General features: G+C 44.0%; 2 protein-coding genes across 37 annotated transcripts; both read left to right on the forward strand.

Moving 5' to 3' along the window:
• Nucleotides 1-1,290: 1,290 nt before the first annotated feature.
• Nucleotides 1,291-92,419, forward strand: JAKMIP3 (Janus kinase and microtubule interacting protein 3). 35 transcript variants are annotated; one of them, XM_052799435.1, is made up of 29 exons: nucleotides 1,291-1,476; nucleotides 1,696-1,801; nucleotides 25,959-26,104; nucleotides 33,699-33,840; nucleotides 36,363-36,604; nucleotides 39,924-40,421; nucleotides 51,286-51,501; nucleotides 53,132-53,251; nucleotides 53,704-53,850; nucleotides 54,733-54,864; nucleotides 55,379-55,414; nucleotides 56,799-56,858; nucleotides 58,340-58,468; nucleotides 59,967-60,095; nucleotides 60,943-61,026; nucleotides 61,816-61,878; nucleotides 62,278-62,376; nucleotides 63,384-63,482; nucleotides 63,572-63,631; nucleotides 66,328-66,393; nucleotides 66,846-66,914; nucleotides 67,019-67,096; nucleotides 70,320-70,523; nucleotides 70,873-70,938; nucleotides 71,928-71,969; nucleotides 72,761-74,013; nucleotides 86,810-87,385; nucleotides 90,078-90,233; nucleotides 90,495-92,419. In XM_052799435.1, exons 5-26 carry the CDS (start codon nucleotides 36,470-36,472, stop codon nucleotides 72,905-72,907), a joined length of 2,679 nt encoding a protein of 892 aa, XP_052655395.1. In that variant the 5' UTR covers nucleotides 1,291-1,476; nucleotides 1,696-1,801; nucleotides 25,959-26,104; nucleotides 33,699-33,840; nucleotides 36,363-36,469; the 3' UTR covers nucleotides 72,908-74,013; nucleotides 86,810-87,385; nucleotides 90,078-90,233; nucleotides 90,495-92,419. The 35 variants fall into 35 exon arrangements, with proteins under 35 accessions (XP_052655395.1, XP_052655403.1, XP_052655394.1 ...); XM_052799443.1 differs by having other exon boundaries at nucleotides 90,573-92,419; XM_052799434.1 differs by having other exon boundaries at nucleotides 90,078-92,419.
• Nucleotides 92,420-92,847: 428 nt separating this feature from the next.
• DPYSL4 (dihydropyrimidinase like 4) lies at nucleotides 92,848-112,710 on the forward strand. Of its 2 annotated transcripts, none has more exons than XM_052799741.1 (14): nucleotides 92,848-93,203; nucleotides 95,938-96,026; nucleotides 96,642-96,826; nucleotides 97,703-97,867; nucleotides 99,301-99,362; nucleotides 99,453-99,533; nucleotides 102,335-102,403; nucleotides 102,512-102,632; nucleotides 103,349-103,505; nucleotides 105,593-105,734; nucleotides 106,822-106,992; nucleotides 108,236-108,415; nucleotides 110,479-110,650; nucleotides 111,578-112,710. In XM_052799741.1, the coding sequence occupies exons 1-14, from the start codon at nucleotides 92,952-92,954 to the stop codon at nucleotides 111,667-111,669; spliced, it is 1,938 nt and encodes a 645-aa protein (XP_052655701.1). In that variant the 5' UTR covers nucleotides 92,848-92,951; the 3' UTR covers nucleotides 111,670-112,710. The 2 variants fall into 2 exon arrangements, with proteins under 2 accessions (XP_052655701.1, XP_052655702.1); XM_052799742.1 differs by lacking the exon at nucleotides 92,848-93,203 and adding an exon at nucleotides 93,889-93,994.
• Nucleotides 112,711-114,700: the final 1,990 nt, after the last annotated feature.

Raw genomic sequence — 114,700 nt, forward strand, 5'->3', positions numbered from 1 at the left:
GGAAAATTTTGAGCTTATGACTTTGATAGCAAAAACCCAAAGAGATTCTGTTCTTGCAGCTTCCTATCACTAGAAATTTTGTGATATTTTTGTCGTTCTAGGGGTTTCTATGAAGTAAATAGAAATTTTGTTCTAATGATTTTCTTAAAGTGCCACTACATGTCCTTTTGTCAAAGGGTAATTAAACTGCAGAGCAGGGAGAGAGGGCATGAGAAATACAGCAGTGGTTAACCACAAAAATAGGAACAGGCTTCTAGGAATCTGGTTAGAAGTCGCACATGTTTCTTGGCTTTGCACTCAGGTGCTGCACAGAGTCAGGGGCTTTGGACTCAGGGAGAACCAGTTTTTTAAATGGAACATTCCAGATATTTAGGTATTGTTTAAGGCGAAAAAAACCCCACACCTTCCTTTCTAAAAACTGAGAACATGCTTCAGGGTAGGTTTCTGCTTTCCAGTCCTGTGCTCAGATCACTCTGTCATGCCTGTCAGCAGTTCACTGACATTCACTGGGAATGGTTCCCAGTCTTCACTGTCAGGAAGATACGAAAAACAAATAAATAGGCCCCATATCCTCTTTATTTCTAAATAATTTTGCAGTGTGGGGCTGTTATAAGTATCTTGTAACCAAATACATTCATTTTATCTGTATTTGTTATTCGGTTCTGCTGTAAAGGGGAATTTTCAGTGTAGTGAGTATGAATATTGAAAATTAATAGCTTTTCAGTTATGAAAAGTAGTGAGAGACAGCAAGCTAGGGGTTAAAGACATGCTTTTCATATCTGCAGTGCTTTAATTCCCAAATCATACCTTACAGGAGTTTGTAAAGACACCTGCCTTTTTTCCACCATATTACCATTTCCACATACTTTCAGAGCATGGGGTTATTCAGTAATGACCTCCCTATAAGAGATAAGCTCCAATGCCTGGCCCTGCACTTACACATGTAAGGTTTTCCATATAACTTGGTTCCATCTCCTTTGCTAGGAGCGAGTGCAAAGGCTGCTAGCTATTTTTAAATCCAAATATCCTTCAAATCTTCTCTGCCCTATTCAGTAATTTAGCCCCTGCTTCAGGTGGAGTTCTGTTCAGATTCAGTCTGTGCTGGATGCAAATCTTTGGCTTAATAATTAAGCTGAAAATGCAAGTCCTTCTAGCAGCATCCAGGTACAAGGGGACCTCAGTCTGCGTTGGAGGTGAGCTGGTTTTATACCAGCATGCTTGACTTAGATTTCTGAAAGGGAGGGCTTTCAGTTTTCAGGGAGCTCGTGTGATGACGTGCCTGCACTCAGCTGCAAGCTGCAGTGACACTGCAATGGCTGAGGGGCGGCTGCTGGATCTTCGCAATGAGCTCATTCTCCCCGGAGGGAGCAGGATTTACAGTGCATCACCCAGCAACTGCAGCCTTCTTGTGAAATTCATCTTTAGCTTCTCCTCAGTTAGGCTGGTCTGATTCTTCACTTTGGGGGTGTGTACATGGTGAGCAGATTTTACTGTATGGTTGATTTTTTTTTTTTTTCTTTTTCTTCTCTGTCCTCTAAATGCTTCCCTGGACTGATTGATGAATCATTTCTTATCTGATTCCACTATTCAGAGGATAGAGATGGAAAATATAATCTTGTGCAGCAGGGATGGATTTTTTTTTTTTTAGCCTTTTGCAGTGTGAATCGTAAAAATCCTTTTAAATCTGTCTGCTAGGAACAGCCTACAGGTTTTAAAATGAAGTGCACTGCATACAAGGAATGGTACTATCCTCAGGTAAAGCAGACAAGCAGTGTGCATCATGACGGAGCATGCCTGTGAGGTTAGTTCCTATACATGTTTATGCATATATAAATATGTACATAATGTGTGCTATATATATATATCTATATCTATGTTACACATGAATCATCTGCTACCTAAAAGCTTTGTATAATCCATTTTCAAATGTCCTGTTTTGCATTCTGTTTGGGATTTTTTTTCCCCCTTAATACCTAGTTTCTCTTTGGTGTGGTTAATAAACATAGCTCCAATTTGCAACCGCTTTGCTTTAGGATGCGAGCAAGCCCATCGAAGATAATGTCTCTGCCTTTCATTGGTTAAGCGGGCTGCACCTTCCTGCTCCATTTATTCGTCAGGATCTTCATAGAGTCTCCGTCATATGTGATTGAGTTGAAATGTCAGGGCCTGTAATTGTTGATAAATCTCCACTGCAGCTGTAAATGTTGGTGTTTCAGAGTAATATAAGTTATGATGAATTACTGTAACAAAGTAATCTGGTTACTGTGCTCACTGAGTAACTGATTTGGACATTTCCTATTTTCTGAACTCCAGTACATATACTGTGTATCTTGAGAACTGCTTCCTATTCTGTGCTGTTTAACCTGTTAGATTAAAAAAAGAAAGTTCATTTTTTTCTAGCTGCTTGCTCCCTTGGTGGTTTTAAATGTCATTTCTCTCATCAAGATTTCTTTTCCTTTCAGTTGATGTGGCTGCGCCTCTACTGACACTGTTTAAAATGCAGACAGAAATTAGAAAACAAATACATTGGAGTCAGATTGACTTTTGTCTGTTATTTCTCACATCATGGTACTTCCAGAGAAATGTGTGTAGTATAAAATAATAATTTACTGTCAGGAGACATTCACTGCTGTCAGTCTAGGCTCACAGCTCTCAGCTGACATAGAGCATTCCTAACCTACCACCTATTCGACGCTTCTGCTCTTCTCTGTATGTTTAAGTACATGGTAGGTGCTTAAAGTATGCTCAGAAATGGAAAGTTTGGTGTAGGGGCTGTCTTAACACTTTACTTTTGCAGTGGACTTTCTGTCTGTTTTGTATTGGCTCTTGTCAGCTTTCTGACTAGTAACTGCTTGTTCTTCACCTGGAAATATGAGGCTGGTAGAAGGTTTAGCTTTTGTAGTGGTGAATTAAAAGGCAAATGACACCGGTATGAGGATACAAGAACGCCTTGACTAGAGGAAGTTGCGTTTGTCACTAGGCCCTGATGGAAGAAATAGCACCCCATTTTAAGATGACTTTTAAGAATGTACTTAAGGCCCATTGGTTGTCTTGAAAAATACTAGTCTTGAATATATTTATGGAACCGTGTGCCTATAAATCTTTCCCTTATTATACGCTCTGAAAGTGACAGTTGTCAACACCTCCTACTTGGTAAAGTTTCAGAAAGTTTCCAAGTGCACTGTCAATTTATATGAAGAATAAAACCTTGCTTTGCTTTTTTTTTTTTTTCCAAAATTCATCTCTAAAATATTACCTTTTATTGTGGATGGCTCAAATTCAAAATAGTGTCAGCAAATGAATGTTAACAAGTGAAGGCCTGTAAGTAATGATCTTTTTTAACACTTTCCTTTAAAACATCTAAGTTTATCACCTTCTGCAGTGTAGCTCTTCATGTATAATCACAGCAGAGTTTCAGTTTAAATGGAAAAATAAAAAAAAAAAAGAAGGTTCTAAAAATTTTACACAAACCAATTGACTGGGATGTAGGATTTGAACACAAAACTATTCCATCCAACTACTCTGGTTGTGAGACACTAACAGGACTGAGTAATTTTGAGACAGGTAACAGCATTTGTACCAATATATGTTATGGTAAAACCAGCCAAATATTAGCCAATACTTCAGAGTTCCAAATTAAATCATTCATGTAATCCTATCTTTATTTGACCACAACTGACTAGTAGCATTTATCTGCATGTGAAGGAAAAGGGGAGCTTACTTGTCCCTAGAACATCAAGTGTTGGCTATTACTGGTGGCAAAATACTAAGCAATTTCTACCAGGCATCTAACCTAGAAAGGTAATTCCTTGATTTTCCTTTGGCACTTTACAGCCAAGTGCTCTGTAGTCAAATAGACCTAAAACCCCAAAAGACCTCAGGAATTTAATATAGTTCTGTAGAAATTGTTCTAATGGAGAATGACATCCTTGTAGGTTTTTAAAAAACTCTTCAGTTCTATGCAAATCCACAAATTGTTATTTCCAGGAACACGTGACTAGGGATTTGCTATTCACTGATGATACAGAATCAAGATGTAGGTTCAATAAATTTCATCGATGTAGCTTCCTATATCCTCCAGCATGACCCTCCCTTTCGTACTCCATAAAAGCAGAGGCAGTGTCTGAGGAGAAATAGTTCGGAAAGGCTTGAGAAAATGTCTGGAGGACAAAATTTGTTTCCTCAAACACACACGCAAGCGGCAGGGTGTGGAGTGTTGTCTTTCTTTAAGCCCAATAAATAACCTGTTGTGCTGCTTTTTCAAGCTATTTCACCGGTGCCATGGTCGTTTGACCTTGACAAGGTTGTGTACAAACAGGGACCTTATTTTTCATGGAGCTCAGGTGAAAAGAAGAGTCAGTTTAAGATGCAGAATGTGTATTTTCTATCCTTTTAACTAATGTTTCTGGGTTCTGTGGTTGGTTTCAGGCTCAGTTGCCATTTCATAACACAGCTGGGAGGCCTGGCTGCTTGGTGAAGCTGGTTGCGGGTCTGGGTTTCGAAGGAGGACAATGCCGCCTGAGCTTTCACAGACTAACTGGGATGAGATGTCCCAGGACTAATTGAAACCTGCATCTGGTCTGGAAAGCTGCTGCCTAAATGATGTTGGATATTGCACGAGACTGATTTTGTCGTAGTTCATAGCCAGAATTTATTCCACTGGAAGTAGCTTGGTATTGATTGCAGAGCAAACTGTTAGCTGTGGAAGATTGCTGTGGTGTCAGATGCTGTTCAGAGTGCCCATCAGTCTGTGGCAATACTGATTCGTCTATATCAACCCTTTGAAAATCAGTATAGATGTAATTGATTCAACTTGGGTTTTTAATACCAAAAAGACTTCTCATCTTTTTGCTGACTGCTCTGTTTTGTCTTGCATGACCCTTAGTTGCATAATAGATGCGTCCCCTGGCACATCCTGTAGGTAAAGGACAGCATTAATGAACTCCAGATGGTACATACTATATTTTATTGGGATGTAAATCTGAAACAAACTGTATTAATCGTGTTTAATTTAAAAAGAAATTGCACACAAAAGGCCTGATTCCGATGCCACCGAGCCAATGTCAGAAATCTTACTGACTCCAGGGACTCAGGATATGCCCGGAGGGACAACTTTGTGAAATATCTAAAGTGTCTGAAGATTTACTGATTTGCACTAACTTCTAGTGGGACTCTTACACTAATATTCCCATGGCCCTCCTGTAAAGCTTTTGCTACATTTTGGATTTTAACTAATTCTATACTGAAATAATGATTTGAATCATTTGATATTAGACTACTTTTCTAGCTGCCTCCATAACAAATGAATTCGAGCCATGGTTTATAATAAGAATGTGTTTAGTTTGGATGAGGTAAGTGCTTTTAAAGCAAATCTCTTGAAGATACCCATTTGCACTTTGGTTTGCATGATGGTATGGTCTCAGCATCCACAATCTGGATTCCTTTTGGATAAAACTAAATCAGAAGGCGTTTTCCAACCAGTAACTGTGCTCACACCACAGGTAACACTAGATTTTGAAGTTCCATCAAAATGTTCCATAATGTTGGCCTTTTATAGATACAGGGTTCATTCTTGTATGTGGTATTTTCTTACTCTATCTGAAAAGAAATATTGGCAAAGAAAATTAATGAGAAACTTGAAGGCATAGTAGAAATCTAATATAACCATCCAAAGCACAGATTTTTCTTTACCTCAAAGGCTAAGTTTCAGATTTTCACATAAATAGGAAAAAAACATTCCCTAAATGTAGTTGATGTGGTCATGTTTGTATGTTGAAGTAGACAGTAAGTTATACCCACAGCCTTTGTCACTTTGGAGAATTGCAGAGGTTTGTGTACCGCAATGGGATATCTGAATTCTGCCCTGGTTCAAAGACAGGAGCTAGCAAGTACTGAGTATTTGGTGCATAGCAGTAAATATCCATAGTGATTTATGAGATGCTTGTTGGCATTTTTATCTTTACATGTTGCTTGTGTTGTTAGCAAAATAAAATGATTAATCACAATGCATTATTTCATTATTGTCTGATATCATAATTACTTCTTGCATGCTAGGTAACGCTGGATTGTCCTGACAGTATCCCTTGGGAAATGTTGGATGGGAAGGCCAATTATATGTATGGTTCAGAACGCGGAGTACGTGGCTGCGAACACGTAGGTGCCGGGAGCGCAGGCGACTGCACTTATTGCTCAGCTCTTCCACCCACTTTCCACAAAGCCTTTCCCTGTCTGGAAAATGGGGGTAATACACTGAGCACGTTGAAGCTTGCTGACAGTAAATGTTATGTGAGAGTGAGTCAGGTCTTGCTGCTGTGACTTGTGTGATGATCACTGGAAGTTTGAAGATCTCTAGTTTGCATTCAAAGCAAAGTCAGAGGAAGCTACAGACAAAGGAAATATTTGCATGAAGTTAGTAAAGTAAAAATGCAAAGGGTCTTAAAGGAAAATTTATTAGCTTGATCTGTAGTAATAATAAGTAAATGGAAAATACACTGACTTAATGGTCAATATTAATCCATTTTATCTCAGATAATGCTTGCCATTGTTAAAAGGCTTTTCTCTCCAATCAAAGCACTTTCAGGATTTTTAGTGTTTCGAATGGCTACTTAAAAATTTACTTTACTGGTGGATCACAACTTTTTACTGCATAAGCTATCTATTTTACCAGTTGTCCTTGAAGGAAGCACTATGGATTTTGTTTTTGTAAACAAACATCTGCTATTTCCACAAAGATGTTGGCTCACAATGGCCATAACTCAGAGCGCTGCTGGGAGACTTCCCTGCGCTCCAGTGGGTGCCTGCAGGTTCTGGACCTGGAGGGCTAAGGCAGTCTTGTCACGCCAGGGTGAATGATATATTATTTATGTTGCTTGCGGAAGGATTAATTATACGGTTTGACACTTTCACCTTTTACTTGTGTCTTCTTTTTTCTCAGTATTTTATGCAAGGCATTATCAGGTGCTGTTTGGGTTTGCCCACAGAGGTTGTGAAGGTGGCAGGGAGAGGCTAGCTGCACTTACTACCCTGTCAGACACTGGGCTATTCTGCTTCTGTCTTTTTCACCTCCCAGCTTATTTTTTTCCTGCTCCATAATATAGACTGTAAATTCATTTGGTATTCATTGTTGAACAGCTCAAATAACCATGGGTTAGGCATTGAGAAAGACAGTTCACTTTAAAAAGCGTAGTAAAGGCTGATTTTTGTCACCTGAGATCACAGATGGCAACATTCAGCAGCAGTTAGAGAAAAATCAAAACAAGTGTTTGAAACAAAGGGAGGTATTTCGGTTTAGTTTTCTGTACTTTTCCCAAGCTTTCCTGAACACGTGGCTGGTTCCTGGATTTGCACATGTGGAAATTCCAATTCCCCATATTGTTGATACCAGTTTATGTGATTTATAGGACAAAAACCATCACTGCCAAAGCTTTGGACTTTGCTGGTTTGCAAGCTTGTAGTGGAAGGGAAATGTCATTATGTTTTACTTCCCTTAGGATACATACAAGCTTTGCAGGAGTTAAAAAACTAGTTGTTTTCTCACAGGTGTCCCTCATTACACTGTCAATTAGCCCAGCAGGCTGAGAAGTGCTGACCTGGTTTTAGGCAGAGCCTGGCAGGGGTGTCTGAGGGAGTTCTGCCAGGTAACTCTTTCTAAGCAGAAGTAATTTTGTTGCTTTCTTAGTTTGGGGTTTGGTGGTTTGTTTGGGTTTGGTTTTTTTTTTCCTCTTCCCCTCTTAATAAAAAATCTGTGTGTCACTTAAAGCTGGCTTATGGTTTTGGCCTAGTAAAGTTTTATAATCACAAATTAAGCAAAAACATGGTGAAGAAGCAAGCAACCCAGAAAATGGGATAGATCACAGATTTGAAGAGGAATGGAAAGGAGAGGAATGCTTGATATGCTCCTGGTGTTGTCCTGCATGAAGTAAGTGGTGGGTAAGGATGTCTGCACTGGCCGAGGCAGGCAAAGCAGACAGCACAGAGGATGGGGAGAGTAACTGAGTTTGAGTGTCAGACTCATCATCAAGAGCAGGAGCAGAAAAACGCAACTATGCTCTTTTTCCCTCAAAGTTTGTTAAGGTGAATTTTTGGTTGGGTTTTTTTAGTATTATTATTATTTTCTTTGTTCAAAGGGAAAATCTGAAATAGAGAAGTGTGAGAAATAACTTTCTTCAGAAGTGCCTGGTAACCAGCAGGATTGCAGTAGATGGCCAAAATCAATTTGGTATTGACAGAGATGGCACATCCAAACCCGCAGGAGAGCAGGAAGATGAATAAAACCCTCAGAACACCTGTAGGCAGCCGGAGTGAGCTCTGCTGCTGTGTAATGTGAGGCTTGGTAAAGGACTTGTAAAAATTTGGAGAAAAGCTCTTGGCGTTAAAACTTTTTTTTCCCCTGCTTTACTTGCAAAATACATACCCTTATGAGAAATACAGTGTGAGGATTTTTTTTTTTTTTCCTTCCAAAACCTAAGCTGAGGTTGGGGAATCCCCATTGCCTTTCTATTAATGGTCTATGCTGTGAATGCCGCTTTACTGTGTGAAAGCCCCAGGAGCGCGTTGGGGGTGGCAGAATGAGATAATGCCATACCAGGTGCACCGGTCAATGCGGGTGCAGGTAGTTTGTGCTGGGCTGATGTCTTCTTCGGGTACAGCCTATTCCATTGACAGCCTAGGAAAGCTGAGAGTCTGTAATCTCAATGCAAAGTCTGGATTTTGCTAGGGAGAAGGAAACTATAGGTGTTAAACTTTTTTCTGTTTTCACTTCATTATGACCATTTATATCTGGCACTAGAGAGAAGCGTGTATGGCAAGGAAATAAAGTAGGCCTTGGGGGCAGGGGCTGGCCTTACAGCATGGTTTGTATTTGCTCTCTAGTATCTCTAGCAACCTCTCATGAGGAACATCAGGAGTGGAGAGCAAATGATCTTCATGGCCCGAGATGCATTCCCTTTCCTAGATAAGTTGGGCATTTTCTGTGTGTACAGAGTTCATGTGGAAGAAAAAGGTGTAAGAAATTTCTTCCATCAGCTAAAGCTAGAGGCTGGAGAGACAAGATACTCAACAGGAGCAGACTTAAACCAGCACTGCATGCTTTTGGAAAATCTGAAACGGCTCCCAACAAGCAAGGCGCTTATTCATAGGCATTGGTCTATTTATTGGTGTTGGCAAGGGGCTGGGCATCAGTAACAGGCCCAGTTTAGTTGTCCATCTCAACATAGTAACTGCTTTCCCTCTCCCTGATGCTGTCAGAAATGATTGGATGTATTTTACTGTAAGAGCATAACAGTTAGGTGAGGGGGAAAAAGTTGCTTATTAACTCAGTGTTATGAATAAACATGTGAAACTAAAGAAAAATAGGTGCTTTGCTAAAAACTTTGTTACTGTCGTTTAAAAATAAGTCACTCAACAACTGCATTTGACGCTGAAGAATATTAACAGGCATGAATATTTTTCTTCTGCTTATATTTCTATGTCAATCAACAAACAGTGGTATCAAGTAGTGTTAGTCAGCTCAGGAGTAGATGTACCTACTGAGAAGGAATGTCTACGTAGAAATAGATGTACACGTAAATCTCCAAATCATGAGTGAAAGATGGGAGGCAAAAGATGCAAGAATTTGTTTAAACAACAGATGCACCTTTAGAACAGAGTTTGAGGGTGTTACCGTATACCAGCACTAAATTAAACCAGGTAATTCAGTTACTAATAAAAACTGTCCTGGAAACTGTGAAATACATTGCTCCTACCTCCAGCCAACCCTCAGGCTTAACACCTATCTTTTAATTTCCCTTAGCATCCATTATCTCTTTATCACTTCTTTAAATACTTCTGTTTCTAGGAATGTATGTAGTAACTCTGGGTGTGATTTAAGAGCATTGGAAGTATCTTCTGTCTGTTTATCATAATTTTAACCCCTGTGCTGCAGTCCCCGTGTCTGTACTCTCAGCTCCTGGCACATTGTGTGACGTATGGATGGAACAGTTCTAGAGGTGGGGCAGGCGTTTTCCATAGCACTTTCTGGAATAACCCAGCCTATGTAAGCATATGCCGAAATGGCCGTCTCTTGTGTACTCCCAAGCAGGTAACTCCAGCCGCCCCCGGTGCTGGGCTTTGCCTTTTTTCAGCAGTGGTACGAACTTGCTGACCAACTTTGCACTGAAGCTGCTGAGCAGCTGTTCAGCAACGGGCTTTCACCTCTTGTTTATGGCCTCTTGCTGTTAGTGACTTGCAGCACAAAGCATGCTGCTGTGCTGCTGAGCATGCACCTGCATTGCAGGTTTAACACTGTTACTGGCAGGATGAGCCATTGACTGATCTGATTCTGACAGTTTTACTGTCTCAAGCTTGCCTTGGTGCTGCGGCCATCCAACGCTGCTCTTCTAGCTGCGTGGGCTGAGCACGTAACTAATTAATTAAAGAGTTAATTTTTAACAAAGCAACTGGATATTTAAAATTGTGGATCAGAACCCACTTCTAGGCACAGAAAGAAATGTAGAAGTAGCCTCGAGGCATAGCCTCAAGGCATGGTGTACCTGGGAAGATTTTGCCCTTTGAGCTTCTTGTAAAAATAATCTTTAATGCTTGGATAGTATGCTAAGGTGTTTAGTACTGGATATGACCTGTATGTTTCAGATTGCTGTGATTAAGTAATGCCATACCAATAAACAATTATTTTAATATATATTTTTATATATACGCATACATGCACACATAGGTACATAGTATACAAGAGTATAAACTCTTTAGGAAAAAGGAAGTCAAACTGTACAAAAGTGAAACTAATTTTTTCTCACAAAGATTTTTTTTCCCGCTATGATCAACACTAAGGACCTGAAATGTTTTATCTCATTAAGAGCAATAATTACTATTTTGCTCAAAGGACCTAGACATACACATCAGTTACATTCACTGATGTAAATGGAGACGTTTCCTCACATGGAAAACAGGCAACAGACCCCTTCCCAAGGTGAGAACTTCAGGAGCAATAGCTGATGGCGTGCAGAACCTTGGATGCTATTTTAAAAAAAGGCAACTTTTGTTTATCAGTGACATTTCATAAAACTTAGCTTTGGTTTGCTAGCTCAGGGTTATGATTATGAACATCATTTCATGCATGCTTATTTCATATGAATGTGACTCAACTACTGAAAGTAATATAAGTGCAAGCTTAGGTCCCTCAAGTTTCCCTGGAGTTTTGGATTCCAAGCACTAGCTTGACTCACCTTGAGTCAAAATTTTGAGATATTATTTACAGCCAAAATCAGTTTTACTACGCCTAAATTTAGGCCATCAGTCATGCAGGTGGGATTAGTAGTAGTTACTTGTTACAAAAAAAGTATTTATTTCATTACTGTTGTGTTTTCATATGGAAGTTCAAACCAGTTGCTGGATTTTGATTGTGTCCTGCTTACTGTGTGTCTATAAAGCCTGTATTAAACATTGGAAATATGAAGGAAGTGAAAACCTGAATGGCACAGATTTGCCCCTGGACATTAGAATATTGCTTCGTTTCTTCTACAACTCATAAGAGTTTTAGCTCATGGTTTTCCAAAAATGGCTTTGTGCAGTAAATTGTAAGCGCTTTGTGTTAGACAGCTTTTCAGAAATATGTGACTATCTTAATTGCTGTCTCATTCATGAGAAGAGGACTAGAAAGGAGCTTATAGAGCCAAAGCTGTATGTAAAGTATCACATTTGGGAGGCTTACAGCACCTCTTCATAAAGTTTATTTTGGATTCTGAAATATTTGTAATATTCTCTCTGGGATATAGGTTTGGGGTTTTTTTTAAACATTGTACCACATCTACTTTGAAGATGAAGCATGAAAATTTATTTTTAGCATTTGCTGCTAAGTCATCAGAGATGATAAAGGACAAAGAAGAACAAAATTTACAGGTCTCTTCTCTTTGCCAATAGCGGGAAAAAAACCCACCCTGCTTCCTGGTTGAGTAAGCAGCTTTTTTCTCCAAACTCCTTTTCCAACCCCCTCAGCTGGAGCTGACTAGGTGAGAGCAGGAAGAGATCCATTCCTCATCCTGCCTGGGGTTTAGGCCACTGTTGGGTTTTTTGTGTTCCTTTTTTAAAGAAATGAAATGCAAATTGCACATATATTGTTCTGTGCTTTGTGGATTTGCTCCTAACCTTGAGCTCCTCAGATACAAGCTACTGCCACGGAGGAGGAGGATGGCATCATTCCTGTGAGGGTGTGCCTATGCCTCTGCTGCTCTGTGTCAGCTGCAGCTCTGGGGTCCAGCTGGCCTTGCAGACTTTCTGGGATCAGGTCGGATTTTTGTCTAGATTCCTTGGAGATTTTGTTTTTCCATAGAGGGATAGCCTATACTAACAGACGACAGTGAAAACTGTTGGCTTAGTTCATGCGCTAGCCCAACTGAAACATCTCAGAAATGTTTTTCCTTCTTGGGAAACTTCTTTCTCCCTTTAAGCTCCTCCCAGATAGAATGCAAACTTATCACTTGACACAAATGCATTCTTTTTGGAAGAAAAATGTTTTACAATAGGGCTTTTAAACTCTTGTGTTTAATTAAAAGTAAGCAATTCTAAAAATTCAAATGTAATTCTAAAACATTTTAGTTTCATTTTTTACATCATCATGGCAATTTTTTTATCTTAATATTTTGACTGAAATGATTGAGAAATAAATCCATCATAGAAATTCTTCAATCAGCAAAGTTCATCACAGTAGCTGTGTGCTTCAGATATTGCCTTTTGCCTATGGCCCTTTGAAATCTTACTGTAAATATAATTTACTGATCTGCAGCAAAGTTACTGCCCATCTATTTAAAAAAAAAAAAAAGAGAGACTATGAAAAGAGAAAGCACAGGGCAGGGATGTGATTGTAGTCTGGTACAAGACAGGCAGAAGAGGGTCTGAAATAAAGCAAAGCACACCAAGGGCACAGCAGCGCGGGCAGCCAGGGCTCCATAGCAACTGCAGCTGCTCCCATCAGGAGGGATTCAAGTGTTCTGCTGGGTTTGGGGTTTTTTTAAAGCTGCTGCGTGGGTAAGTTGTTCCTGAGTATATATTTGTTTTCAAAATCTTTTTGGCTACAAGCCTGTTTGCCAGTAAAGAAAGTCATCTTTTCTTTAAATCCAGTTAGTGAGAGTGGTGGTAATTGCTGCAGATGGACTGAGCAAGTCTTGCTCAGCCCTTGCAGATCACATCAGCTGGCCTGTGTCTTCCAAATAATTCTGCTGGGGAGGAACAGGGCATGTACAGCAGCTTCTCATCTGGTGGGGAAGGATGGGGTCTGTTTGCATCTTAGGCTCTGAAGTATGAGGTGGGGAGGGAAGGAGTAGAAATTCCCAACTGGCAGTAAGGCAAAAATACTTGTATTTTCAGAGACCCATGAGAAAACTTGTTTTCTTTTCCTTTGATATGGCTGTGTGCTAAAAAGCTGTCAGAGTGTGGGTCAAACCAAAATAATATTTTTTTTGCCTTAACCTATGCTATAAAGAGAAGCAGGAAGGGAAGAAGGGTGAGACAAGGTAAACGTTGATCACAAAAAAATGTCTATTTAGCTCAAAACAGGATATTTTATTTCCATTTTAAGGATATTATAACAAAAACAAAGCAGTGGAAATCAAGAGCCAGACTGCTTAAAAAAAAAAAAAATCAGTGAGGAAGAAATAGATATGCTACAGCCTTTCCTCCTGTCTTTCTCCCCTCCCTTTCAGAGATATTACCGTAGTTACCGTATAGTTAGGGTGAACCTGGTGGGATTCTTTCCTCGTGGGAGGATTCAGACTGGTGCCTCCCAATGCTTTGAAGAAAGGCCGGTGTATTGACTGTCTGTGAGCAGAAACTTTTGCAGTGGGAGGACAGCCGAGCAGGCAGAACAGGCTGCCCAGAGAGCTCCTGCTGTCTCCTTGGGGGTTTTGAGCCTTACTATTTTAAATTGCGATTCTATAGTGCTTCAGGCTAATATTGATTTTTTTATTTTTATTTTTTATTCAAGTATTCACCTTATGGTCTCCTGCATTCCATGAAAATGTTATTCTTCTGTTTTCTTACTCATTCACTCATTTAATCCATTGTGTGGACAGGGACAGGGTTCCCTCTGGTAGTGGTGGAGGCAGGGCTGGGGCTGTGGGCACCCCTGGCCCCACAGGCACTTCCCAATCTCCCTGCACAGAGCATCGTCCGTGAAACCTGGCCTTGCTGCACCCAGAGCTGAATGGGGCTGGACCTGCAGCCTTTGCTTCCTCTCTTGTGCTTGCTTTTGTGAGTTATTAGCAAATAGAGTTTATAGTGGCAGTGACAATATCTTTCTTATCTTTGATTTAAAGTGAGATAGTAAAAAAAAAAACACTGGAAAATAACCCTGGGGAAGAAAAAAAGTCAGTCAGTTCTCTATTATCTGGTGTAATGGGGAACTGGGACATCTTTGATAAGGAAAATAATCTTGTAGGATCGATACAGTGGTGCTGGGAGCACCCCAGATCCTGCCTGGGAGCTGCCATGGGTTCATGGGGATCAAGGGAGCCCTATGCATCCTGTACAGCAGCATCCTCTTTGGCAGGAATGATGGAGGGAGAAGAAAACAAATCTGAGATGGATGGTTATTGGGTTTGTGTCTCAGACCTGATGAATGGCTGGCACTGGAGCTGGCCTGGAGCTGTGGATGTTCAGCATTTCTGGAGACAGTTCATTGTACCTGAATACGTGTTGCCTAATGACTAGCTAGGCTGCTTAGGTTAGTGTAAGAGATTGGGTTTTACATTGGAACAGGCTTGGGATTTTAAAATGTTGATTAGCTGTTTTGTTCCTGAGCTGTTGGAGTTCAGTTTCTTAACAATGAGAGCCGCAGGTTGCACAGGCAGGGCAGTACTCCCTGTACCTGCAGCCCCACCAAGGTACTGCCACCTTACATAGATAGGCTCAGCCTAACAGAGAGCAATCTCAGTCTGCGCAACTTGCCTGAAATCCTACACAGAGATTTCCATGCACAGTTTCTCCCTGGTTTCGGCAGTGCAGAGCAGAGGGAGGCAGCGGGGTTTGGCTCATGAACAGGGACTGTAGTTGGGGCGAAGAGCTGTTTCCTCGTGCACCCCGTTGCCCTGCTGTGTGCCAGTGCTTATGCTGAGCGCAGCCACAGGGTACGAGGTGACCGCTGACCCTCCAGCTGATCTGTGTCTGTGGAAGGGCCAGAGAGATGCTTTCAGTGGGCAGAGACAACAGGGCAGGAACGGAGGCAGCTGCCTCGCTCCTGGGGCGCTTCCCACCCCCACCAGCCTGCATGGGGGCTTCTCGGGCAGGAGGCTGAGCTTCAGCTGCATCACAGATGCTCGCAGATCTTGAATGCCTGACTAGGAGCAGCGTAACTCCGAGGCTAATAATAAGACGCCACCTTTTCTTTTAAATACAGTGTAGACAGAGGTTGGGAATTTTTTCTTTCTTACTCAGCCTGATTCCCATGCAGGCTTGCATTTCGGTTTTCCTCAAAGAAACTGTTTCCTGTTGTCATAACGTGACCAGATGGGGAGGGTTGAGTGGAAATATCTCAGGAAAGACCAGCAGAGAAGTGGATCCAGGAAGCAGATCCTCCCCGTAATGTTGGCATGGTTTGGTAAGTTCCATCTGAAAAATAAAAAGCGGCTCCTTTGCTGAGTCACAGCCCCCTCAGAGCTGGAGCTGTGACAAGCTGGGAGATGCCGTGCTGCTGGAGTTGAAGGAAAGGTGAGGAAAGGCTGTCCAGAATCTTTCTCGAGTGCATTTCTTTTCTGAAATGATTTTTAAATCTCATTAAAGTATATTGTAAGTTTAATTCAGTCTGTAGAAGTGTACAGTTACATTCCTGTCTTGCAGGGCTTGGGGTTGCATGGCTCTTCTAAAGGCAAATGCTGGGCAAATCGCAGTGGTAGCCACTTCCCTCTCTGAAGGCAGTGCAGTCCTGCATCAGGAAATGGGCTGTGGCTGTCACTGCTCTTGCAGGGACTTGTTCTGGATGCAGCACTGCATCTTCCTATATCCCCTGGCATGGGCATTAGCACTGCAGGTCAGGGAAGCCTGTACCTGCCCAGGTGGGGAACAGGAGGGGCAGCAGCATGTGGAGTGGGTCTGCTGGGAAGGAGGTGGCTAGCATGTCCGGAAAGATTTCTTCTTGATGGAACGGGAAATTCCGTTTGTTCTGCTCTCGCGGACTGAATGGTAAGGTGGTAGGTAGCCAGGTGCATTGCTTCCTCCATTGCTTATATATACCTCACAGTAAAGCGGCTAACAATTTTCTATTTGAGTGGCCTCCTTTAGTGTACCAAGTCTATTCTGCTTTCCTCGCGTTTATAAATCTCTGTAGCTAAGGTCTGGTACTTTTCCAGGCTTTGCACTCTTGTTTATTTTCTGGAGTTGTAACAGCTTTATTTATACTTGCTTCTATACCGTGTTTCAGTGGTTCAGATGCACAATCAAAGATTATTTGCTTTCTGAAGGTTTTCCATCTTTGTAAGTATACAGAACCGGGTGTCAAATCCAGAGAACTAATTTATGTGGGGAGGAGGAAGTTACAATTTTTGAAGGAAAGCCAGCTAGGTTTCCTCGCAACAGAGAAGCTGCAGGTAGTACAGGGACACAGGAGCATTCACTCATCACCATTAAAATGTAACATCTGACATTTGAAAGTAATTCTGGTTTCATTGAAATGCTGCTAAGATATGTATTATTTAGACAGAAAAAATACTCTTTGGCTATTACTTCAAATATATACGTGGACATTTAATTTGTGGTCACTTGTAAATTGAGGATTTGTATTTTAAGAATAAGAACGTTTCAAAAGGAAGTATTAAACTTAAGATGCTATGACTGATTATATGTTTTCCATGTACTTTTTAATAGGTTTTTTTTAAAATAAACAAAAAGCTCAGCAATATCATTAGGGGCTGTGATTTTGCTGCTGCATGGGTAATCAGCCCAGCTCAAACTTCCTATCAGCCGCACAGGATGCTGTAGCGTGAGCTGACAGCCCTTGAGGGCAGGAGCAGAAGTTGCCAGCCTGTGTGTGCATCAGCGCAGGAGGTGGCAGAGATGTGCTGAGCTCCTGCATTTTGCAGGCGGAAGAACAGCAAGGCAGCTGGGCTGTAACCCGTCCAGGTCGAGAGCGAGTGTTTGGAAAAGCAAACTTTGCTGTAGCTGCTGCACCATGGAAACCTGCACCTCTACTCTTTCTTCCATATAGTCTGCGGTTTTGTCTCACCAGCTCCACTTGTATTCCCCAGCCAGATCTCTGCCTGGCTTCCAAAATCAGTCTCGGTGGGATGCAGTGCATCTCCTGCACCTGCCCATCAGCATCGCTCGGCTCCTCCGCCTGGCCCGTGCTTACTTCCCTCTGCGAAACTGGTGCTGCCCCGCTGCTGCTGACAGCTCTCCTCCAGGCCCCCTTTCCTCATCCCTGAGCCCCTGGGCTCCTTTTCATCTCCTCCTTGCCCAGGCAGGTCGACTCCCAGGCTGTCTCACTAGGACATCTGTCCTGTCCCACTGGCTTTTACGCAAAACAAGACGAAAGAAAGAAACTGTGTGATGTCAATACAGAAATTAAAAAAGAAAAAGTAAACCAGAAGGGCAAATATTCTCATTAAATGGAAGGGCCAAGACACCTCGCTGTTTCAGTCCTAATGCCTGGCCTCGCCCTGCGTGATGCAGTTTGTGCAAGGGAAGTCCAAATCTAAACGGGGAATATGGTGCTGCTGCATGGGGCAGAGGTCATACACTGCTTTGTACTGGGAACCATGACCTTCTCTGAAAGTTCACCGAAGACAGATTTTTTTTTATTTTGCTGCTAAAATGAATTTCCTAGCCTTTTTTTTTTTCTTTTTTTTTAACCAACTGATCAATTTTAGCAAAAGCAAAGGCAGAGCGATGCATAGGGAGTGTCCTGAAGCTGCCCACCACTGGAACAGCTGAGAACGGTGTCTTGGAAAGGGCGAGTGGAGCTCAGGTTGGATGGATCTGCACGGCCTGACAGCGTTTGTGTCATGGGGGTGTGCTCTCCTTCTCACTCTGTGGGGCCATTACATTCTTAATACGATGTTATTTATTTTACTGTGCCCACTGAGGAGGCGGATTTTGTCACTGACTTCCGTAGGAACAGGATCATAACTTTAATTATACTGCAGTAGCAAACAGTTGTCAAGGAAAAAAAATATTGTCTTGGACATAGTGTACATATTCTTCATGGCCATGTAAATATTTTAATTCTTTCCTAATTATAGCCTGATTTAGGGCAATGTTGAGGTAAACTTCTGAGCCTGATTCTGTGTACACGGTGCTCCTTTCTGTCAGCCCGTCAAAACAAAAAGGGCTTAAAATACATGTAAATTCTGTTCATATTCACATTCTCCCCTCTGTCCTGGAGCTCCATGGCCCAAAAGTGAAACATGCATCCAGCCTATACTTGGGTCCAACATTTGAGATTTTAGTACAAACATTTTTAAAGGCTATGCTGAGTGTTGACACTTGTTTGAATCTGGACTGTGAACTCTGAGGTGATGTCGGTGCTAGTTTGAGGCCAGAAAAGCAACGAATCCAACCCAAATGGAGCTGGGATGCTCCTGTGCTGCTGGACAACACAAAGAAGATGTAACATGATGTTTTTTCTGTTGGGTGATTTAACTGAATGCAAGTTTAAAAACAGATGTAGAGACATGTTAGCTCTATAACATGCATTTGATGTGAGCTGGGATTAAGGTAGGCATTACCAGAAATGAGGACAATCTCACCATACTCCTCATTGTGCTGTGGTTAGACTGTGAGGCTCCACAGTCCTATTTATAGACTGTAATAAAGCAGAATATTACCCTGCACAGGCTCCACAGACTGAGAGTCAGATTGGGTCAGAGGGGCAATTGTCCATCCACACACATCAGAGCTGAACGGGGGGTCGTCGTGCTTCATCCGTGGTGGGTGAGAAGTAGAATTAAGAGCAAAATGCTAATCCTAACTGAAACAATGGGGGAGGCTGCAGGTGAAGCACCTTGATGAGTTTTGCGTTCAGTTATTTTCTGGAGAGCTCTTGATTATGTAGGGGGAATGCTTTAAAGAAGTGAAGCAAAGTGGAAGTTTAATTATATGTCCAGAACTCTGTAGAAATGATAGCTAACTGAGAAATTAAGCTGGATTTTACTAATTATGTGGCTGAAAATAAAGTGAAACTGCAGTCATTTTTACTATAGGCCCCTTAAAAAAACCCACCACCACCAAACCCTGTGCACTACAAAGACAAGCTGTATAATTTTAATGATATATCTTTCAGCATCTTTCCACAGTCACAGTATGTAAAAGCCAGAACAGATTGGGGAAGCAAGGATTTTGTAACTCTTTACCTTCCAGAGCTGATGTAGGTACTATACCTGCAAATTAAAATGGTTGTCTCTTCCACATTCTGCTTTACTGTTCCCAGGAGGTTGCTTCAGAGAGTTTGTGTTGTAGGATGTTTTCTGATCAGTGTAGCAGAGGCTTCATTGCTAACTGGATGCCAGCCTAGGGAATGCTCTGGTTCCTCGTTTGTGAAGGATTTATGCGATGGATATTCAAAGCAAGGGTTTCAGAGCAATACGGTTCTGCTCTTGACAATACTTGGGAGGCATTTGCAGCAAAACCTGTTGCGCTGCTGCTTTAGTTACTGAAACTAAACCCAAGGAGACTACTAGTAGAGTTGCCATTGTACCTTTTATAAATGCTGTTACAGGTCAAATTGGGGCTGGATGCTGCCAGTTCTACCACTGTCGCCCTGCACCTTCTGACTCAGAGCAGCAGCATTTTTCTCCCCTGTTGAATTTGGCTTGTGGTGGTTTGACCCCAGGAGCAGCAGAATGACATAGAGCTGCTGCCAGGGTTTGTGGTGTATGATGATAAAAAATGGAAGATTCATATTTCCACTGGGAAAATCATGTAACTACCCCTTAGGGTGGCTTCTTGTTCTTGCATTAGTGTGTGAAAAAGTAAATGAAACGTCCTTTTCGCCTACACAATATCAATCATTTTATAACTGCCTGTTTAATGTCTCTTAAAAAAAATTCACAGATCCTGATTCTTTTATTACCTCATTGTACCGATTATGTTTCTTTTAGATGAATATAAGTGTAATAATGAGTACCTACCACTTACCTTTCTGTAACATTATAATGCTTTTCATCTTATTTCCTATCTCCTGCTATTACAATCTAATATCTTATTTACCTAGCTGCGTACACAACAGATGTCCTCAGTGATGACTTGAATCTTTCCTTCTAAATCTCTGCATGCAGGATATGTCAAAATTGTATTTTTAAATGTAGATTATCATATACTTTCCCATATTGAATTTCATGTTGCTTAGTTACCTAATTTTCCAGTTTGAGGTTATTGTTTTATTTTTTTCTTCCTTTTTTCTTGCTTTATATTCCTCTCTCATCTTGATTGGCCTAAATAATCCTCTATTATCAGCAGATTTTGATATCCTACTCTTTACTCTTTTTTGCAGGTTGCCAGCAGAATACCAAACATTGCCAGCCCTAGCTCTGGTCCTTGGAGCTCACAGCTGTGAATCTTGCATTTTAGTAGTAATTCCTCCTTTGTTTCTATCCCCCATCCATGACTAGAGTTTCTTACACATCACGTTACTAAATCTTCTTAAGCAGTCAATTACATAAGTGTCCAACCCTTACGTATACACTGTGAAACTGAGATTCAGATTTACATTCTCACATCCCTTACATATTTACATGCAAGGTTTCATTGAGGTCTGGTCTACTAGCCCAAATCCAGCTCACATTTCAGGCTATGAAACCCTTTTGCATCAGCATGTTTGCTTGGGCATGGACTCGTCTTATGGCTTTAATGTTCTATATGTATTTGCACAGTTCTTACGTATTTTTTGTCAAAACTTTAACAAACTCAGGTTACCCTGGAGTGGAGAAGCCACAGCTATTGCTGTACATTATGTTGCACATCTCCAGCCTCCTGGAGCTTTGCAGATGTGTAGTTCCACTCCCTGTCACTGCTGGAGAACTTGCCCAGCTGTGATACCGCCAGTTGGTAGTGACACAGACCCCAGCAGGCAGCATTTATTGTGCCCTTGGGCATCCTGACTGGGTTTTTGCAGGCAAAATCTGGTGCCTCCACTCCTGGTGACGGCTGCTCCCCACTGTTAAGAGCAATGATTAGCTAGAAAGTCAGAAGCCAGATGGATGCATCTTCTTAGCTAAAGATCAGTGTAGTGCAACCCATGAGAGAAACAACTTTCTCTGAAGGAGTACGTGCAGAAGGCTAAAAGATTGGAAAATACTGAATTCAAATCCCAGATTACCCAGATGCCACACTAAACAAATAGCTAGGGAAGAGCTCCTCTGTAGCTGTTTCTTATCTGTAAATGGAGATGTTTGCGAGAATGTTTTCCCAGTCCTTTTATATAGCACTTCTCACAATGAAAAGCAAGGCTAGCACTTTTCCAAATCATCAAAACAAGTCTGAGAGGGAGATATCTGCATGGGAGGAAGTTCTCCCGAGACAAGACATCAGCAGGCACTGCTGCCAGAAGATGCCACTTGGGAATGAGTGACTTGGCCACAGAAGTGAACTCCAGCAAATAAATTTTAGTGACACAATAGAGAGCATGAGCAGAAGCAGCTGCTGAGGTTCCCCTTTTTCCTTTTTTTTTTCCTTTTCTCCCCCCCCGCACCCCCCAATAGAGAAATGAGAGACTTTTCCATACACTTACGTATCCTGAGATTGCCCCAGGTTTGTCCCTTAGTAGAACCAGCAAACTGATCCAAACTTCAGCTCTGCAGGTGCCAGCTGATACTGGTGCCAGTGTGCTGCCCAGGAGTGTCTTGTCCTTTATAATCTCACAGCTGGTGAGCAGTAAAAATCGGGAGAGCTTTCAAAGTTGCTGTTCAGTTTTGGTCAGTCACATGAAACTCTTATGACAGCAGTTATGCAGTTGCTGTTGTAGTAGGGGGTTTTGTGTTTTTTTAAAAATAATTTTTATATTGGTCCCTGGATGTCTTTTGTAGGCAGCTAGAGGCCACATGAGCCACATGGTGCTATTGGAGATTTAATCCTTTGTGTGCATTTGTCATTCTTGGTCCTGGTAGCAGGAGGCTCTATAACGTGGTATAACTTCTACTAACTTTCTCATCACATACACACACACGGCTTGGATGGTCTACATTCCAAGTTGTTAATTTCAATTATTTTTACATTAAAATAATATATCCGATTATATTTATATTCAATGTAATGCTTGTTACATTTAGTGTAGCATTAGAGGGATCAATTTATGTCATGCTTGTTACTAACTGAAATTATATCTTGAGTATGATAGTGTATACAAACTGTGGTTTTCTGTGAAAGTCAGCCTGTCTTCTGGTTGTTAGTCTTGTTTAAAAAAAAATATAGAAAATAAGATTTTCCCAGAGGAATGATTCCTTTGACTTCAAATGTTAAAGTTAGGTTGAAACAACCCTTACCCTTTTATTCCCCTTAAAAGTCTAAAATATTTCAGAAATGGACTTGCCACTTTGAAAGGAAGTCTTAAACCCCCTTACTGATCTGTTCTGTGAAACTACAGAGAAATGGATATCTGCATGCTGGTCAAATTGACTAGAAAGGTTGATGCAGCATCTCAAATCAAATCAGCTTTAAAAAATCAGATTATAGCTTAAAAATTCTCAGCCATGTACATCTGGTTAATGCACAGGCACCTACTAACAGAGATCACCTTGACAAGGTCAGCAGCAGTGAGACACCACCGCATCTGCATATCCACAGCATGGCAGTGACTCGGTTATCAGCCTCACAGGCAAAAGGGTTTGTTTCGTGTCACACCCAGCGTTTCTTGCTCTTCAGTGTGTGTTTTCCTACATGCCTTCAGCATTTTCCTTCCTACTTGTTGCTTTGCCTCTCCTTTGAGAAACATGAGCTTTGTGACTGCAAGGTTTCTTAGTATTTCTCTTTCATTATCTGGGAGGGCATTTTGCCCTTAGGATTTTATTCAATCATCTTCCATGAGCTTGGTTGGTTTGGTTTGTATTTAAAATATTTTTTTAAAAGTGGGTGTTTTCTTTATAGTTGGAAATTAACCAGATAAAACTGGAGTACTTCTCCCTTTCTATGTAAATACTGAGTACTTCAGTACTTGTTATGGATTATAGGATCTGTTGGTTCTTGCTTTAGAGTTTGCTTCATAGCACAAGTGTCAATAGGGTCCTTCTCTGTGCACCTCAGTGCCTGGGTCAGGCTGTGATTTACAGGAGTGTGTCTGAGTTCTGCTCTCCAAGCTGACAGTTTATTTGCCAAAAAATGGTTAATTAGAATGGGCCTTGTACTTACCAACAGCAAATACAAAAAAACATTATCAAAGGGAGGTTAACATTCATATTTGGTACAGCCATGGCTAAATACGAATTTGCTTTCACATGTAAAATTCTTTCAAGGTGGCAATATTTTTCATGATCATCTGGAAAAAAACTCATCTTATTCAATGTTATAAGGATTGAGTGTTATGCTTAAAACATTCTATAGTGCTTTTCTTCAAAGCACTCAACCAACTCTGCTGTCCTCAGTCTCCTTGACTACTTTTCTGTTTTTTCCTAACATTTCAGCTGCACTTGCCCTGGAGATGAGTGGGCAAGGAGAGGCTCCTCTGACTTGTGTCCATGTGCTGCTCAGGGGTGTCATCCTCCTGCCCCTAGAAACTGGCAGAGATTCCTGGGAAAAGAGCAGCAATCTCGGGATGGCTGGCTCTGGTGAATTATCATATTTCCAGCTCTGAGGATAAATAATAACTTGTTTATTTTCTAACATTTATCCTGACACAGCTGTCTCTCGTTCCTTTCCCTCTTTGTGGCACAAGTTGGGCACAGGTACAAAGGAGGACCACCAAGCATTCCCAGGAGCTGGCAGTGTGCTGTCAGTGGGACAGGCTGCCTGGCCTCCGGGTAAGACCACCTCTCGCCTTGCCTGGCCAAGGCTCTGCTGCTGCCCTTCCCTGCCCAGAGGAGAGCTGCTGGGGATGGTCCCGCTCCTGCGCCGGGGTCAGCACAGCAGCGCATCGCCTCCCCCACTCCTATGCCTCACTGGCACCTCGTCCTCTCCAGCGTTTTACACCATCGAGGGTTTGGTCCATCTCGGAAGAGAGAATCTTTTGCTTTTAAATTGAAGGTCTGGAGAAGTGGCTTTTAGGTACTTATTTTTGACTTCTGAGTATACTAATGACTGGATCATTACAGTGGATGGAAAGTTTCCTGCTTACTTAAGTGGAACTTGGCTCAAGTGGCTCATTCGTAACCCAGTGGAACAGATGGAAAGAGCCTGGTTTCAATGGGCCATGGGTGAGGCTGCAAGGGGATACGGCAGTTGCCAACTGCATCATTCTTCTCTAGCATTCTTATTCCTTGAAGAGATGCATTCTTTCTAAAGGTGCATTGGAGCTCTTGTATGAAGTTGGCTAGCAGTATTTTTTCCTCTTTTTCAAATCCTTTTCTGCTTGCTAAAAATTTCTATATTTTCTCTTAACATGTATTTTATTTGGTGCATTACTTAAAATATGCAGAATCAATGAGCTGGGTATTTTGACTTCTTGTTTCTTTATAATGTTTATTAGCTGTGAAAAGACACTGCTTATATACTGATTATTGGGTGAATCGTGAAATCTGTAAAAACTTACAAAGTAATTAGATATGCAGCAGTTCATATTAAACAGTGATCTGGTGTCCCTAGGTACGAGTGGTAAATTCGGTGCTTTTCTGATGTTAAAAAAAAAAAGATTTCTGTTATTTTGTAGCCAAGTGTATAAGCTAAATACAGCAGTTCTGATCTCCTGAGCAAGATTTACAAATAAGTGAGGGTTTGGTTTGTTTCTTTTTTTTAGTGTTTCCATTAGTAATTTTTAACAGAGAATTTGGCCAGAACATATGGATGAGACACAGAAGTGCTGTGGAGGGAAGCCTTGTCTGGTTGGGCTGCTGACCTGTAGCTGGTATGCTCAGGAGGTGTTTCTAGCTGTCATCAAACCTCTGCCTGACTTCAGGAGAGACACCTGGCCTGCCCCATGCCTGAGATTATTTTCAGTGGGACCCAAGCTATTCATATAACTTTACATTCAGTAAATTTGCCTGCTGTAGCTGCCGTAGGGCAGTGGGAAGCCCCAGTTCTACAGAACAGTGATGACTTGCTGTTGCTGAAGTTAGTGCTACTCCAACTTAGAACTGCTGTTCTGACTTGTGAAAACCTTGGCTTTTTAACTGAGACTGACAGCAGTAACACTCTTGTTTTGTCTTTTGTATCTGTGTATAACTTAGACCTCTTATGTGTGTGTCACTGCAGCTCTTTCCTTTAAGAAGACAAAAATCTTAATGCTGTTGTCTTGTCTCCCAATTTGTTATGAGAGATTGTACCAGTACATGGATGAACACCAATAATTAAAAAGCACTGCTCTCACTGAATCCTGCAGAGCTCTGATATATTGAATTGTTGGCTTTCTTCAGGAAGGAATATAAGACTGAGTTAATAACACCCAGAGCACAAAACAATTTCCAGAACTGTTTTTTAATTTTCCTTCCACATGCTATGATGTTATGTGATAGAAATCCATGCAGCTAAAATAATTCCAGCTAATTGTGTGACAATACATATAAATGACCATTACATTCATTACGGTTTTCCCACCCTAGTTCCAGTTGTCATACCAAGTATTCGTTTAGTGCTGCCCACTTCAAATGTCAGAAGCCCCATTGTGTGATATTGAGCACTAAATCTTCAGTGATGGTAATGTGATATTTGAACAACTCTTTTCTGAACTTGTTTGTCATCTCTAAATTGGATATCTCTCTCAGCTTTATCTTCTCTAGCAATGTTCTTGCTAGAAACTTGACCAGTGTGAAAAGCAGCAGCGCATCATCTCTTTTGTTACTGTAATGCAACACATCTCCCTTTCTCCAGAATTTACCTAAAGCTCTCTTGGTCTTTCCCAGGGACCATCTTCCCATCTGAGATCATGCTGGAGGGCTCACACTTGATTCCATGAGATTTTGGACCTCCAGCCCCCACCAGGACTGCCCTCGTCGAGCAGATGTTTGTGGGAGAGGAATGGTGTTAGTCCGCAGCACTGTCACCTTCGGTGGGTACTGCAGCCCATCCCCCTAAAACATCCTTGCAATAAATCTCCAACAAGTCTGTTAGTTTGATCATATTTTTGCTTTCTTTCTAAATCAGTTTATGGGCCAAGGGACATGCTCTCTATTAAATAAATGGGCAGAGATGGGCTGAAATTAGGGAGGGGAGTCTCAGCAATTGTAAGAAAAGGTTATTTAAACTAGGATATTTAGTAATGAAAATTCAGATTTGAAATAATCTGATCCTCAGTTTTTTCGGGCTGAAGGAGCAACTTTTCATTAGAGCTTGATGGGCACCTAACAACTTGCAACTGTTTTCATTTGGAGATTAATCAACTTTCCATTCAAATTCTTGTCTGTTGCTGTTAAATGTAAGTTTTTATCGTCATTCAGAACTGGGCACGCATCTACTGAGAAATAAAACAAACTGTCAAATAGAAATATCTTTTTTTTGGATAATCATGGTCAGCCTAAAGAAAGATTCCTCCTCCCATTAGTGTCCTTCCACACTGCCCAGTTCTTCAAAGCTGAGTTTGATGAGGATGAGTCATTCTGGAAATTAGTCTTAATTCTGAAATCTAAAATGCAATGTTTTTGTTGCCACAGTAGAGTCTGTTATTTTCTTGCTAATTTATAAATTGAATAAATCCAAGAATTGAAAATCTTTTGTAACAGTGTTGCAGTTAAATACTGCCTTTTCCACTCAAATCCAGCTGTGTTGCGTGTTCATGCAGAAGAGGGTTGGAGAGGTAGTGTTAAGTAGTTATTTAGGGATGTTAATAACATGCTTAAAATGTTTCCATAAAGTGCTTTTGGATCATACTATGCCATCTGTGTTACAGTTGATTGTAGTTAATTATACAGGCATGAATTTCTTGGGAAAATGGATAGCATTACTCAAACAGTTTGTTTGTGATCAAGATAATGGAATGACACAACATTAAACTGATGGAATTAAGTCTGAAATGCATTCCTTGCTAATAATCCTCCACAAATCAGTGGAATTATTCTGAGTTGCTCCAGTTTAACTGAGAATTTGGATAGGTGTACTCTTGTAACATTATTGCAATAACTGCAATGGATTTTTGTACCTTAAGTGTTATGAAGTATCTGAGAAAAAAGAAAAATTGGTCTCCTATGTAATAGCCACTGTTTCTAATTAATTATTTCACTTTCTGCAATTTAGCTGTAAGAGATGTAAAAGTTAAACAGGTGGCGTGCTTTAAAATACACATGTTGAGGTTTAGCAGCAATTATGTCTTCCAGTACTGAAATTCTATTAATCTCTTCTGTTTTACTATAAACCATTAACTCTTCACATAATTGACACCCAGCTATGTTTTGCATTTAAAAAAAAAAAACACAAAAAAACCAACAAACTGTGTAAAACTTGTGATGAAAAATCAGTGGATGGGATTTAGATATGTATCTAAATGTATGTGTGTGATGCAAACAGGTAACTACACGCACACGTGGTAAGTCTGCGTATAGGAATATATGTAAACTACATACGTATAGCTTATAAGGTGCAGGATCTTGCATGGGTTTTGTAAACATGGTCCACCCATCAATGAGTTAAAGCTAACTATGGTTGAAGGATTAATCTTTGAGGAAAAATTCAGGTCAGTCAGGATTTGACATGTGTCTGTTAAAGCTGTTGGAATTGATCTAATCCTAAGCAAAACTTTGGCTAGACTTCCATCTGCAGAGACTCGTTACTGTATGTTGGGGTTTGGGGGGAGGGAGTATTTATTATTTTTAATTTAAATCAGATATTATTTCATCAAAGATAAGTTTCAGAACTTATTTCACACTGGGAAACATTGGTTGGTTGGTTGTTGTTTTGCCTTATGGAAGCTGAGATTTGCTCTAAACCAGCCAACTGTTGGTAAAGAAATACATTAACTCTGCAATATGGGTAGCCCACGAGGGATTTGCTAGCATATGGTAGTGCATGGTAGTTCTATTTAGAGTGGAAATCTTCAAGACGGTATTTTCCAGTGAGCATGGCACTGGATTAAAAGCAGGGCCCTGAATGCAAGTCTCTTGCATCCTGAATGAGTATCCTGTGTACCTGGGCTTTGCTTATGCTGGTGTCTTCTGCTAGTTTTGATGAGAAGTTTTGTTCTGAACCTGAAACTTTCTCAGCAAAAGCGTGGTCAAGGCAGATATGCTCCTTTGGAAGTTTGGGTTGAATTACCCACATTTGGTTATATTAAAAAAAAAAAAAAAAAGTGTTTCGTCAGACTAGTCTCAATTTAATCATTACGTAAACAGCACAGAGAGAAAAATCCTCATGGGATGTATACAGGAAATATGCAACATAACCATATGTACATGCCAATAAATGTCTTGGCAATTATTTCTTGATCTCGGTACTTTCAAGACTTGCTACCTGCTTACTGTATTTTTCTATGTAATTTCCAACAGATTTTCTTCTCACATTGCAACTGAGTGAGTAACATACTATTTGTGACAAATGTTTGTACAGAAAAAAAAACAAAACACAAAACCAGCATGTGATGTGATTACATTGGCAGAGCACTTTGGCTTAGCATGAAATACCTTTTCAGAGGAAAACTCATTTTCTTGCATGTAAATCTATAGACTGTTGAAATCCTAAATGAAAAATTTACATTAGTCAGAAGAGCTTCCCCGTATGAGGAAGTGGGAACTCGGGCATAGACAATATTACATTTTCTTGCTATTACAATATTTTGAGTTGTATCAGAGACTCAAAAAGGTTTGTCTAAACTAATTAATTGTAACAATTTTTCAAAAATAGAAAACAACAGTGTTCACAAGGCTGTATCATGCACTTGAAATTTTCAGTATTTGTAAGAATAGTGTTTTGCTTAAGCTATGGTTTGCTTAAAATATTGGTACTCTGGTAGGGATTTATTCATTTATTTTTAAGTGCAGTGAAACATTGATTTCAGAAACTACTATCTAGAAAACACATTTTCCAATTAGCCTTGATGTCTGAATTGCAAGTCAGGAGGCAAAAAGAATGATGAGCCCTGCTAAAGACAGCTTATGATGCATTATTAATGCTATTTTCAATATCAAACATGCCAGGAATCATATGCATAATATATTCTCCCAGAATCAAAAATATGAAGACCTTTCTGTTCTATTAAGATGATGTGTCTTATAGATGCCACCCTCTACATAACTCACTGAAAAAAAAAAGTAAAAATACAATAGCAATGTAACTGGTTTTACAGGAAATGGCTTCTCTGCCCACTGCTGCCCAGCACTACAGTGGTGGTGTCCCACTGAGTTGCTCTGTTAGCTGTAAGGGCTGGACTTTTTGAGGGTCTATGCTCAGTTTTGGCACCTCGGCGTTAGCTTCCTGGGCTTACCACATGTTAGCTAGCTGGCAAAGCAGACCACTGAGCAACCTGGGAATGGTAGGTTTGCATTCCCTCGCCAACATGATAAACCATCTCTGTGCAGCGTTCTGTATCAGCACAGTGATGTTGGCTTGGAAACGTTTTTGTGGCAAGTTTTTCTTCCAGTATTTGGGAGAAATATTCTTTTAAGACTGGCATTTGTCCACCAGTCCCCAGATGGCTTTTCTGCGCGCAGGCATGCACCAGCAGACACCGCTGTCTCTGTATTACAAGACCGGCACTTTTATTAATACAAATAACTACTTTCATAGTTCCCAACAATGGGGCTTGTCCCATTGCATACGCAGAAGCTCATGGTCGTCACTAGAAAGCTGCCTTACTCTGTCCAGTCTGATTTCCCATTATTATCCCTGGGAATAACAACCCAGCATACACCAAATGGACCAATGACTCCAAACTGTGTAAATCCCTTTCTGGTCTGCAGGACAATGAATACAGGAGGGGGCCTCTGTGTGTGTATCACCAGTTCTTGAAAATAAAACCATTGCTTTCAGGTTTGCCCCTTCAGTCTGTGCAGCAACCTGGCCGTTTGAGAAATTTTGCTTAGGAGCCCTGGCCCAAAACGATTCTGCAGTTATTTCCCCATGCAGTCTGCTGCAGCCCATGTCTGTGTGATGTATACCTGCAGCCGGTGGTGTGTCTGTGGGTGGGAGAAGGGAGCTGGGATTTCCTTCTCTCTGGTTTGTGCCCACTCTTGGCAGTATTTTCATTCTCAGTGATGCCCAGCTCCGAGAGAGATGTGCCACTTAAGGATGAGGAAGCTGCAGCCCTCTGGGTCATGCAGGAATGCCGGGGGAGAAAGGGCTCCTGCACCCCCGTGTCCCCTTGCACCCATCCTGCTGCTTCCTGCGCTGGTGTCTTACCCTCAGACCAGAAACTAGTGCTGCCTGGTAGGAGCTGGGCGGGAGGACAGGAGGCAAAGTGTTTGGTGCAGAGGGCTGAGACCTCCCGAGGAAAGGCAGAGCAGCAGAGAAATTCTCTCACCAGAAATGGTCTGCTCCTGGGGAGTAAATCACAAGTCGCGTGTTAGACCGCAAGTGAGTGAGTACCTGTCTGCTACCTGCTTTTCTTTTGTTTATCCTTCCTGCAGCTTGCTTCAGCGTGGCAAAAACAGTGATAAGTGAATGGTGTATGTAATGAGTTTATTGAAGCTTTTATTCTCTGACATGAAGTTGCTGTTGTAAATACCAGTAATGATTGCTTTTTGCTGGTTTTGCCATCAAAATCGATGTCCTTGCAGGTGAACAGCAAGTCTGATTGTATTTCTTGGTTTACCAGAGATAAATCAACCTGCTCAATAATAATACATACTGCTCACACTGCATTTTAATCTTTTTATACTTAGAAGTTCAAGAGCCTGTGGGCTTCATTAGTTTAAGTTTTCATAATGTCTTTGAAACCAATGGAGTTTCATGAATGTAGATTATCTAAAGATCTTTGTATTGTTACTGATCATTCATTAATTTGCATAGAATAAAGTAAAATTACAGTTAAACCATTGAAGTGAGCATTTGGTAGCACTGAAGCTCCTCAGTCCTAGGCTGACTTTCCTTTCCTGCCCTGGGAAGGACAGGGTCGGGTCTGTAAGCACAGAAGCGTTCGGTCCTGCTCTTGCTGGGAGGGGAAGCGGGAGCCTCCTGGGCCTCCACAGGGACGCCAGCGAGGGCACCTCCTTTACTGTCATTCTCGAGCATGTGCCTTTTCCACTTCAGGAGAGACATGCGGGGCATCTCTGCTAGCCGGGGCAGCTGCCAGCAGCGCCTGAGCTTTGGTGTATCCAGGAACAAACCCAGCTGTAGCATCGCGGATGGGCACTGACACTTTTTGACCAGCGTTTCCATCCCCACTGGTTTCTAGATGCATGTGGGAAGGCTACCACAACCACCGCCTCGGCAGGCTCCTTCCCACTCTGTATGAACAAATGTACAATGAACGTAGCCCTTTTTTTATCATGAGGAAGGGGAAACGTACTCCTTTCTTGCAGGTCTTCCTCTGAGAAACCTTCCCTGCCTACCCCACAGGTTTTTGTGCTGAGAAGCACGGTGTGCACAACAGTTTTCCATTGTTCTGCAGGTCTCACTGCTATTAGTTCATTTGTGCAGACAGACCATTACCAAGGCTGATCAAATTCCTATTATCTGGATCTCTTAATCCTTGGATGTTACTCTTGACTGCATTCAAGTTTTATCATTATGTCCCTTTTCATCCTTAAAGATTTAATTGGAAGAGTCCTTAGCTAATTTCTGCGTAGTTCTTTTTGAAGCACACTTGTTACTTTAAGTACTGGCAAGGGAGCTGATTTTTCTCTGGGAAAATCTCATTAAGGCTTCAGCATTCCAGTCTGGAAGATGTTTCCAACGTCAGCCCCTTTCCCACACTGTGCCGATGGGGGCCTGTGGGATCTGAAAGTCAGTGCCCTCCCCTTTCCTTTGTCACCTCAAACTTACCATGGGGTGTGTAGATGTGATCCACAGCTGAGCTTGCAGAGGAGAAAGTCTCCTGGCACTGGTGTCTGGGGAGGATGGGTGCCAGATACAAACAGTGACTTTGGCTAGTGAAGCCTTAGCAAAGCTTGGCTTAGGGTGGGCGACTGCAGCCTCTGGTAGGCATTCAGTTTACCACACTTGGGTTGCTTTTATGGGGTAACAGGGAACAGCTTGCTGATATTTCAGATCTTTAAAGGTTTTGTGGACTCGCGTAGAGCAAACGTTGCAATACAAGCCTGTCTTTCTTGAAATAAGCTAACCAATTTTAAATTTTATTTTTTTAGTAGAGAAAACTCAGATTTAGGCAGATGCTTGGCATGAAATGTGTCAACTCACAATTAAACCTTGGTAACATTTTAAACAAAAGTTTAAACACTGAAAGTATGAGGACACATAGTGCTACAGATCGACCTCGGACAGAATTCCCACCAAGTGAATTGTGCTTAGCAACCATTAGGTCCCTAGCTCTGCAGGGAAGGTGCCAGGATGGTGTGCTCCTCTGCGTGATGCTCCTGAGGGGCTCTCTGAGACAATACCAACACATGGTAGCAAAATGGTTGATGATCTGCTACTTGGATTCGCAAGGATGCCTGGGGAGTGTGTGTGCAGGGTATCTGACTACTCTGCGCTATCACCATGCACTGTCTCCCAGAAAATCAGCTGCTGGGCTTGCACCTCTCCTAGCTTACCTCTAATAACATTTTTGCTTTTTGGTTTACTTGTATCAGTTCCTTAGTTTTATTTTCTGTAAGCAAACAAACAAAAATTCTTGTAGCCCTTGTCTGTCAAAAATAATCCTTCTGATTGCAATTATTCCCACAAATCCCTGTATAATTTAAATTATTATTTGTCTGGCATTCACATGTAAGCAGTTAAAAGCTTGTATTATGCTGCTTCTCATTTCCTCAGGTTGTGAAATAACCTGGCTCCACCTACTGTATGCATCATTATAACATATCGTTTCAGAAAATAATTGTAATGTGCACAAATGCTTCATTCATTGCAGTAGGTAGAATTCAGTGCCTGTGGCTACAGACTGCCCCATTTTTTTATTTCTAAAGAAAGATGGGTTTTTAAGACCTCCATGGTAGATCACTGATGTATTGCATCTTCTTACACAAAGAAGCAAGAATCTTAAATTCAAAGAACATCTGCTCCTGTTTATAGTTTTTTCAGGCAATATCTGTAAAGTTTTATTTATTTCTATTTTTTTGACAAACCAAACACATTTGTAGCTTCAAGGCTACAAAGTCAAGCATCAGACTGAGAAACAACAGAATTAAGATTGTACTACCTCGGTTTGGTCAACTAATAATCAGGAATTTTATTTCTTTCCCCAAGTCTCAGCCTCCCCACTCTTACCCTGATCCAGTGTAGATTTGTAGTGATTGCTTGTCCTACTTGATTTCCCCAGCTCTCAGCAGCTTTGCTTGGTTATTCCCAAACTCCAGCCACTTCTCCCAGATGCTCTCAGCCCTCTCCTAGCTTCATATCCCATTTACATATCCCCCTAGGCAGCTGCCTCCCTCTGCTCTTTTCTCCCTAATGGATGCAGGGTTTTGCTCTTAGAATTCAAATCAGGCTGTTCTATTATTATTATTATTATTATTATTATTATTATTATTACACTTGTATTTTACTATTATTATTATATTGTCATTTTACTATCATCATGTATTGTTATTTTATTATTACAGCTGCCCTGAACTGTTAAGCCTCTTTGCTTGTGCTTGGACAGGGAGTAGTGCTGCTCTGTTGTGGTTTTGTCTATGAGTCATGATGAATAAACCAATGCATTGAAGGTCATCGTCCAAAAAAATTGTTATCCACGTTAATAAGGTTGGTATGAACAAGGTTGGAAATATTTTCCCAAATTTGAGCTTTTTTTGTGTATTTTTATAGCATAACTTAAACAGATCTTTAAAACAAGGATTTACTTCAAACTAGAAATGTAGTGACAGTTAAAAATGAATCCCAGTAAGTTTTTGAACTGAGAAATACATGTAATCTCTTCAGGATATAGTTTTATCTAAGCAAGTCAAAGTTTTCCAGTGAGACATTTTTTCATTAGATTTTACATTCTTCTGTAAATTTACATGATGTTGTAAAATTCCCAATCTGTTCTGCTGTTTGCTTTGAAACAACAAAACCATGTTGTCCTCGTCCCTCGTCAGAAGTTGGCCCAAGTCTTGTGTGAGAACTTTGGTGAAAGACAGAGCCTTTATACCACTGGATTTCATACCTCCTCTGTTACTGGAGTTTTTAGAATGATCCAGTTCTCTGAATATTACTTGAATCCTTCTCTTTGCTGATGGTGTTTCCCCACTTTGCATTACCATGAGCATGTATCTTTTGTGTGAGCTTGTTAGCTGCTGCTCTAGGCATTTCATTCATGATTTCACTCCCATTATTTTTTTTCATAGACAATTTTAAAATAAACTTTGATAGTGAGTCAGCTTTGTCTAGAGAAGCAAAGGCAACTGTTTCTTTGTGTGTGTTGCTGTTTATCATTTAAATAGGAATGAACTGGGTTTTCACAGCCATAGTCTGTATCCACAGGTTGAAAAATTGCATGGGATAATTCTCAAGGAGCTTGTGCAGCATCGTGGGGATTCTCCTTCCATAGTGCTTTGACAAGTAATGTTGTTATAAGAGAAGATCCTTCAGAAAGTATACAAAGTGTGAAAGAAACATCAGGGAAACATCCATATTTAGGGAATAGAGCAGACAGTACCTACGTTCCACTGCTCCAGAGCTAAACAAAGCCTTCAGGACACAGTGTTTTGCCCAGAATTTCTTAGTGTCCTCAGGTTTCTATTAGATTAAACCTGTTCATGCTATTGATGAGCACTGAGTTAAATACCGATCTGAGAAAGAATTGACAGCAACCTGAATGCCCTCCTGTGGACTTGTTCAGCACAGAGTGATCAAGTGTATAATATTAATGGACTGTCTGTCTGCATCAACAGTTTTAAGAAATTAATCAAATGAAGTAAGGACAAACTGTGATACTGTCAGTCAAGTTCACCTCTGTGCAGACAACTCCCAGATCACAGGGATTTGATTTAATTTGATTTGATGAATAGGTGAATTATTTATTTTTACATAGAACTCTGACATTTTTCTGAACCATAGGATGGATGCAGCACAAAAATGACATTAGCAGATAAAAAAATACCATCTTTCTCCCTACCTTTATCTGTCTTTGTCTCAGATTGCAAATTCTTTGGAGTGAGTTTGTGTCTTGCTCTTAGGCTCCCTATGCCTGACAGTTATACTAAGCTAGAGTATGTTTTTTGCAAGGATATGAGTTTTCAATAACTCCTATACTCTTTCCTTAATAGTATTGATTGTAAAGGACCTTTGACTGTCATTGATAATATGACATTCTAAATTCGGCACAGTCTCTACAGACTTTAATAATGCTTACCCATTCCAGAATGCTGCTGTTTATTCTTGGGCAAAGTCTCTGTTAGAGAATCTTGAAATAAAAATCAACAAATGCATGTAGATTTTAGCACTGCACTTAATATTACATGTTTTGCTGACAAATCTGAAGTTATCACTATAAATTGTGTATGTTGTATAGTTTATGAATGTGTTGGGATTAATGGATAGACATAGAGTGCAAACTATATGAATTCTGTGAAGTTGGGTCCACTTTTGCCCGGTTCTCCACTGTTTAATAGAATGAATTTGCTTGACTCAGTTTTGTTTGCTTAGATTTGACTCAAAACCTCTTAGTGTGAATAAAACTCCTACATTGTTACCAGACTTAGATAAACCTATATAGATCTTAATTGCTGTTTTGATGGTACACCGCACACTCCTGTATAGAAAGCTTTTGTTGTTGGGTAATCTCTGCCTGCTTCTGCAGCTTCTTACTTTTTTTTTTTTTTTTTTAAATTTTATTTTATTATTTGCGTCGTGAATATCTGAAAAGTATTTGTAGGAAACCAGACTTTTTTTAAAGAACATAAAAGTATTCTGCCTGTACTGAAAATAGTTTTCCCAGCTGTTGGTGTCTCCAAGCCATGACAGCGCCAGGGGATGGTGCTGGGACGTCCCTCCCAAACACCACATCCTCTGCACTGTGTGAATTCCAGTGCAAATGAAGTGACAGAAAACATTTATAGTTTGTGATTTAAATCTTTTGCTGTATACAGGTGTAATACAAAATATTATTGCACCTGAGCTCTGTCCAGCCCTTACTTAATCCAGGGAAGAGCCACTTTAGCTGGCTGACATGTACCTTGTGCTTCCTAGAAATGTCTTGTGTCTCACCGTGCTCTTGGTGGGTATCTCATCACCTACCCACCTCCAGCACTCTGACAGTGGTTATGTGATTTCCCTCCTTCCAGGCAAGTAAGAAAATGTAGTGGGACGGAGGCAAGGACGAGAAGCCCCGAGCGAGCGCTGGGACAAGGGCCTCCGGGCTGGACTCCCCTCTCTGCCGCGCGGCCTCATCATGTCCAAGAAGGGCACCAGCAGCCGAGCTAGGGGGGAGAAGCTGGATGCCTTGGCTGCCTTGCAGGCTGCCAATGAAGAGCTCAGGGCCAAGCTCACTGACATCCAAATAGAGCTCCAGCAAGAAAAGAGTAAGGTGTGCATCTTTTCCTTTCTTTCCCCCATTGATTAAAATAAAGATAGTCTGTTGTTTCTGACCGCTAACCACTCTTTGCCCCACTTGTAGCTGACTTGTACACGACTTTGACAGTAAATCAGAGTGCGTGCACCTGGAGCTAGCCTTCTGTGGGAAACAAGAGGCAACCCCTTTATTGCAGATTTTTAAACTGTTCTACTTGTATTTATAACATGTGTATGATACAAAAGAACTCTGGAAGCGAGGGTGCTTTGGTGGTGTGGCTCTCGGTGGGAAAGCTGGGCAGTGAGGATGGCCAGTCCCTGGGCAAGCAGGACTCAGCCGTGGGCAGCACGCTTGCTCCTGCCATCCAGGAAGAAATGAAGTTGAAAAATCACATAGCTAAATGCCAGCAAAAGATCTGGAAAAACAAACACCTGCTCAAAACAGATGGCATAATCATAGTGGTGGGCTGAAAGCTGTCCATGTCCTTTCTTTCTTCTGCCACAACTTTTTCTAGTAAATATTTACCTATTTATGAGGATGGCTACATTGAGGATTTTGAATGCAATTTTGTGTTATTCAGAAATTCTCTTTGCTGATTCTTCTCTTTCACATTTACACTAATTTCATTTGGGTTTTATGCTCAAAATCCTTCAGACTGGCTGCTTACAATTTCCAGATGTACGGTAATAGGCCTTAGCTCTGCCTCCTGCTCTGATTGCCAAAGTTTAAGGAGCCACAGTTTCACCCTGAGCCTTTGAAGGAGTGGCAGCTGATGCAGCTTGAGCCTCAGCTTTAAGAGCTTTCAGCCATAGCCTTCAGACCACTTCTGAGTGAGGGCATGAAAAATTTATTTGCTTTTCCCTAATCCCCCAAACTAGTTTCTACTGATAAACTTTGGGGGTTTCTTTGGTTCCAGAATGTTAAGAGACATGCATTACCATGCAGGGGCAGAATGATATTCTGCATTTTTTTGTTAATTTGCATCATTATTAGGCATTGTAGACTATGAATACAATTTTTAAGGAAGCTTCTAAGGGGGTGGTGGTGTGTGTGTGTATGTATATATATGTATAAATAGAACATCTATTAATCCTTTTGTTGTGAACCAGCATTTGCAGTTTTAAGACTGAGGACCCTGTTTTCCTTCTCCCTGTCCTCCCCAGCCACTTCTCATCATGGCTTCTTTTGAGTTTATGGTATGGTTTTAAATTGAAATGTCATTTGACCCTTCTGTGGTCAGATACAGTTAGTTATTTGTACTGAATAATTCATTGCTTAAAAAGCATCTGATAAAATGCAATTGTTTGGGGCTTCACAGTAGCTTGCACAGAGCTTTTTATGTCTTGCATATGCATGTGTGCACAGTGCAGTTTGGATCTGTGTGCCTGAGCATGCCAAAATAATGGCTTAGCATCTGATTTCTCATGTATTCTTTTAGGGATGTGGTGTGAGAGCTTCTGCAGATATCTAGCTGAAGAATAAAGTCAAGACCCAGACTTACTCCACAAGATACTGCTTAATTCCTAAATGTGTATTATCTTAAAAATTAGTCTGTTTGTAGAACCTATTACACACACGCTAGCCTAGTTTCTGAGCCTACACTTCCTGTAGCATTTGGATATCGATGGTTAGTTCACCAAGAAATTTTGTGCTTCTTGCATAAATTTATGATACTTATTTATATTGTGTTAACTCATGCTTTTTAGGGCACCGAACTGAGCAAATTAAAGAGTCCATAAGATTGCAAGGGATTATTATTTAATTATAAAAATAGAATATGATGCTAAAATCAGCATTGGTGCCTAGACTTTCATCCTCAATATCAATAATTTGCAAAATGATGGTGATACATTTGTTTCTCTTTTTCTAAATATGCAGATATTTCCGCTTATGCTGGATTCCAGTGAAAGAAAGGTCTTTTCTACAAATTTGTTAGGGTTCTTTTTCTTGTTTTCACAAATTACTTTTTCCTTAGAAGAATTCTCAAAGTCTTGTGTAATATCACAGTTTTTTCCTGACACTTGCACAGTTTGTTTCTGCAGTGCAATCATTTGTGAGGCAGGCTTAGGCATATTCTTAGCCAGGAAACCTTATTGTGTCAACTGAGGAAGAAAAATGTATCTTTAGTGAACAGAATTGACTGGAACATTTTTCCCAATAAACACTTCAGTAATTAAATACAATGTAGCGAATACCCACTTCTTAATTTTAGCATTTAAATATGTGTACAGGCTGGTCTGATAAACACTGTAGGGCAGGAAAGACAGAGCAAACTGACGTGCACTCCCTGCCTCTGAATAAACCTGCCCAAAGGAGAGGGTCAGCTATGCAAACGCTGCAAATGCTACTGCAAATACATGCTGGGAATATCTTCTAGTGCAATACCTGCCATTATGCAGGAACCACTTCAATAAAGAGCTGAGGTGGGTCATATTTTCCCCTAAGACACATGATTCTCATTTGTAGCCCAAAAAATCGCTGATGATTGCCTGCCAACTCTGCCGGCTCTTCTGGTGTGTGTGTGCACATGTAACCTCCCAAGCAGGGCTGCCTAGTCACTAGTGCAATGGACAGTCATAGACGGGAAACTGGGCATCAGTGCCTAACTCAGTGCAGTGGTGCACAGGCATAGCCACCCAGAGGACAGGTTGTATCTTAAGGGTTTTAGACATTGCCACTGTCAATTTTGATTATGTGGAGCTACAGTGGCTATATCAACAACAAGGTGAATGCTCGTTAGTGCTTCTGGAGAGGATGGGTCTGTCAGGGCTAAGGCAGAGTTGTTCCCGGAGTATTTGTGGTAGATTTAGAATCGCTTTTACAACCCCGACTACTCCTGACTGTGTTGCTAGATTGGCTGTGTCACTAAAGATCCCCACAGGTACCGGCCAAACCTCAAGTCCAATGACAGCTGTGACAGTACATTGAAAGTATTTCCCATAAATTGTAAAAAAACCTTTTCCCTATGAAAATGTTTTACAGGGGTTTGTAATGTGTATTTTCTTCACACAGAATTTTTCAAGAGAGGAAATTTCTCTTTTGTAAGTCTACAGCGTGAAGGCTGTGCGGCAGAGCTCAGTGACCCTAGTTTTACCCAGAACCTCTTTAAGAAAGCGGTGTTTAATATGTAATAAAGTATTTGATCACAAAGAATGACAAAATGCCAAATATGTAGTTCTGCGTGAGGTAGTACTACCTGACTGGGCTTTCACTCTAAGATACAGACATACAACGTTAAGGTCTAATATTGTAAAGTGATCTGTACCATTTTTAAATAATATCATAATTTGTATTAGTCTGTTGATCAAAAATACGTTTTTGGCTTTCCTTGTAGGTCAGCAAGTTGGAAAGAGAGAAAAATCAGGAAGTTAAGCAGATCAAAGAGCACGAACAGCATAAAAGTACAGTGGTGGTAACAGAGCTCAAAGTCAAACTTCATGAAGAGAAAATGAAGGAGCTCCAAGCTGTTCGAGAAGCACTTTTGAGACAGCACGAAGCTGAACTACTCAGAGTAATAAAAATTAAAGATAATGAAATCCAGAGGCTACAGACCCTTCTCAATGCTGTACGCGATGGGGCCCCTGACAAGGTGAAAACAGTGCTGCTCACAGAGGCGAAAGAGGAGGCCAAGAAGGGGTTTGAAGTTGAGAAAATAAAAATGCAGCAAGAAATTTCAGAGCTGAAGGGGGCTAAGAAACAAGTGGAAGAGGCTTTAACTATGGTCATCCAGGCTGACAAAATTAAAGCAGCGGAGATAAGGAGTGTGTATCACCTGCATCAAGAGGAAATCAGCAGAATTAAGAGGGAGTGTGAGAGAGAAATTCGTAGACTGGTATGTGTTGCTATCTGCATCTATGTTTTTACTAACACTTACGTTATTGATAGTAAGTAAATTAAAGTTCAGTGCTGGACTCAGATGAATGGGTAAGGATGGGCATTCAAACTTCTGGAGCTTGCTTCAAATCTGTTTTACATTTACTAGTAGAGATGTCAAAATGTTTTTTAAAAACTATTAGGATGTGTTGTAAGGAACTTTTTTATCCGTGTCAGTGCCTATTGATATTGTTCACATTTCAGATATCAGGAAGAGGCCTTGGGTTACTAGCTGGTTAGGGGAAAGCTACAAAACAGTTATGTTTCTTGGCACATGCCTCTATTTCCCCACCATTTGTTCCTTGCTGATCCACCTTGGTCCCTCCTTTTTCCTGCCTTTGCTAGTTCCTGTAAACATCCCATAATAAGCTTTACACAAGCCCAAAATGCTCTTTTTTCTGCATCCCATAGTGAGTCCTATACCTTGTAGGCAATGACCCCCTTCACTCTGCAAGGTGTTTAGGAAGGAGCTCCTCTCCGTGACCCACCTCAGTGGCTTTCCCCCAGGACAGGCGCTGGTGCTCCTCCTTGGGTGGCCCCGTGAGCAGCGACCCAGCACACTCCCCACCTCAGCAGGTCACTGGGGTTCCTCACCCATCATTGCTCATCTGATCCTCACTGGGTCTTTGTGTGTGCTGATCAGCCTTCAGTTACCTAATCGAACCATTTGAGTCTCAGGTGCAACAGTTTGAGTCTCAAAGGCAATAGCTACATGCTTATGGCTTTGGAGTATTCCTCCAGTGTGTCTGGAAACTTGTTGGAGAGGTTAAAATGGATCATGTTGCTTGGAAAAGGGGAGAACTCCCTGCCAGAGGGAGCTGCCTCCAAGACAGAAGTCTTTGCGTGAGAGCCTGGCAGGCCACCAACACTTTCTGGGTTTTAGATGATTTCTTCTCCACTGCCATCTCAGACACTTGCCTTACAATTCACACAGTCTTGTGAGTGCACAGCTGATTTGCAGGACTGTATCCCTTAGCTGCTGCCGCCTTTCCCAAGGACATGGGAACAAATGTAACACCCATACTCTTGTGATGCATATTTTGGGTCTTGGCTCAGTATTTATTTGAAGTGACCATCTTTTTGTGATTGCCATGCTTTCTTGTAGCATTCAGTGTCTCAGTATAAACTCATCCATGTCTCTTCTAAGTCATTATCCCTTGACTATTATCCAAATACTCAAAAAAATTAAAAAATGCACAATCAGCTTGTAGACTGGCCCCAAGTCAAAGCATGGCACCGTAGCCATGCTTCAGTGGATGCTCTGCAGAACCTACCCACCACAGAGCTGGTACAGCATCATCTGTGTCCTAACGAACCAAAGTGACTGACAGCAACTGAGACACCGTGCACTGCTCCATTATTCAGTGGAGTGCTACGTACCCTTTATTTAACCACCCATTCTCTCAGACTTCAGGGTGGGGTTTTTTTCCCCTCATAGATTATTTTATTTTATGAAGAGGGTATTAAAATAATTTATAACCAACTGATCTATTGATACTGTTCAAATATCCTGCAGTGTAAGTACTTTCTTCTCTAAACATACATTACTAGATGCATTGATTTAATACATCAGAATGAAAGGATGGCTAATGTACATCCTAAATAAACTTGCTGCATTACATGAAAAGTCCACATTAATGGCCTCTAATGTAGAAGCTATAAAATAAATATGTTCTTAATTATAAGGAATAGAGTGGTTTGACGTTATGTTTTCTAAATTGCCTTTGAAAATCAAACTTTTTTTTAACTCCTGCTTGAAAGAATCAGATTATCTAACTGTACTAATTAAATTACATGATGCCATCATTTTACCAAGCCCTGAGTGCTTCCTGAATGACTTTAAGTACTCTCAGCTCCATTGACTTGACTGTAATTGATTTCAGTGGGAGCTGTTGGCTCCTGGCACCTTGTAGGGGAGGGCCCTGCCATTTCAGGGGCGAAACGCTGGTGCCAAGTTGTATGATAAAAGCTCTCCTCTCTATGAAAAGGAGGCAGTTCTCAAAACACTTAAACTATTACTGAAAACCAGTGCTTTTTTCCCTTTTTAAGATGGGGGTCATCAATAAAGTACAGTCATTGAGCCTCACTGGGGTTGCAATGAGATAAACACAGAATATCCTGACATGAGCGGGTCCATCAATCCAGCAGAGCAATGGGCTTGCACCTTCATGTAACGGCTGTGGCAGACATCCAGCCCTGAATTGTTAATGGATTCACATCAGGATTTTAAAAGCTCCATGATTCATGTACAATGCATTATTTAGTCATTTTAATCAAGGGGGAAAGTAACCTTTGAGCAAATTATGATTTCACGCCTAGAAAAATACTACTTTTTTTGTTTAGTCAGAACAGAGAAAGACAAGTTGTACTCATTCATGTTTAGCTTTGCAATGATGTGAAGCCCATTAACATTAAGTAATTTTTTGAGGTTATTTATCTCTGATAGGTACAGTTTTTCATTTCCAAGTCAAGTATATCTATCCAGGCTTAGCTTATGGAAAATACTTCCATACATAGTCAGACAAAAATTGTTTTAAAAAGGTGAGTTAGTACTAATCCATTATTCTCCTTTCAAATTTAAACTACTTTTTTTTTCTTTATTGGACAGACAGGAGCATACTTGTTGATGTCTCACTTTAGACATTTGGAAAAATGTTAGATGGCCTTTAAAGTAACAGATGTGGTAGGAAGACAGAGCATTGTGCAAAAAGGAACTGTACAGCCACCAAATTTACTTCAAGCAAATTGGAGTTTATTTTGGTCTTCAGCATCATCCTCTTTTGTCAGATTTTGCCAAGGGAGATGCAGGGCATATATATGCTCAGGCTTTCAAAATAACCAGCTCTACTATAAACCTTTCCATTTTGTTGAGTTACTACAACTTTGAAGTTAAATTGTCCTAACAAGCCAAACCCAGTGCCAGTGAATGAACTTCGTCCTCACCAGGTTTCTAAGGGGGAATCCCTGCATTTTTGCCCTCTTCCAGAAGAGATCTTGGTGAAGGCTCAGATGCACTGTAGCCTCTCAAACCAGCTGTGCCTACCAGTGCACTCTACTGATCTCCAGCAGCAAAACTAAATTAAAAATATAATTGTGGTCAAAATGAGACTTCCAAATGCAACTGCAAGCTGGGTCCTCCCCAGCTTGCACTCTCGTGGCAGGACATGTTTTCAGCAGACCCAAAATAGAGAGCAAACAGGCTGTTAGAGTAGAGGGGTAATATTTGCAGGTGGTACTTTTGGTAGTTTTGCACTACAGGCACTCAGAGGCTTGCAGATTGTAACAGCTAGTAAGGTGTAATCTCTCTTTAGAAACAGTTCCTGCTTAGTATTTACCAAATAAAAATTCCAGCTATTTATTCTAGTTATTTTTCTGGTGCCAGGGTAACTATTACTCGTTGATGCCAATGGCTTTGGACTAATCCCATACAGCACGGCTGAGCGTCTTTCAGTTCTGTGAACAGCATAGGAAAGGAAATAATGTGTTTTGCAAAAGTGTATGTTCACATTATTCTGGCCTCATGGCTTCTGTTCGCACATATGGCTTGTGCTGTTTGTGTCTGTAAAGTCTGAGTGTGACGCTCTCTAGAGAAGTACAACTAACCTAGTTAAGCTATCCCTGGCTCAGAAGCTTAAGAAATGTGAATGTAAAAGATAAAAGTCCCTTGCAGATGGTAACAAGTAAGTATGGCAACGACTTCCTTTCTAAAGAATTTCTAATTTTAGTAAACTTTTTTAAAATTTTAATTTGTGCTTTTTAAAACATCTTAAAATACTACACGAATGTATTTACATTCGTATGGTCTCCAACTAATAACAGCACACCATGTGTTAGTGTGTGCATGTCCAGGGAAAACAGCCCTTCAGTCAGGAGAATTCCCTGAGATTAACTGGCCTTGAATTTTGCTTAATGGGGACTAAACTTCAGTGCGGTAAAGAGCATTTAAATTTTACTTAATGTAGATTGATCAGAAAGGAGAAGTGCTGAACAGCAATTGTCACTGCAGCCTCCCTTCCCCCTGTCTCGTTTATAAGGGGACTAAAAAAAAATTCAGAAAAACTAAAGAAATGGGATTTGTTAGAGACTGGAAAGTGTTTATTTTTAATTTAAGTTAAACTTTAGTTGATGATGACTACCAAAAGGTTTAATAGCCTGCTCTAATACCTCTTGTAAGACCATTGTATGTTGAGACCTTCACAGCTTCTTTATAGTAATGCAACACCACAGACAAAGAGGACATCAATCTTTTCAGTATCGCACTGAACCTCTGTGTTTACAGGCGCTTTCCTGAGATTTCTCTGTTAGGCAGTGGTAGATCAGTGAAAATGTCTGATTTAAAGGATGGTATCAGATGAAAAGTGTAGGAAGCTGACTTTTTAAATATTAATTTTATTGGTGATTGATTTAGTCTTTATCTTCTCCTTTTTATTCCCTTCTGTGGTGAAAAATTACCATATTTGGTATTACAAAGGTATCTCAGCAGTCATCCTGTACTGAAAGGTAGACAAATTATTCAAGGTGAATAATTCCTTCTTGCAGATGTGGGTATTTTTCATCATTTGTGGTTTGAACCTCATTTACAACAGTATTTATTCCAAATAAACCTGGACTACTGAAGCATTTTGTTGTATATTAGAAGCTATACAACATTACTTCTACATTTTGGAGGGTCAATAAACCTCATAGTTTTGAGTTGTTCCTTTTGTGTCTGTCAGTCCAGTTCTTAAAAATGTTTCTCTCTATGGTCCTAAAGAAGAAGTTTGCTCTCTTCTGTGCTGTAACCATGTCGTTGTTGTGCTACAGCACACCTAACACGGGGCTTGGGCTTGGGGCTCCTGTACATCTGGAAGCACTTTGAAACTGTTGGCACTGGGTGTGAGGTTTCTGCTCTCAGCAGTGTAGGTCTGAGACACAACACACTTCGTTTTATGGCATTTACCAGTGGCACTGAATAGTTACACTATCCTGAGCATGAGGGAAGTATGATGTATGTTTGAAGGTAGAGCAAAAGAGGGGAATGCAAAACAGGACAAGTGTGGGAAAAATCTTTGAATCTTTATGTACAATTATTTCTCCCATCCAATGTACTTTACTCTTCAAATATAGTATTATTGTTATTTAATTCTGTTAGAATTTTTGCTATAAACTCTGCAAGTTATTATTAATTGAAAAATCTAATCTGATTAGTAATTTTTTCAATATATCTTAATATAAATCCAGAACTATCTAGCAATTTGATATGAGTAGCTTTACATATAACACTACTGATTCTGTGTACTGCAATTCACACCTCACACTCCAAAAGAAACCAGTTTTCAGAAACAAAAGCCTTTAGTCACCTAGCAAAAGAATTTTTTGGTTATTTATAGGGGCAGCAAATTACAATTTGACCTGCACCACTTAACCTTTCTATGCTTAACAGCTTAAGACCGCATATCTCTCAACATTGTTCCAGTGATTTCAGTGGAATTATAGTGATTTGCAGGATACTAATAAGGGTCCCAACCCTGCCCATCAGTGGCAGTCGTTCCAGCCGGTGAAGCTGCCGGTGAGGCAGCTGTAGTGCTCAGGTCCGAGAGCCTGTTCCCAGGGAGCATCGGGACCCAGCGTGATCATCAGCCCTGCACCATGGGCCACTCTGCTAGAAGAGCGGTTTGCCATGTCGCCAGGTCCTGGGTAGTATGTGACTGTGTGTAACAGTTGCTGTAGCATGTTAACTGTCTGGAAATGGGCATATTACATTTACTGGGTGTCTTATAAACATTTTCTGTTTGGTTAAGTATAACTGGGATTTAATCAGTTTGAAATTGAATCCTTCTTTGGCCAAAGTTGTAGCAGAATCACACTGCAGAATGAAGTTTTTGGTAATACGTATTACATGTGTCCTTGTTTAACTGAAAACAGATGACATTGTCTCCTCACGTCTGACAGTTTGGCAAGGTTACTGGAACAATGGTCATGCACTACTGACAGTGATCACCTTTTGGTGAGGATTAATTCTGGAAGAAGATGTGAGAGAAGTTTCCTGGGTGACCCTGGGAGGTACCTCTGCCTGATGAACCGCAGCTACTGCTGTCCTGCGGGACAGTGGTGCTAGGGCTATGCCCGACGGCTTCCAGGTGCAGGTGGTAGCTGCCAGTGTGTAAGGGTTGCTTAACTGCTTCAGAAGCAGCAATGAGATAGCCACAGTTTTTTTCTAATGTCATCTCATGATGACTTTTAAAAACCCATGCGACCTGTGGGATTCAGGAAATTCAGAGTCTAGAGAGTGTATTTTCACCTCACAATGGAGCCAAGCTGAGCACACGAGGCTACCAAAGCACCCAGCCATGCTCCCCACAATGTCATGGCCCCCCCACCTCTCCTGCACTGGGCCATGGATGCACAGAGTGAGCCAGTCCAGTGAGCTGCCTTGGCAGAAAATTTCCATGAAAGTGAAAAAGAACAGTTTTCCCATGGATCAATATGATCACCCAACTTCTCCTGTCATATGACCTAGCGCTGGCATAGGATTTGGGAGGGAGAGGCATGGTGTGGGACCACCTCTTCTGGTGGGGCCTTGCTCTTGTATCACCACTTAACTGCAATGAGAAATTATCCTCTTGACCTGCCACTCATTGCAATGCCTCTAGCAGCAACGTCAGCATGAAATGCTCTCGGCTTTCATCTCCTCCCTCAATGATAAGGGAGATGCATCAGTTTCTGGCCCCACTCTGCCAAGAGGATCAGTAAAATGGGCTGGGGTGTTCCTGGGAGCCACAGCGTGGGTGTGGGAATGACACCAGTGGCTGAAAGGAGCGTTTTGCTCTTCTAAAAATACTTCATGTACTTTGCAATGTGCAGCTTATTATTGCAATATAGATTGTAATGTATATTGTAACAAGATGTTACAATAGTGTCAGAAGTGATTACACTTTGCATTTTGTTTTTCATCTGTACTGAAATAGGGAGAACTTTCCTTGGTCAAAAAGCTGAAATCTTAGCTTGCTCCTGTATTGTATCAGCTGTGTTCCCATCATTTTGCAGTGGTGGGAATTGATGCAGATTTGGTGCTGCAGTGTTGTATGACAGCCTGACTTAGAAGTGTAAGCATGGTAGTGGAGTTTAAACACCTTGAGTTAGGAACATTAACAAGTCAGCCATATCACTCTGCAGGTATGCTACCACCACCCCCCAAGCTATCTGTAAAACATAAGTCATAATAGTTGATATAAATGTGCAATATCAGAATACTGGCTTGAATTACTCTTGTAGAGTATTTGGGAAAAAGTGGTTAACTTAATCTAACTGCCTGTTGCTGGAGAGTGATATCTATCACCAGGACAAAGGGGCAATTGCATTTATTTCTTTGAGACCCTTAAGGAAAACAATAAGAAAATGGAGAGGGAAGGTGAACGTGAGCAGCACTGCACGCGGGGCAGACATCCCCTTCTGCCAGCCTGTGTACATGAACCCCGTCTCTCGGGGGGCGATCATGCCAGAGGGTGACCCCATCTCCTTTCATGTGGGCCTTCTGTTGTCAGCCTGGGTGATGGGGGCCTGGCAGTTCCGTCCCCTCTGCTCCTGAGGGCCAAGGCCCAGGGCAGGTCTCCTCACGTGTCCTAAATGCTGGCTCTGACACCATGCCTGTGGGGAGATGCGTTTGTCGTGTAACAGCTCCAGCTGGACAGGGGCTTCTCGTTTGCATTTAAAACCGCTGCTTATGAATGACTGGCTTTTATCCACCATGCGCTGGTAGCTTCAAAGGCAGATTTCTGGGGTGTGCAGCCGTGCTCCTGATGGTGTCTGTGAATTTGCAGAGCTGCAAAGGCCTCAGGAACATTGCAAGGAGAAATTTCCTGACCTGGGAACCTACATGTTGATTTTACAATCGTGACGGAAATAACACATTTAAAAAGAATCACACAGCTTAAAACCAGCTGCATGTCAGACCGTGATAGGCATCGCACTGGGTAGCAGAAGGAGGGAATAACAAATTTAACTTTGCATGGGATTATGTTTGCATAATTGGCACCAGCTGTGCTCACGGGCTGGTTATTAATTAGTGCTCCCACATAAATATTCATCCCAAGTCGAGGCAGCCTGCTAGAACTAAAGTGGGAGTATCCACGGCACGGCACAGGGCATCCTCTCAGGTGGTTGGATGCTGCGCTCCTAGGCGCTGACGCCCTTTGCCAGGCGCTGCTGGTGTCTGAAGCCATCAGACACACGGGTGGGGAGGAGGAGTCCCACCGGTCCCGCACCCACTGCAGAATGAGGCCGGCGTGCGCGACAGCCTGGTGGGGTGTGCGCCTGGGGACCTGCACCTCTTCCAGTGAGTTGCAAGTTGTTTCTTGTCTTTACATTTTCTTAATGTTACTGATGCTAGGAAGAAATGTGCTAAATAATATTTTTCAGTGAAATGTTTCCTTCGATTTGTACAATTTCTACAACATTGCTCTTTAATAAGGGCTGCAAACATCAAACTGTTATGCATATTTCATGAATGTGAATTTAATCATATGAGGGGAAATGTGAATACTGATGTTTCCTTTGTTGCTTATGAAGATTATCTTTAGGTTTTTTTCTGGAAAACAAACCGTTAGTGAAATACTGTGAAACATTTCGTGTTTTCTCCAGTTTCTTTGTTCCTCCAAATTTGAAGTGTTGTCTATATTGTAACATGTCTTTGTTTTGATATAAATTGGGATCAACTACCCAATATTCTGCTTATTTTAAACAAATCATCATTTGATGATGTGTTACCTTTTCATCTATACATCCATTTAGATTTCTACCTAGTTAGGTATTTAGCAGAAGGACCTCAGGGGGCATCTCTTTGTTTCATTCAAAGTTAGTAGACCATTGGCTTAGTGGAAGCTGTTGAAAGCACCTTTAATAAAATGGCACCCAAAGTACATTTAATTTGCTCCATCTTACCAAAAGAATCTAAATTTTGCATAACCTTGAAACACAGTTTCCGCGCAGGTATTTATGAGTTGTCCTATGTTGTCTTTTGTCAAAGGCTGGCTCTTCCCCCAGGGATGATGTGGGATCTCTCTGGCCTTGTAGCTCGGTTCTTCCTTCCCGTAGGTACCGAAGAGCAGGACCGCCCCGGGGCAGCGCGGCCTCTCGGGCAGCACCTTGGCTCTCACTTATGGCTGGAGCTGGAGCCGCGGAGCTTCGCCCATGCACGGGGATGGTGATGGGGTGGTGGTGAGCCCACCCTGGCCTGGGTCCGGACGCAGCCTCCACGCTGTGCAACAGAGGGACATCGTGCCCCAACTCGCTGTGTCCTCTCTTCCTTCACAGCTGTGAAGCTGTAATCAACCCCTCCACCCAAACACACCTAATGGAAGTAATTTCCCGATACGTTGCTGGGTGTGTGTAAACTGCTTTTTCCCTGGGTGGGCTGTTTTTGCAGTTATTGGAAAGAAAGTGCTTTTAGTGATCTGTTAATTCACAATGTCATTTTTTTCCAGGTTTACAGACAAAGCTGTCAGATAAAAGTATCAAATGCAGTTCTCACAAGGCAAAATGTTCTCATTTCAAGCAGGCCACATTTTAAAAACTGATCATTTAAATTAAATGTGTAAAGCCTCAAAAACTTATGCCAAAAATCTTAAGCGTGTTTGGTGTCTGAAACCAGATCAACAGACGTTTTAGGGAATGTATCTGATTTCTTTCTTTCCATAAAATCATTATTTGTAAGCACATTTGGCAGCCCTGTGGCGTGTGAGTGCAATTAATACTTTATATTCATGTATAATGTATATGTATGCAATCCAGCTGGGAAGAGCCTGAGATTCTGCTGCAGTGTTGTACATCATTGCAGGCACAGAGGAAGATTTCGGGCTGTGCTCAGTAATTTTTCATTATTAGGCAGGGCACAGGCAATCCTTGTCTGAACTCTCTAAACAGACTCCAAAGGTCTGATCCTGGCGTAAGCCATGGCATGTTCACCCAGCCTGCAGTGTGAGCCACCTCTCTGGCCCCCGCACACCTTTGGGCGCAGCACTCCACACCGGTGAATGTGGCTCAGCTCCATATAGAGGGAGGCTTTAATTCCACATTAGCATTTGGAAAAAATATCCAGAAAATATTCCTAGAGCGCCTGCAAATTCAACGTGCCCAATCCAATGGTGATGAGCACAGCTCTCTGAACTCAGTGAGAACAGTGCAGGCAAATAGGAAAGAAGAGAATTAGAGATAGCCGGACATTTGTCATTTAAGCACTTAATGATTTTGCATAATGTTTATTATGCATAAGCAAAACTTTCATGGAAATGAGATAATTAAACAAATTGCTCACATGGGAGACTTTTGGAAAAAGAATTAAAGAAATTGATATTCCTTCTATATTTTGAAAATTAAAAGGATATTCAGGTTTTAATATTTTTCTTTTAAAATCATGAATCCAAATTTTCAAAAGGCGATGTCCAAGCAAAATGCTGCAAAATCATTAAAATGTTTAGGTGAACTAATCCAAATTGTGATATGAATATTAGGTTTTAATTTTTTTTAAGGTATTCTGAAATGGTCCTAAGAGTATGGGTTATTTCCCAATCATTTTAATGAAAAAATTCCTGCTGAAAAGAGAGATTTCATTCTGGGTGGCCCCCAGAAGATGAGTTATATTCCTGAGTTGGTTAAGTGATTCAGTTTGTATGTTCACTGTCAAATATTCATTGCTGTTCTATTTCCAAGAGAGCGTTGTTGTATTTTCTATGTTGAGGGGTGTCGGCTCTGTGCAACTGTTCTCTGGCCGCATTTGGGGTCATAAGATGGTCTGTTGTTGTCAAGCCGCTGCCTGCCTGTGTGATTGTGTTCTGTTCTCCTTGTAGATGGAGGAGATTAAATTTAAAGACAGAGCAGTCTACGTGCTGGAGAGAGAGTTAGGGGTTCAAGCCGGGCATGCTCAGAGACTGCAGCTCCAAAAGGAGGCTTTAGATGAACAACTTTCCCAGATCAAAGAGTCTGATCGGCATCTGAGCAGCCCCAAGCGGGAACTTCCTTATGCAAGTGGTGCAGGAGACGCTTCAGATCATTCGGGAAGCCCCGTAAGCACTTTCACGTGGTTTCACCTAAACGAACGAGCAGACAGAGTGACAAAATGGCACAAAGTGACAGAATCTTGATGAGTGCACCCTTGAGCAACAGCTTTCCCATAGCCGTGCAAGGGGAAACCCCGAGGCACTGATCTCTTGCTCTCATTTGTTAGACAAACCTTTAAGATTTAAAATCAAACCCTGTTATGGGAGAGCTTTTGCATTTTTGTCGTTTTGTTTTCTGGTTTGTTTGGTTTGGTTTTGTTAGCAGGGTGAAATTTTTCTGTTCTTTTTCTCTTCCTTTTCCTCACTGTACCATACTTCTGCCACCTGCCTTAGTTTGACAGTTTGACACAATTTTGCCAACAAATGATGCAAATGCATTTCTAACCAAGTAATGTATGTATGCTAGCTTTTGGAACTGCTAACAATGGATTTTGTGAGCAGATGTACAAGGCCAGTTAACAAAGGGAAATGGGGGAAGGTAATCGGTGCATGAAAGCGCAGGAAATCCCGCAGTCCTCCCAGAACACCGCTGCTAGCTCAGGTTTTCGTGCTGCTAAGTGCTCTCGCTTTCAGTGGACCAGAAAGTGAATTAAATACCTGCTAACCCATTCTCTCCTTTTTCTTTTCTACAATGCAATATCCAGAACATTAAATTTTAGTCACTCTTTCACAATGGCTTTTTTTAATATAACTATGGCACCTTTCTGCTTTTGCCTTAATTTGCTAATATTAAAAAACCCTTGGTTAATTGACCTCATATATCTGACGTATGCAGATTTTCTTCATTGCTGATTCTCATCAAGATTTCTTTTGCAACAGCCTTAATTTTCTCAGTAGAAGTGTAAATACTTATACATGAGCAAACCAATCTATTTTATTCTTTGTCCCAAGCCTCTCCTGCACCTGTTGAATGAGGAACCCTAGACCTCCCAAAAGTGCCACCAGCACTATGGACACTAATTTGCTTGTTTCGATTTGTACTCAACTTCTACCAAACATCAGAACAAGTCCTAGAGAAGGGGAAAAAGTCTGTCACACTTGTAAATAGATGTAACTTCTCTCTGATTCTGAACAAGAACACGTCTACCTATATTTCTATTCATTTATAATTTGATTTAAGCATTTTCACTCAGATAAAGTGCTACCCCTTTGGCTTTACAAGTGACCCTTTAGAACCCAATAAGGGCCACAGCTTTATGGAAGAAGAGCTTATGCAATGGTATAATTGCATGGATTTTCCCCATTTGTACTTCAGTATTTTTAATATCATTTTCTTATAACAAAGTCCTCAGAGTGGGTGATGTGTCTGAAGCACTCAGTTCAACAGTGGCATACATTGGAAACGTTGCCTTAATTTTTGATATTTTCTTTTCTAGTTCCAAGTTTACCATTTGTGACTTTGTATTTGCATATACATACTTCTGCATTTGCATACTTTGTTACATTTTCACTCCTAACTTTCTGTTGGTCTCATCCTGCACCTTTCAGTGGTCAGTTAGGTTACATAGGTTATACACTCTGCCGTATAATGTTTTGAAATGTTTGGATTTGGGATAAGAAAAAGTTTGAGCTTTGAAAAATATTGATATTGCGTGTACACTTATGAACAGTTATTTGCAGTTGATCTTTGTTTTAGGAACAGCAGTTGGATGAAAAGGATGCCCGGCGTTTCCAACTTAAAATCGCTGAGCTGAGTGCCATCATCAGAAAGCTGGAGGACCGGAACGCACTGCTGTCGGAGGAGAGAAATGAGCTGGTGAGTGCAGTGGCAAAGCATGGCAGTGACTCTTTGTGGATGTGTTGCCATGGCTGTGCCTTGCCCCCAAAATATCAAGATATTTTCTCCTGTGCTATTTGGAAATCATTGCAGGAGTAGCTGCTTCCTCCTTACACTCTGTATTTGGTGGTATGCCACATCACACTCATCTTCACTTATGTAACAATGAATTTTTAAGTTGGCATTAGCTGGAATGATTTTTATTTATTTTTAAAAATAAATACATTCCCCACATGGTACACTTGTTGCACAGGTTGAATACCTCATGACGGAGGAACAATCTGTTTCCCATGGAAAATACCAAGAGGTTTTGATCAATTCTGCTTTGCATTAGGAGAAAATACAGACAGTATGACAGTTAAAGAAAATGATTAATATATTTGATGAAAAATAACAGCTCCAGAGGTGTTCATTCTCTCTTAATCTTTCAGTTAAAACGTCTTAGAGAAGCTGAAAGTCAGTATAAGCCCATTTTGGACAAAAATAAACGCCTTAGTAGGAAGAATGAAGAATTGTCACATGCCTTACGTCGAATGGAAAATAAATTAAAATTTGTAACACAAGAAAATATAGCAATGGTAAGTCTCTGTATGCTCCAGAGAGAACATGTAATTTAGTGCTCAAGGGGCTGATGAAGTCAGGCATCGTCCCAAACTTGCAAGTTTAATAGGAAACTTTCCCCTTTCCAGTGCTCGCTGAGATGTTCTGCGGTGCACTAGTGAGTGGTTTGTGGCTAGAACCTGTTTTGTTTTACATAAAATGTTTTATTTTAACTTTAAAAACAAATAGTTTTGAAGAAAAGAGAGTGTGTGAGCTTTGCACATTTTGATCAGGAGATTGTTCAGTCACTGGCTACTTAGTGATGTGAGCACAAGTCACCCCACCTCACTTTGGACTTTTGTACGAGAATCACCTTGTAATCACTAGGAAAGCTGCACTTATGACTCTTCCCTTTTTTTATTCAATTCAATATTGTTAGTGGGCAATAGCTGGTAGCAAGTAGCTGTAGCAATGCATGAATGTAGCAGGGCTGAGGTCATCCCCGTGGGTCCTGCAGCTCTGGGACTGCTGCAGATCAAAATGAATGAGAGCAACCCAGAGAGAAGTGACATTGTTTTCAGCTCTCTGAATTCCTTCTCCTGCAGGAGAAAGCCACACAGCTCTTGGCAGAACTAAAGAGCAGGTGCAGCTGAGCTGCTGCTAGCCCCCGTCTTTGGTGCGAGGGCCCCCCATGCCTGCTGTCCTCTCTGGTGACCACGAGCTTCACACAGCAGTCTGAGGAGCAGGAACACCCAGCGTGTTTGTGCTCTAGACGTAACGCTCAGCAAAAGTGAAGCAGGACAGCTGCCAGAACAGCCATTAGATTAGATGCATCACTAGCTGTAAAGGGAAGGCTTGTGTACTGTCCTTTGGCAAAGCCTTCTGATCACTTCCTCTTCTGCCGTGTGGGTTTCTTGTAGAGGCAAAGAGCAGGAACAATAAGGAGACCGAGCTCTTTAAATGACCTTGACCACAGCCAGGAAGAAAGAGAAGTTGATTTCCTGAGACTCCAAGTTATTGAACAGCAAAATATCATTGATGAACTCTCCAAGGTAAGATGTAATACTGCTGCTGTTATGTGGGGTTGACTGAGGCCATAGCAGAAGAGGAAGCCTAAGCAAGGGGTGGTTGGGGTTCTGTGAACTAACGGGCATAGCTTGCATCAGTGGGACATGGTAGGCATTTCTATTATTACTAGTAAATGAACTGAATATAAGTTATCTGTGGTATAGTATTTGGAAAAATCCTTCCAATCTACATTGCGCTTGCATGACAGAACCATTGCAGCATGTCCAGTAGATATGCTGATGGCCAGATCCTGCCCCTGCGAGAGAAAATGTTAGAACTCCTTTAGCTGGACACAGCATCACGGCTAAAGATTGCTGTGTACAAGGGGGGTGTTCTGCAACATTGTGTTTGGGTTTTTGCCTCTTTGTTAACATGTTCTCAGTCTTTGGAAACACAAAATACTGAAATCATAATACTCCTCAAGGAAATACCTTCTTTTTTTGTTGGTGGTTTTTTTTTAAGTCTGTACACTCACATTATTTCATTCTTTTTCATTAGACCCTGGAAACTGCTGGCTATGTGAGGAGTGTCATGGTAAGAACGACAACTTCATCCTTATCTTTGTGTGCTTTAAATTGCTGTTCATGAAAAGCATGCAGGTTATAATAAAATTTATTATCGCTTACATCTCCATTAAGGCAGCAAGCTAACGCAGTATTTTGCTCAGCGTAGATGTTGTCAAAGGCCATATCAGCAGAAGTTGTTCACCAGAGAAAAATGTACCAATAGTGGAGAAGAAAGCTCTGGTGAGAGAGGAAAGCTTTTTTTTCCACCACTAGGATGACCTCAGAGGCGAAAGTCAGTGTGGTCACCCTGTCCTGACGGCCAATAGCGAGCATCCCCCATCTCTGGGACAGCTCTGCCATGTTGGAATTGCATTTTTTTTAGAGTCGGATAGCCACTAGCTTTGTCTCACCCATACTGGCATGTTCTCAGTCACTGCCCTTGCTCAACTCATCCCTTTGTTATTATCGGTAAAGATTTTGTGAAGTTAAGCCACTAATATGTCTTGATAAAATGTGTACTGTTTTGTTCCTCATTCCCAAATGTGCAGCAAAGCTTGTGTTGCCAAGCAAAACAAGTATTCGATTTTCTTCTGTCACTGCTGCTTATGTTAGGATTTGCCATTGGGCTGACGGTAGTGGCACATTATCCATGTCCCACAATGTTGTTGCATCCTTTTACCGAATGGTTAAAATGAAAGATTATAGGGGTTTTCCCTTTAGAACTTTACCCTCTGCAATCCTGGACTTCGCCTGTATTTGCAATCCAGAATAAAGAAATTTTTTTCAGTACTATAAAAAATTGACACGACTCTATGAAGAGTGTCATAATTTCCACTGAACAGAAAAATTTGCTGGCAGCAGTAAATGCTCAAACCTTTTTTTCAGAGGCACTGGGAACCTGAAGATCCTTAGAGAAGTCAGCTAAGACTGAAAGTGCTGAGTTCAACAGTCCCTGAATTTTGTGTAGTTGGGCTGTTACGTGTGTGCATGGCAGTAACAGCCATGGCTCCAACAAGCCAAGGGCAGGAGTTGGCCTTTGCTCCTCAGCCCTGGACAGAGAGCCCATCTACCAGAGAAGAGCCATAGCACGGCCTTGAACACATCTGCTTGCTGACGGAGCAGCTCTGAAATGAGGCCTGAATTGCCAGTGTGTTGCATTGGTTATAATCAGCTTTCTTTTGCTGCTTTGGTATTCATGAATATACAGAGCAATTGCTACTTGTATATGGCAAACTTGGAAGATGTTGGAGTAAAACTAACATTTGTCTGATGAAAGCATGGTTATTTCAGTTTGAGGCAGTGGCCAGCATTGACATTACTATTTCTTGATCACCCAATGACTCCTAGTACTGACATAGTTAATTTAAAGAACAGCTTTGTGAAAACAGCTAACATGTATCTGATTCTTTCAGGAACGTGATAAGCTGTTAAGGTATAGGAAGCAAAGGAAAAAAATGACAAGAATTCCTAAGGTAAAAAAAAAAACCTGTATCATGACATGCTGATGGGCATGCTGGCTTCCTGGGGTGCTCCAAGGGCCTTGGAGCCACGCGTGGGAATGTTCTCCTCGAGGGTTTGCAAACAGGTCCTAATCTTAAATTTGGGTCACGTAGTTCAAGGACATTCATAGACTGTATTGGGATATTCAGACCAGATCTGTTAGGGATAGGGGAACCATTTGCATTGCACTTTATGAGCATTTGCATGCTCTGCATTTCCCTGGAGCAATCCCGTGGGACTTCAGTGGTACGTGATTGTCTTAAGATGAGACAGATTTTATGAATTAACACATCTTAAAATGGTCTTTTAATGGCACTTCCTGAAAACATATGTAGGTTGTAAATAATTCATTATGGAGTTTAGTAACATGCAAAAATTGCTGGTTACAAGAAGCAACGGTTAGAGCTCAGGGAAAAAGAAAACGTTAGTTAATGAATACTTGGCAAGATGTTAATATAAATATTAACACTGTATTGACATTGTAAGGTACAATGTCAGGGACCTGAGAGCAAGCTGCGTTCTACATATGAAGAATTAAGGTGGCACTGGAGCTAATGGATCTATAAATAACGAATTGAGGTCGATGTGAGATAACCCCTTAACTCCTGTTGTCCTGCAAATGGCAACCAGGCCTTTGAAAGAGAGTTATGTATTGTCTCCTTTGAAAGTTATCCACTGCAAATTAAAACAAAAAGCCAAAATCTAGAAATGTTGTTTGTAAATCAACAATTAAAAATACTTTAGAACTGTATTTGAAATGTAGTCTTTGGCTTTCAAGCATTTAACAGTAAATCTTTCTTTACCACCACTACCATAATTTTTTAAACAGAAAGCAGCTTTGAGTGGAAAAATGGATTTCTTCAAACTGTAAAAACATTGCTGTGGTGATTAACTTCACATTTTTCAAGTAGAACATTTCTTGCACATCTAACTTTTCATGTGAAAGTTGTGGTAGTGACAGGAGGGACGTTGTGGTGATGACAATGGATTAACAAAGACATTTCATTCCACAACTCCCACCTCATGCTGAGGTGAACACACAAAGAAGTAAAAAGGGTGATCTGCTTAGCTAGAGAAATGAGGAGGAAAATACATTAAAAAAAGGCAGGGGGTTGAGGTTGCACACTGTGATACCTAAGAACAAATACAGCAATTCAGCCATTTGAATACTTTTAGCTATCGTTAGATCACTGTCATGGGGTGAAAAAACTTTATAGGTGGATACATGTAAAGAACTGGACCAGTTTTTCAAAAACCAATAGAGTGAGAATTACCAATAATCTGGAATTGAGACTCCTCTGAAGGTGTGTATGTTCAAATTCTACAAAAGCACAGGGTTTAGCCATGTGTCCAAAGTCACTGCTGCCCCCCCCCAACGCCGTTGGGCTGGCGCAGCCGATGGCACCGCTGCCGTGTGACACGGCTGCGCTCGCTGATGCCTTGTCTCTGTCAGAAGCCGGTTGTGGAGACATTTTTTGGCTACGATGAAGAAGCTTCCTTGGAGTCTGATGGTTCCTCTATCTCATATCAAACTGACCGGACGGATCAAACCCCTTGCACTCCTGAAGATGACTTGGAAGAGGTATTCATCAAAAATATGTGTTGTTTTGTTTTGAAACCTCACTACTAATTTTTACTGAAATTCCTGGTCTGTTATATCATTCATCTGTCACCTCTGATCAGAAAACTAAAAATTGACATTAAATTTAATACTGTGCCTGTTGGTTAATATCTCTGCATCTCAAGTCCAGTAATTTCACAACTTTTAGCCAAACTGGAAATATTATATCCTAAGAATATTAGATGTATAATGGGTTTATTAGGTTGGAGGTCTAAAGAGACTGGACAACCCTAGGAAGACCTGTTCACACCGAGATTTGCTGCAGGTTTGTGCATGTGTAGTTTGGTTCAGGTCCTTCTTTGTCATTTTGACCTCAGCACAGAGCACAGCCTTAAGCGATAAGGTTTGTGTTTCTGGAAGGAGCAGTAAGCAGTCAGTCTCCAGAGGAGAGGCTGTCTCCTTGCCGGTATATTGAGGTCATGACTTTTCTGGAGGCTCCGAATGCGGACTACACAAAGGTAGCTGGTAATACAAACAAAAGTGATTATTCCTGGTGTTTTGCAGGGCTTCCCTACAAACGCATTCCTGAGTGTATGTCAGATCGCTGTACCATTTCATGTTTCTGGATTTAACAAGAATCTTGTAATAAACAAAAAATTGCTAATAATGACTTGCAGCTTTTTTATGGTATGCTGGCTGCAACTTTTCATCTGCCATTTCACTTGTTTCATGGGTTGTAATTAGATCTGTTAAAAGGGAACCTAAAGAATTCCTATCTCCATCATAAAAGATATCTAACTGGTTACCAGGTGTGTGCTGCACTGCAGGGAATCAGAATGTATTTTTATATGTATGAACCTATTTATTTTTCATTCCTGTACTGACTTTTATTTTTCCCTGTTCAGATAGTATGAAGTTTGTGCATGCAACCAGCAGTATAATTTCATTTCATGTCAAATGAAATATATCAGTCAACCTGACATGAAAGCATTCAATGCTGGATATTGTAAGGAGAGTGAAGAAGATGAAGGGCTCTTTTCATGTTGATGTCACCATTTCTACAAGTATTAACTCTAGATTAGTGTTTTAATAATTGAGTGGGACTGTCAGGCTTGGCTTAGCCTCCAGATTGGAAACCTTTTGTTGTTTCAAGAAAGTTGTATTTTCACCTTTAAATGTGATGACCTTGTCTGTTACAGCAATAAAGGGCAATTCAGTCGTTAGTATGTTATATGGATGACAAGGTTTTATTTTTCCAAGGCGATGGGAATTCTCTCCTTTTTTCTGTATTGCATTTTCTTGAAGCAAGTATATGCAAGAGATGTTTAAGGGACAAAAGAGAAATAGTCTGAGGGCACATAAACAGGCTCCTTAGTACTGTGCTTCCCAAATTGGATTTTGAAAGTAATAATTTTGGCACTTTTTAGAGGAAGCAAACGTAATCAACTCTTATTATATTTTTTACTTTGATTGCAGAAAAAAAGCAACTGGTGCAATGCATATTTGTTTTTAATTCCAGGGCATGGCCAAGGAAGAGACAGAACTGCGGTTTCGGCAGCTGACGATGGAGTACCAGGCTCTGCAACGAGCATACGCCCTATTGCAAGAACAGGTCGGAGGAACATTGGATGCAGAACGAGAAGTTAAGGTCTAAATGGCTTATATTACATGAAAATAAAGGATTGTAATTGTATGGGGGTTTCCAGTTGTACTTGCTCAGGTTGTTTTCAAGCTAAACTGGGGTCAGCCAGCCCCTCCAGCACACTCCTGGCTGGGGGTGCAGGGCAGGGGACTTGGCTGGACTGGCTGCTTAGGTGGGCTCTGGGGTGTCTAACTCCAGCCAGCTTGTCCGGCATCCCCTGTGAAGTGCTGGTTGGCTGGAGGAACCACCGTTACTGCGGTTTAGTCTTTTCACCCCGATCAGTTAGTGATAGTAAAAAATTACACACAATACAGTAAGACCATAAAATAGGGTACTAAATGCATAAAGAGCAAAGCAGTTTGCCAGTTTGTAATGTTACATATGTAGGGTCTGTTCTGAGCTTTTTAACTTATCAAAAATTTAAAGGAAACAGGTGTGCCCAGAATTGTGACCACAATAATTTTCATTTGTTTTCATGGAGAAATGAATCTTTGCATTACACTGGCTTTTTTAAATGCCTAGTTCTAGAATAAGGAAGGCTGCTCACTGCAGACTGTCATAACCAGCTGTAAGAAGCTGTTTATATTTTGCTGTCCTACTGTCTACCTAATGGGATGCTGGTTATGTTAATCTTGACTTAAGTCTCAAAATTATTAACCCATCTTCCAGACTTCTTTTTATGATTAATGACTAATGCTGTGTGCTTAGTTGCAAATTTATTCTGCCAAAGAACTTTAAAAATTGTTTGTTAAAAGTATTTGATGTTTTTAAGTATTTTCTGTACCTGTGTTAGCTTTTGTCTTTGAGAGAAAGTTTGATTTTTATTTTTTTTTTCCCCCCTCATATCCTACAGACACGTGAGCAGCTCCAAGCAGAAATACACCGATCTCAGGCTCAGATAGAAGACCTGGAGAAGGCCCTTGCTGAGCAGGGACAGGTAATGCATGCGGCTGAACACCAGCCCTTTCTCCAGCCTTCATACTGGGGGCGGGAAGGGGCTCTAGAGACATGCCTGGTCAAGTTACCATATAATGCTGCAGACGCTAGTGAGTGTTTATGTATGTATAGAATAATCCTGAAGCGACTTTTCAATAGCTGATTCATTTCATACAAAGCAGACATACTAGGGAAATACAAGAAATGTTGCCAGGCTGCTTCTAGCGTATGTCTTACTTTTCCAGACAAAAAAAAAAAAAAAGAAAAAAAGAAAAAAAGAAAAAAAGAAACAGAATTTTTTTTGAGAACTTTAAAATAATACTAAATTATTTTATCATTACCTTTCCAGCTTAACCTCTTTTTATTGTTAACCTTACTGATAAATAATGTTCTCGGTTTTGTGGGTTTTATATATTCATCAAATTAAGAAATTAGTTTCAAAATAAGGTTTATTTTGCCTACTGTTCAGAAATATGTAATTGCATTCAGTGTAATAGAAATTTAATAGTAGATACATAGCTAGAAATATCTCTTTTAATGCAAACGAATTTTTTATCTGAGTTTTTAATCATTGGAGTGTTTCTATTCCATTTGCATACTACAGACTGTTAAAATAAGATGGAAATGTTTAGCTTAGGTAATTGTTTTAAGAAATAATGGTATTACAATTTCATATGCAATATTATTCTGTCCCTCTTCTCTGTATACGTGATTTAATGAAATACATGCTACTGTGTTTGTGCTAAACATTGCCAGTTTCACCTACAGTATTGGTCATTTCTTTTTCAAGGACATGAAGTGGATTGAGGAGAAGCAAGCATTGTACAGAAGAAATCAAGAACTGGTAGAAAAGGTATTCAATGTTTCTATTTGTATTATTCAAATAATATTTGTAGCTTAAGGAATGCAGAAGGAGGAATATTTTAATCTGTATCACACAGCTCTACTGGAAATAATTAACGAATAATAACAAGATCCTTATAAACCTGCCAGAAAAAGTGGTTTTGTGGCATTCCCTGTTACCCCATACAATGTCCTGGTGCCAGGTCGCATGAGGACAATGGCTCTGGGGAAAAGCCCCGTGTGCCCCCATCACTGGTGCCACATGTCTCTCCCCATACTGATCCCAGGGGGGTGGGCTCAGACCCTCGGCGCTTGTGCTGACCCTGGCGTTTTCCCGGCATGGTCAACGTGCGGTGGATCTCGAGTGACACTGCAAACAGTACTAACAATGTGTTGCTTTATTTTGCAGATAAAACAAATGGAAGCCGAGGAAGCTCGCTTAAAACATGATGTCCAGGATGCTAAGGATCAAAACGAGCTCCTGGAGTTCAGGATCTTGGAGCTTGAAGTGAGCACGTGTTGCAGCCATGGTCCTGCCCACCTGCCCTGGCCTGCGTGAGCCGAGGCCAGGGGCACCACGTCTTTGGGAACTCTCTCACATTTACTGCAAAGAGCCACATTGCACTGAATGAGACGAAAGGGTTTGGTACAAACTGCTAATAAAAGAGAAAAACCCCAAACACCCAGGGATCAATAGTAGTATTCTTGATAGGTTGTTCTGGCAGTCTTACTACTTAAGTAATTTTAAGATCCAGAAGAGCGGTTTGTGATGTAGATACACATTTAACTATACTCCATCTGTTCTGAAAATGAGAAGAGAGAAAACCAGAATGGACCATATGTGGGAAAGAAAAAGAAAAAGGAACTTTCTTCATTGCCAAAAATCATTGCTGTGTTTCACCTCTTGCTAAACATACAGAGATGGAATCATGCGGCCTAGACCACTGTGGTTACTCCACTGAGCCTTCTGTTTTCTATATCATTACCTGTATAAACAGAATCTATAAGCTCTTGGAAACTATTTTCAAAATTGTCCAAAGAGAGATTAACAAAGCAGCCACTTACAAGAAAAATTTACATGCTATCTATATTATACTAAGTATAAATGTATAGTTTTGTTCAAATATATTATGTAGTCAAAGTAATAGGCAAGTGGTCATGATCAGTGCCCAATGAAGAAGCATGGTGGGAAAATATTAGTGCTGTTAATATGTACGTCCACCCTGCTTTGCAGTGAGGTACAGGTCTTCCCTGTCAGCCCTAAGTGCCATCGCAAAAGCACGTGCTCTGGCCAGAGAAACAGCTTTTGCTCCTGGCTGTTAGTGTAAATAGCCACAGGGTGCAGGAGTAAGGGTTTCTGTGCTCTGCACCCAAAATAAAGCCACTTCGCAAGAGCATTACTTTGCAATGTGTTCAGTTAGAGTGGGCCTTTTTCAAACAATATTTATCAAGTTCTTGGTGAAGCTGTCATTTGACATACTGTAGTGTGTAACCAAGCAATTATTGTCATTTCAGGAGAGAGAAAGACGATCGCCTGCCATCAACTTCCATCACGGCCCTTTTACAGAGGGGAAAAGCCCTCTCCAAGTCTACTGCGAGGCAGAAGGTGTAACAGTAAGGGATTCTCGTTTTGTATTTTCCTTTCCCGAAATAAAATCAGACGCTCTGTTCTGACTCCTGGTTTTCCATTTCTCTTTTGTTAGGACATAGTAGTAGCAGAGCTGATGAAAAAATTGGACATTTTAGGGGATAACGCCGTAAGTGTATGTTCCTTTAATAAATTGTGCATGCTTTGGTAAATATTTGTCCACATGTTAAGCTAGCAAAGCCTTCTTGGTTTGCTACTGCACAGCCTGTCCTTCCTGTGGTCAAAGTACTGAGCTACAAGCTAAGCATTTTCTGGCTTTTTAAGACTTTCTTAATAGCCTTCTGATGAGTGCCACGCAGGATCTTGGTGTCACAATATTGCTTTTAATTTTTCAATGATTTGGAAAATATTTTGAAACTTTGGTGTTTCTTTTTTTCTGGCCACTGTTCACACATGGTTTCTTTATTTGCTTACTCTGCATTAGCTTTGCTTTTGCATTTTAGCAGCTGTGTGTTTTAATTTTGTCTAATAATCCATAAACCTTTGGTAGTAACCAGGATATTAAATGAACAGTTACAACAGCAGCATGAGAAGAAGCAGCAAATAATAAGAAATTTGAAAGTGTTTCTCCTTTAGTAAATGGAAGTGAATAATTACACATATGTATATAGAAGATATATATGCCCTTGTTTATTTTTTTCCTGTACACTCATCTATCAGCAGAGCCACAGAGCCCCTGTGGCTGTGAGGGGCAGAGAAGAGCAGAGCCCCTCTCTAGCCCAGGGTCTTGCAGAGCCCTCAGCCACTGCGGGGCTCCTCCCTGGGAGACTCCACCGCCAACATCGGGTCTGCAGAAAGGTCCCCACCGCTCTCACAGCTCCTCACCTGAGCTGCCTCAACTCTCCCCCATGCCTCTGTACAGTTTGGATACCAGCAAAAATGCCGTCCCAGGGCCATGGGGGCAGCCTGGAAGTACCTCTTGACCACTTCTCATTAGGGTCATCATGTCTCCACTGTCACCAGTCTCTGGTAGCTACACGCTCTGCCTCACAAAATCAAGCCAGGAGTTAGTGGAGGACCTGAAACAGATTGAAGCAATTAATAATCTTCACCGCTGCTGCAGTTAATGATATTTGCACTGGCGGAAATATGAAGAATCCTAAAATCTTTTCTGTGCAAAGAGTAAAAAAAAAAAGATACATATAGGTTTAATCACCGATTAGCTAAGACTGACCCTGCTAACGTGTAGAAAGATAACACCCATTAATCTATTAATCCCTGTAGTAATGTTGTCTTCAGTGGAATTATTAATGTCAGGTTAGCCGTGTGCAGAGTGTTTTGGAACAGCATCCCAAACAGGCAACTTGGAGACAAACAGGAACAGAAAAAGTGATAGCTTTTCTCACGTTTTCTATTCCCTTTCATTTCCGCTTGGCTTCTGTATTTATATTAATGATCTCTAGTCTGTAATGTTATTTCCTCCTGATTTATTTTTTTCCCTGTTACATACAACAACTAACTTCCAGATGTGACACATGGGAAAGTTCCCAGTTCTCAACTCAGATAGCTTTAAGCTAACTGTAGACTGTTGTTATCACTTTGTTTTTTTCTTGTTTTCATGTGTGTAACATCACAGACTCAGCCACCAATGGCGGATTCTGCCCCATGGCGGCACATTGTCATGTCTGGCTGTTAGGGAGTCTGGGAAAGTGAACCCAAGTCCCACCTGTGTGCAAGTGGTTCCATCCTTTTCCGCACATCTTCTCTCTTGTGTTTCTGTAAAGTCCCCCTGGCAGCTTCTAGCTGCTTCCTGCTGAACTGTCATGAGTTTAATATTGCTTTGAGTAAGGCAAACCCTTGAGAGAGTACCTCTAGGAGTAGAGCAGAAGCAAAGGTCAGAGGGGTGCAGTACATCCCCTGCAGGCTACGGGGTCACTGGGGACAGGCACAGAGAAGGGGGCTGAGGAACACAGGTGCCCTCCTCTTCCCTGCAGGCAGGGGAGTCAGGTCAGGGGGTAACTCACAGAACAGGAAAGAACACCGTTAATAATGCTGTGGGGTTGGTTTCATTTTTAATGTAACGTAACTTGTTTTTTAGAAAATTACTTAAATTTATGGAAGAGACAATTTTCAGGGGTCCTCAGGAAAAGTCTCCTCCCATCCCTACCAGATAGCACTTTCACTGTCCCAAGCCTTGTGCATTAAATTGAAGTTCACCATAGTCACTCTTCTTACCAACTTCCTAATTCCCCTGTGGGAATGATAGCTAATGGCTTTCTGGATCTGACCAAATGTGGGTCCCAAACTAGAAGGATTCACTTCTCCTACTGTAGATGTGGTCAGAGTAAGACCAAAGTTTGGGATGAAATGAAAAACATAGTTTCGGTACTTTATTTTTTAAAAAAAGAAACAAAACATGGATCGAATAGCTAACATCTTAACAAATGTTTTCCAAAATCATGACTTGGCTGCGCAAAATAAGGATTGCGTATTAACCTACTGTGCATATAGTGAACTTAAGGACTTAAGACTGCATCTCTTTTCTCCATGGCACATTGTGCTAAGCTTGATCTTGTCTTGTGTAACTGTGTGTTTATTCCCTGTTGGGTAAAAATAGATCCAGCGTCACCTTTTTTTTGGTAAATGTGAGAATTTTAGAAGAATTAACTATATGTATGATAAAAATTCAGCATGAATAGTTACAATTGTTTTTACAACAATGTTGCATTACAATACTAATTTTCTTTGCCTTAGTTTATTGTTCCTCGAACATATTTAATTTCATATTTATTTAATACAGCAGTGGCCCAAGTAGTGGATTAATAGCAAGACACTGGGATTTGTTGTAATTATATTCTGCTTTTGGCGCAGAATCTGACCAACGAAGAGCAAGTAGTTGTCATACAAGCAAGGACAGTTCTCACGTTGGCTGAAAAGGTAATAACAACTGCATGAGTCACTCGTCAGTAAACACGTGTCATGAAAGCATCTGACCCACAGAATAGCTCACTTGGAGCCACTGGTGATGTAACCGATAGCTTCATCACAAAATGCCATGTTTCTTTATGTGGAATTACACTAGTTTTCACCAAAATAAAGGTAACATTCAGGCAATACAGACAGACATTGCTTATTTTAAAATGTTAATTAGCAAAATAATGTTAGAAGGTAAGTGGCTAGGCTTTGAAATAATGCTTTTTTCCATCACCAATATGCATAAAAGAAAAAATGTAATAATATAGTTAATTTTTCCTCTTTTATTTAGTGAATTTAAATAAGTATTTGCAGTGTGTGCTGACACATGCTAAAGTCACAGTGAAAGCTGAATATGCAGGCATGCTGCTTCCTGCTCTTTAGTCTTAAGCACCTGCTTTCTGTTTTGTGCACAGTGGCTACAGCAGATAGAAGTGACGGAGTCCGCACTGCAGCAGAAGATGCTGGACCTTGAGAATGAGAAGGTACCAAAGAACGAGGGGAACAAACCAGCGGGAGAAGCAGCAGGAAGAGCAGTGGCGTTAGGGCCGCGGCCGTTGCACTCACTGCTTCTTCCTTGTGTCCCCAGGAGCTGTTCAGCAAGCAAAAGGGCTACCTGGATGATGAGCTCGACTTCAGGAAACAGTCCTTGGACCAAGCTCACAAGGTGAGGAAAACCAGCCTTGACCAAATTATGACATCTTGATTAACTTACCTTATGTAATATGTATAGTCTGTTCTCGATAGAAAAAATCTCTGCTTTGGACAGTACTGCTTGTGGACTGGCTTGAGGACTAAATAGGCTGAATTTTAAACAAATCCTCTATACCCTGAGCTAACAATGAGCTCCTTATGGATAGAGTTCCTTATGTTTGGGTGTTCCTTGCAGGATTATGACCTAAATATTGATTTATTAAACACAAATTTTAATTCAGCAGAGGTTTTGATAAATGACTGATAAGAAAATGATGTTTTCAGTAATTTCTCTTTTCCTTCCAAAATAGAGATTTTGACCTAGACATTTCCTTAGATCTTAGATTACAGTCTCTGTAACCAAAACAGCTGGAGATATTGTGTGATTCTGTAAATTTGAAATAAATCTGGTTTTAGATCAGATTCATCCTTAGCTGATCCTAAGCCATTTCAACCATCTCTTCAGTCATCAGCTGTCTTGCTTCCTTCAGTTAAAGTTCAGTATATACTCATGAAAGATATAAGTACCTAGATTTTCCTATCAATTTACCTCATTCTTTCAGTTCCATTTAAATCTTGAGCACAGTTACACTTTCTGAGAAGCAATGAGTATTTATGCCTCTTTTTATGGATACTTATTATCTATTTGTATCTCAAACCAGTTGGGGGAGCTTTTACTCAGTACGCTTTCTGTTCCTGTAAGGATTTTTAAGACTGATTTTGCCAAATGCTGAGCTATATCTGGAACCAATGTCTGTGCACAGTGGAAACCCTGGAAAGTACACAAGCCCCTCTTACCTGTGGTCTCAGCCCTAAGGCCAGATTATCTCCCGTGGCCTTGAGCTGTTCTGAGAAGCAGTTTGGTGCAACTGAAGGCTGAGCCTGTAGGACTTATCTTCAAAGATAGGCCCTGAGAGAGGTGATCTCCTGTGTCTTGGGCAAGTTATGAAACAGATCCATAAATCTGAGTATGCAGAAACTTGCAACAGCAGCAGAGCGGGAAAAATCATATGGCATCTCTTGAAAATCCTGGTAGCATCACGGCATCTGCAGGAGAGCTTATACACGGAGCTGTGGCTATCAGCTATGGTATACCCAGCACCCCTGCGTCTCGCAGCCAGCCGCTCACTCTCCATCCATAGGCAGTCAGTTCCAGGGTCACAGATGTACTGAAGGATCCAGCAACAACTCTCTGCTCCTTGGCTCTGCCACTTGCAGAGAGGGAACAAGCATCACAAACTGTTGCAGCCCATGCAGAAGTAGGCAAGGTTTATTTGCATTTTCCGGTATTCTTTAAAGGCATCACACAAGTGTACCCAAGCAAAGCGATTGGCTTTACTCCTGGGCACAAATGCAACCTGAAAACAGCAAGAAAGCTTTGTTCTGCCCCAAAATTAGAGTGGCAAAAGCTCTTTTGATTTGTATAATTTGTTTCACTTCCATGGTTCCTTTGTGGCCCTTGGAGATGAGGAGCTGCTAATCTTCCCCTGCTAACTGCAGCCAACAAGATTACGAGCTGTAACCACTAAGCTTTTTGCACGGTTTTCACTCCCTTTGGTTGCTGGCAGGGGATTTTACTCTGAGAAGCACTTGGCTCACACGGAGACTCCTGACACTGCTGCTGCTCTGGAGACCATGAATTTCCCCACACTCTTCCTTCTTCACAAGTCAATATAATCAGAGAGGGATAACAGTTGTATAATTGAGGTTTGGAGCCCACCAGAAATCCATGTTTCAAATAACAGCATTTTGTTGACACAGTTATGGTTAGCAAGGATGTTGGCATTATTTTTAAAAGTGAAAGCAGAATCTTCTTCTGAGATCCGATCTGATCTTCCCTGCAGAGACACTGTGGTTACTGTCTTTCAGTTGTCATCAGTATCCATAACTCCTGGCAAAATATTGTTATTCCTGTGAATGCTTGTATTCTTCTGTCCTGACTCTACTAAACCATAGTAAGAAAACACCAACAGAGCCTCAGGTGGAAAAACTTCTTGAATTCAGCTGAATTATCACAACAGACATCTATGGCATTTCCAAACAGCCCGCCTAGAGGTTCAAGCCACAATATTGCAGTCATGTTCTCCTGAAGCCACAGAGAGCTCTGCAAGGTTCAGAACACACTATTGCAGTCACGTTCTCCTGAAGCTATGGAGAGATCTGCAAGTTTCAGAACACACTATTGCAGTCACGTTCTCCTGAAGCTATGGAGAGATCTGCAAGATGCTACCAGCTTTGGAGAGGGTGTGCAAAGGTGCCATCAATTGCTGCTTTGTATCCTGCTCTATATCAAACTTGCTGAAAAAGATTTCGGCTTACTTTTGGCTTCCATGAAGGAATAGCATTTATCTTGGACTTTGAAGCAGAAGACATTGTCTGGCAAGGTCACCTGCCCTAGGAGGGTGCCAGGCTCAGTGTCTATGGGGAAACATTGCCAGTCCATTTCTTACACGCTTCTATATCTCAATAAATCTGGAGGGTACGTCTGTGTTCAAGAGACATTTTTGGATGCAGTAAAGTAAAAGCTCTGCAGCCTGAGACTTGCAGGAACAGAGCTCAGCTACCAGATATATTTTTCTTGAGCATTAAGCCTCTTGGAGCTGGCAGCTCTGCCAGAGGAAGTGCTGGAGATGCCTTCACACGAGGCATTTTAAGCTAGTTGGTACAAAATGCTGTAAGCTCACAAGAGGGAGTCATTCCTTTCTGGCATGAGTATGAACTGATGCTGTATCCTCCACTGCTGCTTACAATAGCTGGGAAAGGTGAACTGAGAGACTGAACATTGAATTTAAAAAAATATCTGTAACTCACAGAATGAGTCTTTTAGGAACCTCTTTTATTTTCCCTTCTCCCTTCTCTCTTTTCCTTTTTTTTTTCCTTTTTGCCTTTTCTCCCCACAGCCATCCCCCCATCTCCAGAAAGGAGAAGCTGACACCCATATACTTTTTGAGAATCAGACTAGGCTGACCAAGGGGCCATGCCAGTTCCAGTGCTGCTCAGACCCCCACAGCATAAAAGCAGCCTAAAGTATTTTCCCCCTGGATTGAGTTTTCCGCACTGTCCTGTGCAGGAGGCTCAGCACACACCACCTCTCCTGCTCCTGTTGCTTTACTGGGGTAGGATTTTCAGTTCCTCACAAAATCCTCATCCGACCAGAGACAAGGTCAAGCTGACAGCCTTATATTGTTTTTGATTAGCAAATTCTGGAATTAGAAGCCATGCTCTATGATGCCCTGCAGCAAGAAGCTGGAGCCAAAATTTCCGAACTTCTTTCAGAAGAGGAGAAAGAGAAACTGAAGAGCGCCGTAGAGCAATGGAAGCGGCAGGTCATGAGTGAGCTCCGGGAAAGGGACGCCCAAATCCTGCGAGAAAGGATGGAGCTCATTCAACACGCACAGCATGTAGGTGCCGGTGCACGGGCATGGTGAGATTTGGGGTGGGATAGTCCCTCAGATGGAAACGTAATGAACTTATGAGCACCAGCCTCTCCTCCTAGAGCTGTACCAGAAATGGTTGGTCCTGGGGCCAGACTCTGATTTGCCTTGGATAATCCCTGCAAACAGGGCATTTTGATTTTCATGAATTAGTCATGCATAGTGACATTCACAGAGGACTCCTCTACAGCTTAAACCCAATTTGGTTTTTTTAGAAACACAGCACATACAATTTATATCTCCAAAAATAATGCATCTTCTGGGTACATCTGTATTTGGTTGGTTAATAAATATTTTTTTATTTGAAATCTGACAGAGAATTAAAGAGCTAGAAGAAAGAATTGAAGGCCAAAAAAGACAAATAAAAGAGTTAGAGGAAAAGGTAAGGTAATGCAGATGAAACAGTTATTGTATGTGCACATGACCATATATTCATTTCACCTTGGCTAAGAAAATAATCTTATAAAAAGTTTGTGTCTGTTAGTGCAGTGAGCTAATGGGAGAGCGCTCCAGGAAACCATTTTGCATTTGCATTAGACCCTCTGAGAAGGAAAGGTTACCAGCTTAAGTTGAGTCTTTCCTTCTGTTATCCTTCAGTAAAGTCCGAAACACAAGACTCGGCAGGGATGTGGGGGGTCCATCTGTCCTGGGACGGGAGTGATGGAGAGCCGCCGGACAGCAGAGGGATGAGGCCAACACGTGCTCTGGGGAAGGAGCCAGGGATTTTTTTCTCCGTCCCTCCCATCTCTAGCATTTGCACATGCAGCTGCACTGACCTGCCTTCCCCAGAGGGAATGAGGAGGCTCTTCTCACCTGCAGCCACAGCAGTCACTGTCACCATGGTTAATGCCATCGAGCTTTCTCCAGTCAAGCCATAACTGTTCAATTTTACCCTAAAATTGCCCTCATCTGAAACCATCTATTTCTAGTGAAATTACCATGGGAGAACTTGTTCAGGTACAGCAGTGACTGAGCTGGACTTTCACCTGAAACTAAACCCAGACCTTAGCAGTGCTGGTTTGGGGGGTTTTTTGAGGTATCAGAAGAATTCAGCTAATTTTTTTCCTCCCCATTTTTCCTGAGCCCTTGGCTGCAACTGGGATGGGCTCCACTGGGGCAGGAGTTGACTCTCATCGGTCTGAGGGACACAACAGGGGCTCTGGCTGAGCTGAGCTGAGCCCTGGGCCCTTGGAGCTTTCTTCACACTTCGTATTTCTTTTCAACTGAGAGTTTTGTTGCACTCTGTCTGTAACCACAGCTTATTCCTCAGCTAAACACACTGTAAACTCTTATTCTCTTTCTTCTCTTCCATTTTTTCCTCTCTTCCCTCCCCTTTTCAGTTTTTATTTTTGTTTTTATTTTTCTCTTTAGCTTTCATTCTTTGGTCATAGTCCTTCAGGCCATATGCAAAAGGTAAGCCCTCAGATCACCTCTGGTCTCCCCTCTTCTTCTTGTAAAGTGTCAGAGGCTTCCCTTTGCTACTCAGGCTGCTTTGGCAGTATTAGGGGGTCTCCTGGGTGCCCCAGATAACCCAAAAATTGAAATCTCTAAAGCCTTTAAAAAAATGTGAAACCTAGGCACCAGCAGGCTAAAAACTTGTCAAACAGAATTTCCTTCTTCAGAGGGAAGGACAAGCAAAGAGAAAAACACAGCAGGTTTAAAAGCAAGGAAACTTCTAGCAAACCAGGGTAAACGCCCAGTCTGTGCTTACTCCTCTGACTACATCAGGGGATTGCTCCAGCTGATCCTTGCTGGAAATCCATGGAAACTGACTGCCCCTTCTCCCTGCATAGCTGAGGTCTCTGACACGCTCGCAGCCAGGCTGAACCTCTTGCATCAGGTTGTCCTGCCTTCAGGCTAAGCAACTAGAATGGTTTGGGGGGGAACGTCACTTATAAGTGTGTGTTTCTCCAAACATCATGCCATAGGGCCCTAGATATTGCCTAAATCCCCCTTTCTGCCCATGTAAAATAGGAGATAAATTGCCAATCTGTGCTTCCAGAGATGGCAGAAATTACCACATCATGGAGAACATTCCCTATTAGTCATCAACCTCAATAGAATATAACACAAATCCTTTTTTATCAGTTGTACAATTCAAACAGATAATTATAAATATAACCCTTACAGAAATTTCATGCATGTTATTGTTGCCCAGATACACTTCTCTTTGATCCATGTTTCTATATCTTTTCTTGTTTCAGCCTACTGAGGAAGCTACAGTTGCTTCTACTGTTATCAACAGGAAGACAGCATTGATTACCAAGACAGAAAAAGAGACATTGCCATTTCAAAACCCCCAAATATCTTTCATATTTTGCTACTGGCGATGGAAGATGCAATCTTTCTGACCCTTTCAGACTGAAGCTGAACTAGGGTATGTGGAAATTTCTGCACAGGTGATGTCTGCACCACTGAAATCTCTGACTGAGCATTTTGAAAAGCTAGAACTAAGCCGACAAAGAAGAAAGCCAAAAAACCCCTCCCTCTCCTACAGCCACAGGCTCCTTCCCGGAGTCCTGGCTCTGCTGCTTGAACTAACTTTCAGTGGAAGTCCTGGCTCTGCTGCTTGAAATAGCTCTCAGCTTTACGTAAGGAGCGGTATACTAATTCAGATAAACTGAATATATTTTGGTTCCCTGCTAAGCAGGTAGTAAATTGCTTCTCTGTAGAAGTGACCGTGTCCTGTTTTATATGTCACGCATTTATATTTGTTATTCATAGTTGTTTAAAAATCAGTCTTGAAAGAAGATTTTAGGAAGCGTTCCAGAGGAGTAACTCATGAAAAGATAGATGTGAATGAAAATGAAGTGTTTTGTTCCAAGGTATTTCTTCATAACACAGGGTATGTCCGATGGTTTGTTGAATATCCCACAAGCCCAGTTTTAGAGAAAAACGTGAAGCTATGTTCAGGAAATCAAGTTGTAACTTTTGGGGGAGTTTTCAGTAGACCATGGCCCACAGCACAATGAGAAAAATGGCACAATAATTTATAATTTGCTGTCCCTGAATGATGACAAAAGGCTTAACATTGTCCCAGCAAAAAGTTCGACCTGGAAAAGAGTGAACATAAAACACATTATCCCTGATCCGTACACTCTGGGCTGGGGGAGGCAGCAAGAGGGAACAGATTTTATCACCTTAATTCAAGGGAGCACAAGTACCGCAGAGCTCAAGCCCAGGAGGCTGGCACAGGAGCAGGGAAGGAAAATGGATCCTCTAGAAAAACAGGTGAAAGAGGGAAAATCCAGAAGAAATCCCACAGTGTGATTCACCATATGGAAACTGCAGCCAAGCACACAAACCTGGGGCTGTCGGGGAAGGCCAAGAACAAGTTCCTGTCTGCAGCTTTCCACGGCTGCGGTGCAGTGAAGGTCCCCAAGGCGCAGGATGCGGTGGAGGATCTGCCCATCCCTTGGAAGCACGAGGCAGAAAGCAAAACGAGAGCACCTGACAGGTAAGATGGACTGATCAACTGGAATCATTTATTATATGATTATATATACTATGTAACTTCCTGTACATGGCTGTTAGTCTCTCTTGCTTAGGTTAAAATGCTTCTGATGATAACACAGAGAAAATTTTGAAGTTACCAAAGTCTTTATGTAAACATTATTTGTTTATCTCTGGTTTACTTTAGTAATTTAGGTATTGAATTTCAGTATGATATAATCACAAATGCTAACTTTATGTTTTTAGATCAGTGGTCACTCTTAACAAAAGATTACTAGGGAGGTAATGAACTACACTATCAAATTTGTATGCACAACAAGCAATCATGCTACTTTAAAAATATATGTATTTTAAATGCAGTAGATGAAAATATTTTTCATTTTGGATTGAAAAGACAAGTAGTATTCAGAAAAGTATTTTAATTCACAATTTCACTTACTTTTTTTCTAAGTTATGCTGGTAGTGAGTTACTTGGCTGGTAAATGTGATGGGGACAGTAGCAGTGGTCACCCTAGCACTGTCTGAAGCTGCCTTTTTTTAAGAATATTGAAGAATACAGGGATGTTAGACAGGGGACCAGAACCTGGCTAGACAGCTGGCGAGAAATCGCTGCTATCACAGCCTTGGGGAGTCTGTCATGCCCAGAAAGACCACTGCTTGATGGTCGCTGTTATCTCTCCCAAAATGAGCGAAAATACTCAAATCTCCAAAAAATAACCTGGAATAGAATTCAGTCACTCCTGTGGATAATGCTCAGAATAACTCAGTCAACAGGCAAGCCAATAGGCAAATTGGAGCACTTAGAATATTGCTTGGGGGCCATTTCTTTTTTCGGTTTTGTTGGGGCTGTCCCAGTACTTGTTAACTTGTCTATAACTTGTTACACCTCTTAGAGCTAATACTTCTCACAGGACTTGTTTCTGCTTTAAAGTAGGAATTGTCTCCCTGTACTTTATCTCATCAGTTTTCTTTTTTTTACCAAATACTTTTTCTAAGCAGAATGTCTATCAAATCTGAGTTTGAACATCTCTCTGATCTTAAAGTGTTTGACTGCAGGTTATTGATTTGCTGCTCTAGATAAGATTACTGCTTTTAAAAGCAATCAGACACAGGATGTCTACATACAGAGGGATACACACAGGAAGTCTTAGAAATTGTCTTACATGATGCTCACTGAGGTAATCTGTGCTCACGGTTAGAAGCAATGATGCATGCTCTTCTTCAAAACTTGCAGTTGTACATCTCAGCCCTGCTAGTTTTTAGAGAGTGGTCCAAATCCTTTGTGCCTGTCAGTGTCACGCCAGTCCCCAAGGGACTGATGTTTCCTGGGCAGTAAGATCAATGAGATCTATGTGTTTAGCAACCCAAAAAAGAACTTTAATGCTGTCAAAGGAGGGAAATAAAAATGCATTGGATTGTAATTAGGGCTTTCTGAAACATCTGTTGAAACAACTTCTCAACAGAAAGTTAGATTTCAAGTAAATGTTGCTTTTCATCAAGAATGTGTGTTTTTAACAAGGAACATTGTGAAAAACTAGAAAATCATTTGGCCTTCTGGACCACAACACCATTGCCAGTTTCCTCAGGCACCCCAGCCTGTTCCTGAGCAGCTCAGATATCAACACTTCCCTACATGGAGTTTTGCCATTAGCCGGATCCCTGCATGCGCCAGCTTTGTGGTTTTGCAGATGATGGGTGGGAGAGGTCTGGGTACCGCAGGCAGCGCGATCTCCGTATGGAGCACAAATATAACCCGCAGCTCGGTCAGGCCAGCCAGCAGCTCTGCTTAGGGCATGGCTCACCTGCATGGCCATGCTTCACATGAAACATGGCATGAGGCTTTCCGGGAGCGTTGGCAGGAGGGTGGTTAACCTCTGGGTCTCAGGCTGCTCTACCTTGCTACGTGGAGGCATTTCAGACACTTGCTAAAGCAAAAATTAAGTGCTGACGCGTGGGATTGGCAAACCTGTAGACTCTGAGTTCATAGAATCATAGAATGGTTTGGGTTGGAAGGGACCTTAAAGATCATCTCGTTCCAACCCCCCTGCCATGGGCAGGGACACCTCCCACTAGACCAGGTTGCCCAAAGCCCCATCCAACCTGGCCTTGAACCCTTCCAATGATGGGGCATCCACAGCGTCTCTGGGCAACCTGCTCCAGTGCTTCACCACCCTCACAGTGAAGAATTTCTTCCTTTTATCTAACCTAAATCTATCCTCTTTCAGTTTAAAGCCATTACCCCTTGTCCTATCACTACATGCCCTTGTAAAAAGTCCCTCCCCAGCTTTCCTGTAGGTCCCCTTTAAGTACTGGCAGGCTGCTATAGGGTCTCCCCAGAGCCTTTTCTTCTCCAGGCTGAACAACCCCAACTCTCTCAGCCTGACTTCATAGGAGAGGTGCTCCAGCCCTCTGATCATCTTGGTGGCCCTCCTCTGGACTCGCTCCAACAGGTCCATGTCCTTCTTATGTTGGGGGCCCAGAGCTGAACGCAGTACTGCAGGTGGGGTCTCACCAGAGCAGAGTAGAGGGGGAGAATCCCCTCCCTCGACCTGCTGGTCACGCTTCTTTGGATGCAGCCCAGGGTACAGTTGATATATCTTAATGTGTGCTTATCATTAGAGGCGTTCAGGATAATACCATTATTACACCCTTAACACACCTACACGTCTGTGTTTCAGCAGTGCTCGTGTGCAGCAGGAATCACACTGCAGCACAATCTCCCAGGTACAGGGAAGGGCTGAAGCCATGGGTGGGAGCTGGAGCGGAGGAGGCTGTGGGGGGCTACACCTCAGCCTTTCCCAGCGGGGTGCTCAATGCACCTGGGATGTGCTGGAACGTGCTTGGGAGAAATAGGAAAGGAAGGGAGACATATGGAATAGGCATCACAGGCTATGAGCGACACAGGGCGTTTGGCACAGCGTGGGACAGTGGTGTCGGAGGCAGCCCCAGCAGAGGAGGCCAGTCAAGGTCCAACGAGTGCCTTTGGGTTTTCTTGGTTTATGACTGCTTAACTTCTCAGCATACTTCTAATAACATTTTGATATAAGTGTGTGTGTGTATAAATACATGTGTCATAAGCACAGGGAAAGTTGTGCTTTCAAGTATTTTATAAAACAGTATTATTTCTGCACCAAATGTGTGCATTAATTATGCACCAAATTTAAATTTCACTACAAGATGAAGCGGTCCTGTCGGCTGGCAGTGAACCGCAGCCGGACCGGGCCGGGGGACAGCGGGGCTGGGGGGTGCCCGGGGGGGTGCCCGGGGGGGTGCCCGGTGGCAGAGAAACTGGTCAGCGGCATCGGCCACCGGAGGGTGCTGCAGGCAAAAGGAAACTGGAAATACTGTGGGCTGGAGGGTGGTAAACCGCGGCTTCATCGGCTATTGCCTTGTTTTAAGCAGTTTTCGGAAGCTGCTTTAGGCAGTTATCTTAGTCAATTTTTGGTGTGTGTTTGTGTCAGACTGGAGACACCCAGGGGTAGGTAGCACTCACATATTCCCAAATAAATAAGTTGTCCGTTAAGCTAAGAGGAGCTTTTCTTGATAGTAACTTTTACGTTTGTAGAAGGGCTTGAGCATCCCCAAACTTTTTTTTTCCCCCCAATTATCTTAGTTTAATTAAAAAACCCAACATTTATTATAAGTCTATTTGATATTTGTTTATTCAAAAGAAATAACATCTGAAACATGCTGAAGCCCAGATTTGCATAACGAAAATCCGTACTTGATGCAGAAGCTTGTACTTGAATGCACGTACTCAAGGAATTCAGTGGGATGTCTCTAAACATATATTCAGTCAAATCCTAAATGGACATTGGGAGTTACATCCCCGCATTAGACTCACATTTCATATATCTGGCCAAAAGGCTTTCTGGCTTCAGGTGCAAACCCCTAAGCCTCCACATATCCTCAGAAGGAAACCTGTCCCTCGGGTTGGAATTGCTCAGGACATGATGCTGTAGGGTTTCAGAAGATAATTTTCCCTGTTCCCTGTTTTTTTGCTCTCTACAAGCTTCCTGTCCTGCTCCCCTTGTCCCCACAAGCTGTGTACACCCCTCCGATCTGTGGCCCCATCCCATCCAGCACCCCGCAGGAGGTGGCTACTGACCGTGCCATTCCCCCAGTCTCTCGGGGGAAGCCCCCATGGTCCCAAAGGCTCCCAGGGCCACCAGTGTTACGGGAGAGGGGACCACAGCATGGGAGGTCAATGGGGATGTGTCCCATTTCCCCAACCCGGCAGGGAGCCATGCCCCTGAAAGAGGGAGTTTCGGTCCTTCCCTACCCCTCCCACATTGCCTTTGCTTTGGGGGGACAGAGAGACAAGCAAACCCAAAGTCCCGTTCACCCCCAGGCCCTGCCTGGGACTTAAATAAACACAAAGGAAGAGCTCCAGTGTGATGCCGTTGCCCACAGCCAGCTCTGCCAAGCAGGGGGTGGTCACAGACCGAATTTCTCCACAGTCAGAGTGGGCAGTGCTTTGTAGCAGAAATTATGGGGGGTTGTACAGTGTGGGCAATAATCCCTCTGCCCTTGCTGGCAATAGCTGTTCTAGTAAGAAAAATTGTCCCAAACACAGAGTAGGCTATTAGGTTGTGGTTTCCAGTGTATCGATGCAATTATTTCCTTTATAGCTAAAAAGTTTTACCAAGCATGATACACCGTGTGTGTGTGTGAGTGTGTGTACACATATGTAAAATGGAGAGCTTTGAGACTGGTGCTTGAAGGAGTCCATAAATGCACGTGTCTGAGGAAAAGGAGTAGTTGCCCATCACTACCACACAAAATCTTTTGTAACTAAATTCCTTCTGATAACTACACATGAGGTGTTACCTCATGTTAAGCTGTACGGAAGACTGACACAGATAAAATTGGAATGATGAAATTAGGTCCTGTGCTCACCCTTACAAAGAAATATTCCCTCCATGAAGAAGCATCACATCTGGGTGGCGATCCAGTTTGATCCATGACTGTAAAGGTTTCCTATTGGTAATAGAAGATAGTACTGTAATTACAATCTTAATTATGTCAATCTTAAAACATTGAAAATATTAATATTAAAAGATTATTTACATTTTTTCACTGATAGAAGGATGGAGAGAAGACCTCTGTCTGAAAGAGGGTGCCATGTTTAATGGGCACCTGTGGAGCAGCACGTGCTCCAGGAGCATGGGGAGATGCCTCTCCCCCCAAAACTGTCAGCGATGTTGACCAGCAGTAAACCAGCTTTAGGCTCATTGTGGACAATGAGCTCAGACAGTAACCCATCTATTTTCAGATCCTCTAGCCCTTGTATTTCTTACATCAGTATAAATTCTTTTTAGAAGTGGCCTTAACATTTTTAATTAAGAATATACAACGTATTTCCTACTGTAGGCAGCAATTAAAAATACCAATTTCAAATGTTCAGAATTTGATCTTTTTATTTAATTGTGGATAGTACGTGCGAGTGTGCACTGCAGTAGGGTGGGTGGCATTTCCCCCAACGAATGCCTACACAGCTCCCGGTGGGGTCACCTTCTTCGACACCGGTGCTAGATCTGTCCATGTGAACCCATTTGTTTTGTAGGTAATTACTTTTCTTTAAATTACTTTGTATATTGATTCCATAATCAAATTGTTCTTTTTTATTGGTGTGCTTTAGTTGCCAGAAGATGTTGGGTTTTTTTAAGGTCAGCAGCACATTTTTCCAGAAATGATCCACAGGGGAGATGATGAGCTACTGGAGCTTAAATTTTCCTGTAATGTTCTATCGGCTGCCTTCTGCGTATATATATTCATGCATTTTGAAAGGGGTTGTAAATGGCTTTCTTCACAGGGGTACGGAGATAAGGCTAATGAGCTACATTATTAGAATACTAATTGGCAAGTCTCTGTTGTGCAGGACGACCCAAAACATCTTTGTTTAAAGTGAACTGTGTAGAGGAAATTCAAGCGATCAGGAAGACTCCAATTGAGCAAATGGCATACCTGGGAAGATATAGAGGAAATTACTCAAAGGCTGCTCATTTTTACTGTGCTGTATATCTTGTGTAACATTCCTGATCTCAGTAAAGAGCAGAATTTGGCTCAGTAATAATAAAGTGATTTCTGGTAGATTAATAATCATCAATTCATATAAAAGTGCAGGGTGTCTCGTTGCACAGTATTTCTGCTTTAATGTTTCAGGGGTTGTTACAAACTGAAATGCACAGAAATGACAATGTCAGTCTGAATTTATAGATGAGATGAGATGGAGGTCCTCGGGCAGGAATAACGACATCACTGGTGCTTAAGGATAGCTTCAGCACAGTGTGGATTTGTGGCACATCTGGGAAAGCTCTTTCATCACGGAGAGGTCTCAGTTTATAAAGGGGCTGCTATTTACTGTTTTGCTAACTCCCACAGGAAAACAACTTGAAGCAGACCTGCTGAGATTTTTCCTTCTAAGTAGAGCACCTGTTTTATTATGGCAGTAACTTCTTGTTGTGCTTCCTGGACAGGTTACAAAAGGGCAGTACCCAGGACAGTCCTTTACTTTATCCTCTCTATGATCACGAAGCCCACATTCCTATTTTGTCGTAGGGGTATCTTATATACAGCATAATTCATATGGGTGTTCTTGTATCTCTGAGAAGTAGAAAAGAGCTTTCTCAGAGCGTAAACACCCTGTAGATTTGTGCAAAGCAGCAGCCATTCTATGTCGGGTCTGCTTCCCCCTCAAGACCGCAGGAGCTTCCATCCCACATCTTTCTCTCAGAAAGAAAACTGCAGGCGCACTCCTGGCAAAGCCCGGGGTTTTGAACAAATCCCCACCGAGACCTTTCTGCATCAGCTGACCATTTCCTGGCATGCCTCACGGACTAGACACACCCCGCAGTGACTGTTTCACATCTGTATCTTATCAGCAGTGTAGGGTTTTTCTTGGGTAAAAACAACAGATCAGTAATCATAATCAAAACACACATTCAGCATACCTTGGTACAGAATTGAGACTGGCATTGTAAAAGCCTGTTCCACAGAGCTGTTTTTAAAGATAATCATTCATTTAATCATTCATTTTCCAGAGTACCGCTAGGCATAGCAGATTCAGTTGTCATTAAATCTGAAGTGTTCTTCCCCTTAATTTTATTTTTGCTCAGTCCTTGTAAATAATAAAGTCACATCTTTTTATAGGGTAAAAAACCCAGTATTAGCCTGAAGAATTAATTAGCTGCAAAATCTATTATAAAGTGAACTTTCTTTAAAAAATGCATTATATTTGTAAATTAATATGCTTGTGTACACACCCCCTACATATATATACAAATACATTTTTATATGCATAGCATTAATTTGCAGGCTTGCAGCAGTCAAAGCCTTTGGGGAAGTTGTTATACTGATAGGTAATAGCAAAGGAAGAAAAAAAAAAAATATTTTTGAGCATACTCTAGCATAAATTAGCAGGAACCTTTTCTTGGTTCCTGTCAGGGACCTCATCCTTTCACTTCTGATAGAGAGCTAAGATGCACAACAAAACACTTAAATATCTGGAGAATCAAATTTTGAGCATAAATGCAAATAGCTAAATTAGATTAAACTTAATTTTTTATGACTAGTTCACAGTCCTGATAGGCACAACTTGTTGTGAATTCATGGTTTTCACAAAGATTTCACATAATGGGCCTGAAAAAGTGGTAGAACTGTTTGATAGCATCATATGTCTCAGCATAGACTCGATGATCCTTACAGGTCCCTTCTAGCTTGAGATATTCTATGATGTCATGGACATTATGTATCCTTCCATGCTATTATAATATGCATATATAGAAGCATAAATACATATTGTGAAGATTTCGTTTTGAGATGTATTGGGAAGAGTCACAATTCTGAAGATGTTTGGTTAGATAATTAGGTGAGAATAATGAATATTTGACGTACTATTTAGCATTATTAGCTATTAGGATGTTGTGTTATCAAGTCTTAAACTTCTAGTTTTCTGGCTTTAGTCTGGTGTCATAAAGACACAGAAACACAGTGTATCTGCCTGCCCAGCCCCAAACCAAGTAATTGTGTCAAATAATTCCCATTAAGTTACTAATTCCTACAGATGGTGTGAAAAGAGGCAGGTGGCTGAGAGAGACAGAGGTTCACCTGTGCTGGACAGGTTGCAGCGGGAAGTCAGCGATGCTAGCAGACACAAGAGAACACGCACAAAAAGGTGTAATGGACAACCTGGCTTCATTAATTGAGCTGCAGGTACTTATTTGTTCTTTTGGAGACACTATCCAAATGTAATACAAGTGTAAGACAAATTTCATAGGTCAGACTGACTCCTGGGTGGAAAACCTTGCAGCAGCTAATCCCACTGCGTGCAGATTTGGGGTTCTTGGGGTGCTGGCCCGACGGCAGAGAGGGGACAGCCCGGCTGGGGGGAGATCAGGTGCGGGATGGCTCCAGACTGACTGTGCTGGAGAGGTTAACGTAAGGGTGGCTGCACGTACATGGGATGGTGCTCTGTATCTTTGACAAACCTCTCCTGTTTATAGGGTTTGGGTGTTACTGTGCTCCACTAAAATCAAAGAGAATTTTTCTGCTGAATCCAGGGGAGCAGGACGTCTCCTTGCCCCTCTCATCTGCTTCACAGTGGCACAAATGTGAGGGCTTCCTTCATACGCATGTTGTGTCCAGCCTGCGAGGTCAGCCCCTAATCCCCGCGCAGAGGACCTGTGAGCGTGCCTCCAGTCCTGCACATCCCAAGCCCACCACATTTGCTGCATGTATGCGGATGGTCTTCAGCGCATGTACGCGGTGGGGTTGGTATGCACAGCGGATGTGTCTGCACTTCTAGGTCATTAGAAGTCCCAGATAAACCTCCTGCAGGAAAGAAGAACATGTCCAAGTAACTAAGACCTGTAATGGCCTTACGCAGATCTGTAGAGGCAGATGTAGGAAATTCTGTTCTGTCAATGACTTTTTCTAAAGACAAATTGCACCAATGGCCAATTTCCTTCTTGCTATAAACAAGAACACACCCTAGGGATACAACAAATAGATGAAATGAGTGTCAGAACGGCTGTCAAGGAGATACCAGCATGCATTAGCAATGCTGTGATGGTCATGAAGGTAAGAGGACTGTAAAATATTCACACGTATTCAAATCAAAGCAACCTTTTCAACCCATGCTAATTGTACCAAGAGAGTGACTGTAGAATCCTAAAGGCTGTAAATTTATAATTTAACAGATTTCTGAGAGTGTTAATTGTAGCTGTGTTTCCTAAAAACTGCTGTGAAAAGGTCATCTAGGAAAGAGAACGATGTTTCGGTAAGATTAAGCATCTGCCTTCAACCCAGAAGACCCAGGGGTTCCTTGTCAGGACTGAGATCAGGGCTGACGTCTTGCCCTGAACTCTCGCCCTTGGGCTGCCTTTCCCCCAGGAGCAGCCCGAGTTACGGTCAGGGTGTCAGCCTGCGTTTGCTGCATTAGCTCCGCATTTACGGCTTGACTAGGTTCCCCACCACTTTGAAACCCTTCCTTTTTAAATGTCACATATTAATGCTGCAGCTGATCTCGTATCTGTGACTTTGTGATCTATAATAAGAAATAATGCTTGTGAGCAGCCAGGTTCTTGACAGATTGTCACGTTTTCATTATTTTTATATCTTTCAGAGCTGTTTCGATGGTTCGTTTCCATTGCTCTTCAGAGCCTAATTACTACAGAATAGGTGAACCAGGGGGATGCTTTTATTCCCTGCTATGTTGTGTAATTATGATTTTCAAACTGTATGGAAGACTTGGCTGTGAATTTAGCAGCAGAGCACACGTTCTCCTAACGCAGGGGAAGGGACCATTGCAATACCTGCTTGTGAACGGATCTGGACAGGGATGGATGCTTGAGCAGGTGCCAACCTGCCTCTCCCAGCAGCCAAGGCAGGCACACTCAGCTCTGGCATTGCCTGTTGCTGCCGTCAAAAGGCTCCATTTCCTGCAAATTAATTTTGAAAGTACAAAAAAATCCATTACTAACAACTTGACTAGGCTGAGTGGAGCTGAATGGCTTCTTTGTCTGCAGTTTTCACAGGAGTCCCCCAAATATGAAATTCCTGATCCCCAGCTGCCCCTGGAGACGCTCCCAGCTAAAGGCTTTATTTCCTCATGGCCTTTTCAGCCCTTCCAGCCGCAGCAGCAGGTAGATGCATATGCTACATGAGGGATTCCAGCCATAGAATTACTGCTTGTATGTTACAAATAGAGATTTCTGTAAGGGTTAAGTGCTAATAAAGTTTTTAAAATCCACATTACTGCAAATATAGAAGACAAATATTTTAAATTCTTTAGCTGGAAAACAAATTGATGCTATTTATGTTTCCTGGGTATGTAACAAATAATGATATTATCTAGTATTTTATATATAACACAACATGTAAGTATATTTTATAGCTATCGTACCATATTTTCCAATACCATAATGACTGTCTTCTAATAGATTTGTCTTTTTAAAAAGCATTCTAACATCATTTACCAATTACATGAAAAGTATATGTAAATGTATTACAAATTCACTCGTAAGCACCACTTACCCAAATGAAATACCCCCAATAATTAGAGGATGATACCAGCAATTAATGTAAACCAGGTTTCTAAAGGGCAAAACAACTAGTTTTCAGTGCAGAATCAGCCGTTATTCTCAAAACAATGCATGATTAAAATAGGTAAATTTAACCTGTTCTGGTGGGAGTACAAGAACCAAGGCCACGCTGTCACATGCTGCTTTTTGGATCGTATAGGAGTCATCAAATAGTTTTAATTATAAACCTACTCATTCTCTGTTACACACTGCTTCAAAATCCAACATGAAAAGAAAATGCTATAGACCTCTTCTATGCACATATATATGTATATGTGTGCGTGTAAAAAGAATAGCATCCAGTTTATTTCCAAAAGTTTTTCACAAATAAATCCTTTGTAATGGAAGGAAACAGCTTTTTAAAACCCTGCTACTAAGCATCAAAGGATCAACACTATTTTGTCCTGTAGCAGAAGTAGTTTATAGCGTATCTGTGTCAGGTTTCCTCCTATTTCCATTAAAGAAAGATGGGTAAGCCTAATTGCGCTGCGAGAGCCCCTGGCATTCTGCACTTACACTTCATGACTGTGATGCTGATACCAGAAACCCAGCTTTGCCCCACATGTGGGTCTGTTTATGGCATAAAATTGTGAAGAAAAGTGAACAGAAATGGTTAAAAATGAGACGTACTGGCTGTTACCCTCATTAGTCACAATCTCAGCCGAGCGCCAGTGATGGGAGGTGAAGGGTGGGGGCTCTGCGCTCCAATCTAGGTCAGGGCTTGGCGCAGGCAGCTCGCATTAGAGAGGTGACGCCTGAAATCCCCAACCCGCCCTGACGCAGCGTGGCTCCAGGCTCGCCCCAATCCTGTGAAGATGCTGAAAAGCTTCAGGGGGACCCAGGGCCCCAGGAACAGCGTTTCAGATTCCAATCCTATAAATATTTATGAATTGGAAAGCTTTTATGCTCATGAATAGTTCTTTTGTGTAGCATATGTTCACAAGGTTTATCAACAGAAATTGGTAACGTCGGGTAACTTTCCTTCAGTTGGTATATTTGACTATCTTAAGGGGGGGGAAAAACCCAGAATTTTCCAAATCAGTATGGTCAGGAACAAAATACACCATAAACATATTCACTGGGACATCTTCCAAAAATTGCTCTTAATACATAAATGCCAAAATCAAAATAAAAATTAAGAATTTTAAGTGGACAGTAAAAAGATTGTTAATTGCTGATTTTTGAGGTTCTTGGAGCTGGTGACTGATACTCGTGCCACAGAAGCCATTTGAACGTGGCCTTGAATGCAGTCAGTCCTGCTCCCTGGTATTTATTGCTGGGCTGGCAGCTGGCAGGGTGAGCAAACGGCTGGGGAAAGACAGGGCAGGGACTGCGGGAGCCTGGGGCTCCCGGGGTGTAGCAGCGGGCGAGCGGGGCGGGTTGCAGCAGGTGAGGATCAGTCCCACTCTTTGCACCGCAGGAGTCGGGCAGCATCATGTCAAGCTTTCTGCTGAGGGGAGACCGTGAGTGCTGGGTGCTCACAGCCGCTGCTGCACTCACAGGTGAATGCTGCGGGCAAAAGGTACAATGAAGTTTTTATAGCCACCTAGCTTTGCCCACAGCATGCACTTAAAATTTTATTTTAGCTTTAAGCAGGATGATGTTCCTATAGAAGCTTCCGAATTTTTGCAGAGACTCATTTTCAATCAGTAGAGAATTAAACTAGGGAAATTGCATGAGCGGTCTTCAACAACTCACCTGGCTTGCACAGTCAGATATTAGCAAAAAAGGTCTTAAAAAATAAGGTGCACTTTTTCTAAGCTGCAGTTGCAGCTGTCATTTGTGTAAGCATTGAAAGATCCATAACTATTATTAGCCTGATCTTTAGCTACTGTAAATCACTGTAACTTCATTGCAACTAGTAGAGTTTTCTCTTTCTCCCCAGAAAAAAATTAAAAAAAACAAAACAAAAAAAAAGGGGGAAAAGAAAAGAGAAGGGTTGTCCCCTCTTCCTCACCAGGGACCTGCCCTGTCATCTTCCCCAACATACAAAGTTCACCATTCTGTGGAACTTATTTGAATTAAATGGCCACTTTTTTTTTCCTGTTTGAAATGGTTAAATAAAGCCCCTCAGTATTTCATTCTGTTCATGATTTCTTATCCTCCTGTTTTCTATGACCTCCTCCCTCTCATGCAGTAGTTACCAATGGGTTATCTGCATTTATAAGGACAGGGGCTGAATATGCCATAAATTTACTCATATTACTTTGTTCTTAGTGATACTGCATGTGGATCTAGTGGGAAAGGAAAGGGAAAACAAAGAGGAAGCCAAGCCTAGCCCATTTTTTCTTAACACGGAAATGAAATTCCACTTTTGTATTCTCAGCATGGATGATAACTGGGAAGACAGGAGAGCATTCGCATTCACAGGTACGAGTGACAAAGCTTGTGGTTTCCCAGGTGAGGGTGGGATCCAGCCCCAAGGCCTGCAGCGTTTGTGCGAGGGCTCTCTGGAACTGTGGTTTCCCATAGCGTATGATAAGGGTCCCAGGAGACAGATTTATTGGCCCACCTACATCTCACAGAGGGCAGCTGGGTTCCAGGCATGTTCAAGTTTCGCAGACGATCAAGAGCCTCAGGCTTGTACCTGCGGGCTCTTGGTCGGGAGAGAGGGGTGGTCTGCTTTAGAAACACCTCCAGCATCTCTTGCCCTCCCTGCAGTGCCCAGGGTGCCTGAAGGACCGGCCAGCAATGCCACCGTGCAGCACCAGGCTGGGATCAGCACCAGTACGAGCCCAGGCTCACGAAAAGTGTTCAGCTGACGGGTGCTGGGGACTGAAGCCACCAGCTCAGGTTCGTTCTTCTAATTTCTGGCAATTCGGCCCTAAGCAGAATGCCCCCAGGCTAGAAAGGACTATTTTAGTCCCCAAATTCACTGCGTCTTTGGCCTTTTCAGTGAGACAGCCGCCGAGGTTACCAGCTGTGACACTGGGCACACCACGAAGCACACCTCCTGGTGACATTCGCTGCACATTGTTAGGGTGCTCAAGCAAATATTATTTCACATTTTCAGCCAATTTGAACTTGCACCCATGTTTCAACCGATTATCAACTCTGCTTAACGTAAGCAGAGTGATATATCATAAAGTATTAACTCTAGTGAGTTGAATTACTGCCTATGTGGTTTAGTTACCTTTTTGTTATTCCCTGAACATTTCTCCTATTTTCCCCAGCAACTGTGAGAGATGCACGTCCAGTGCTAACGGTGTCTGCCTCTCTCAGCCATATGGTCGCTTGTGCTGCTAATGCGCGGGTCAGTGTTGGCTGCGAGGGCAGATGGTCCATCTGCTGAGCGTCACTGGGGATGGTCTCATCCATAACCGCCAGCCTCCTCACTTCCTACCAGGGCCATACGACAGGCAAGAGCATGCGAAATGGGATTTACAGCTCAGGGTGGTGTGTTTAAACAAACTCCCAGCAAATCCCCTTAGTACCATTTATAAAGAAAGAAACATATATATATATATATATATATATATATCTATCTTTCCATTGCAGCCTTGGTAAGAGGCTGTGCGTAACAATAACAGGCTAACGAAGGCAATCATTCCTTTTCCATATGAAATTTTATCCATAATCTTTGACAAATTGCATTTCTGGATTGCTCTATTTCAGTGAAGCTGCAGTTTTTCACAAGCAGTGAAGGCTCAGGTGCACAAATATTAGAGATCCCTCCATTACCATTTTTGAAATGCTTCTTTTGTCCCATTTTTACAGCTTTCTGAAAAAAAATCCCTTTGGCAGGAGATTGCATGGTGAGAGAATGATAACTGTGTTCCTTTTAAAATAAGCAAACGTCAGCCCTCCAGACAGTGCCCCAGACAGCATTTAAGTGACATTTGAAATGGCAGTGGACATGATCTTCAGTGAGCGCACAGCACCATTGTTTGCCTTCATGTAAACTCGTTGTGACTTCCTTACCCTGCCCTGGCGCTGCCTACCTGGTTGCTCTTTGGAGGGACATACTCGTGCATAAAACAAAGTGGCATCTTTAAAATTCAGTCTTACTTACTCTTGATTTCTCTAAGTTCCATGTCTTGTTAGGAATTGCTTATTAAAATTCTTGAGGTTTTCTTTTCCACATGCGAGCAGGGTAGCCCCTGTCTCGAGGCCGCCGGGGAAGGGCTAACTGCGGAGGGGAGGAAGAGCCACCCAACCTGCGGGACCTGCAGGCTGGGCAGCCGGGCGGGCTGGGAAGGGTTAATTCATTCCCCACACAGTGCAAGAAGGCTGTGCTGGGCAGGGGGGGTTCAGCGTACCTATGGGTGAGGTTTGGGGGGAGGAGGGATGGGGAATGGGGGCTGCTTTTCCTGTCTGCTCACTGGCTGAACTATTCTGCTTTGCCCTAGAAATTGCCCTTCTGTCTGATGTTGGTCTCATAGCTAAATGCAAAAACCGATGAAGAACGGTCCAAGAACAGAGCAGACGAAGGGATGGACCAGCTTGAAGGCAACCACCCTTCCCACCCAAGGGCCTGATGTCCTTTTGTGCCATCTTTCCTCTCACTTGAGGAGGTGGAATTTGGCTCTGTGGGTTATTAACTTGTCCTCTCCTTTCTCTGCCTATTATACTGACGTAAAACTATCAGTAGGGATCAACTCTCTCTGAAGTAGCTTATATTGCTACATTGTCGCTTTGATGTCCCCCGTGCCTGGCAGTAGAATTTAGCATCTATCGCTATCCCGGCGACATACGGGGATGTATATCCATACGGGATGGCCGCTGAATCCTGGGTTTGGAAATGGAGCAGGGGAATCGTTTCTGCTTGGAGGGCATGTTCTGCCACCGAATTAGGCAGCCTTCTCTCTTTACCAGCTCTTTGCCAGCTCAGAAATTTAGCTAGACTTGTCTTAGCCTTTCTTTCCTTTAGTTTCTGACAGGAGAATAATCTGTACCCCTCCTTGTAAATAATAGTTATCAAACAAATCATCTGATTGCTATTTACTGACTTTAATGCAGAGTGGCAGTGTCTCAGCATGTTGCAGGTCGCTGCTCATGCACTCACTCTCTTTCGGGGTCCCAATCCACAGCACTTCCCATGTCCTGGGAATTCCCTTGCAGCAGTGGGATGCTCCGAAGGGGAAGGATGCTGCGGGAGGTGGTGTTCAGGAAAGGTGGCCTCAGAAGCTATGCGAAGCTAGACGGGGCAAATTTTAAATGCATCTTTCATTATTATCATCATTATGTCCTGAGTGTTAACTGAAAACTATCACGGGAGTATTGCTTAAGAAAAATGAATAATACAATGTATGGTACAGCCTAGAGAAAATAGTACATTTAACATTCAATAAATTATATTCTTTTTTTTTTCAGAGAAAAACCAGCAGTTGGATAAGCCTACTCCAGCTGTAGACTTAATTGAGAGCTACTTAACACAATCTAGCAAACCCCATGAAATGGAAATGTTGTAGTGCTTGGGACTAAAAATCGCGTGTTGGAGAGAAGCCTGGTTGTAGTTAATCCTTATATTTATTTTATTTTGTAGGTACCTGCACCGCTTCCAAAACTTGTGTTGAGTTTATAAAGCTATGAAGAAAATCCCTTGATACTGAAATTCTAAAAACTCTCCAGATACTTGTACGTCAATCATCTGTTTTAAACCGGACAGTGTAAACAGCAAAGGGAGCTAAACTACAAAAATGTAAGAAAACAGATTGTTCAGAAAAGCGTTATATTTGTACTGAAGTAATATGACATTTTAAATCGAAGGTTATGGATTTTGATATCAGCATATGATTATATTATAAAAGTAATTTTAACAAATTCCAATCCTACCAGACAGAAATACCAATAGTGGGGTTACATTGATGAGCTACATTTTTACTTTAGCATTTCATGCTTAAAACACGTGTCCATTCTGAGTTCTACTTAAATACTTAAAGTCTTAAAATATTTTATTTAGTTGGAAGAACTGCAAACAACAGTTGAGGTAACTGTCTGCAGTCTAAGGCATTACTGAACTCTTGCTGGAAATCTGCAGGAACGTGCTGTGCTGGCATCTCTGAAACGCCTTAAGGGAAAGGCCTGAAGATGCAGCCCTGCCGTCCCGGGGGGAGCACGGGAGTCCGGGAGCTGCTGGGGTGTGGATGTGCGCGGTACCCGGTGCACTGCTGGGGACTGGGAATGGTGACGACGAGTGCGTTCGGAAGTGGCTTGGATCCGTTTCATCGCTGTTTACTCAGGCCGTGCTTTTGCACGTGGTGTGTATGTGTCTGGAATTTCAGTTCCATTTCCATTAATTAGACTTTCTTAATCATGTTTTTTTTAATTGAAAAGCTAACTGTACAGGACAGGTACACGTGTAAATAAGGGATTATGCTTATGTACATGTTAATATTTATATGTAAAAAGATATGTACATAGGAAAGAAAAAAATGGCTCCAAGAATGTTTTCAAAACTGTTTTTCTTACAAATGCACAGACAGGAAAGTTACATTAATGTGCTCCTTAATTTCAACATAAGGGTCTCCACTCAATTTTCAGTCACTTTGCGTTTGATCCCACTGGCGTTTTGTACGATGAGTTTGTACGATGAGTCCTTGACCGTGGCACAGAGCCGTTCTGGAGACAGTGCCACCCTTCATCTGTGAGACGAGCTGTGTCAGATCTCGTTTGCTGTCTTCTCACCTCTGGGTCGTGCGCATCTTTTAAAAACACAGTCTCAAAGCCACAGGACCGTGGCAGGGGTGGGCATCACCCTGATCTGGGGCTTTTTCCTGCAGCCCCTCCGTCCCTCGGTGCAGGTGTAACACAGCAGTGGAAAGGTGGGCTTTGCAGCCCGGGGAGGGACCCCAGCCGTTCTCAGGCTGGCGAGCGCCGGCTCCTCGGGCCAGCAGCCCTAAGTCAGGGGCTGCCAACCACTCTAGTTTCTCACCCGTAAGCATCTTTTATAAATTCCCCAGATGTCCTTCAAATAACGACACAACAGGGGCCAGATAAACCAAGCGCATCACGAGATGCGTTACTGATGCGGCACGATCGCTACGTTTCGCCTGCGAGAAACGTTAGCTCTGTGTGTGTCGGCGCGTTAGCTCAGACAGGCAGAGTTTCTGAAGGAGCACCGAAGCGGTCAGGACGCTCCCTGCCCGCGTCCCGCAGCCGTGGTACGGGCCGGCTGCCGCCTGCGCAGAGCAACACGTCTAAACTGAAATCCATTGGAACTGCAGCTTGCTTTGTCGACAGCCGTGCGTTGTGTGTTTCAGGCCTGTACTTCTTGCTCAAGCTGTTGGAGGACTGTGGCTATTCTTTAAAGTATTCCGCTTTAGTAATATCTGTAGCCTTCAGTGTATCCTCGAGTGCCTTACACAGCTTGGGAACAAAACTCCTGACCGTGAAGAGAAAATGCCCCCGGGGGTCCCCCTGGGGGGACGGAGGCCAGCTCCCTTTGCACCCCGAATGCCGCCACCACCTCGCGATGGGCAGCGGGCGTTAGCACAGAAATGGATTTAGTTTAGACTCAGGAAATCGTATTGTGAATATGTGTATCAAACCCTGTACTTATGTATTGTACATTTTATAAAAAGGAACTATTGTAAACTTATGCAAAACGTAAACCAGAGAAAATGTTTTTTTCCAATGGCCAGCGTGCCGTGGCTTGTGCGCTCTAATATAACCCTGACGACCGTACCCTAAATACGTAATGTTTGGTTCAGTGCTGAAACAGTAATTGACAGGCCTAAAATAGGGCTCGATTGATCAATTACAGAATTTTACACATATTTTTGTATTGTGATTCATATGATATATATCGAGAGACTTTCTATTCATTTGTAAAATACATAAATTATTGTAAGCTTTTAATAAAAAGATCTGTTTTAAACCTTCGAATGCGGTAAATTGTTTTGGTTCTTTTCCCCGGTTGCAGGAAGGAAGCCTTCGATCGGTTACAGTAACTTTGCTGATGCTTCTTTTACAATGCAGTAATTTCTTGACCGTTTTTTAACTTCCACCTGAAAAACCGATCCAGTACGCTCTTGCAAACCCACAGCAGGGTCACTTACCTCCCGCTGAGCTCGGTAGTAACCCTCCTCATCCTCTCATCGCTTCATCGCCGGTGGGATCAAGCCCACCCAGCGCCTGCCGAGGCGAAGGGGAACCCGGTGCCTGAAGCGAGGGCCGGGCGGGGCGGTGTGACCCCCCCCCCGGGGACCGGCCCTCCCGCAGAGGATGGAGCCGGCCCCGCAGCGGGGCCGTGCCACGGGTGGATGGTCACGGCCGGGCGGGGCGGGGGGCGGTCGGTCCCTGGGCTGCTTTTAACGCGCTTTGCTCTTCTCCCCAGGGCGAGCCGGCTGCGGAGCGCCGCGGCCGCGCACCGGCACCGGGGGCTGCCCGGGTCTTCCCCCCCCCACCCCCGGAGCCCATGTCGGGGCAGCGGGAGGAGTCGCTGCCCGCCTGCTTCGCGGGGCTGGGGGCGGGCAGCCCGCGGCCGCGGCAGAAGCGCGGAGGCATGTTCTGCAGCGTGGAGGACGCCTTCGACAACAAGACGCTGGACTTCGCCTCGCTCGGCGGCTCCGGCCCCGGGACCCCCCACGGTGGGCACCGCCGCGCCCCCGCGCCCGCCCCCGGCCCCGCCGCCGCCCCCCCGGGAGAGCTGCCCGACGGCTGCCCGCAGGTAAGGGGCGGCTGCGCCGGGGGCCGGGGCCGCCCGACACCCCCTCCCCTCCCGCCGGGGCAGGCACGGAGCCAGCCGGCAGGGCGGGGGGGCCGCCAGCCCCGGCCCGGCGCCCTGAGCCCCCCCCCCCCGTGGGGTAGCGGCGGCCCTCGCCCTTCGCCCCTTCTCCGCCCGCGGGTCGCGGAGCCCCGGGCGGAGCGCGGAGCCGCCCTGGCCGAGACCCCGCCGGGAGGGCGAGCGGGGACCCCGTCCCGTCCCGTCCCGTCCCGTCCCCGCCGACCCTCGGGAGCCCCGCGCCCGGTAAGGGGTCCGGGAACCGGCCGGCGGACCGGCTGCTGGCAGGGGACGGCCCGAGGCGGGGGGGGGGCTGTGAGCGGACACTAATCCTTCGGGGAACACAACTTGAACCGGCCCCCGCGACCCCCCGGGCCCCCGTCCGCGGCTGCAGGGCCGCTCCGGGGCGGCAGCGGGACCGGGCGGGGGCTGCGCACCCCGTCCCGCCGCCGGGCCCGCGGGGGGCGGTGGGGGCTGCGGGACCGACGCGGGGGTCTCCGCTCCGCTCCTTTCCCCGCCGGGCCGGCTTTGTCTGCAGCGCCGGGAGCGCGGCCCCGGGCCGGCGGCGGGCGGGGGGAGCCGGCGGCAGCGGCGGGGGGCGCGCACGCACGCAGGGACGTGCACACACGGGCACAGACCCACGCACGGATACACACACACGCACACGCAGACAGACACAGGCGGAGCGCGGCGGGAAGATGTCGCACCAGGGCAAGAAGAGCGTCCCCCGCATCACGGTGAGGGGCTCCCCTGCGGGGGCGCGGGTGGGACCCCCGGGGGGCTGCGAGCCCGGCCGGCCGGGATGGAGCCGGGCGGTCCCCGCCGCCCGTGGGGGCCGGACGCCCGGGGAGCGCTGCGGGGCTTTTACCCGCTAATGGGGGTCGGGAGCCCGGTGGTGGTGGGGGGGCACGGGGACGGGCGGTGCGGCCCCCCCCGCCCCGCGGGTTCCGCCGCTGCCTTTGTTGGCCGCGGCCCGGGCTGAGCCCGGCGGCCCCGGCGCTTTGTCTGCCGCTGGCCGGGGCGCAGCCGGGGTCCCGCCGAACGAGCCCGCCCGGCTGCCGGGGGACAAAGGCAGGCGCGACCCTCACCGCGGCTGCGGGGCTGCCCCGCCGCCTCCCCAACTTTCCTTTGGGCGCTGGGGCGGAAAAACGTGTTTCGGAACCGCTGTTTTGGCGGGGGCCGGGGGGGGGGGGGCGTGGGGGGAGCCTGCCTTGCTCCTTGCCCCCCTGCCCGGCATCTGCTCGCCTCCGAGCCCCGGTGCCCCCCCCCCCCCCCCGCACCGCCCGGCCCCCGCTCCCCGGCACTGCCGTCTGATGCGGAGCGGTGTGCGCTCCCCGGCCCGGCTGGTGTGGGAGGGGATTCCCTGCTCCCGGCGCCAGGGCTTCTCAGCAGGAGCAGGGAAAAATCTCCCGGCAGCGATGCTTTTTTTTTTTTTGCTTCCCGCCCCCCCCCCCCCCCTTCCCCTCGTTTTGCTGGCTCATGGCTGAGTTCCCGTGAAAACGTCCCGGTGGGTGCCAGGCGCTGCGTGAGCCGGGGACGGGCCGCGTTAGTCTGTGCTGCGGGAGCGGCTCTGGGGGGGGCACAGCTGGGGGGGGGCTGGGATGGGGTGGGCCCCGCAAGGGGAGGGGCCGTAGGGATCTCCCGTGGGGCAGCCAACACTGAGGCTTCTTTCGATTGATTTTATGGGACAAGGGAAAACAATAGAGATGCAGTAAAAGCCTCGACACTTTTAAAAACACAATGCAATTCTTCAATACTTTTTTCTATATGCCAGTGGTGCTCTGTAATACAAGACCCCAAAATGTTTTCCCCGCTGTTTAGCATCAGCACGCATTGCCGTGTTGTAAGCCGTCTCCACGTGCTGTTGGATCCCTCAGTTGTCTTTGTGCTAAGGCCACGCTCCTTGCGTTGCCCATTTTAGCCTTGGTAATAATTTTTCTAGCAACACCAGAGAGCAGGAAAGGAATCCTCTTAAATTAGGCTGCAGTTCCACATCTACATAAATGCCGCTGCTGTCTGATTTTTCTAGTTAAAGATTCTGCAAATCTGACAACTCTACCAGCGTCTTGCTTTGAAGTGAGGAAAGTCCTTGAGGCATTATCTGCCTCCGACAAGACTGTGAAAACTAACCAATGTCAATAAATTACCAGGTTAATAAGATGCACTTAAAGGTCTCCGTAACCGGAGCTGATGGAGGAGGCAGGTACATGGCCGAGCTGCAGGTTGTCACCTTGCAAACCTTTTAAAACTGCTGAGAACTTCAGTCAGTCGCTGAACCTGCTCTGAAGGAGCTCTTGGTGGGCCCTCGGGGGGGGTGGTGTGCTTCCCACAAGGCAGGTCAGGAGCAGCGAGGGCTGGAGCACGCTCCCTTCGCCCGGCTCCGCTCAGCAACGCGGGGCTCAGACCCCTGAAATGGGGGTGTTCTGGTACCCGGAGCTGTCGGGCTCAGCTGTGCCGCCTGTACTCCCCAGGCTCGTGCCGCGCTTCCTAGGAGTTCTGTGTTCCTCTCAAATTTTATAGGGTTTCCTTCGCAAAGTACTGTTGGGTTTGGTGTGGAATAGTTTGGATAGTCACTAAACTTGTATGGTTGAAGGGCAAAATATTAGGTCCTCGACGTAATGAAAGCTCAGAATGAGTAAATAAAGTAATCTTTTAAAAAGTGTGGGTTTTCTTCCGTTAGAGTGACCGGCTTCTAATCAAAGGAGGAAAAATTGTCAACGATGATCAGTCATTTTATGCAGACATTTATGTGGAAGACGGTTTAATAAAGTAAGTTAAAAATTTATATTTGGTAATGTAATTTCCAAGCATGATACAGTGCCATGGAGTTTGAACAAGGCTCCTTTCCGTCATTTTTCTCTCGGAAATACGTTCCCTTTTTGAAACACAAGGATGTTTTTTTCGAATAGTGTCAAGAAAGATCTACATTAGTGTACTTTTGCAGCTGGAAAGACGTATAAAGTGCTGACAGCTCGTGCTCTGTTGTAAGTTGTGCAGGAGACGAGTGCGGAGCCAGGCCGAGCGCTGCAAAGGTCCCTGAGAAGTAGCGTACGGACTCCGGCACTGCGACCTTGGCAGCTCCCCTGGTCTCAGCGGGGTCCCTCAGGCGACGGCCTGGCGTGTCCCAAATGCTGCTGATGAGTGCCGGAGCCGGGAGGGGTGGGATGGGTGCTGCTGGGCGGGCGTGATGGAAGCAGACCCCGGCTCCGCTCCGGCACCCAGCCGAGCAGGAGGTGCTCCCTCCCGGGGCAGAACCCGGCCCCGGGGTGCCGGGAGGCCTGGGCAGTGCACGGCTGCGTGCCACCAGCAGTACTTAGAAGTTGGGTTTGCATCTTCACTTAAAAGTTGTTGCCAGTTAACAGGAGATCTTCATATCATTTTCAGACAAATCGGAGAAAACCTGGTTGTTCCTGGTGGTGTGAAGACAATTGACGCCTACAGCCAGATCGTGATGCCGGGCGGGATAGATGTCCACACCAGACTGCAGATGCCCGTCATGGGGATGACCTCTGCTGATGACTTCTACCAAGGCACGAAAGCAGCCCTGGCAGGAGGAACCACAATGATCAGTAAGATGGAGCAGCACTCGAACAGACTTCTAAGTAGAACATTGTTTAGCCAAATACATTGGGTCTTTTTTTCATGGCGGAGATTATTTACCCTCATAGCCGAGAAATGTTCCATTTTTGCTGTAGAAATCAAAGCATTACAAAGCTAATGAAAACGCATTATGTACCTTTCAGAACCTCCTTCCGTTGCTACACACATATATTAAAAATACATAGCTGCTCCTGCTTCACCTTGTAAGAGAATAAAATAGAAGAAAACTTTAAACACCTTTTAATGTATTTTTAATAGCTTTGCAAATGTGTTTTTGTAAGAGTTTTTCAGCTCTGTGAGCATGGGTGCCGTTTTTGTGTTAATGTAAAATAATTTTGATTTCTGTTATGTTCTTGTTCTGGTCCCAAGGCCCACTGTAATATATGTGACTGAAGGACCAGTCTCAACAAGTCCTGGCGTAGCTCTGTACCAATCTCATAGCCAGTACTGCAGGGAATAGGAACAAAGAGAAGAGAAGTGCAGAGAACTGATGGGCTGTGGGTGACTGCCCATGGAAAATGCCCGAGGGAGCCATGCAAAAGTGTGCAAGCGCATGCTTTGGTCACCGGCCTCCCTCAGATGCTGTGCTGGGTAGGCTGTGTGGGAAAAAAAGGGATGATAGTAGCCATAGCGTGCAGTTCTTTTGTTCCATTCGTTTCACTTTATCTGGGAAATTTATTATCCTTTGTCTTTAATCAACGCTATAAAAATGAATTAGCTTTACAATGTCTCCTTTTCACAGCAGTAAAGTCTTGCACAAGAATAGTGGTGGCTGCTGCGCTCTCCAGGTATTTCTCTAGCCCTTTCCCTGGCAGGCGTGCTAACGCTGTGCAGTGTTTCCTCAGTTGACCACGTCTGCCCAGACGCTGGGACCAGCCTCGTGGCTGCCTACGAGCAGTGGCGCGGGAGTGCCGACAGCCAGGCCTGCTGCGATTACTCGCTGCACGTCGACGTCCCTCGCTGGCACGAAAGCCTGAAGGAGGAACTGGAAGCCCTGGTGAAGGACAAGGGTAAGGACAGAAAGAGCGGTGTTCTGGCAATAACCCCACAGAACCCCCCACATCGTAATTACTGCAGTACAGGCACGTCAGCAAGTCGTCGTAGCTGTGATGGTTATTGCCGCTCCACCGTACTCCTCTTACCCGGTGATAGATGGGCTGCGTGGAGGGGACCACCGCGCTCCCTCGCTATCGAGGTGTGAACTGCCCGTCCTTTGCCGTCCAGGAGAAAGGTTTGGACAGGGGTATTGACACCGGGTTCGTACCATAACATCTGGTTTGTGTGCTCTCACCTTTGGGCAATGTACAGCCCGGTCCTGAAAATTGATTCTGGAAACTAAAAGAACAGTAATCGGGCACCCTGATTCAGCCTGCCTGATGTACAGAAAAGTGTTAATAGAAAAATGCTCAAGACGGGGCTTATAGAATAAAAGTAAGCTTTAAGCTTTCCGTAGAGATTTGGTTTGTGCCTGTAATTCCTGCACATCCTGAAGTATCCGCTGGACGTGGCTTACTGGAAAGCAGGCCATGCGGCAGGAATTCATGCATTTCATTAATACTTATTTCCACGTTTGGAACTACATTTTGCTTTCAGATATGGTAATGTAGAGCTAAATGACTTCAGTGTAATTTGCAGTCTTGCAAGCAAGGGCTTAATTGGTCAATTAACATAGAAATGTGCAGTGAATTTCCTATTAAAATGCGGAGTGGCTGAAGTAATGTAGCTATTCCAAGCTTATACCGGCTGTTTTTCATATGTACGTTCACATGAAATACAGTTTATTTGTAATTTGATCATAGTTTGAGATTAGTTGTTGCCTCTATCCATATAAAATACAGTAGCAATTCTCCGGCTTTGACTCAGTGCTTCAAGAACCATCCTTTATGTTAGATGATAGAAATGGTAGAAATTAGGATTGCATGCAGTGCTGTATGGAAAGTACTGCCCGTCTATTTCTCTAGTTAAATAGCAGTGCACTAAATAACAGTGCTCTAATGTTAGAGAATCTCATCTTTTGCTGTAATTCGCTGTTAGCACTAATGCACTAATTCGAAGACAGTTATCAGAACGAAGTTGGGGATAAACCATAAATTGAAACCACCACTGGAGGGAAAACTCAGCTTGGGAGCAATGCATTTGATGCTGTGCATTCAGAGCAAGTTACGGAGAGTACCTAAAATCAGAAATGGACTACAGGGTTTTTTTTTCTTGGTTTGGGTGCATCCAAAGATAGGGGTGTATTGTCTGTCATGGCTCCCAAGCTTTGGGGTTCAGGTCTTGTGAGGACTTTAACCATTTCAGCCCTTAGCCTTGCTTTGCTCTCAGTCCAACCCCAGCCTGCACAAAGCCCCCCCCCAGTTCAAACACCCCCTGCTCAGCCTGTACCAGGTCACCAAGTTCTCAGCTGGGCCAATAAACACACGTGTCATTTTCTTTTCTCAAGGTGTGAACTCCTTCCTGGTTTTTATGGCCTACAAAGACAAACTTCAGTGCACCGATGCCCAGGTAATACAGTGTCCAGTGAAAGTCATCACCCATGCTCTGAGTGTAAGCTGTGATTTATCTGATATCGGGCAACCCACTGTCTCTTGGCAGATGTACGAAATATTCTGCATTATTCGAGACCTGGGGGCCATTGCCCAAGTGCATGCTGAAAACGGAGACATCATCGATGAGGTACGGTATTTATATTCATTTAAATTAAAGGTTGTCCAGAGTATTTTGATTTAAGGTGAAGTGCTGACTTCTTTAACAGATGGGCCGTAGTGTCTAGTGGAAGGTGGAGCAGTGCCAGCACACTTTTAGCCTTCAGTTGGTGCTGCAGATTCAGTGGGGATCGGTCCAGCCGAGGGAAGGAGGAGCAGCCTGCTGTGACACCTGGTTGCTTTGGGGAGAGGACCAGCGAGCACTTTTCGGTGCCTGCTGTCAGCAGAGCATCACCTCGGTCGCTCACCTCCGAGATCTCTGGCGAAAGCCGAGCCGAGTTGAGCTCGTGGCCTTGCAGCAGAGCGGCCGTGGTCGGTCCGTGCGTGTGGGCAGCGAGCCTTGCAGCAGCCGGGGGATGCAGAATCGGTGCTCCCGCGCCCTGCCCCTGCGGCTCCAGCCACGCGCTGGGGGACCTGGTCTGCGGTGTAAGCTGACGACCCGAGCCTCGGAGGGAAGGGGCTGAGCGGGGACGCTGTGCTGGCAGCATGTGCGGGCAGAGGGACGTGCAGGAGGGTCAGGGGCTCCTGCTAAAGTCAGCAGCATCCTCCCAGTGCCTCACACGCACCTGGGTTTCATCACAGAAATCTTTGCCAGGACTGCTCAGAGGTTCCCAACAAGTACGTTCTCGGGCTTCTTACAGGATGACTGACTGCCTTAAGTGATACTTTGCCACATTATCTATCTTGTTTAGAAATCTTGAGCACTTGAGAAAATAAGGAGGTTTGCGTCTTTTGAAATAATGTACTAATAATAAGCACTTGGCAGTACTTATCTCCACAAATGGCACTCAGGATCTTCCTTGGTATTGCAGACTTTGCTCATGTCCATTATTTTTCCTTTATACCTTTAGAAAAGAAAATCTTATATACATACTGCAAACAGATGACACAAGGTAGAATTAGACTTGCAGTTCCTTTTAGCTTATGGTCACGCAGGTGTTCAGTCTGGTGTGGGAGGAGAGTTTAGGATGAAAGCAGGATCCCAGTCCTTCAAACAGGCTTATTTGAACAAACAGGATGAAGGCTAATTCCCGCCTCCCTAGGATTTTATCTGAGAAACCTTTTCTTCCGCTGGCTGTGAGACATAATGTGATCCCAGGCAGTTCAATATCTTCAGAAGTATTTCCTTAAGCTGCCAGCATGATGACAATCAAGCCCTGGGGACAAACTCAGAGGATACCTGCCACAGGAATACAGAGAAATAACCATCCTCTAAGAGCCAGACCCTTTAAAGGCCGCGAGGTCTGGTCCGTAGTGTTGAATAATGTCCTTGCATCTAATGCCAGCTAAGGGGGAGCATTACATGATACAAAACATCACAGAAAGGAAACGGGGTGAGGCGTGTGCTAGACGTCTGCTTTCAAATACAACATGAATAACCTGGGTGCAACCCAGAGTTCCTCCCAGCTCCTGTCACCGTGGGTTCCCAGCTAGCACGGGGTCCCTGCGGGGACTCGGTTCGTGCCCATCGTGACGTGGGCGCAGCCAGGTGGGGCTGCTCGGCTTCAGCCCCTGCGCTGGGGCACGCCGCTGTGCCAGTGGCTGTGCAAAACCTGCCCCCCCACTGCTGCATCCCCCCAGAACTGGGGGGGGTGGCAAGCAGCAGCCTTTCGTCTGAGCCACGTCCCCGCTGCTGCATGGCGAAGTGCACCGGGGACGGGGAATGCGCATGGCCGTGGGACTTACCGGGCGAAGCTCTGGAGAGGTGGCAGACGCTGACAGTCTCTCTGATGCCTTGCACCCATCTCTGCCTCCTCCGTGGGCTCCTCGGAGCAGCTTCAGGCAGCCTCACGTCCGGGGGAAACATCTCATTAAAGAATTTTCAGACGTGGGTTTCTCTAAGTTTGCTTTTTTAACAACTCAGAGTTGGGCCACCACCGCAGTGAATGGCATGCTTCCAAAAGTTTCCAAATCTTATATACCTTTTTACCACCCATTGTCCCAGTCCAAAGTCTTTGTAATTTTCCAGCCGATCTCTGTTCTCATATCGTTATCATTCATCATCTTATCTCATCCATTTTCGTGTCTCGGTTCTTCTGAAGTTAGCGGTCATAGGCAGAAGGTCTTCGGTCACCACAATCACTTATCTTCTTACACTTCAAAGATACCTTTGAATTTCTAAAAATTCACTCAGGTTATTCTATTAATTTATCTTGTTCTAAAGTTAATCACTTACTCCCATGTCTTAGGTCTAAGATGTATGATCCTTCCTCTGTTGATTCAGCTTGACTGGGTTTTAAGCCAGCCATGGAGGGGGAGACATACAGGACAATTAAGCAGCTCATACATATTGTTTTATAAGCACCTGCATTCTATTAATCATATCTAAAACAATTTCTAATCATTAGTTATATGTCTAATATGAATAGTCTTAAAACAATAAGGCTGAAGGCCTAGTTCCTTTTACACATCTCTTCCTTCCCTGTAGCCATGCATCACAGCTAGCACAGCCTTAGTTTAAGCAGCAATGGGTTTAAAATCCCACATGCTCCAGAACTATAGCTGGGCTTGAAGACTGGGGAAGGGCCAAAGGTGCTGTTGGGGTGCAGCAGGTCCCAGTCCAGACATGTTTCCACAGCACAGGATGGGTCTCCTAGGAAGCAGCTGCAGCGGTTTGTGGAGTGTCACAGGTATAAATGGTATCGCCTAGTCATACTCATGAATTTCCATCAACCTTCAGGTACTTCTGAACACGGTGTTTTGTGTCCCGCATTGCTTCAGACAGGCTGTTCTTATCACTGACTGATCTTTTGTTCATCTTTGTCCACCTAGGAGCAAAAGAGGCTGCTGGAACTCGGGATTACCGGGCCAGAAGGACATGTCCTCAGCCGCCCCGAGGAGGTAACGTCTCCAGCCCTTCAGCAGAACCACCCAGGGGTTTAGAACAGCCGCTGCGGCGGTAGCAGAGGTGCCCTGAGACGGTTTCTGCCTGTGTTCTGGTGTCCGCAGGTGGAAGCGGAGGCGGTGTACCGTGCAATTACCATCGCTAAACAAGCCAACTGCCCCTTGTACATCACCAAAATTATGAGCAGAGGTGCAGCAGATGTGTTAGCTCAGGCAAAGAGAAAAGGTAAAGCGTTGTTTTGTATTTGCACACTAATTGAGCCTATTTAAATACGCCCAGGAATATCATTCTAGCTGCAAGGTGTAGGAACTTGTTACCACCCAATTTCTCTCACCTTTTAAGGGTGCTAAAACTTGGTGTTGGCTTTTCTTCACAGAGTGTGCCAGAGCTAATTGCTCTGAGCTGGAAAGATTTGAGGAGATGCGCTTGAAACTTTTGACACCTGAATGTCAGTAGATGCAGCTGACAAAAAGGAAATAATTCACTTGCAATCATTTGTCATCAACTAAATGAAAAACGGATCTGGAGCAAGCTCCAAATTCAAACTGGGGGTGGAGTGGGAAGAGCTGGAAGCAGTCCTGTGGGGAGCAGGGCAGAGGGCTGTGCCCAGGGACAGGCGGGGGTCCGCAGCCACCTCTGCCCCCAGCCAGGGGACTGCCAGAGAGACGCTGGTTTGGTTTAGAGGAAGGCGTGAGGGTTTGTAGATACGAATGTATGTTTGGTCTAAGGAGAAAACAGATTCAAAACTTGTTTTGACAGCATGTCCCAGTCGTTTGAGATAATCTGAGGGATTAACGTGAATTCAAAAAGCTGAAATAGTGAGAACACTGAAGATAAGTGAAACCGTCTTGTATCGTTAACCGCGGTGTTTGTCTGCGCTGTGTGAAAAGAGGCTGCAGGACCCGCGGCGCGCTTGCACTCATTAACTGATTGCTCCGTAGGCACGGTTGTGTACGGAGAGCCCATTACCGCCAGCCTGGGCGCCGACGGGTCGCACTACTGGAGTAAAAACTGGGCCAAGGCTGCAGCCTTCGTCACGTCTCCCCCCATCAGCCCGAACCCCACCACGCCGGATCACCTCACCTCCCTCTTGTCCTGGTGAGTTCCCTGTTGGTGCTGATGCCTGAGCACGTCTCTTGTGTTTGCATCCCACCTGCGTTCGTTTGAATGCCGTTTACAGTCAGAGCATCGCCTGTGGAGTGGGGGCTGGCCGGGAGGTCGCAGCCCTGGACCTCCCTGGCTTGGCCCCCCCACCTTTCGCCCGTGGGTAACAGCCTCTGTCTTCCCGGGGCTCCCCCAGTCTTGTCCCATACCTGGGCGTTGTAGGGTGCAGCAGCACAGCCGAGGCTTGCACACAATTCAGCTTTCCCCTTGATATTATAATCAGAGTAGGAAAACTAATCCATCAATTGTTGTACTTTTGCATATCAAAAGAATAACTCTTCGGGTTTTTGAGCCAGGTGACTCTTTCAAAAAGAGCCTAAATTATGCCTTGATGAAGCCAGGTAATAGTTACCAGATTTTCTGTGTAAAAATCAGGCTCACGCTGTCCGGTTCCTCCTTCAGAACCAGACTGGGGAAGGCACAGCGTCCGGCGGGATGGCCAGGACACCCCAGTGCCCGAGGGACAGTGGCCACTGCCGCTCTGCCTCGCTGTGTCCCGGGGAAAGCCTCCTGCGCTGCTTTAGCATTAAAGCAAAAAGAAAGATTTTATCGGAAGCAGCGTTGGGCATTTGCAAGATTTTAAAATGTGTGAAGCATAAGCGTTTCGGGCACATCACCATGTGGCGTTGTTTCGATGCAGAGTCATGCAGCAAAGCCCCGGGGACCGGCCGGAGCATCCCTGGAGCCGTGCAGGGACCAAGCGGGGGCTGGCAGCCCAGACCGGGCAGGGAAACACCAACACCCGCCTGCCGGGGCCGTATTCCCGGGACACAGCCGCCAAGCTGTTAATCACAGCTGGAGCTTTGCCACGGGCCAGGGTTTCACACCTCACAGCAAATACACACCAAATCCGTCACCGCCGCCTTGCAGAAAGCGATCCGTAGAAGCGGGGGGTTTGCATTCAGCAGCAGAGGGTTTGCATTCAGGTGCCTGCGGCTCAGCTCTAGCATCTTCTCCGTTCATAGCCGCACAGCCCGCAGAGCGGCACCAGTCAGTAAAGCTCTGTCTGGCATTACACGCTGTTCGGTGTGGGCAGAGTTAGAAAAATCAGCTCCAGAAGTAATGCATGAAGAACTTTTGAAATGGGATGAAAGTTGTTTATGGATCCACATAATTGTAAAAAAATTGCATTCAATATATATTTTAAAGAAGAAACAAACATTTCTTAGCATTCTCTGAAATGTGACTTCCTTCCTAGAAGGATAAAGAGCTGTTAACAAGAGAAAAGTGGTTCATGTTAGTATATCTTACACAGTATATAAAGATATCTCAATACATTCAATATTTTCTTAAAAGAGGCAATAAAATACAACCATAGTTCAGCCTAGCACAGCTTTGACATAAGTGGAGTCAAGCTCCCAGGCTCATCAAGCTACACGTGCTCAATTCTTTTCTTGCCCTGCTGTGCCTTGCCTGCCAGCATGGATCCAGTTCCTTCACCTGTAGTATATGAGACGACATAACGTTTGGGTTTATCCAGGGTCTTGTTTTATTTAACCATACCCTTGCTTTAAAAGAACCTTGCTTTAAAAGCAGCCTTGCTTGGAGAGCCATTTCCTAAAATAGTCTGAGGTTCAAAAGGAAGGTACAAAGATTAAAACGTTGGCTTAAATAGTAAAAAAAATGGCCACTTTAGGAGAGAATATAAACAGCGTTTATGAGGCTGCTGGTTACATCTCTTAGATGATTCCAGTGCTTAATTCCTGCATAAATTAGTAGAGTGAGATGCCTCTGTGTACCTGTAAAAATTGCCTTTTAACTTGACTTCCATGGGCATTTACAGACCGTAAGTCACCTGCCTTTGCAGTCTTTGTTGGTGAAACCAATCCGTACCAAACAGACCGAGCCCGAAGCCCACAAGCCATTAGTGCCACACGCAGCCTCCCAGGCAAGGGGGGGCTTTCGCCCGCCGAGAGGAGAGGAGGGGTGCCGCAGGGCAGGGGAGGGGGTGGTAGTGCCGAGAAGGCTGGTTGTGCCGTCGGGTGCCTCCTCTGACCCCCTGCGCTGTGCTTTTTGCCTAGCGGGGACCTGCAGGTTGCAGGCAGCGCTCACTGCACCTTCACCACCGCGCAGAAGGCAGTGGGGAAGGACAACTTCACCCTCATCCCCGAGGGGACCAACGGCATCGAAGAGCGGATGTCCATTATTTGGGAAAAGTGCGTGGTAGGTACTAAAATAACGCTGAGTCCTTGCGGAGCTATGGATGCAAGTGCATGTGAGCAGTGCCTGTGCTAGGTGATGTCAGCGTCCTCGTTAATTCAAACGAGCCGGGAGGTGTGACATTGTCTAGACTGCTACTTCAGAGGAGCTTGCTAATGAGGAATTAGCATTAACTTGAATGCCTTGGAAGTGTCTTCAAAGGCTTCGGCACCACGCCACTCTCACTCGCAGTCACAAGAGAAAGTCTCTCCCACGCTTACCTAAGGGTACGGCGCGACCTTACCCTTAACGTCGTCTTCCCTGCTGCTTGCAGGAGGCCTGGGGAGGTGGATGGGGACAGGGCACCTCTCCCTTGGTGGCCGTGGCCGTGCCTGCCCGCTGCCTGGTCGCCCCGGTCCCCACCGGTGGGGACGGGCTCCCGCGGCACCTCCGTGTCTGCCGGGCAGCGGAGCGCGGCTGCCGAGGGAGAGCTGCGGTGCACGAGCGTCTGGCTGGCGGGATCGAGTCCCGTGTCCGTCCCTGCACACCGGTGCACCCTGCCCTCCCGCGGAGCATCCCTGGGCGGCTCGAGCCTGCATCCCACGGAGCAGACATCTCTGTGCGGACTTCCAGGAGCTTGGGAACCAAGCCACCCGGAGGCCTCCGCCTTAGGTGGGCTTTGTTCAAAGATAAATAGAATTTGTCTTAAGATAATAGGTTCACGTGCTGTCTTCTTCAGTGAAATATCCTTAACCATCTTTAGTGAACGTGAGACGCCTGTATAGGAGTTGGAGCCTACCAGTGAAGGTCTTGTTTTTCAGAGACCTTAAATTTCAGAATCCGGGGAAAATAAAACCCATCTATTGTATTATTTAGCCCACAGGGACAAGGCTCAGCCCCCCCGTCTCCCTTCTCCCCCGTCATTGCAGGCCTGTCGCAGGGTGGATCCTCACAGCGCATGGTCGCGCGGTTGGGTCCTGCGATTTCTTCTCGTGGATCCTCGTTCCTGCTGGTGGGAGAGCGCGGGTCCGGCCATGGGACGGGGCTGCTGCCCGCTGCTGGGAGCAGGGCACGTCTCTGGTGAGGGTCCTTTTCCCCTTCTCTTTCCCAGGTCTCCGGGAAGATGGACGAGAACGATTTTGTAGCGGTGACCAGCACCAATGCTGCCAAGATCTTCAACTGCTACCCCAGGAAGGGGCGCATCGCTGTGGGCGCTGACGCAGACTTGGTTTTGTGGAACCCCAAGGCTACTAAAATCATCTCGGCAAAAACCCACAACCTGGTAAAGTATTTTTACATTAGTTTCTGGAGCTGAGTTTAGAGTCAGAAGAGAGCAGTAAAGCAATCTCTCTCCTCAGATCAGAAAGATCAGATCATTCAGCAAGGGGGGAGCTGTATATGTGGATGAAGTGATGAAGGACCTTGCATTTGCTTTTAAAAATACAAGCAAATGAAAATATCCTTGGTTACTGTGAAGGGTAGGATTGTAACTGAGTAGCAGTGACTAGTCTGAGACAGTCTGCATCTGCTACAGAAATTTTAAGATCAATGTGTTCACTGTGGACTAGAAAAATGTAAGTGCTGAATTTGTTTTAAGTATTAAACTATTAATATAGTTTAATATATCAGGATCCTTCCCGAAGAGCCAGACCCATTCCTGCACTGGCTCCATGGGCACTGCCTGTCCGTAGGGGTCACTGAGTCAGGAGAGATCCGGGTGCATCTTAATGGCATTTTAGCCGTGGTTTTTCAGGCCGTGGACATCCCCAAACTGATTTCCAACATAAGCCTCTGACAGAAAGCTGCAGTTGAAAGACAGAGGGGTGTGAGGTGTTGTGAGGAATGTTAGTGATAGAGCTGATTGAAGTTAATGTAGAAACATTTTGACCCATGTGGGTTTTTTCACCAAAATGTTTTTTCTTGAAGAAAATTATCAGTGATTGAAATATTCAGGTGTTTTCTTTAAAAAATAGAAACTGGTTTTCTTTTGGTCCAGAAAGTTCACTTTTGTTTTTTTATAATGTCACATTTTTTCACTGTACACTTTGGTTTTGGGGTAGTTTGTTAGTGATAGTAATGGGAGCATTTGAAGAAAGTGGCGTGATTTTGCATTTCCCACAGAACAGACATGACTTTCTGTACTTATTTTCGTAGAAGACTTGCAGTGACTTGGAAGAAATGACAAGAACTTCTGTCCCTGAATGGAGAACCTAAGCAGGGCTCTTCTGGGGCTTAGAGGGAATTAATTGTTCGCATATAGTAAAAGTCTAGTTTGCTTCAGGAGTGCTGCATGTCTTTTGGGCAAGTACTGAGCGTTTTGAGGGTTTAGTTTCTCCATTCCAGTTTGCTTTAGTTCATCCAATTAGAAGAACCTTATTATTTGAAATATGAAGGGTTAGTTAAGTACAACTGATTGTGCATGAGGAGCAACATCAAAAATGGGGGGGGGGGGCATAGCTGGCTAGACTGTCACCTTCTCTTCTTAAATCTTAACTGTATTGAATATCTTGGTTTGTTCTTTCCAGAACGTGGAATACAACATATTTGAAGGCACAGAGTGCCACGGGGTTCCTACCGTGGTCATAAGTCAGGGAAAAGTTGTTCTTGAAGATGGAAACCTGTGTGTCACCCAGGGGTCAGGTCGCTTCATTCCTAGAAAGACATTCCCTGATTTTGTTTATAAAAGGATAAAGGCAAGAAACAGGGTAAGGAGAATTTTATTTGCCATAATCCCATATATTCATTGCAATCTCTCTGCATTATTGTGTTGCAGTCGCTGTTATGGCAAGCCTGCTGATGGAATAGGCAACAGAAACAAGAATATTATGAATGTTATTTCTTTCTAGGCCTTGGAAATTTCTAATGTTGTCATGCAACTGTTTTGGTGTGTGTCTTGGCACATTAATCAATAATGCCTTAGTGTTATAGCTAGTAATGCTAGTGTTATTTGCCTATTATGAAGTTGCAAAGCAAAAATATGACTTCTAGCAAATCTGGTTTTGTTTGGTTTGTATTGAGGTAGAAGGGAGGAATTCCTCTCCTACCTGTATTAGAAAAGTTTATGTTACTGTATTACCAGCGTCTGCGCTGCATCTGTTGAAGGGTAATGCATGTAGCATTCCTGGAAATACAGTAAGATAAATCCTTCAGTGTGCTAGCACAGCTTTTTAAGGAGATATGAAGACATGCAAATATATAAAGAGCTCCTTAACAGCTCTGCTCTCCTCCCCTCTTCCATGTGTTATTTTCGACATTTTCATTATGCATTGTCAATGAAGGTAGAGCAGAACTCATTAACCCCAAATTACCTGCAGCGGCGCTGGCAGCTGCGGGGGGGGAGTGCCTCTGGAGTCAGGGCGGGATGGGGATGGATGGGACCCTGCCAGCTCCCTGCGGGATGGGGATGGATGGGACCTGCCAGCTCCCTGCGGGATGGGGATGGATGGGACCCTGCCAGCTCCCTGCGGGATGGGGATGGATGGGACCCTGCCAGCTCCCTGCGGGATGGGGATGGATGGGACCCTGCCAGCTCCCTGCCGGAGTCCAGGTCTCCCCCGCGGCACTGCCCGGCGGTGGGCTGCCATCTCCACTCCGTCTGGCAGCAGCCGTCGGTTAACCTCCCGCCCGGCGCTGGCGCTGGCAGTGCTGGTGGTGGCCTCCGTTTCCCCGGCACGTCCCGCATCCCCTTCACACACCCAGAGGCGGCGGGGCGGGCTGGCCGGTCCCGTCGGCTGGGGCAGAGGGTCCCCGGGCTCCTTGTTAGCGGTCAGGCTGCACCTCTGTCCCTTGTGGGAGCAGACACCCAGTGCCGTATTTTTTTATCATAAAGGCTGGAGTTTGCTGCACACAAACCTTGACGCACAGTGAGCTGAAGTCCCTGCTCTGGCGGGATGATAACCAGGCGTCAGCCCGGGCGGTGAGGGGTTGCTTTGTCCAGTTCGTGCGTTCGGGCAGGTGCGTTCGGCGCTTTGCGAACAACCCGGCAGCCTGCCCACGCCAGCTCTCCATCCTTGATTTAACCGGAGCTTTCAACAAAAGCTATGGTCAAAAAGAGCGCTGGAAAACATTGAGCATGGTATTTTCTTCACAAGATATGCAGCACTATGGAGACAAAGGTCATGTAAGAGAAAAATTTCTACAGAAACTGCTATAGATGTCTTGATAACCTATCAGTCCGTGCCTTTTTTTTGAAACCCAGCACTTTTCATCTTCAAAAACAAGTCCCTTCTGCCCCTGTGGTTGTCAAAGGGCTGTCACTGCTTCACCTGGGAGGAGAAACAGCCTTAAGCAAATCCGTGATGAAACACTGGTAATGAAGTCGTTAGGACTTTGGCTCCCCAGCAGCCGTGAGCGCCCAGGGCTCAGCTCATCCTCCCTGCAGGAGGACGTGATGCTCACACTGGGTGACGCTGGTCGGGGCCCGCACCTGTGGGACGTTGCCCTCAGGGGAGCACGGCCCCTCGCACGGCGGCACCCCCCCCGACCACCTCTCGGAGCCCCTTTTCCCGGGGGGGACAGGACCTCTGCCCACGGGGTCCGGGCAGCATCCTCCGCTTGGCTTTGAGGGTGGGAATTGCCCCCGGCTGCCCCATCCCACCGGGGCTGCCCGCTCCCCGGGGAGACGTCTGGTCTGGCCTGTTTGGGGGTGCAGTCTCCCCCCAAACCCTCCGGAAGGGGTCAAGCACAGACAGAAGGACAACAAGTCGTTACCCGTCTGTTGGGCCTGGTTGTTGTTCGCCTTCGCTTAAATACGTGCCTTATCCCGCAGCTGGCCGAAGTCCACGGCGTCCCCAGAGGGCTGTACGACGGACCGGTCCACGACGTCCTCGCCAGCGCCAGAGCCGTGGCCAACGCTCCGGCCTCCAGGATCGCTCCCTGTGCGGGCAAAGCCCAGGCTCCTCCCGTGCGCAACCTCCATCAGTCGGGGTTCAGCTTGTCTGGTAGGGCGGGGGTCCCCGAAAGTCGGGGGGGGCGGTGGGGGGGCTGGTTTGCGTGGCTGTCACAAAGCCCTGGGCTGGTGTGAGTGGCAGGGCAAAGCTGAGGAATAGAAACTTAATTTTTGCTCAGGAAAAAGCAGTTCTTACTGTTGCAGCAGCCTAGGGACTAAATGCAGCACAGAAATCTCTAGAATGTTTTATGGTGTCTGTGTAAGTGCACTGACAAACGTATATGGCAAAGCCTGGTGGGGGGTGTGTGAGTACAGGCTCCGTGGAGGCTGCAGCGATGGGGAGCAGGAGGACGAGGCTGAAGGCGAGGGTGTCACCGCATCCCTGCCCGGGTCTGTGGGGACGCTGCCCTGGCTTTCGGGGGGGTCGGGACTTCAGCCCCAGCTGCGTCCTCTGTGAGTCAGGGGTTAGAAGTGGTTGGGTTTGTAGAGGTTAGTCAAATAACTCAATTTTCAGGAACCAGAAAGAAAACTCCTTTAGTCTTTCTGTGTAAGCAGGCAGCGATTCAGCATCACTGAGCTCAGCGTCCTGCAGAAATCTGCCTGGCAGCTTTAGGGATGTTGGAAAGCCAATGCTCTGCCATAAAATGACTTGTGTAATGTTGTTTTCTTAGCTGGTTGAGATCGGGTGGATCGCAAATCGCTTAGTAAATGTACAAGGTCCCACATTTTATTATATAGAAACTGTTTATTTATGGGAAAGCCATTTATAATGTTTTCTGGAAAGAAGCAATAAAATATAAAGACGTTCAGGCAAATAAAGCCATTCCAAACTGTACTATGATAATATGGTGTCCAAAATGATATATAATGAAAGTACTAGCATTTCCCACAAAAGAGGCCTTTTATGATTTGTGCATTTAAAGCAGCGGGACTCCCACACCGTGCCGACAGCACACCCCATGCCTGTCCTCTTCCCTAGGGTCGCAAGCCGACGACCACATTGCCAGACGCACGGCTCAGAAAATCATCGCCCCGCCGGGTGGACGGTCCAACATCACCTCGCTGTCCTGACGGGGCAGCCCGGGGGCTGCGCTCTCCCCCAGTGCCGCCGGCGTGCTGGCGTGGCTGTCCCTGCCGCAGCCGCCGCCGGGGCGTGCTTGGGTCCTGCCGGGGCCAGGTCCAGCTGGGAAGGGGACGGTGGGTTGCCCTCAAGCTCAGGATGAAAAATGGAGCATTCGTCAGCTGCCCCATCCCCTTCTTCTCGTAGGTAGAAAGTAGAGTAAGCCCCCCTCCCCGCCCTGAGAGGTAGCGCTCCCATCTCAATTTCTCCCAGTCTGTATTTCTTCAGTAGCTACTCGGAAAGCCCTTACCTTGTGCATGCGGGCACCTAGACGTACACTTGGCAGCGTGCTCAGCCGTGCTGCTGGCTGGCTTGTGGCCAGGATGAAAACAAAGGTACATTTTGGCTGGAATACGCTCCTTTCTAATAGCATCGACTGCCCTTTCTAGTCAAAGGACTTTTAACCGATAAACACTTCCGAATCTGTATGGTTTTAATACGGTGGGTTGCATCTTGTCTGTTTGCAGCATCCCCGAGCGGATCTCGACACCATCTCGCCGCGCAGCCCTGGCCGCGCTCCGGGACTCTCCGTCGCTGCGCCCGTGAACCAGCGCGTCCGTACGGGACGGCCGTGTGTCCGTCTGTCCCTGCAGCGGTCACAGCCGCAGTGGGGCGGGCGCAGGCGCCCCGCATCCCGGGGCAGGGCGGCTGCTGGCTGCTCCTGGGACCCGGCGCCGCGGCAGACATGCCGGCGGGCTGTAGTCTTTCTGTCAGGCTCGTTTTTTTAAAGATTATTTATACAGTTTTTCAAGAACCAAGTGTAAGTCTTATAACCAATAATAAGGCTCATTTGAAGGCCAGTTGCATATGACAGACTCTTTTATAAAGGTTATTATAGCCCGTTTATTATATTTAAAGGTATGTACAGTAAAGGTGAACCTCTACGCCACAAAGCTATGCATGTACCTCTAACAGAATGGCTCGCCATTCGTTTTCTGTTCCTTGCTTTGAATAAAGTTTGTTGGAAATCATAAAACGGTGGAAGCGGTTGATCCACCTGAGTCGATTTTTATGTTTTCTTCCTTTGTGTTTTTATGCATGAGGGTTTGTAAAATCGGTTCTGTAAAACCTACAATGACTTGCAGGTTACTGTAACTCCCCTTCGACAATGAAAAGAGGCTTTTTATTAGCTGTGTAGGAATAACACAGAATCCCACCCTTCTGCTTAGACCTGGCACGCTTAACAAGGGCTGTTTGGTCAGATTTGGTGTCACACAGCCGGCCTGCCTGCCGAAAGCCTTTGGTTTGCAAATAAAGCTAAAATACCATGAGGGTGGTCTAATTTTTCCCAGTAGGTCAACACCACTGCCGATGCCTGTGAGACGCAGATGCAGTAAGAGATGCTGTAACGTGTCGGTGAGATGCAGATTTTCCTCGGGCAAGGTCATGCTTTGGTTTCTAGCTCTGTCTGAAAGCAGGGAACAAAAGGGTTGTGGAAAAATGAGCAAGCATCTGCTCCATAGGTGGAAGCTGAAATACTGTTTGGCAGCTCTGGATACACCAACCCACGAGTTAAATATGAATGAATGTATTATTATCTGAATTTACAAATTTAAACCAGGAAGGGTTTGGGGGGGTTTTGGGTGGGGTTTTTTTGATTATCTGATCTGACCTACATCTCGTAGCTTAATGCAATGAGCTGTAGTAATTTCTGCATCAAACATATGGGAATGCATTTGTTGATATATTTTATATTTTAATTTAAACAAATTATTTAATTTCATTTGTTGGTTTTCTGAGTTTTCCGGCAATTGCGCCAAGGCTATTGAACATCTGTTTATTTTCTTTCTGAATGGAGTTTTAACGTGATGGCAGTGGAAACTACATAAGGAATGGGAAAGAGAAAAGTTACAGTCTGCTGGCAGCAACATCTCCTAACTGCCCAGACATCCACAGGGTGACAGGGATACCCCCAGCTCGGTAGCACTTAGCAAGGGAAGTTCTGTGATCTCTGTCCTGGAAATACCCTTTTCCAACAGTCAGGCTCATTAGTGAGGTACCCCAGGGCGGTGGGGACCCCGGCAGGAGCCAGAGACACTGTCCCCTCTCCCAGCATCGCCCTGCAGAAGCCGTTCTGGTCCCTCCATCTGCCTCGCCAGCTGAGGGCTCAAATCCCGCTGCCCCTTTCCCTTTGCAGGGAGGCTTTGCATGTATTTCCTCGGTCAGGGAGCTGTCAGGCACTGGTACGTGGTAACCCCAACTTCCTAACGCACCGAGCGGGGCTGAGAGCATTTCTGCAGCTTTCCTGGTGCCAGGAGATGCTGAGCAGAGTCCCAGCAGAGCCAGCCGCCTGCTAATGCAGCCAGAGCCTCCGGGAAATGAACCCACCCAGGGCACAAACACCATCTCTGGCCCTAATTTCTTTGGACAGCTTTCCTGCAGGCTCTGGGTCAGGCACACGCAGGCGAAGGGGACCGACCGGCGAGACGCTTCGTGCCCTTGACCGAGGGCCCGTGCCCGGCACGGCGGGCGCCGGCTGGCTCTGCGGCACCGAGGCACCTCAGCCGCACTGGAGGGGCCCTGAGACCCCAGCCCACGTTTGGAGTGGGGATGAGCCTCTCGTTTCCTAGCAGAACAGCAGTACTATCTACAAAACAGTAAAATTCAGAAAGACAATTGCCCAGTCCAAACCAAAACAGAATATGCGATGCAGCGTATTGGTCTTAAATGCATACACAATTACAAGCAGCAGAAAATCGCGCAGTGCTAAAATTGAGCATGACGGCACCCTGCAGCCAAGCAGCCTGGCCGAGGGCTGCCCAAGGGCTGCGGCTGCCCCGGCATTGTCGTCGTCTCACCAGCCGCAGTGGAGGAAAGCGGGGGCAGAGGGATGCCGCAGGGCTCACGCTTGCTGCATGAAAACCCTCCTGACACTTCCCTAAGGGTGCAAATCAGCTGGCAGCCAGACACAAAATTATCACTGCGTTTCCATGCTCCTTTCTGCTTTTTTTCCCAGGTTGTGGCAAACCTTGCCTTGACCTG

The sequence above is a fragment of the Harpia harpyja genome, chromosome 10 (genome assembly GCF_026419915.1).
Source record: "Harpia harpyja isolate bHarHar1 chromosome 10, bHarHar1 primary haplotype, whole genome shotgun sequence".
Taxonomy (NCBI): Eukaryota; Metazoa; Chordata; class Aves; order Accipitriformes; family Accipitridae; genus Harpia; species Harpia harpyja.

Excerpts from the sequence above, each read along its gene's own strand:
- JAKMIP3 (XM_052799434.1), top strand. The coding sequence starts at position 36,470 with ATGTCCAAGAAGGGCACCAGCAGCCGAGCTAGGGGGGAGAAGCTGGAT. Across the intron at positions 61,027-61,815 it reads CCCTTGCTGAGCAGGGACAG|GACATGAAGTGGATTGAGGA; the intron begins GTAATGCATGCG and ends TTCTTTTTCAAG. Across the intron at positions 63,632-66,327 it reads TAGGGGATAACGCCGTAAGT|AATCTGACCAACGAAGAGCA; the intron begins GTATGTTCCTTT and ends CTTTTGGCGCAG.
- DPYSL4 (XM_052799741.1), top strand. The coding sequence starts at position 92,952 with ATGTCGGGGCAGCGGGAGGAGTCGCTGCCCGCCTGCTTCGCGGGGCTG. Across the intron at positions 96,827-97,702 it reads AGGAGGAACCACAATGATCA|TTGACCACGTCTGCCCAGAC; the intron begins GTAAGATGGAGC and ends GTGTTTCCTCAG. Across the intron at positions 108,416-110,478 it reads GGATAAAGGCAAGAAACAGG|CTGGCCGAAGTCCACGGCGT; the intron begins GTAAGGAGAATT and ends CTTATCCCGCAG.